At 40.6% G+C, this 144,179-nt stretch overlaps 1 pseudogene; it reads left to right on the top strand.

Annotated features, from left to right (window-relative positions):
* The first annotated feature begins 65,709 nt into the window (after positions 1 to 65,709).
* Positions 65,710 to 132,529, top strand: LOC129137923 (zinc finger protein 717-like; annotated as a pseudogene).
* The last annotated feature ends 11,650 nt before the right edge of the window (positions 132,530 to 144,179 follow it).

The raw sequence follows: 144,179 nt of genomic DNA, 5'->3' as shown, positions 1-144,179 counted from the left end.
GGAGTGGAATGCAATGGAGTCGAGAGGAATGGAGTGGAATGGAATAGGGTGGAATAGAATGGAATGGCCTGGGTTGGAATGGATTGGAGTGGAGTGCAGTGGAGTGGAATGGAGTAGAGTGGAGTGTATTGGAGTGGAGCGGAATGGAATGGAGTGGAGTGGTGTGGAATGGAGTGGAGTGGAGTGGAGTGGTGTGGAATGGAGTGGAGTGGAGTGAAATGGAATTGAATGGAGTGGAATGGAATGGAATGGAGTGGAATAGAGTGTAATGGAGGGGAGTGGAATGGAATGGAATGGAATGGAGTGGAGTGGTGTGGTGTGGATTGGAACGGAATCGAGTGGAACGGAGTGTAATTGAGTGTAGTGGAATGGAATGGAGTAGTGTGGAATGGAGTGGACAGTAATGGAATGGAATGGAATGTCGTGGAGTTGAATGGAGTGGAGTGGAATGGAGTGGCATGGGGTGAAAAGTAATGGTATGGAATGGAGTGGAATGGAATGTAATGGAATGGAGTGGAATGTAATGGAATGGAATGGAATGGAGTGGAATGGAATCAAATGGAATGGAGTGGAGTGGATTGGAGTGGAGTGGAGTGGAGCGGAATGCAATAGAATGGAGTAGAGTGGATTCGAGTGGCGTGGAGTGGAATGCAATGGAGTCGAGAGGAATGGAGTGGAATGGAATAGAGTGGAATAGAATGGAATGGCCTGGGTTGGAATGGATTGGAGTGGAGTGCAGTGGAGTGGAATGGAGTAGAGTGGAGTGGATTGGAGTGGAGTGGAATGGAATGGAGTGGAGTGGAGTGGTGTGGAATGGAGTGGAGTGGAGTGGTGTGGAATGGAGTGGAGTGGAGTGAAATGGAATTGAATGGAGTGGAATGGAATGGAGTGGAGTGTATTGGAATAGAATGGAATGGATTGGAATGGAATGGAATGGATTGGAATGGAATGGAATGGAGTGGTGTGTATTGGAGTGTAGAGTAGTGGAATGGAGTGGAGTGGAGTGGACTGGAGTGGAACGGAATGTAGTGGAATTGATTGTAATGGAGTAGAATGGAATGGATTGGAATGGAATGGAATGCAGTGGAATGCAGTGGAGTGGAGTGGAGTGGAATGGAGTGGAGTGGAGTGGAGTGGAATGGAGTGGAATGGAATGGAGTGGAATGGAGTGGACTGGAATGGAATGGAGTGGAATGGAGAGGTGTGGAATGGAATGGAGTGGAATGGAGTGGAGTGGATTGGAGTTGAGACGAGTGGAGTGGAATGGAATGGAATGGAATAGAATGGAATGTAATGGGATATAATGGTGAAATGAAATGTGAGCTGAGATTGTGCCACTGCACTCCGTCCTGGGTGACAGAGTGAGATCCTGTCTAAGGAAAGGAATTGAAGGGATTAGAGTGGAATGGAATGGAATGGAATGAAAATGAATGGAATGGAATGGAGTGTAGTGGTTTGGAGAGGAGTGGATTGGAGTGGAATGAAGAGGAATGGAATGAAATGTAATGGAAAGGAATGCAGTGGAGTAGAGTGGAGTAGAGTGGTTTGGAATAGAATGAAATGGAATTGAATTTAATGAAATGGAATGGAATGGAATTGAATGGAATGGAATGGAGTGGAATGGAAGGAAACGGTCAAATGAAATGTGGGCTGAGATTGTGCCACTGCACTCCAGCCTGGGTGATGGAGTGAGATCCTGACGAAATAAAATGGAATGGAATGGATTGGAAAGAAATGGAATGGAATGGAATGGAGTGTATTGGACTGGAGTGGAGCGGAATGGAGTGAAGTAGAATGGAAGGGAGTGGAATGGAATGGAATGGAATGGAGTGGAATGGAATGGAATGGAGTGGAATGGAATGGAATGCAGTGGAGTGGAGTGAAGTGGAGTGCAGAATTCCTCAATAAAATACTATCAAACCGAATCCAGCAGCAAATCAAAAAGCTTATCCACCATGATCAAATCTGCTGCATCCCTGGGATGCAAGGCTGGCTCAACATACACAAATCAATAAATATAATCCATCATATAAACAGAACCAACGACAAAAAATATATGATTATCTCAATAGATGCAGAAAAGGCCTTTGACAATATTCAACAACTTTCATGCTAAAAACTCTCAATAAATTAGATATTGATGGGACGTATCTCAAAATAATAAGAGCTATTTATGACAAACCCACAGCCAATATCATACTTAATGGGCAAAACCTGGAAGCATTCCCTTTGAAAATCTCAGTTACGTTTCTTTTGGATATGTGTGTGAGGAAAGGGTACCTACAAACTACCCTTTTAGTTAAATGCCAAATACAATAAATATTAATACCTACAGTCCTCATGTTGTAGATTATATCCCTCAACGTGTTAATTCTACATATCTACAACTTTGCATCCTTTGAATTCTGTATCTCCATTTTCTCTTCTCACCCCCAGCCCCTGGTAACCACTGTTTTATACTCTATCTCTGTGTATTTAAGTTTTTGTTGTTTTTGTCCTGAGAAGTTTGTTGGGACTTTCAACTAGGAGATAATATGTTCTGAGTCTTGGGTATCTCAAATGATAGCAGGTAAGAAGTTTTACTTGTCTGGAGAGCAGAGTGCCAGTGCATAATTTTATGCAGAAGAGGGAATAAGGAGAATTCTCTACAATTTGAATCAGAAATATGGCTCATATTTTTATGTACAACAATCTCTAAGGCTTCTTGGAAAGGAACTAGCTGCCTGATTTTTTTTTCATTTGAATCCACTAATACATGAAGAGGATGATTCTCCCATACCAATCACGAGAATGATATCTGCAGAATCAAAAGTTGAAATCCTATTATCCTAGAACTTTTTTCAGAAAACTTGAACATGTATTAAAATGTCATGCTGGTCATATATTTTATAGCAATGAGGAATTTACTTATTATATACTTTAGCTTTTTAGCCCTTTCCCTGCCACCAGAAATGTTTCTTTTGAATCCAATATGGTCCTCAGGGTTTAAGAATGTTAAGGAATGTATAGGGGTTTCTTTTTTCTTCTTCTTTTTTTTTTGTCAAGCTATTGTATATTTTTACTTTACCTGTTTGGGTATGTAGTTACTATTTGTTTGGACTCTCATACCAGAAAAAAAATCATAGTGAATTTTACATGTACGGAGTCTACATTAATCTGTACAAACTGACAAGTTTAGAATATCAAAGTCAACACTGTAAAAAATAAAGTGATATTTTGTCTGGTCTATCTCCTTGCAAATAAAACAACAATAAATTCTGTATTATTATGAAATATAAGAGCTTGAAAATTTTTCAAGTGCCTTGTATAGAATGGCCTTCGAATTCAAGGTATAAACTACAACAAAACACTTTCGAGATCTAGCTTGATTGAAGAGTGCATTCTTACTCATTTATATATTCTCTGCAATTTCTGATTCAAGATATTTCACAATTCTAAAGGAAAGCCAAAATAGGATAATAATTACAAAACAAAATAAAAAGTAATTGAGGAAGATAACTGAGCAACTTATTCTTGACAACTAGCTTTTTAACACACAGAAAAGTGCACTAAAAATACTGCCTAGTTGTTTAAGGTAGGCTGAGATCTGACTGTATCCCCTAAGTGAGTGTAATAAAGAAAAAATTACCTTTGAGGGAGCACAGTGGTTAAATTTAAAAGATTTATTGTTTAACCTCAGGAAGACTTTCAGTAACTTTTTAGAAAATGTATACATTTAATGGAAGACATGCTATGCTTCTTGTAAGAATTTGTTCCAAGTCACTGTGTATAATTAATGGCTTGTCTACATATTTTTTCAATAAAACTGTTCATGCAGAACTTTAAGTAGGCACTTTCAGTACCAGAATGAATGCATCTTTGTGAAGATACCATTTATGTACCATAACATCCAAAGCATAATGAGGAGATTTTGATACACTGAAGATTTAGAACTGAGTTGGAAAACAAAACTTCAACATACTGTCTTGTCAGCACAAAGCAAATAAATTCATCACTGTAAGTTGAGATTTAAATTCACAAACTTATAAGCAATAAAATCAAAGTAATTTTATTATAAGTGTTTTGACACCAGATTATATGGGGTAAATAATTTACTTTCTAATCAAGCAATTGATATATATAAACCTGAAATAGAGAGTTTTGCCTTTTAATTAGATACATTGTTAAACAAAGAATGGTTGAAGCAGCAGTTGAGAATTATCTTTTTCTCTTTTTGCTGTTCTTACAAGGACAGTTTCTAGAATTGTTTTCAAAACAATAGAACAGAAAATTTCACTTACTCAATTTAACTTTTGTTAAAGTACTTTGCCAAAATTAGCAAACTATGAAAGGAAAGTTTGCCTTTTCAATATATATGTAAGTGGCAAGTAAAAGTTGTTCTTAAATCACGTGATCTCATAGAAATAACATGGGATAAAAAGAGTTCTGAAGGTGTTCAGGAAATGCCAGTCCTAAATGGATTGCTTTAGTGTACTGATTACATCGAACTGAAAATATTTGAAAAACAACAAACGCGGGACATGCTTTCGCTGCACTCCCTTTACGTTCCTCAAGAGAGATCCTCCAAAAGGAACTTTCAATACCAGAATGAATGTATTTTTGTAAAGATACCATTTATCTGCCATAACATCCAAAGCATGATGAGGAGATTTTTATATACTGCAGATTTAGAACTGAATTGGAAAACGAAGCTTCAAGATACTGTCTTGTCAGCACAAAGACATTCATCTCCTTCCTAGGAGTTTCATCAGCCAGGGAAAATTGACTCCTTATATCACAGGAGACAAGACTAAGGGTCCATACCACACCAAGACAGACTGCCACAAACTATCATCTATTGTCCTAAGGGTCTGGTCATCTTTCCCAAAAGTCATTTGCTCCCCCCTAAGTTTCCTACATTCTTCCTCCTGCCTTCCCTATAAGCTCCCAAATCTCACTGGGGTTTTTTCTTGCTGGTGTTTTGTTTGTTTGTTTTTTGTTTTGTTTTTGATTCCACTTTTCTTTCCTGTGATTCCCCCATGCGCGTAATAAATGTGTATACCTTTTCTTCTTTTGACATGCCTGTTATCCATTTATTTCATAGACTCAGTTATCATACCTTCACAGGGTAGAGGGAAAGTTCTCCAAGTCCTACAGTTCCAAAAGAAAATAGCTAGTAACTGCAAATTCAAAAGTCATATAAACTTAGAGACAAAGTTAACTTCTTATACGATATGTTCAGAAAGAAGAGGTGTGTTGCACACCAAGGGATATTTCCCTGGTCTTAGCTCCTAAGTTTCTCAGAGAAGAAGCAGTTACTACTACAGAAGTTAAACACCTGACTCCCAAATTATAAAAGCCTAAGTGTTGATTTTAAATCATTAATTGTCACCTGTGAATCATAAAGTCTGAACTCTTTAAATTGCAAACACACATATAAAAGGGATTCTTATACAAGGATCCATGAGTGGAACTGCAAAGTTTTGTCAAAATCTGTATATATGTTTTCTTTTTAAGGATCGTAGATTTCAATATATGTTAAAAGATATCTGGAGCTAGTAAAGATTAATAACCATTTTCAGTTTCGTGCTGAAATTGGCAAATCATGGCTTTTCTCCCTCCAACACACCCCCTCCCGCCCCAGCACACCACTGGTTAATCTTTATTTTCATGAGAGAAAAAGATGTTTCATACTAATAAAGGTAAATTATACACTTGTTTGTTTTATACTTTTCCACCTCTTAAGCTTCATATAAGTTTTAATAATATATAATTGAATACATTAACATTTAGATGTTAGTAAACTAATAACAAATGTTCATTATTTCTCTTGAGTAGAGGAATACAAATTTTGCACCCATTGTTGTATAGAATGATTTTAAAATGTCATTCAATCCCTTAGAAGTTTAAGATTTTTTTTTCAAGAATTTATATATAAAATTTTTACTTAGAAACAGATAGCTCACAAAAAGTATGGGTTTTTTTTTCTATTATAACTAAACTATTCCACTCACCAAGATGCTGAGACATCCTACTTTCTGGTATTTTGAAATGAAAACAAAACACAAGAATGTGATGATGAAGCAAGTGAAAATTAAAAGGGTACAGACTTTAGAAGTATCATAAGCTAAAAATAAAGTGAAACAAATCTGTAAAGGAACCAAAAGCCCAGGCAGATATAATACAGTAAATTATGAGAAGCTAAAAAAAGAGGGGGTGACAAACAATAAAGTGAGAGTCTCTGATAAAGCCAAAACTATTTGAATGGCAGTCAACAAAACAGAAGAAAAAAATGACACTCATAACAAGGCAGAACTATGGAAATGCATCCCTGGGGGTAAGATAATAGAGTTGTGAATTAGTGGAGGCGAATCACCAATACTGGCCAACTAAAGCCCGCTAACATAATTCAAAGGATGGAGAAATTCTGTAGCTGAAGATAAAAAGTCTGAAATATATTATGGTATAGTCAAATGAGTGTCATTTCTAATATACACACTTATTTTTCAAGAGTTGATAATATGAAGTAAAAATTTAGTATGCAAAGTTCAAATTTTCCACTTGTTGAGTAATTCATTTTTATTAAATATTTTCCAACAATTAAACTAAAGTGGTACCAGAACAGAGTAGACATTCTGAGCTTTCACTTTACAAAAGCTACACATAAATCTACATACTTTTTAAGGGTATAAACAAAGTCAGAGCCTGTGTGATATTTCAATAAACAATTGGAGAAAAATTTTATTTAAGAATAGATTATATACATATTGACCTCTTTGAGATCCTTATTTTTTTCTTGTTTGTGTGTGTGTGGACATATGTTTTCATTTCTTTTTTTAAATTATTATTATTATACATTAAGTTTTAGGGTACATGTGCAGAACGTGCAGGTTTCTTACATACATATACATGTGCCATGCTGTTGTGCTGCACCCATTAACTCGTCATTTAACATTAGGTATATCTTCTAATGCTATCCCTCCCCCCTCTCCCCACCCCACAACAGTCCCCAGTGTGTGATGTTCCCCTTCCTGTGTCCATGTGTTCTCATTGTTCAATTCCCACCTATGAGTGAGAACATGTGCTGTTTGGTTTTTTGTCCTTGTGATAGTTTGCTGAGAATGATGGTTTCCAGCTTCATCCATGTCCCTACAAAGGACATGAACTCATCATTTTTTATGGCTGCATAGTATTCCATGGTGTATATGTGCCACATTTTCTTAGTCCAGTCTATCATTGTTGGACATTTGGGTTGGTTCCAAGTCTTTGCTACTGTGAATAGTGCCACAATAAACATACGTGTGCATGTGTCTTTAGAGCAGCATGATTTATAATCCTTTGCGTATATACCCAGTAATGGAATGGCTGGGTCAAATGGTATTTATAGTTCTAGATCCCTGAGGAATCGCCACACCGACTTCCACAATGTTTGAACTAGTTTACAGTCCCATCAACAGTGTAAAAGTGTTCCTATTTCTCCACATCCTCTCCAGCACCTGTTGTTTCCTGACTTTTTAATGATCGCCATTCTAACTGGTGTGAGATGGTATCTCATTGTGGTTTTGGTTTGCATTTCTCTGATGGCCAGTGATGGTGAGCAGTTTTTCATGTGTTTTTTGGCTGCATAAATGTCTTCTTTTGAGAAGTGTCTGTTCATATCCTTTGCCCACTTTTTGATGGGGTTGCTTTTTTCTTGTAAATTTGTTGGAGTTTATTGTAGATTCTGGATATTTGCCCTTTGTCAGATGAGTAGATTGCAAAACTTTTCTCCCATTCTGTAGGTTGCCTGTTCACTCTGATGGTGCTTTCTTTTGCTGTGCACAAGCTCTTTAGTTTAATTAGATCCCATTTATCAATTTTGTCTTTTGTTGCCATTGCTTTTGGTGTTTTAGACATGAAGTCCCTGCCCATGCCTATGTCCCGAATGGTATTGCCTAGTTTTTTTCTAGGGTTTTTTATGGTTTTAGGCCTAACATGTAAGTCTTTAATCCATCTTGAATTAATTTTTGTATAAGGTGTAAGGAAGGGATCCAGTTTCAGCTTTCTACATATGGCTAGCCAGTTTTCCCAGAACCATTTATTAAATAGGGAATCCTTTCCCTAGTTCTTGTTTTTGTCAGGTTTGTCAAAGATCAGATAGTTGTAGACACGTGGCATTATTTCTGAGGGCTCTGTTCTGTTCCATTGGCCTCTATCTCTCTTTTGGTACAAGTACCATGCTGTTTTGGTCACTGTAGCCTTGTAGTATAGTTTGAAGTCAGGCAGCGTGGTTCCTCCAGCTTTGTTCTTTTGGCTTAGGATTGACTTGGCAATTCAGGCTCTTTTTTCATTCCATATGAACTTTAAAGTAGTTTTCTTCCAATTCTGTGAAGAAAGTCATTGGTAGCTTGATGGGGATGGCATTGAATCTATAAATTACCTTGGGCAGTATGGCCATTTTCACAATATTGATTCTTGCTACCCATGAGCATGGAAGGTTCTTACATTTGTTTGTATCTTATTTCATTGAGCAGTGGTTTGTAGTTCTCCTTGAAGAGGTCTTTCACATCCCTTGTAAGTTGGATTTCTAGGTATTTTATTCTCTTTGAAGCAATTGAGATCCTTATTGTGAGAGTCAGTTCAGAATCTGGGGTTTTGTTTTGTGTTTTTGTTTTGTTTTGTTTTGTTCTGAGATGGAGTCTCTCTCTGTTACCAGGCTGAAGTACAGTGGCACAGTCGCGGCTCATGCAACCTCTGCCTCCCAGGTCCAAGTGATTCTCCTGCCTCAGCCTCCCAAGTAGCTGGGACTACAGGCACGTGCCACAATGCCCAGCTAACTTTTGTATTTTTTTTATTAGAGATGGGGTTTCGCCATGTTGGCCAGGATGGTCCCGATCTGTTGACCTTGTCATTTGCCTGCCTCAGCCTCTCAATGTGCTGGGATCACAGACGTGAGCCACTGTGCCCAGCCCAGAATCTGGATTTTAACTAGATTTGCCATTATAAAATGAAATGAAATGAAAACCACCTGTCAATATCTGTAGCAGTGTTATTGTTGGGGAGCATGCACGTTTGTTTGAGCTTATTTATACATACAGAGCTGTTTAGCTTAATATTTAAATTGAAAATTTTTAGTATTTTTAGAATGTTTTAGATATTTTGATGAATAAATTTTGTGTTAACAAACTACTATTAAAAAAATTATATGTTATATATTTCTGAACACATTGGCAGATGTAAATGACAGTTATATTCACACAATCAGTTTTTCTTGCACAGAATTGACATTTTGTCAAAAAGTTAAAATCTTTGAAGTGTATTTTCTGTCCTCATCTTTCCCCTTTTGAGCATTTTTCCCCCTGGGTTGGTTATAAAATGTTCCCTAACTTCAGGCATCTGATTAAATTTTGGGTTTTCTCCCTTCCTACCAACTCATATGGATTGGTAATGATCTGATAGAAGACAATTGCCAAAAATCAATCAAATATATTTTAAATTAAACTTCTCCAAGATAATATTCATTTTATTCTTTCTTTAATTGCTGAGTGAGGAATAATTGTTCACTGACCCTTAAAATCCTAAAACTTAATCAGCTCACTGGAGTGGATGAATGTATATTTGTCCAGATGAGAATGCTTAAGGTCTACTTCAAGGAGTTCATAATAGTAAACATGTCCTTTTCTTCCATCAGAAGCTTCATCCTGGATCTTTTCATCCTTATTTATCTACTAGCTCTCCTTCTCCAAATACACTGACTTGGAACCCCAGTTTCAGTGGTGGACTGCATGGATTTGATTCTAAGCTATGCTATAATGAGAAAGTAGCTGTAACCCTATTCTCATTTTCTTCACATGTAATATAGAAATCATCATCAGACAATATACAGATAGGGGCAAGTTATTTCACAGATAATAATAGGTGAAAATGGAGAGTATGTGGGTGTAGACATGGCAAAGTGAGTTTAAATGGTTTCAGGAGTCTGTGGAAGTTGTCTTTGGATGATTCAATGTTCTCAGGGAAGCACAACCAAAAAGACATTGAGGATTTCTGGGGAAGTGTTAGGGATTAGAGACAGAATAAGATACAAAATTAGGTAAATTAGAGAGTGAATAGATTGGAGCATATGTAGTATGATTGATTGATAGGCAGCACTGAGATTCTCATTTTCAAGTGGGATATTTTTCAATTTGATCCATGTAGCTAGTTGCTCAAATATATGTGGGGATTTGGTGGAAATTTGGATCTAACCAGGGTTATTTTCCTGGTTAGGTTCAGCAAAGTGAAAGAGAAACAAGGAAGTTGAAGTTTCCTGGGAATGGTTGGCCATGGAATTTAGGCAGGAGAACAGGAAATAGAGTACATCAAGTTGGTAAGGGTCATTGTGAATATGATAAAATAATAGTTTGGAGGTCTCAGAGAGATTGAAAAATTTTATGTCAGCGTATGAAAGGGAATGATTAAAGGAGGAGCTCAGAGAATGGGATGAATGAAATTATGACTACAGAGAAGTTGCTATTATAAGTAACGACGATGCTTCACTCACTCCGTCTGGAAGTGTGGTCCCTGTGCTAGCAACATCAGCATCACCTGGGAACTTACTAGAACTGCACATTCTCAGGTTACCCCCCCAGATCTACCAAATCTGAAATTCCAATAGCAGGCCTCAGCAATCTCTTATTGTAACACAACTGTAGGCAATTTTGAGGCACACAGTAGTTAGCACAACTGGTCTAGGGTATGTCCTATTTGGTCTTCCTCCTCAGTTCACAGTACAGAGCTCCTAAAACTTGAAATTTCCTGATAGAGATGAGAGGACCATCCTTTACTAGTCATAAGTCCCTCTTAGCCATACCTGAGTTTATGCTATTGACATGACATGAGTGGTGGCTGGAGACCCGTATAGCTTCAGGGTGGGTGCTGGACATCAGAAACATGAAGGCATAACTAGATGGTTGAAACTGTCAGCCCTCTCCTCCATCACCTCTGAGGTGCTGGGAGGGTGATACAGTGACATACTTAGAGGTCATAAGGCAGCTTTGTGCCCCTTTTCACCATACCTGGCCCTATATCTCTCTTCTATTTGACAGTTCCTGATTTGTATCAGACAGTAACTGTAAGCAAAGTGCTTTCTTGGGTTCTGTGCACCATCTTAGCAAATTATAGAACCTGGGGAAGGAATCCATGGAAGTCCTAATTTATAGAGAGTTGGTCAGGAGTATGGGAGGCCCACAACTCCTCTCTAATGGTGGGGGCGCAGTCTTGTGGGCCTGAACCCTGAACTTTTGGGATCTGATGCTATCTCCAGATAGATAGTCTCAGGATTGAATTGAATTGTAGGACACCATTTGGTGTCCTGAGAGTTGAAGAATTGATTGGGGTGAGACTAAATCCACAAATTTGATCTCAGAAGTTTGAGTAGAAATATTTCTGTTGGAAAACATTATCATTAGATCAAAGGTGTTCATAGAACTGAGAGATCAAAATGGCAAAGGGTCATCTATGATTACACATTGTTGACATAAACTAGAATTAAGACAAGAGTATGTAAAAGAGAGTTACATTGAGCCAGGGATAAAAATAGTCAATCAATTGATTGATTAGAATTTAGTAAATGCCATTTTTTAAAAAATTAATCTTTACTTAATTAATGGAGATACTTATCTCCATTTTGACTTTAAATTTATAATTAAAAAATTGCAATTTTATCTACTTTCCATAAAAGGAAACTGAAAAGCAATAGCAAAATGCTTCGACAGAAAATCTAACCTTCTTATTCCCAAGACGAAGAATGGCCAACTACCTTAAGCACAAAGTTAGAAAAACTTTCATAATTTTTAAGTTGCCATATTTTATAGCTTTGAACAAGTTGAATTGTTAACTAGACCGCCCAGAGAATGGAGCCATCTAATATAATTTCCTTACTATTTAGATAAGATTTTGTTGTTGAAAATCTTAATCATTTTTAATGACCCTGTTTTCAGAGCCTGATATTAATGATTCGTGAAACTCATTAAATGTAGTTATGCATCTGATTTGAAAATCATGAGGGAGATTTTTGGTCAGATATGCATAGCAAATCTATGTCACTAGACATATGTCCCTGCTACCTATGTCACAACATTTATGTCTACTCTTGAATTGAGGTTTTGCTACGTTTTATTTTTGAGGTTTAAGAATTATTCGTTTAGGTATCTGGGTGCAGTACACCAGCATGGCACATGTATACATGTGTAACTAATCTGCACAATGTGCACATGTACCCTAAAACTTAAAGTATAATGATAAAAATAAAATAAAATAAAATAAAAAAAGAATTATTCATTTAACTGACGGAAAATTGTATTTCTCTTGTTAGAATAGAGCCCAATTTATCTTTTCTATTTTTCATGGAGACATGAAAGGATGTGAATTTGGAATCAGAGAAACCTGAGTTCCACCATGCTTTCTTCCTCTTGCAATCCATGAAATCCACAGTGGGTTAGTGGATATTACAAAACCTCTGGTCCCACCTTATTAAGATGGAAAAAAATAATACTAATTGAAAGAATGAATGTGATAATGAGAAGAAATGGCATCAATAAAGTTTCTGGAACACAGTAAGTTCTAACAAATGCTAGTTCTTTTCTTTCATTATTCAAAATCTAAATAGAAGCCAGTTGGTAATTCCAAGATAATAGTATGAAGACAAAAAAAAAAAAGTTTGTTAACTGACCTTCAACCATTGAGGCCTTATCTTATAGAAAGCAAAATTAACAAATATTTTCTCCCTTCTACAAATGTACACCCTCTGAGAAAGAGAGACAGTGTTCCAATCAAGATGATGAAAGTATTCTGGGCACACATAGGAAGGGAAGAAGAATAAGAGAGAACCTTTAAAAAGACAATTTTAGATAGGCACCCTATTTTTACCGGCAATAACATTTTTTAGAACTTACGGCATACAAAATAGACCTTAAATGGACTCAGTGCCGAAAAATTTTTATAAGGGTGCTATATTTTCTTCTATGGTAAATCTAGGAACCAATAAAATAGCTTTGGTAATTCACTCATTACATTCTTTCCTAACTAATCTATTTACATTATAAATTTTGTTGATATGCTGTGCTTTTGCATTAATAATTCTCATGTGTCTCATTTGTGAATACATGAAAACTAGTTGTAAAATAAGGAAAATGTAATTTGAAACATCTTCAAAAACAGTTGCATAATTTAACAAATGTTTATAAATTTTCATCCTTACTCTAAAACCATAGATATCCTAAAAGTGATTGAAGGTAAAATGATTTCTTTAAATAACTGGATTTCTCACCTTGAGTTATTTTATCTCCGTACAAACTGTAGCAGTGTTATACAATGGTTAAGAAGAAATTACTTCCAAGTGAGAATAAAGATACAGCTTATTAACACTTAGTTTTGTGGATGAGACCTGAAAAATTAAACTTTTCTTCTAGAGACAAGTTGGAGTTAGTTGTGTATATAGAGTGTGAATACATAGTGTCTATATTTTACTGTCATTATTTAAACAGAAACATGTAATTTGCACTTCAAAAACCTACTACAAATTAGCTGTGTCATTTGGAAGTGTCAAAATTATCTCATTAATGATCAGATAGGCTTTTTGCTCATTGTAATGAGATATTCCTATAAACCAAATTTGAAAGACAAAGACAGAGTTTGGAGTCTTTAGTACTTGGTAAAATCAGTAGCTCTATTTAGGGCTATATTTGCAAAATACTATTCCTACTCAAGCATATTATTATTTGCAAGGCTCTTCACAAATGTTGACCACAAAGATGTTTCTACCTAACAGAAATAATTATAGTTACATATAGTTGTCTAGGAATATCTTAAACATGGGATACTAAAATAACTTTCAAGAACAAGAAGAAATGTTATACCAGGCATTTTTGCAACTAGTGCTCTATTTCAGTGCAATATTTGTGGCAATTAAAAACATAAATGACTTGGATTTACAGCTAAGATATCAAAGGAAAAATATGCAAAGGCATGATTATTTTATAAATGTGCCACATATGTGACTTGAGGTACAAAACCTCTAAGTTTAAAATTGTCTTTTTAAAAAAGAAATCAAAGCAGACAAGTGGGCAATAAGTTATGGATACTATTATAGGGTACCCTGGTAAACTAGTAGGAAGAAGACTTTTGGTACTGAAAATTCCAATTAACCACATGCCTCCATTAAGGCCATGATCACTGCCAATTTTTACTCACAAAGGCTGGAGCTAAAGTTATGTGGAATTCCATATGTGTCTAAACCATAGATTTATCAATTATCACTTAAACACAACTTGGAGGACACTATCCAGAATTTGTAGGGCTTGGCCTTATTCTAGAGAAACATACACTGGAATAGGCAGTTGGATTTTAAATTCAGCCTTAAATCTGTTGAAAATAATGCATTTTTTTCTCAGAGATGAGATATTGTCCAACTCTCTTGACTTATTTTAGATTTGATATTATACAGTTCGAACACCATGGAGATTTACTAATCTGAATGAACACATACCAAATTAGTCTTTGCTCCAGTCTCAAAATCTGAGATTAATTCTGGCTGTTGAAGAAATTTTCCAGGGTTAGGAGTACGCTTCAATGCTGGTGACCGGTACTACTTTCTGGTAAACTATAGACGACATGTGCCCTTTCACTGCCTAAACTCACTTTGTAGAACACCATTAAATGAAACTTATCACCAGTAATTTGGGAGGCTACGGTGGGCAGATCATTTGAGGTCAGGAGTTTGAGACCAGCCTGGCCAACATGATGAAACCCCGTCTCTACTGAAAATACAAAAACTTATCCAGGCATGACGGGATGTCCCTGGAATCCGAGCTACTTGGGAGGCTGAGGCAGGAAAATCGCCTGAACCCAGGATGTGAAGGTTGCAGTGAACAGAGATGTTGCCATTGCACTCCAGCCTGGGTGACAGAGTGAGACTTCATCTCCAAAAAAAGGAAAAAAAAAGAGAGAGAGAGAGAAAGAAAATTATCAGTGTTCAGTGACTGTTTTTTTTTTCATGCTGATAAACTATTACACAGAAAAGGAAAATTTTCGTGCTGATAAACTATTACACAGAAAAAGAAATGTATCCATAATGGACAATTAAAAGGGCTATACAATCTCTCTCACTGTATGATTCTGGTTTTTTTCTTTTTCTTTTCTTTTTTTCTTTTTTTTAAGACAGGATCTCACTCTGTCACCAAGGCTGGAATGCAGTGGCTCTATCTTGGCACACTGCAACCTCAGCCTCCTGGGTTCAAGCTATTCTCCTGCCTTAGCCTCCTGAGTAGCTAGGACTAGACGCATTCACCACCACGCCCAGCTAATTTGTGCATTTTTAAAATACAGGTGGGGTTTTGCCATGTTGCCCAGGCTGGTCTTGAACTCCTGACCTCAAATGATCCTCCCACCTCGGCCTCCCTAAGTGTTGGCATTACAGGCATAAGCCACCAGGCTTGGCCTGATTCTGTTTTTTAACACAATTCCTATTACTTCTGTTTTAATTTTACAAAGCCATAGGTTTTTAATCTGAGAAACCTTTGAGAAAGCATCCAGATAAATTTATAAATAGAAAAATAAATTCAGATACATAGAATTAAGTTTATTATCTAATTAGTGGGTGGCAACTGAAAAATTTTCAAGTTCCATAAACTGAAGTGAAAGGATCACTTTCCTGAAAATATTACAAAGGCTTGATAATTACCTGGATTGTACTAAAACCTACACAATCTAGTATAATCTATAGCAGCAATTCATAAAGACAGCTTCACTTACCATGTAGAATTTATACGTACACTAAATTTAAGGAATGCATTACTTGTTATTGGAGAAGGATAATAACTCCCAGCAGAACTGATTTGCATGAATGCCTATTAAACTATCATCGATGTAGAAATTAAAAGTTAAGCTATTCAGCCCCAGATGTGTGAGAGACAGAGAAAATCTTCAAAAGAGTTCAGCTACCAAATCCCTTCCTCAATAGCTCTTTGAGTCTCAAGACAGTTTCAACCACACACAGCCTCAGAGTCTTATGGTCCAAACAACAATTGACTGCAGCTCTAAAGTAAGAAAACATTTGAAAAGAAACAATCAAAGATCTATGCCAAGTTATGGTCAAGGAGGTCCACCTACTGGTGGGTGAGCATGGCAAGGATAGGGACTAAGCCAAATGATGGGTTTACCAAAACAGAAACAAGAGAAGCCAATGGAAACAGAGTCCAGGTTATAACAGGAGCCCAGGCACTTGATGTGGGAACCCTATTTGTCTCATTTAGCAGCTAGAGTTTTAACGTCCTATGAGGCACAGCTAATGCCCTTCATTATTATTTTTTGTAATTGACTGCATAGTTTAGAACTATGCCTTGAATTTAATATCTGTCTGTTGAAGAAGAGAATAATGATGAAAATCTGTCCACAGGTTCTGTGCAGTACTGAAGAGCAACTTCAGCTCTTGAGGTATCTATCAGAAGTCTTACTCTCTAAAAAGCCTCTGGTTAATTACTGATATAGGTTGCTGACAATTTCACTCTCACAATGTAGGGGAAGCAGGAATGTTATCTGGCCTCTTGGCTCCTCTTCCTTTGCTTTCCACAGATCTCTCTGCTGGTTCACAGAGGAATAGTTTCGTGGCTCTCAGTTCATTTTGCAATTCTGCTAGAATCTCATTCCATCCTCAATTGTAACTAGCTTGTCCTTCACCCAACGCTTATTTATGGAGGGACAGATAGCAAGAAGAAATCGCACTCTGGATTACAAAGTGGGAAGACGCACCCCTTGGCCAGAATGCCTGCCTCCTATGTTCATGATGGATATTTCGAATTGATCTCAGTACTCTTTTCCATTGAGCCCATGTCCCAAATTGGCCGTGAGTTAGGGAGAGGGCTCTAGAGTGGGAAAGATGTACCCAAAACTTCCCTAATCTATCAAGCCTAAAAAATTAAACTTTCAATTCAACATCCCTTGTTTCTCCAACTTGGAGTGCCTGATGGTGTGGGAAGCCCCTACTCATAAAAATTCATAGTTGAAGATTGTTGGTAATTTTGCCCAACCCCTTCTTTTTTTGTTATACTTTAAGTTCTAGGGTACATGTGCACAACGTGCAGGTTTGTTTCATATGTATACATGTGACATGTTGGTGTGCTGCACCCATTAATTCGTCATTTACATTAGGTATATATCCTAATGCTTTCCCTCCCCTAGCCCCTCACCCCACAACAGGCCCCAGTGTGTGCTGTTCCCCTTCCTGTGTCCATGTGTTCTCATTGTTTAATTCCCACCTATGAGTGAGAACACGCAGTGTTTGGTTTTTTGTCCTTGTGATAATTTGCTGAGAATGATGGTTTCCAGCTTCATCCATGTCCCTACAAATGACATGAACTCATCATTTTTATGGCTGCATAGTATTCCATGGTGTATATGTGCCACATTTTCTTAATCCAGTCTATCATTGTTGGACATTTGGGTTGGTTCCAAGTCTTTGCTATTGTCAGTAGTGCCTCAATAAACTCCTTCTTTCTTTGCCTAGTTACAGCTCAATGCAACCTCCTGGCAGGCCAGCCTTAAGCCAAGCAGTCCAACCATGCATCTAAGCTGAGTTCTCATCAGAGCCAACTTCAATTATAAACAACTGAGATGATGCCAGAGGCCAGAATCCCTGAGAACCCAATTTGCTGTCATCACGATGGCTGAAACAAGGTGTTTGGCATCTAGAAAAGCTGATCTGTAGGAAATTTCCAATAGAGTTCAATTTTTCTAAGTTTAAAGTGTACAATATCATCAAGGTCAGACACTCGAGATAAAACTGGGCTTGCATTTAAATATAATAAAAATATTTGAAGAATAGTAAGAGTGGTGACTACTTTTACACAGGAATGTTTTAAATAAATTGTTTTTTTCTTCTGCCTTTAAAATTTTGTGATTTGTCAATGAGATGTTGACATATTTTTAATGAAGCATGCCTTGTAAAATAATAAATGAATGAAAAATACACAGTAATATTCACATCAACAAAGCTAGAAGACTGTATGTCTCAAGAGGCTCCATCATCTACCCAGTGGCCACTTGACCAAATTAAGATCCAAATACCAAAAAGAAAAGTAATTAAAATTTGTGTTGCATGCCTTATAAGACCAAACCTATAAAATGAGGGGAAACTTCACAATTACTTGTAATTTGCTCTGTGGAATTGTAACAGATGGATTATAAAGACGATTCCATGATAAACATCTAAATGTGGTTACTACCTTCTGTGCTTTCTTGGTTCATATTTTTATTGTTTTTTTTCTTTATAAACAGATAATTCATTCCTATCTATGGCAATGCAAACTTTTCAGATCATGTGTGATAAATAGTTATCCAACTTTCTAGATGTCCACCCAGAGCTGCTTCCATGTGAAGAGGTGGAAACGGATTCTGTGCATGATACTGGTTAGGATTGGGAACTGTTTTTTTAAAGGAGATTTTAAAAATTAGTTTTCCTTGTACACATAGCCATAATATTGTGTTGCTAATTGCCCTCTGGGAACAAAGTCATACCAATCACAAATATATTGCCTAAAGTGGGAGGCTTATTACTCTGCTGTGAATTCCATCTCCTATTATGTTTTAAAGATGCTACAAACTTGAGACATTACTATGTAGATGACATTCCCAGCAAATCCCCAAACAACACTTAATGAGATTTCAAATACCAGGATCATGCAACAGTAAAAGATATAAGGAAATAAAGAAAAGCACAGTATATGTGTAGAAGGCATTAAAACACAAATTTTATAATTATGAATGCATATAATAAGGAACAAGTTTTACTCTAAATAGCAATTAAATCAGAACTACGATACAGGGAATAAAAGTGAATATTAAACCATTGTACTGACAATAACAGAGCCCTTTTTCTGCTGCGTGATGGAATTTAGTGTTTACTAAGGAAGAAAAAAATGCAAGATATCTTAAATTTGGTACTTTCCAACAAATTTAAGAAATGTGTACACACTTGAGGAGACTTAAGAAGTCTCTGACTAAAACACTAGAAAAGAAAAGCAGTGAAAAGCCAAATAACTATTACTCAACAATAACGACATTGGTTACTATTATATTAATATTAAACACACTATTAAGCAACAACATTTCAGTTACTCACTGAGCCCAAAGTCATTTTTCATGAACCATTCACAACACTGATAACCTATTGAAAAATGATTGAAAACAAAAAACTTATTGCTTTCCAAGTCCTTTTAAAGCCTTCTCATGTGTCATTTCATATAATCCTTATAACGAATCTATGGAGTATATACTGACTTTATCTCTGTACAGAAAAGAAAACTGAGTCATATTCAGAATAAGTTGCAAAGTTCCCCAGATAATCAGTGTCATAGGTGAAATTTGTTGTCACAGTGTACTCAAGTGTAATTTAGGGAAGCAGTACAAATGATGGTTGAAAGCACAGGTTCTGGGGTAAATAGCCTGAAGTCAAAATCTAGTTCATATCCTCAGTGGCTGTGTGATCTTGGGAAATTTCCCTTAACTCTCTGTGTCTTGGTTTTATAGTTTCATCCATTTTTGCCTCTCATATGAGGTGGTGAGCATTACACTAGTTTATGCTTCTAGGACACTGAAAACGGTACCTGGCTCTTGATAAATATTACAAATTTTGTTTCATTTTCTTCACCTTGAGTATTTCATGGCCAGATGGAAATCAATGTCAATATGAAAAAATGTTCATAATTCAACAGGAAGAAATACAAAACCATATAAACAACTTTGTTTTACTGGCAAGTGTATTTGGAAGCTATGTCAAATTGAGAAGGGAAAGGGAAAGCCTCTAAGGGCATCGATTAATCAATGACCGAAAGCTGATGAGATTTGTCTGGAATTTTTTTTGGAGACTCTGAGACTTAAAATTTTCACAAAAGAAGGAGATGAATTGAGTAGTGTGGAAGAGACATTTTCTGAAGTCAGCTGAGAAAGGAGAGACAAATATGGTAAGGGGAAAATGGTATGAAGTAATAATATCTATGAAGTGCTTTCTAAAGTATAACACATGTAAATTATGTTAAATGTAAACTATCATGATTATATCATTACTGTCTGACTGATACAACTATATCCACCTCAGTTAGCCACATAAGATCAATTTTCCTATACCTTAGCGAATACCAGTGACCTCCAGTTCAGAAACAGCATAAATATCTATCCACAGCTGAGCAGACACATACAGCTAGCTACCAGATGAAATAGGCTATATCATAAAATACTATTGTTTTCCATTTTTTAATTGTGGCAAAACACACTCAACAATTTGCATCTTAACCACTGTTAAGTATACAATTCAGTGTTATTAAATGTATTCACAATGTTGTGCAAGCATCACCACCACCCATCTCCATAATTCTTTTTGTCTTGTAAAATTGAAATCCTGTACCCACTAAAAAGTGACTCCCCATTCCCTGCCCTCCCAGGGCAACTACAGCTTTACTTTCTGTCTTGATGAATCATACAATATCAAATGCAATCTTTAAAATATTTAAAATCTTTTGTCTGGAAGCAAAGTGGAAGTTAATATCAATGGCTATGCCTTCAGTGAGTTCTGAGACCACATTACAATGTAGTTAACCATTTATCTTTTATTATGTTCTAGACCTATTATTTCTTCCTGGCACAAAAATATCTTCTTTGTAGATTATGGCATTTACCTCTATCTCCACACCATTTTGGTCTCTCATCCACAGATCATCAGCCTCTTGCTTAGTCTTCCATTTAATGACAATTTCTATTTAGTATACAACAGTCCTTCCCCCTGCATTGCAATTTCTTCACTCTTTAAAGCTCTGACTCTGGCTACTGGTCTCTGTTTTGTACTCATCCCTAGAGCCATGTCTTCAAATATTTCTCAGAACTTCTTCACATCTAAAAATCAAGGATTAGTTTATTGCTCTCTGATTATATTCTTCTGGTATTTCAAGTATCCTCTATAACTTCTTCATCTGCCCTTGCTTTTATTCTACATCAAGATGTCAAGTTCATGGACTTCCCAATGAATCATTTAAAAAATTTATTTCAAGCCTTTATGAGTCACTACAATATACATATGTTCTCAGGAATTATGGCCCTACAATTTGTATGTGAGAATAGTTCCTGTGTCAGGCATTACAGACATAAGAGTAAATAAACTCTAGCCCCTGCCTACAAGGAGCTAATTCCCAGCCTAAGACAGATTATAAGCCAATAATATGCAGAGTTGTAAGACTAAGGAAACTGATTGGGATATACGTAATTCGAGCTGGGAATATCAGAAGAAAAACTTTTTGAAAGTCATGAGACATGAGCTGTGCCTAAAAGAATAAAAAATAGAGAGAGAAATAAGAAGAAATAAATTAGGGAATGAGATGGGTATAATAGTAGAAAAAGGAAATCTCTTTAGATAAAACAGGGTATGAGAGTATATAGGAGGCGTATTAACTCAGTGTGGTTGGAGAAAACAGGTTGAAAGGAGAAATAGGGGAGAAAGTTACAAAGGGAATCAAACGTGTTAGTAGTTGGGGGAAAAGCAAATATTGAATACGACCCATAGATCTTGTATAACCCAATGTTTGGTAGTAGCTTACATAAAAAGTTGTGACAAAATAACCAGAGATATACAGAGAAAATAATAACTGAGTATTATATTTCCTCTCAGTAGAAACCTAAAAAAAAATGTAATCACACACTGATGTTTTAACTGACCTCCACTTATCTTGCTGCCTGGATTGGCATACATATTCCTCTGCCTGAAAAATTGCTCAATACTTTGGAAATGTTGTTTCTCACTGTTACACCCAGGCATTTCTGCTAACACCAGCTGAGTTGTAAGGGGCCCTCCAGGAGACCTAGGTTGTTCTCCTTATCACATACATTATTTTCATTTATCAATTTAACCAGAATATCTAATGAAATATTATGGACACCAATAGCATGAATACAAATATAGCTATAGACTCTAAAAAGTAAATTGATGTCTCCTGAAAGGCTGTCATGTCTTAGATGCTAAATTTGGAGTATGTGTTTCTAATAAATAAATAGCTTGCTTTAATCATTCTGACTTATGAATGTAATATAGGGGAGCAGCTTTGATTTTGCCCTTAATCATAAAAAAAAATTAGCCGGGTGTGGTGGTGGGCACCTGTAGTCCCAGCTACTCAGGAGGCTGAAGCAGGAGAATGGTGTGCCCCTGGGAGGCGGAGCTTGCAGTAAGCCAAAATTGTGCCACTGCTCTCCAGCCTGAGTGACAGTGCCAGACTCTGTCTCAAAAAAAAAAAAAAAATCATACAAGAAGTAAATGATGATTTAGCATAAAACACAACTTTAGCCTAAAACACAGTTCATAGGGCTCAAACTTTGTTATTTTATGGGATTATACTAACCAGTTAATATTCAAAATTTACCATTTCAAAAGAAGAAATATTGGTCTGGGAAAATTCCCATTGCTTATACAGAAGAATGGGGGAATCTTTTTGAGCACAACAATTCTAATGATCTTCCTCATCACCGGTTCCAAAACCAAGCCCATGGAAGGCCTGCATAGGGATAATGTGGAGAACATGCACAAGAAATACACATCACCAGCTCCTCAACTCAGAGCTCCAAGGGAATGGCCAAGGAAGCTGTATTGTCCTAGGAAATTTGAGACAGTTTTGACTTACATTAAATCCTGCTCAATCATATGTATGTACACACACACCCACACACCCACACACACAGACGGTGTTGTCAGTGAAGCCTCTAACAATGCATCTTGACTGGACAGATTTGACAATTAAAATGGCTGGAAGAAAATAGGGCTTCATAAGTGGCACTTACTATTCACATTACACATTAAAAGGACATCTCCTAAATTAAATCTTGTCTATGATAAAAAGGCAGAAAATCATGACCCAAGGCTAGTTTATAACTGCAGAAATGTTCAAGATAGACCAATGCTTTCTATGTTTAGGAACTGACAATAAAGTACAGGTCCTTATAATCTACCATTTTGCCTCATTTGATACCAGGTGACCTTCATAATGCAGGCAATAGAGAATTGCAAGATTTGTCAGAGATTTCAGGTCTTTGGAAAGCTATGCTCTTTCACAAGAACAGCCATGGAAACAGGAAGAAAGTCAATTCCCACTTAAGGTAATCAGAATTTACAAATATTCCTTTCTTCATTGAAATCTCAATAGGCACTTCAATATTATCTTTAATTAATTCTTTTGTTACAATCATGCATCACATAACAACATTTTGGTCAAGGATAGTGCACATGTATGACAGTGGTGCAATAAAATCATAACACTGTATTTTTACTGTACCTCTTGTATGTTTAGAAATGTATAGATACACTTACTGTATAGATATAAGTAAGTATAGATATACTTAACTGTTGTGTTACAATTGCCTACAGTATTCAGTACAGTAACATGCTGCACAGGTTTGTAGCCTAGGAGGAATAGGCTATACCACCTAACCTAGGTATGTAATCAGCTATAGCATCTAGGTTTATGTAAGTAAACTCTGTGATGTTCATACAATAATAATATTGTCCAGCAATGCATTTCTCAGACACACCCCTGTCATTAAGTGACACATGACTGTATTAGTTAACACTATGGGAACTTCATGGGAAATGGACACTGCAGCTCCACCATAAATAGAAACTGTTTATGTCAAAAAACACGTAAAAGCATAGTTGCAAGATTACAATTCCTTCCAGATATTTCATTTAGTATCTCCACAGATCACTTACTGCCTGAATAGCATTCTTGGGTCTCCACCGCCTCACATTTGATTTCAGGTCATTCCATCAATTGTCAAAGACGCATCCAACATTAACTTTCCAACTACTGGTTTGGATTGTGTCAACATTGTCATCCTGGGCCACAAGAACACAAAAGGCTAACTCAGTGAGGCAACATAGACACTGATCAGTGAGATTTTGCTGAAGGGTGGTACCATTTTTTACTAAGATCAAGGGTATTCATAACTTCAGACATCTAGACAACATTGAAAAGGACAGGTTCATAGATAAAAAGGAAAAGAGGAAGGGTTTTTGCAGTATATATGAGCTACCATGTCTCCTGTTTAACCTGAGTCTGAAGAGATTCAAAGTGCAGGTGCCGTGAAGGCCTCTTTAATAGTTCAATGTCGATTGATTTTCTGGGCTACACTTCGCAGCATTCAAATTGCTAAATGCATATAAACTACTACTGAATATTTATAACCTGGATTTGTGCTTTTGAGTGACCTTATCTACAGTTACGTGCTTCAGTGATTCAACTTGGGGTGGACTACAAACTGATAAATTGAAGACCCTGCTTATTCCTTGAGTATTGCTACACTGACAACTGATTTAGTGAATGCCACTGTGAAAATAATAAACCTCTTGGTGAATATATTTAGACATGTCTTGTAACCTGTACACATCTTAACCAGAGATGTCACTTGGTCTTTCTATGTTCAGGAGTGTGTGGAGATAGAAAAACATACAGGATTTTAATTGTTTCCTGTGAGACTAACAGAAAATTCAAGCTAGTGAAGTATGTTTATGCATGGCACACTTCTCATGAGCAATTTTAGGAAGTTCTACCCATAACCCCGTATGTCTTTTGATATGTGGGTTACCTTGGAGAGAGAAAAAGAATCTCTGAACACAAGCATGAAATACTTTAGAATTTTATCTAGAGTTGGACTTGTCTGAAAGCTTTTGTATAAACTTGCTTGATGAGCAACTGTTGTCCACTGGTACCTTCACTGTACAATCCACACACAACCAAACTTCACAACTGGACACCTAAATTTGCACTTTGTTTGGTAAAGCTGAATGAAAAATGTTGTCTTTTAAGCTTATACTCTCTTATGAAAACTGTTATTAGATTAATTTTACTCCAAGATATGCCAGTTAGGAAATAACTTCCAATTTAATTTCACCAGCTCCCTGTGGGTGGACTAATTTCTCATACATCACACTTACTCTGGTGGTGAAATGCCTCAAAAGAAGGTCTCCAGAGTGTTGCTTTACCTAGAAGGACAAGAATGAAGAGACATAAAAATCATTCATTAAGAAGGAAGATTTTCCTTTTCTAGATTTTCACTTGTAGGATCCAATTAATTTTATCACTTAATATTTTGTCCTGGTGGGCATTCATTTTACAAATTTGTAAGGTCAGTAGAAATGGAAACTTTTGGAAATCGAACTGTAAATGTTCTGTAGACGTTGACAGAAATAGCAATTTGGAGCTGTGCTTTTGCCAACTAGACACTCTGAGAAAATCTGTGAGAGGATATTTTCAGGAAGTCATTGAACCCCTAAAAATCAAGTTTATTGCTTTTACCATAAATATAAATAATTAATTTATTATCAACCACTTTCAATATTCCAATAAGTAACCTTTATTGTTTATTTCATTGACATGATCTACATAGACACACAATTTATCTTCTTTTGCGATACATTCAGAAAATTTGCTGCCTGGAAAAGCCATGTTTTAAAATTACCACCTGTTTGATGACTTTTTTTTGTACTTTAAGTTTTAGGGCATATGTGCACAACGTGCAGTTTAGTTACATATGTATACATGTGCCATGTTGGTGTGCTGCACCCATTAACTCGTCATTTAGCATTAGGTATATGTCCTAATGCTATCCCTCCCCCCTCCCCCACCCCACAACAGGCCCTGGTGTGTGATGTTCCCCTTCCTGTATCCATGTGTTCTCATTGTTCAATTCCCACCTATGAGTGAGAACATGCAGTGTTTCATTTCCACTTAAGTATCTATCTCTATTTGTCCTTTATTTTCACTTCCATCCTAGCTCTATCCCTTGTCTCCTTCGTGTGTCTCAGGATAGGTGCCCTATAACATTTTATATTTCTGGAAACCCTTCAATATAAATTTATTACATGTAAAAATAAAAAGTCTGTTTTAGCGAACTTTTTCTTCACAAATTATATTTTCCTACTTCCCTATTAGACAATTTTTGTAGGCTCCATATGCTATTAATTTATATTCACTTTTAGAAGAATTTTCATCAAAAACAAAAGACTTATGTAAATTGATTATATGCTATTTCTACTTCTATGTATATATACACACATAGCCACATACATATATGTAACTCCAGAGGCCTGCCTGGACTGTTTAATAACTGTATTGAACAACAGCAAGAAAAAGCTGTTCAAATTTCAAACAACAAGTTGAACTGAAGATCTCATATCTTTGAATTAAATAGACACTAGTAGCCTTTAAAAATTAAACATTTCTACTGTTTTAAAAATTATAGCCATCATAGTATGAGGAAAAATGTAATAATCTTTTTTAATTCTTGCTATTTTATTAACCACGGACTCCTTATGCCCTAACTTCATTGGTACCCCTTTGAGATTAAACAGAACACTTAATTTAAAATTCTGATAAATAAATTAATTACACCATTTACTTGAGGTACTCTTTCACCTTTCAAGAAATATTTTGAGAATTCATTAGCTAAATATTGCTATAATGCAGGTTAGTAATAAATGGAAAGAATGAATTCATTGTAAAGTTTAAACTAATGATGGTATGATCCGGAATTTTTGTTAACTTAGAAGACATAATTAGCTTTAGAGGTGAAATGAAAGACAAAATCACTTCACATATTAGTAAAAAACAAATAATATAACTTTATAAGCTACTGCCGTTCTTTTGCTATTAAGAACCAATGACATCTGTAATTAGGGAAGATTATGGAAAGGTTAAAGATGAGAATACATGCAGTCTATCTACAGGAAACCTAAACTGTTTAGGTTAAGGAAATGTCTGAGAAAGTCATATTAATTAGCAGGTTCACAGGAAACTAACATTTATTGTATAAATTCCATGGTAAAATGTATTAGGGCTCCACGCACACAACTATGTGCCATCTACGTTACCACACAGTGCTTACTTCTTTCAGTCTTTATTCATTTCTCTCCTAATGGTCTTTATGGTATTATTACATAGTTCTAAAAACCTTCCATGAGGCAGAAATTTCATTTAATCACATAGCTTCAAAAATAATGAAAAACAGTAGAAACTTTCTATTTTTTTATGAAGCAGAATTGTTGAATTTTCAGTTTCATTTATTTAATATTACAAGATGACAAACATATTTCTTTAATTCCCTCTTTTTATTTTTGTCTAACATCAACCAAAGCCATTTCTTTCATTTGAAGTTGAAAACTGCTCATCAAAATCCAGTTTAAGCTGAGAAACAAAGAACTAAATTTTGCATGAGACATTATACACTGCATAAGTATAAAACAGGACCAGAAACAATGGTGGATTAGCAATTTTTAAAAAGACAAAAGCAGGTTATCATTAAATCAATTGTTACCAACACACCAATTCCACCTCTAGGCCAGAAAATTAGCCACTTACCCACAGGAAAACAATGATTGAAGACAAAGTTCACCAGTGAAAGTTGGTTATTTTTTTCCATCCTTGCATCAACTAAAATGATATCTACAGTTCCTCCTAACACTTTTCTGAGTTTCAAATATGTGGGTATGCTTCATTAGCTGAGGCCATTTTCCATATGTACATCTGGCTACAAGGGAAACTGGGAATGTGAGCCCTGATCCTAATGTTTGTGGAGTATTTAGAAATTTGAGAATTCCCTCCAAATAAAGAGTTTTTTAAAACATTGTTAGACAAAAAGTTTGAATTACAAAATGTGGTAGTAACTCAGGTCTAACTCAAATGCAGGGAAAAAAACTATTAACTCTAAAAAAAATTAAATACACATTTGATGGCAATGAGAAACAGAAAACAGGCAGAAATAGTAGAATATTCAACCACTGATGAAGTATTTGACCATTGAATAAAGAAAATTGCAATGATTTAAATTTGCATCAGTGCAACCTCACACCTGATGACGCTTCCCAGTCTGTGCAAAATTAGATGTCTATGAGTAAAGCGGTGAGTTTTACTAGCTTGAGGAATAAGAGCACAGAGTTCCAGGCTGACAGAAAAGAAGAACTGGGAAATTTGAATGACATGGGAGGAAATCTCACACAATTGAAAGTCACAGAGGAGAATGTCACAGAGTAAAAATCTAAAATCAGCACTTCAACTTCATTCAGATATATGATGGCTGCTACATTTCACATTCATAAAAAGAGACTCCATAGAATCCAGCAGAAAACAACAGCTAAATTGCTAGTACAGAGCAGAGATTTCAACCATTGCATATAGCTCAGGAGTGAAATTTTGGTGTTTGACTACAGAAAAAAGACTAATGTTAGAAAAGAGTCACTCTTCAAAGGAAAATAGAAGAACCTATCTCTACAAAATATCATACACATAATCTAACATATAATTTAACCTGCCTAGACATAAAACCAGGAAAATATGATGCATAACAAAAAAAGTAAACAATGGATTAAGACAGTGAAATGGCCAACATGCTGGGATTAGAAGATAAGAAATTTAAAATAAGCTATTATAAGCATATTCAAGGATTTAAGGAATAGATGGTCATAAGAGGGAATATATGGAGAATCTCAACAGAGAAGTAAAAATGATAAAGAGATAATAGGACAAATTTTAGAACTGAGAGACTGAATATCTTATATAAAAATGTCATTGTATGCACATACGAGTAAATTAAAGATGGCAGAAAAAACTATTAGTGCACTTAAAAACAGATCAAGAACAATTTCCCAATACAGATAATACAAAGGAAGAAAAATAATAAAAATAGGGCCAGTCTAGCGCTATTATAATTGGAGTCCTAGAAAGAGTAGAGAAGAAAATGAGACAGAAAAAGCTATTTGAAAAAGTAAAGACCAAAAGTTTTCCTAATTGTCACCATATATCAACTTACAGGTTTCAGAAACTCAAAGAACAAAATAAAAATAAAGAGAACCAAATGTAGACATACCATAGTCAAACCACTGGGCAAAAAAGGAGTAAATCTTGAAAGTAGCTAAAGGGAGGGAGAAAATAACTTACATACGTGGAAACAAATAGACAGATGACCTGTCATCAGAAATGACACTTTAAAAAGCAATGAAACTACATCTTCAAAATAAAAGAGAACTGTCAACTCCAAATTCTATAACTAGAAAAAGTAATTCTTGAGAAAAGAAAGATTTATTCAGATAAAAGAAAGCTTCGAACAATTGTCATTAGCAGACCTAGATACAAGAAATGCAAACGGAAATTTTTTAGACTAAAGAAAGATAACAACAGATGGAAATTCTGACCTACAGGAAGCAAGGAGAAGCTCTAGGAATGGCATGTGCATAAACGTGAAAAACTAAGGCTTTTTTCTTTTAGTTTTATAACAAACAACTGATGCTTTGAATAAAAAATTAATTAAGTGTACTATTGATAATGTATGTAGAGTAAAATATTCTAAATTAATAGCTTTGACAGGAGACTAAAGGCAACAATTTCGCCGCAACTTTTCTTTATGTTACATGAAAACGTTGACTATTAACACTAAGTGGACTGCGATAAGCCCAGGATGTTTATTATAATCCCTAGAGAACCACCACATTATATGAAGATATTCTTCTAAAATGCCAATAAAGGAATTAAAATGGAACGCTGAATATTGTTCAGTTAATATAAAAAGGCATGAAAGAAAGAACAGAGGAGGAAAAATGATGGAACAAATAGAACATAAGAGCAAAATAGGCTGGGCGCAGAGGCTCAGCCTGTAATCCCAGCACTTTGGGAGGCCGAGGCCGGTGGATCACGAGGTCAGGAGATCGAGAGCATCCTGGCTAACACGGTGAAACCCCGTCTCTACTAAAAATACAAAAATTAGCCGGGCATGGCGGCAGGCGCCTGTAGTACCAGCTACTCCAGATGCTGAGGCAGGAAAATGGCGTGAACCCGGGAGGCGGAGCTTGCAGTGAGCTGAGATCCCACCACTGCACTCCAGCCTGGGTGACAGGGCCAGACTCCGTCTCAAAAAAAAAAAAAAAAAAAAAAAAAAAGCAAAAATGGAATGCTTAAATCCAACCTTATCAATAATTATTTCAAATGTAATTTAAATACTCCAAATAAAACACAGATTGTCCAACTGGATAAGAAAAGTACCTATAAGAGATGCATGCCAAATATTATGGTATAGATAAGTTGAGAGTAAAATAATTTCCAAGTATACCAAGGAAACAACAAGCACAAGAAAACTTATGTGGCTATATTAATATAAGAAAAAGTAGACCTCCAAACAAGCAATATTACAACAGAAAGCTATTTCATAATGATAAAATGTCAAGTAATTATGAAGACATAATGCTGTATTGCTGACAGAATAACTAAAGAAAGTTAAGATAAAATAATTTTGACAACAGCTTGACCTAATCGATATTGACCAAGACAATAGAATATATGTTCTATTATGCTACACGTGAAACATTTATCAATAGGCTATAGACCACAAAATATCTCTCAAGAAGTTTCAAAACACTGTAAACATAGAAAGTATGCTTTCTGACCATAATGAAAATGAGTTGAAATGGGTAAAAACAAGCTACCCAGGAAAGTCTACATTATTGGAAGATTTAAATACATCTTAAAATGCCCTTTAGCTCAAGGAAGAAATCATAAGAAACACCTTTAAATACATTGAAGTGATTACAAATAAAAATATAATATATCAAAATGTATGGGATAAAGTTAAGCAGACCCAGAGTAAATTTTTTGTATAAATGCTTATTCTAAAAAAGAGAAGTTCAAAACAAGTGAACTAATTGTCTACCTTAAAAAGAAAATCTAAAACAAGAGAGCAAATTAAGTCCAAAACAAGTAGAAGAAAGGAAATAAAACAGAAATTAGAAATCAGTGAGACAGAAAACAGACACAGGAGAAACTCAATATGGCCAAAATTTAGTTCTGTGAGAAAGAAAGAAAACACAAATTATAAATATCAGGGATTAATGAGATTGCACAGTTGTAGACACAAGAGACATTAACAAGAAAATGGAATACTGTGAAACATTTTATGCTAATTTTCATTACTTGGAAGAAAGGGTGAATTCCTTGAAAATAACTTATAAAAAAATTCACAAGACTAAATGGAACATATGAAGTAATTGACATTTATTAAAGTAATTAAATTAATTGTCAAATACCTGCACATAAAAAGATAAATCTAAAGAAATAAAAAAATAAGCAAACTCCAGATCCAAAGAGTTTTTCTGATGAATTCTTTCAAACGTATAAAAAAATAAAATTTTTAAATTATTTCAGAAATAAAGAAGGGGGAAATTCCAAACTTGTTTTATGAGTCAGAATCCTGATAGCAAAACTACAAAACCCAGGAATGCAAAATTGATTTCAATTTAAAGGGCTATCACCATTCTAATCTGTGATTCTAATGAATTTGGCTATCTTAGATACTTTATACAAGTGGAATCATACAGTTTGTCCTTCTGTGACTGATTTACTTTACTTAGCATTAATGTCCTCTAGGTTCATCCATGTTGCATATTGCTGGGCTTTCTTGTTTTAAAGATGAATAATATTCCGTTTTATGAATATACCACATTTTCTTTATCTATTCATCTGCCAATAGACATTAACCTTATTTCCACATTTTGATTAGTGTAAATAATGCTGCAATGAGCCTGAGAATCATCCCAATCTCAATTCTTTCAGATAAATATCCTGAAGTGAGACTACTAGATCATATGGTAGTTCTACTTTCTTAATTTTTTTGAGGAACCACCGTACTGTTTTCCATAGAGGCTGCACAGTTTTACTTTCCCAGAAACACTGTACAAGTGCTCCAATTTCTCCCTATTGTTACCGCTCGTTATGTTTTTCTTTTAATAAGACCATTCTAACAGGCTTGAGGCAATATCTCTTTGTGGTTTTGATTTGCATTTCCCTGATGATTAGTGATGCTGAGCATTTTTTTCATGTACCTGTTGGTAATTTGGATATTTTCTTCAGAGAAATATCTATTGCAGATTAAAAAAAAAAAAAACTCTTAGCAAGCTAGAAAAAGAAATTTTTTCGAAGTGTTGGAAAGCATCCACAACAAAACATATGAACAATATTATATTTAATGGTGAAACCGTAAATGTTTAAACCACATAGATTAGGACAAGTAAGGGATGTGTGTGTTCATCACCTCTATTCAACATTGTATTGGTGATTGCTAATTTAATTTCTCTAAAATTACAGCTTGTATCAACTCTAGAATGTATTGGGCACCTCCTAGGACATAATCACTGGAATTTGGTGAGAGACATCAAATAGGAAAGAACCTGGCTCTGACATAAATTCAACACACGGAGGGGGACACATGTTATGAGACTGACCTGGCCTCTTCATCTCATAAAAGGGGTTCTTGTTGCTGGTAACACAGATTAAAACTATTTCAATTACATTCAACATAAAAAGATTAGCAATGGCATGTAAGATGAAAAAATCACCCTGAAGCAAGACAAAAGTCTCACAAAAGGATATTTAAACTAGTCAACACTTTGAAATTCAGGCAGAGGTCGTGCTTTCTGGGGGAACTAAAGTAGCAAGAATAAAATAGAGGCTCCAATTCTAGGAAAAGTGGACCCTAATAAGGTTTACAATCCAGAAACTCAAGAAATCCAGACAGAAGGATGCGTCTCCGCTTTCAAGGCACTAGCAGTACCTAGATTACTAAGCCAATCCCCAACACAATCATAAACACAAATTTGATTGAGGAAGAAGCTTGCCCACCAGAAGATTTAGGTTATTACAAGGTAGAATGTGATAGAGAAAACGAGCATGGGACTGGAAATAAAAGGAGGTAGCCCCATGATTACAACTGGAATATATCTGTCAGAGATGGTGCAGAAATAAGACTGAACAGAGAGATCCTTGAACCCCACGTGCCTTACATCAGGACTAATCCTGGACACAGGCTGGAAAGCATAGCCTACAGATGGTGAGGGAGGAGTGGGCTCAGCTGTGAGAAGGAGAAGGAAATATGGTTGAAAACCAGATGCGGGTCTTGAAATCACACAGAGAATTTGGGCCTTTGCTGCTGTCTGCCAGCAGCTGCCAGTAGTTCTCACACTTTGGCTGGCATCAAAATCACGTGGGGCAGTGGTGGGGAAGTGGGGGGAGTGTTGTAAAACCACAAGTGACCAGGCAAAAAACACCTGTATGTTTTCCAATTCAGTAAGTACAGAAATATTAATTGGAAAAAGGTGGAGGTCAGACATTGATAGTGCTATGGACTGCTCCAGGGACATAAGCATGATCTTTAGAGAGGTGACTCTCATCAGTTGAGGGCAACCACTGGACAGAAAGAGGTCCAGACCAACCGTACACAGAGACATCATACAACTACACTTTAGCAACCTCTCCAAATAACATGTCTCTTAGTGAAACTTGGGAGGTTGAAAGTTCAAAACATAAAATCCAGTGACATTTATGTATCCTAGGCACTTACATTTGTCTGATTCTTCCAACTTGCCTTTGCTTGGTTAGAGTTTTGGGTAGATAAGAGGTGGATTTACATGTGCTAGTGTGAGAACTTTGATATACTCATTTAGACATTGACCCACTATCTTGATGTTTGAAAGCTAAAACCCAAAGAAATTTGTCTTTTTACATAAAACAAATTCAGCCCTTACCTTCCTTATTGATTACATCTTCCACTAGCAGTAATAAAAAAGTAACAATATGCATAAGTCAAAGTATCTTCTTAGATCCTCTGTAGTGTTTTATTATTTAGTAGTTGTAATTAAATAACTGTCTCAAAATTTCAAGGAATGCCTGAGAAGCAATTCATGTTCAAAGGCTGCCCTCTTGTGACAATGTGTTGTATGTTTTACTGTAAAAGTAATCTTATTTTACTTTATAACCTCTACAATCCAATTCATAACAACATAAAAAGGAAATAAAACCTTACATAATTTTGAATTTTAAAAAGTACCTTGTTTATATGGCTCCTTTAGCTAATGAATAGATAATTTGGTAAATATTACAGTGAGTTGAAAGTTTGAATCCATCTCACTTAGCTAGCTTGATGGATGTATTTCTAAACCTATACAACCCACTCCTCTGCTTTTAAAAAATTAAAGTTAGCTGTAGATTGAGATGTCAGTGACACAGTTTATAGAACGTAACTTAGATTGTCATCTACATTACTGTAACTACAAATACCACCCTCAGATGGAAGAATCAGTTTTATCAGTGAACATCTCTAATTGAACTATAAATGGTGTATGTCTTCTGGCTTTTACAAGCTCTTGGTCTAACAGGGGATATATGATGTAAAAATTACAAAGCAAGGCCACGCACGGTGGCTCATGCCTGTAATCCCAGCACTTTGGGAGGCCAAGGCGGGCGGATCACAAGGTCAGGAGATCGAGATCATCCTGGCTAACACGGTGAAACCCCATCTCTACTAAAAATACAAAAATTAGCTGGGTGTGGTGGCACACGCCTGTAGTCCCAGCTACTCAGTAGGCTGAGGCAGGAGAATCGCTTGAACCCAGGACGCGGAGGTTGCAGTGAGCCGAGATCGCACCACTGCACTCCAGCCTGGTGGCAGAACAAGTCTCCATCTCAAAAATAAATAAATAAATAAATATTAAAATAGCAGTGACTATAATGTTTTGTGACGTTAAACTTTGAGAGCTTTTTTTTCTTTCTTTTCCCAAGTCCCTTTCCCAGTTCCAGGAGCAGAGTTATTCTAAGCTCACTGATGTAAAGGAATAGAAAGAAAAGGTTTGGTGGAAAACCTAATAACCTGCTATCTTTCTGTCTTTTGTTTTTTAAAAGCTTGAGCATTTGGGAGAATTTGGAAAGATTGTGGAGTAAGTGCAAAGAAGGAATTTGCTAACAAAAATTATATAGGGTAAAATGAGTTTTTTCCAGGTTAGAAAATATCCACTCCCTACACTCCTACATTCCTTTCCCATGGTTAAGAAGAGGAAAAAACAAAGGCCTCTTGGTGAGCAGTGGTGACTTAGGCAGTTTCTTAGAAATATTCTAGAAGGCATAGTCATCTTTTTAAAAAAATAGCTACAAGGATATGTCTAAGCAGAAGGGACCATGGGCCAAATTACGTGTAGATTTTTGCATTCCAAATATGGTAAAGAAGAAGCAGGAAGCTGGGGGACCTAAACAGGCCACACAGAAATGGACAAGGAAGAGGCCAGCAGCAGCTTGTGGGGACAAGATGTCAAGCCCCAAATGTAAAACCCACCAACCATCCTCCAAATTCTGGCTCTGTTTAACAAGGCTGTGGTCTGACACTAGATGCCGCCTCAGTGACTAAAGCATAATTCCCCGTCTCCTGGGGGTTGACAGCTCACTCCTGGCAACAATACTCACAGCACAAAAAAGTTCCTTCATCCAAGTTCATGTCCCTTCTCAAGGCATCCCACATCCAAGAACTGCTTGGTACAGAAATATAATGGCCTGGTTTTCTTGCTCCAATTCGAGGTCATTAGGTAAACTCACCAAGATCCCTGTAGAGTGGACTGCGGCCATGATAGTGATTGCATTCCAGCTGACTTCCTGCTCCACTCAATCCTATTGCTGTCACTCTTCCACTGGTGTTGGGAATATCATTTCAACCTCCTTGCATGCAAATCTCCAACTCGGAGTCGGCTTCCTAGGACACCTGACTGGTGACTTCTCTATCACTATCACAATACTTAGAGGGGAGATCTTAAAATGATTGAAGGCTAACTGCCCTAACTGCACAGACAGATGGTGGCTTAAAATAGAATTTAAGTGGATTTAAAAAAACATGAAAAAAGTTGACATTGCACGCTCATATGAGCTTATGGATCAAACCATGCATATGATTTCTAAGATCCCTCGTGCAGTATATATTTGCACTGTTTATAAATGACATCCCCTTGAATTGAATTCAGTGCAATTCAAAACAGTAATTTGTGGGAAAAATTAGATATGCAGATAGCCTGGACTCTAGAGAGGCACACATCATTTGGAGAATAATAGTGAACCGGCTGGTCTATGAGGGAAGAAAACAGAGTGAATATAGACTATTAGTGAACAAGGATATTTTCCCATGTATATTCAAATTAAGGTGAACTTCTTTACAGAATTATGCCTTAGAAAGAAAAAGTATTTCCCTATATTTGAGTCATCACAAGTTTTCCTACGATGAGTGCTTTTGTGATTATTTTGAATAACAAAGTAATATTTAAAGAAACTCTCTTGCCCTGAATGTACTTTAATTTATGTCAATTGATGTTGTATATAGAGATCATCAGAGTCAAGCTACAAGAAAAGGAGGAACATATCTCAGCAAAGACTTAGAGGACTAATACTGTGAAATCAAAATTTCAAGTGAGGGAATAAATGCAGCTTTTAATGATTACTTAAATGAAGTTTAACTCTAGCAGGATCTACAAGAAATTGGCAACCTTTGGCTTCAGTAACAGAAACTCAGGATATATGTCCTTCAGTGCTTTTGGATTCTGCATCATATTGAGAGAGACTCCTTTAAACAAGCAATAAGAAACTTCCTGTGACAACATAATAAATTCAAAAAGTTCTGTTACTCAGACAATTTAGATAGAAGCGAGGACTTTGGCCTAGACAGCCCTGTTCACTCTAAAGATGGACTAAACAATGAAAAAGATATTGACATCAAAAATTCAATCAGGAATTTGATTAAAGCATTTCATTAAATGTGATAATTTCTTAGTATATTATCTTACATATGCAATATTCATGTGTAACAAATTAAATACAAGTAAACATTTGACTATATTATCTGCAGCATAATTTACATACAATTAACATATTCAGTTTTGCTCACATGAAAACATGGATCTTCTCAATAAGAAAATTTGTGAAATCTTTAATTCCTCATCCCCAGGAATGTAAATAAATAAATATAAATACTGTAAGTCAGTGATTTTTTCCTAGGAAGACAGTAAAAATACTTTACATGCCTTCTCATTGTAAACCTAAATAACAAACAGAGAAAGGCTCTCTAAAGGAAAAAGACACATCTTAGGGAGGAGGGAACTGCAATGGGAATATGCATGACAAAGCAAGCTGTGTAGATTCAAATGGTAAAGGAAGACAAGGTCTTTAAAAGAAAAACGATCAACCTGGAAGTATGGGGGAGTAGAAAAAAATAAATAAAGGAAAAATGAAGAGGCTTATATAATTGTTTTGTTATAGTTATCTTTGACTATAAAGATCAACAACAAGGTCAATGTCAGTTGAAGTTTGGGCAGGCAGTTGCTGGATAGATGTCCTCACAGAAGTGTATTTTGTGTGAGGTTGCTATGGCCTTTGTGCAAGGTTGTGGTTTTTGTGGTATTTTGTGATAGTTTTTATCAGGCCTAGAAGCATGAGAACCCTCTCTTCATGGCCTTCTCTGAATCTATTTGTCCAGGTTTTTTCTTTTCTTTTTAAAGATTAGTGACAGTTTTGATTCTGATAACTTTTATATCATGATCCCTAATTTCAAAAAAAAAATTAAACGTGTAACTTATTTATGATGTATTTGATAGGCTTGGATTTATGAATCACCTCCACTATCTATAGTGGTAGATATATCTGAGCCTACTTACACAGGACTTCCATCAGATTTTCTCTTCAATGGAATTGGAAGAGGGGGTTTTGGAGAAGGGGATGAAGGAATTGTGCTGCATCAGAGGTCCCCACTTAACAGCACAGGGACTTTTTCTGTGCTCTTGCCAGGCCGTTGTATTAGTCTGATGCAAAAGTAATTTTGGTTTTGTCATTGAAAGTAATGAGACCATCTGACTTACAATGTCTGTGCCGTAACCAACTCGTAATAGCCTCCCAGGACAGCTTTGCCCTGACATATACTGTCCTGGAACCACGTCTGCTTTGTAATTCCTGAGGTAGCTGCCACCATGACCAATGACTTCTCATCTTTACTCTACATGCAGGTAACAGTTATAATTATATCTCTGTGTATTCACAGAACATTTAGTACATCTGGGACTTCTACAAAATTTCCCTAGCTGATTTTGGTGTTCTAGTGTCCTGGCAGCTCTAGCCATGAAGGGATGATGCTTTATCAGCATTTCTGTTGAGTTTTTTGCTTTTTCTCACAAACTGATTACACTTTTCTCACATACGTTTGACAATTCATTTGAACTCATTTATTCTAAACCCATTATTTTTTGTCTATTATTTAATAGCGAGGGGGGCGAGGGATAAAAGATTACAAATAGGGTGCAGTGTACACTGTTCGGGTGATAGGTGCACCCAAATCTCACAAATAACCAGTAAAGAACTTATCCATGGAACCAAATACCACCGTACCCCAATAACCTATGGGAAAAAAATAAAAAATAAATAAAAAAGAGTCAGAAAAAAAGAAAATAATCACTGTACTTACCGTGACACTTAGAAATGGTGACTAGCATTATTTGTAAGTGTCACCTAATAATATTATTATTTTTTCTTTATGCTACAAACTAGCTCTGCTATTACAATCACTACTATTTGAAGTGTTACTACATTAAATTAAATTTATTGTATCCTTCTGGACTCAGAAATGGGGGTAAATGCTAAGACAATTTCAGAATATGATCACATATTAAAAGCATATTGTACGGGGAAAGTGTGATTTTTAAAACATAGAAATTGGTAGAGAAACAGTTTTTGAGTCTCTTTAATTTCTGCACATTTTGCAAGTATGGACGCTGACTTTCTTGTTCCAAATGATTGATTTCAAGCATGTTTGTATAGAAAACAGCCTTGGAATAGAAAACCAGTACCTCCTTCTGGAACAAAGGAAAAGTTTATTTACTGTCTAGTATAATGCAGATAATTTCTCCCTCTTGGGAAGGGTACAGCCAAGTGAACTTCCCATAACACAAGTTGGGGTTTCTTGAGTTTGGGTTTTTCTTCCACAGTGTAATGTGCAGGTGCCACTTGGCTCTCTTTGTGTTATCCTGGGAAAGCTGATGGCTGTAGGTGCATGTGTTTATTTTGGGGTTCTCTATTCTGTTTCATTGGTCTTTGTGTCTGTTTTCATATCACTACCATGCTATTTTGTCTACTGTGGCCTTAGGGAATAGTATGAGGTCAAGTAATGTGATGTCTCCAGCTTTGTTCTTCTTGCTTAGGTTTCCTTCAGTTGTCTGGGCTCTTTAAAAATCCGTATGAAATTTAGAATAGTTTTTTTCTAATTCTGTGAAAAACGACATTGGTTGTTTCATAGGAATAGTGTTGAATGTGTAGATTGCTTTTGGCAGTATAGCCATTTTAACAATATTGATCTTTCTAATCCATGAACATGGAATGGTTTTCCATTTGTTTTGTCATCTATGATTTCTTTCTGCAGTGTTTTATAGTTCTCCTTTTAGATATCCTTTACCTCCTTGGTTAGACATATTCTTCTTTTATTTTATTTTATTTTGGGGGTTGCTGTGGTAAACAGGATTGCACTCTTGATTTACCTCTCAGTTTAAACATTTTTGGTGTACAGAAATGCTACTTCTTTTTATATGTTGATTTTTTTATCGTGAAACTTTGCTGAAGTTTTTATCAGTTCTAGGAGCCTTTTGGCACAGTCTTTAGGGTTTTCTAGGTGTATAATCATATCATCAGTGAAGAGAGATAATTTGACTTCATTTCCTATTTGGATGCCTTTTATCTCTTTCTCTTGCCTGATTGCTCTGGCTAGGACTTGTTGAACAAGAGTGGTGAGAACAGGCATCCCTATTTTATTCCTGTTCTTAAGGGGAATGTGTTGGGAGAAAAGCTGAGTGTTGGAACAGAAGCTGAGGCAGGGCCATATGTTTCTCATTCATTTGATACACCGTTTCCTTTCAAACCCCACATCCTCACCACCTGTTTCTTTGTTTGAGCACCAATAAATAGCATGGGCTTCCAGAGCTTGGGGACTTTGCAGACTCCACACTCGTGATGGTCCCCTGGTTCCACTTTCTCTCTCAAACTGTCTTTTTCTCATTCCTTTGACTCTGCCGGACTTCATCACCCGCCTGACCTAGTGTTGGGTCTGATCACCCCAACATTCCTGGTGCCCAACATGGGGCGACAAAGACCCTGGTGAAGGAAGGCTAGAGCATGTGAAAGCAGAGGACACATCATCAAAAGACACCCGAGGACATACAAAGATGGGGAGTGAAAGTTAGTACTTAGAATTTGTTATCACTCTTTAGTACAGTAAAGCAGTTTTGCCCATGGTTTCCAGAACAAAGGAGTATGAAGTTGGATGAATGGGAGAGAATTGGAAGAGATTTTTTAAAAGGCATATAAAGATGGAGCAGAAATTCCAGTTTCTGTATGGTCAGTGTGGGCACTAATAAAGGCAGCCCTTGAGCCATTTCAAACAGATGATGAGGCAGATTCAGATGAGGAAGAGGAGGATGAGTGTAAAAAACTAACTTCAAATTCTGAGTGTGGGGAGCAGCTACCAGTGGAGATTAAAGAAAAGAAAGAAAAACTTTAAAAAGTATGTTTTACTAACCCGTTGGCTCCACCTGCTGAATTAAGTGAATGGCCACCTCCTCTCTCTCCCTTAAATGGCTGAGAAAATAAATTAGCTGAAAAACTTACTGCTCCTGTAGTTGCAACATTAAAACCTGGAGCAATTGGTGTTGCTAGACAAAATTCTATTCAAAAAGCTAAAGCCAAGGGAGACCTTGAAGCATGGCAATTTCCCGTTACTATAATCCAGCAAGTAGGACAGAATGTAGCTAATTAGGCTGCTTTCTCTTTTAAGTTACTAAAGAATTTAAGCAAGCCATTAGTCAATATGGACTGAACTCTCTTTTTGTGCAAACTTTATTTAAAAATATGGCTCTTGATAATAGATTACTACCATATAATTAGGATACTTTGACAAAACCTGTTCTCACTCCATCTCAGCACTTGCAGTTTAAAACTTGGTAGGCTGCCGAAGCTTAAACTCAGGCAAAAGAAAACACACAAGGGCAGCCACCTGTGCCTGTTTTCTTTGATCAGTTAATAGGAGTTGGCCCTAACTGGGGTTGATTAGGAAATCAAGTAGTAATGGAAGATGTTGTCATTGTTCAGCTGTGCTTCATGTGCTTGCAGGCATAGAAAAGGATAAATGTTACCGGGGGAAAGTATCCTTATTTCAGTTCTGTCTGACAAGGACCTAAAGAACCATATATTAATTTTATTGCTCAGCTCCAAGAGGCTGTGTATAAAGCCATAAATGATAAAAACAGCTCGGGATGTTGTAATACAGCTTCTTGCATACAATAATGCTAATGCAGAGTGTCAAACTGCTATTAGACCCCTGAGAGAGAAGGCTCATTTAACTAAATATATTAAGGCTTGTGATGGCATTGGAGGTAACTTACATAAGGCTATTCTTTTAGTTCAGGCTATGGCTAGATTAAGAGTAAGAAAAAATATGCTTCATTTCTCAGGCTCTTGCCTTAATTGTGGGCAAATTGGACACAAGAAAAGAATGTAGAAAGGAATTCAAAAGACGAAAACTACTACCATCAATCAACAGAAAAGTCACAGTGTATGTCCCTGGTGTAAGAAAGGCAATCACTAGGCAAGTCCGTGTCATTCTAAATTTAGCAAAGATGGACAACCTGTTTCAGGAAATAGGAAGAGGGACCCGCCTCGAGCCCCTCAACAAACCGAGGCATACCCAGCACAGCCACTGCCCTTATAAATGTACAACAATTGTCACCCACCTCAGCAAGCAGTGTTGCTGTAGACCTCTACAGAACAATTCCCATCTCCTTACTTCCTGGGGAGCCACCAAAGAAGGTCCCCACAGTAGTTGGGCATGAGTGATCTGTGCCTTAAGAACATGCTTCTGCTGCAGTTAACTAGCCCAACCTATTCCTTTAATTCAGCCCATCCCTTCGTTTCCCATAAGGGATACTTTTAGTTAATCTAATATCTATAGAAACAATGCTAATGACTGGCTTGCTGTTAATAAATACCTGGGTAAATCTCTGTTCAGGGCTCTCACCTCTGACCCCTGATTTTCCACTTCACACCTCTATATTTCAGTGTGTGTGTCTTTAATTCCTCTAGCGCTGCTGGGTTAGGGTCTCCCCGACTGACCTGGTCTCAGCAAGTGGTGCCCATTCATGGGGGCTCGAATACAGGTCAAAGGATCGCTGGAGCACGTGGAATGTGGGACTAGCTGGAGGACACCCAAGTAGTGTTAAAGCAATCCCCGTGGTGAGTAAGAAGGGGAGCTCAGAAGCATCAGGGTAACAATGGGACGAGTGTGGGCTGTGGTTCGTTCTACCTTGGAACTTTTTCACACGGATGATGAGGAGGAAGGAGAGTATAACAAAGTAGCAGTAGAGGTTACAGACCAGGTTTATTTGCCACCTAAAGCTGAAGCAGAAAAGGAGGGAGAGGTTCATCCCTACCCTTCTGCACACCCTCATTATTATTTTGAAGAAAACGACCCTCCAGATCTTTCTTTTCTGGAGGACACTGTGTGAAAAGTAGTTACCCTGGTGACTGTTCGAGCAGCGCCTTGAGCGACCGCTCTTACTTCTATTCAGGCAGGAATTCAGCAAGCTAGACAAAAGTGGGATTTAGAGGCTTGGCAGTTCCTGTTGGAATACATGCCCCAGATCAACAGGGAAATATTATAGCTACATTTGAGCCTTTTCCTTTTAAATTACTCAAAAAAATTAAACAAGCTAAATCAGTATGGACCAGGTTCTCCTTTTGAAATGGGACCGTTAAAGAATGTTGCTGTTTCCAGTCGTATGATTCCTACTGACTGGGACACTATTACTCGAGCTTGTCTAACTCCTGCTCAGTTCTTACAATTTAAAACTTAGTGGGCAGATGAAGCTTCCATTCAGGCTGCTCGCAATGCCTGGGCCCAACCTCAAATTAATATAACTGCAGACCAACTTTTGGGGGTTGGTGGCTGGGCTGGTTTACATGCACAAGTGTCATGCAGGATGATGCCATAGAACAGCTTAGAGGAGTGTGCATTAGAGCTTGGAAACAATCACTTCATGTGGAGAACACTACCCTTCCTTTAGTGCTATAAAACAGGGACCAAGAGAACCATACGTGGATTTTATAGCTTGGTTACAGGAGTCTCTTAAAAAGATTATTGCAGATTTGGCTGCTTAGGATATAGTGTTGCAGTTATTAGCTTTTGACAATGCTAATCCCTATTGCTAGGCTGCTCTGCGACCTATCAGAGGGAAAGCACATTTAGTTGATTATATCAAGACCTGTGATGGTATCAGAGGTAATCTACATAAAGCTACTTTGTTGGCACAGGCGATGGCAGGACTGAGAGTGGATAAAGGAAATACTCCATTTCCTGGAGCTTGTTTTAACTGTGGGAAACATGGTCATACTGAAAACAATGTAGAAAAAAAATCAGCGAGTCAGGCCACCAGATAGGGGAAAAAAGAAAACTGCTGATCCTGAAATATGTCCAAAATGTAAAAAAGGAAAACTTTGGGCTAATCAGTGTCACTCTAAGTTTGATAAAGAAAGGAACCCAATTTTGGGAAACTCCCTGATGGGCCCATCCCAGGCCCTGTTCTAATCCAGGGCATTTCCAGCTCAGGCCATTCCCTCACCCCCAAATATTATCTGTCCCCCACCACATTCCATAGTGCCGCAGTAGATTTATGCTGCACAAAGGCTGTGAGCCTTCTGCCTGGGGAACACCCACAAAAGGTCCTAACAGGAGTCTGTGGACCATTGCCAGAAGGGACAATGGGATTACTTTTAGGAAGGTCTAGTTTAAGTTTAAAAGGGGTACAAATACACACTGGAGTCATTGATTCAGATTACAATGAGGAAATTCAAATTGTGATATCTATTTCTGTTCCCTGGAAAGCACAGCCAGGAGTGCGCATAGCATAGCCCCTGAGTGTGCCATATGTGGGAATGGGAAAAAGTGAAATTAAATGAACTGGAGGATTTGGAAACACAAATAAAAAAGGCAAGGCAGCTTATTGGGTAAATCAAATTACTGATAAACATCCTACCTGTGAAATAACTATCCAGGGAAAGAACTTTAAAGGTTTAGTAGATACTATTTTTTTTTTTTGGTAGGACTGGACATTTCAATCATTTCTCTACAGCTCTGGCCGTGCACATGGCCAATTCAGCCCACTCAATTTAACACAGTGGAAACTGCTAAAGCTCCAGAAGTGTATCAAAGTAGCTATATTTTGCATTGGGAAGGGCCGATGGACAACCTGGGATTGTTCAACCAATTACAACTTCTGTAACTATAAATTTATGGGGGAGAGATTTATTATGACAATGGGGAGCACAAGTTCTAATTCCTTAACAATTATACAGCCCTCAAAGTCAACATATGATGCACGAAATGGGGCACGTCTCTGGTATGGGAGTAGAAAAAAATTTGCAAGGTTTGAAAGAACTGCTTCAAACGGAAAGACAAAGTTCCTGCCAAAGATTAGGATACCATTTTTGATGGTGGCCATTGTTAAGCTTCCAAAACCTATACCTTTAAAATGGTTAACAGATAAGCCAATTTGGATAGAATAATGGCTGCTAAGCAAAGAGAAACTGGATGCTTTAGAGAAATTAGTTACTGAACAATTAGAAAATGGGCACATAGCTCTAACGTTTTCCCCTTGGAATTCTCCAGTTTTCATAATTAAGAAAAAATCAGGTAAATGGAGAATGTTAACTGACTTAAGAGCCATCAATTCAGTTATACAACCAATGGAAACATAACAGCCAGGATTGCCTTCTCCTACTATAATTCCAAAAAATTGGCCTTTAATAGTCACAGATTTAAAAGACTGTTTCTTTACTACCCTTTTAGCTGAGCAAGACTGTGAACGGTTTGCATTTACAATGCCTGCAGTAAACAATCTGCAGCCTGCTAAGCGTTTTCATTGTTTCACAGATGGGTCTAGTAATGGTAAAGCTTCTTATTCTGGATCAAAAGGTAAAGTTTTCCAGACACCCTATACTTCAGCTCAAAAAGCGGAGCTTGTAGCTGTAATTGAGGTGTTGACTGCTTTTGATATGCCTGTTAATGTGATTTCTGATTCTTCATACATGGTTCATTCCACACAGTTAATTGAAAATGCTCAGTTGCGATTTCATACAGATGAACAACTGATAATAAAAACAAAAAAGGGGGAGAAACAGGGATTATGGGATAGCCCATATACAATTGAATCTAACATCATTAACTTTCAATTTTTTGAGCCTGCCCAAAGGCCAGATGTTATCAGCAGCTGAACAGCATCTACAGAAACCAGCTGAAAAGACAGAAGCAGAACAACTGGTTTAGTGGAGCGATCCAATAACAAAAAGTTGGGAAATAGGCAAAATTATAACTTGGCATAGAGGTTATGCTTGTTTCTCCAGGACCGAATCAACAACTGATTTAGATACCATCAAGACACCTGAAATTTTATCATGAGCCAGATGCTGAGGAAGAGATAAAAAGCACAATCATCATTGAAATTAGAGCTTCTGGCTGGGTGCAGTGGCTCACGCCTGTAATCCCAGCACTCTGGGAGGCCGAGGTGGGTGAATCACAAGGTCAGGAGATCGAGACCATCCTGGCTAACACGGTGAAACCCCGTCTCTACTAAAAATACAAAAAATTAGCTGGGTGAGGTGGCGGGCGCCTATAGTCCCAGCTACTCAGGAGGCTGAGGCAGGAGAATGGTGTGAACCCGGGAGGCAAAACTTCAGGTTTTGCCAAGAATGACACTGTAAATGTAACAAAGCTTCTGTGCTTGTTAGTGAACACCAAATCAGCTACTCTCCTGTATTCGGAGATCAGGATGAAATGAAAAGAACAAGCAGGTTGGGTGCGGTGGCTCATGCCTGTAATGCCAACACTTTGGGAGGCTTAGGTGGGCGGATCACCTGAGGTTGGGAGTTCGAGACCAGCCTGACCAACATGGAGAAACCCCATCTCTACTAAAAATGCAAAATGAGCTGGGCATGGTGGCACAAGCCTCTAATCCCAGCTTGGGAGGCTGAGGCAGGATAAGTGCTTAAACCTGAGAGGCGGAGGTTGCAGTGAGGCAATATTGCACCATTGCACTCCAGCCTGGGCAACAAGAGTGAAACTCCATCTCAAAAAAATAAAAAATAAAAAAGACCCCCAACGTTGTCTAGACTGTGGGGTTTCAGTTTCACCCCAGGGGGGTCCTGGTTGGGTTAGAATCCTGCATCTGGTTTGAGTTCGAATCCTAAAGAATAAAGGGAATAAAGGCTGTAGCCACTGACATACTCAATCTGGTCTGGTTCTGGCTTTTGCGTGTCTATCTGTATTTTTGGTCTAAATATTTGGCCCAACAGAGGTTAAAGGCTTTGATGTTCTCAGCAAAAACCTTGTGAGATCTCTAGTTTATCTGTGTGCTCAGCTGGAGCAAAGAGACTCCATAAACTAGAAAAACCTAAAGAAAATGGCACGCGTGAAAAAATGAGAGCCAACTCCTGTTTCTTGTTCTGTCCACCTCCCTCTCTCACTCCTCCTTCTGCCTTTGCTGTGGTCCCATGGTGTTTCTGTCTTTCTGGGGACCTGATATTCAGTGTAGGAGTGAAGTCCATGATTTTAAAACCTTCATGTCTCTGCTTTTTAACTCTGCCTGCTTTGCTGAGCTCTTATAATGAGAAATAAACCATTCAGAACAGAAACAACAGGGCATCAGAAAACCAACTTCCGGCAGTGCTCCGGCAAGTACCTCCCTAGAGGGGAAGGGCTTACTAAAGGAGATTTAATCTTGAAAAGGTCAAAATGAGAAGCTCTAACCTTAAGCTTGCTAGGTTTTCTGGGACTCGAGCTGGCTATATATTATGGACCATTCTAGCCACACACACACACACACACACACACATACACACACACACAATTTTTTTGAGACAGAGTCTCGCTCTGTTGCCCACGCTGGAGTGCAGTGGTGTGATCTTGGCTCACTGCAACCTCCACTTCCCAGGTTTGAGCAATTCTCCTGTCTCAGCCTCCTGAGTAGCTGCGATTACAGGTGTGTGCCACCATATCCGGCTAATTTTTGTGGTTTTAGTAGAGATGAGGTTTCACCATGTTGGCCAGGCTGGTCTCAAACTCCTGATCTCAAGTGATCCACTTGCCTTGGCCTCCAAAACTGCTGGGATTACAGGCATGAGCCACTGTGCCCAGCCTATATATATATATATATTTTTTCCTTTTTCTTTTTGATACAGAGTCTTGCTCTGTTGCCGAGGATGGAGTATGGTGGTACAATCGCGGCTCACTGCAACCTCCACCTCCCAGGTTTGAGTGATTATCCTGCCTCAGCCTCCTGAATAGCTAGGACTACAGGTGAACACCACCACACCCAGTTAATTTTTGTATTTTCAGTAGAGATGGGGTTTTGTCACGTTGGCCAGGCTGGTCTCAAACTCCTGGCCTCAAGTGATCCACCTGCTTCAGCCTCCCATAGTATTGGGATTACATGAATGAGCCACTGCACCTGGCCTCTAGTGCACACTTTAAACCTGACGGCCAAATTACATGAAAGAAAATTCAGAACTCAAATAGTTACTATTTTTAAAAACCATAAAATGAAAAAGTCTCAGTTCTTTTGCCTATCTTTTTTTTTCCACTGCCTACTTTGAATCTGCTGATTTGTCTACTGGTGTTGAGATAAGACTTACTGTCTGTTGTGTTACCAATTCGAGGTTACTTGGCTGAAGAAAAACAAAAGAATGAAACAATTCTATATTTTTTTCTCTTTTTGAGACAAGATCTCACTGTAAGGTCTCACTCTGTTCCCCAGACTGGAGTGCAGTAGTGGGATCATAACTCACTGTTATCTCAACCTCCTAGGCTCAAGCAATCTTCCTGCCTCATCCTCTCTAGTAGCTGGGACAATAGGCATGCACCACCATGCCTGGCAATATTTATCTTATTCTTAGTAGAGATTGGGTCTCACTATGTTGCCCAGGCTGGTCTCAAACTCCTGAGCTCAAGTGATCCTCTTGCCTCAGCCTCTCAAAGTGCTGGGATACAGGCATGAACCACTGTGCCCAGACAAAAGAGTTCTTTTATAAATACAAATAATTTAAAAAGTATTGATAAAATAAAAATAGAAATGTCTTCAGAATTGTCAGCGTACATTTTTGACTGTGTTTTATATTTACATTTGCTAGATATTTTAAGGTGCTAGGTTTTGGCATGAAGGTTATAAAGCTATAAACACCGGAAAGAAAAGAATATTTGTTTATGTGATTTTTTAAATACATAAGACCAATTTAATACGGTTTGTTGAACAAAAATAATGGAATTTTCTGAGTTATTGGTAAAATACCCTTGTATTTAACTTTGAAGTCCTCACTTATGTGAACACCTGATATTCACAGGCTATATCATGGTTAACAAGAAAATAACTTAGAAATGATGACTAGCTCTGTCTAATACCTCAGTTCTCACAAATACTCTAGATAAACTGTCAAAAATAAGTAAATGTAAATGGATAAATATCTATACAAGACATCTTAATGTATTTTTGAAATTTTTTTGAGCCAGTGTCTCTGTCTGTCACCCAGGCTGAAGTGCAGTGGCATGATCACAGCTCATTGCAACCTTGACCTCCTGCACTCAAGGGATCCTCCCACCTCAGCCTCCCAAGAAACTGTTAATTACAGGCATGCACCACCATGGTCAGCTAACTTTTATTTTTTTTTTGTAGAGTCAGCATCTCGCTATTTTGCTCAGGCTGGTCTCATGGTGTGAGCCACCATGCCCAGCCTATTTTTGAAATTTTAGTTATGTTACATTAAATAATAGATACTCATTAAATATCTGGGTTATTTCCAATTTAAAACTCATGTTGTAGCCCAGGAACTGTGGCTCACACCTGTAATCCCAACACTTCGGGAAGCCAAGGTGGGTGGCTCACCCGAGGTCAGGAGCTCAAGACCAGCCTGATCAACATGGTGAAACCCAATCTCTACTAAAAAATACAAAAAATTAGCCAGATGTGGTGGTGTGTTCCTGTAATCCCAGCTAATCAGGAGGCTGAGGCAGGAGAATTGCTTGAACCTGGGAGGCGGAGGTTGCAGTGAGCTGAGATCACACCATTGCACTCCAGCCTGGGCAAAAAGAGTGAAAATCCATCCTAAAAAAAAGTTTTAGGAACACACAATTCTAAATTATGAAATTATTCTCATATGTAAGATACTGCTATATGACAATTCAAGATTTCTTGCTTCCTAGGTTTTTTATTAAAATAAGGGTTTCTAAGTGTTAATATCTTTGTAGATATATGTGATTAAGACGACTAGATACAAAAGAAACAATTCTGTATGCAAAATGTATACCGGTTTTTGTTTCAGAGAAAGTAAATTCGCTTAGAGATTTTTAAGGATTATTTTAAATTGAAGGAATAAAAAAGAAAGATAAAACTAAATGTGTATAAAAAGTTAGGAAAGATGGAAAAAATTATACGAGGTTATTAAAAGTTTATGTAAATCTTACCTCGAGGTCAAAACTGATTGAGATCAGATAGACTGTTTATAAAGTTTATTTATATTAGCTGTAATATTAAAAACATAGTGATAAAAAACTAAAAATTTTGGTTAAAACAACAAAGTTTTCTTAATGTATTTATTTGCTCATAATAAGAGGTAATAAATATTGACTTTTAATCCTGAAATCTGTTACTATAAAAACTTTTCAGATTTGTATATCAGAAGTTCAACTTTTCCTGTACTTTCATGTTACACATGACTCACAGATCACATCATTGTCTCCTGTTCCTTCTTGAGAAGGAATAAAAGGCTTGGGTTTCCTGCTTGGCTGGGATGATAACTCTTTCAGCTTTTTCATCAGGTCTAATTTTGTACTCTTGGCTTTTAAATATGTCTTAATTACTTCATGTAACCAGGAAACTTCCATGCTATCTTTGAGAGCTATGGATCCCCACTGCTCTATGCTCTCGTTTTCCTGTTTACATTCCTCTGTAATATTATGCTCACTCATGACCCTGGACACACTCTTTCTATGTCTAATTAAATTCAAGTCTCCTTGTCATCGGGTTTGACTTCCAAGTGATTTAAATTAGCTTCCCATAAGAAGACACAATTATGCCACAGGAGCTTTTACCCTTTAAATGACTGGCCTGTAATGAAGATTTTAGGTTTTATCAAGATAATCCATGTGTTGCCTTTATTGTTTTTTTAATTACTTGGGAAAACTGAGGGTTTTCAGTTTTCACATCCATGTAACCTTCTATGTTGCTTTTGATGTCTTTTGGTTGTCATGCTAATTAAATGAATGACTGTTATTTAAAAATGACATGTGGCTGTGTGCAGCGGCTCATGTCTGTAATTCTAGCCCTTTGGGAGGCCGAGGTGGGTGGATGACTTGAGCCCAGGAGTTCAAGTCCAGCCTGGGCAAAATGGCAAAACCCCATCTCTACTAAAAATACAAAAGCTAGCTAGGTGTGGTAGCACGTGCTCATAGTCCTGGCTACTTGGGAGACTAAGGTGGAAGATCACCTGGGCCTGGGAGGTTGAGGCTGCAGTGAGCCATGATTTCACCACTGCACTCCAGCCTGAGCAACAGGATGAGACCCTGTCTCAAAAAAATAATAAAATGAAAAACAATAAACTGTCATTCTGTTTTGGTCAAATGTTTTCAATTTTTTGACATCTTTGCTAAAACTTAGTTGATAACATTGTATGGGAAGCATTGCCAAAAGATAAGTAACACTAAATCTTCTTTTTTTTCTCTGAGACAGAATCTTGCTTTGTCACCCAGGCTGGAGTGCAGTGGCGTCATCTAGATTCACTGCAACCTCTGCCCCAAGGTTCAAGCGATTCTCTTGCCTCAACTTCCCAAGTAGCTGGGACTACAGACACGTGCCACCATGCCCGGCTAATTTTGTATTTTTAGTAGAGACAAGATTTCTCCATGTTGGCCAGGCATGTGTCGAACTCCTGACCTCTGAGGATCTGTCCAACTTGGCCTCCCAAAGTTTTGGGATTACAGGCATGAGCCACTGTGCCTGGCCTAAATCTTCTTTTGGTTACATTTATAAGTATGTTATTAATATAAATATTTTCAACGTTATATAAATTATACAAATCTAATATGGTATCAGTCATAATTTTGATGATGTTAAATATTTTCTAAAGTTGTATGTGTATAGATATATTATTAATATACATATTCTAAAGATTATATAAAATTTGTGGAAATCTGATGGATCTGATGTGTTGCCATCAGTCATGATTCTGGCTGTTATCTTAAAATGCTACATATAATACAAATAACTAAATTTTCTCGCCATTTGAGAACTTCCACTGGATTTTAACCAAAGGCTATTCTAAGTTTTTGTCATCCACGGTGATTGTTTAAAGTTCTTCTCTGAAAACTTTTACAGGCCGGGCGCGGTGCTGGAGGCTATGCAGGGCATGGTGCTGGGCGTGGTGCAGGGCACGGTGGCTCACGCGTGTAAAAATCCCGGCACTTTGCAAGGCCGAGGTGGGTGAACTGCTTAAACTCAGAAGTTTGAAAGCAGCCTGGGCAACATGGTAAAATCCTGTCTCCACAAAAATACAAAAATTAGCTAGGCATGATGGTGCATGCCTATGGTCCCAGCTACTTCGGAGGCTGAGGTAGGAGGATGCCTTGAGTTTGGGAGGGACAGATTGTGGTGAACCAAGATCATGCCACTGCACTCCATCCTGAGTGATAGAGCCAGACCATGTCTCAAAAAAAAAAAAGCCTTTACAATCAGCTATCATCTAAATTACTTTTAATGGAAAGGACTCTGACAAGTTCTCTTAAATATGGTTTCAGATAACTTTGGGGATCATACCATTGGACTAGGAAAATCTTCCAGGACTTTAAAAAGCTGAATGAGAATTTCCAGTTGAAATCAAGCAAAACACAAAAAACTGAATGAGAATTGCTATTTGAAATCAAGCAGAACAAGATTTAGTTACATGGGACTGAACTTATAAAAGAAGGAAAAGATTTTATTCATGGCCCTTCCATTGGAAACATTGTTGATTCTCTTTATGTTTTGTTTTCCAAAGTCAAGAATTTTTTTCTTTTCAGCTATTTTTAACTTACAATACATTAGATAAACTACATTGTGAACAAAAATTTGAGCCATTTATCTGTCTCTCTAACTGATTTCTCCAGAATTCAGAAGCCATTCGTGAGCATTCCTAAATTATGGCAATATAATTATTTGCATAATTTCAATAAGAATCTATTTTTAGTAACAGGATTCAATTGGAGACACTGTTTGTTTTATCAAGGCTTTAACTCGAATGGCAGATACAACCAGACCACTTTAAGGAATTGAGGTTGACTTTATAGCACCAATACAAAGCCCCTTAGAATGACTGGCTTGATGTCCTGTCTACAAGGGTCCTTTACAAAGTTGCTGTCCTTGTGGTAAGAAGTAAAGAATGTCACTTTCTGACGGGCCCAGGAACCTCAAGTTATTTGGGGACCTTGAGAAGAGAGGACTACACCCATTCATAAAAGTATTACAGGAGAGCTGGCAAGATGTCTGAATAGGAACAGCTCCGGCCTGCAGCACCCAATGAGATCAACACAGAAGGCAGGTGGTTCATGCATTTCCAACAGCCTCCACTGGTGATACCCATGCAAAGAGGGTCTGGAGTGGACCTCCAGCAAACTCGAGCAAACCTGCAGCAGAGGGACCTGACTGTTAGAAGGAAAACTAACAAACAGAAAGGAATAGTATCAACATCACCAACATCAAAGAGCAAAGGTAGATAAATCCATAAAGATGGGGAGAAACCAGTGCAAAAAGGCTGAAAACTACAAAAGCCAGAATGCCTCTTCTCCTCCAGAAGATCACAACTCCCCACCAGCAAGGGAACAAAACTGGACAGACAATGAGTTTGATGAATTGACAGAAGTAGGCTTCAGAAGGCAGGTAATAACAAACTCCTCCGAGCCAAAGGAGCATGTTCTAACCCAATGCAAGGAAGCTAAGAGCCTGAAAAAAAAGGTAGGATGAATTGTTAACTAGAATAACCGGTTTATAGAAGAATATAAATGACCTGATGGAGCTGAAAAACCCAGCACAAGAACTTCATGAAGCATACACAAGTATCAATAGCCGAATCAATCAAGCAGGAGAAAGGATATCAGAGATTGAAGATCAACTCAATGAAATAAAGCAAGAAGACAAGATTAGAGAAAAAAGAGTGAAAGAAATGAACAAAGCCTCCAAGAAATAGAGGACTATGTTAAAAGACTGAATCTATGTTTGATTCGTGTACCTGAAAGTGACAGAGAGAATGGAACCAAGTTGGAAAACACTCTCAAGTATATTATCCAGGAGAACTTTCCCAACCTAGCAAGACAGGCCAACATTCAAATTCAGGAAATACAGAGAACACCACTAAGATACTCCTCAAGAAGAGCAACCACAAGACATAAAATCATCAGATTCACCAAGGTTGAAATGAAGGAAAAAATGTAAAGGGCAGCCAGAGAGAAAGGTTGAGTTACCCACAAAGGGAAGCCCATCAGACTAACAGTGGATCTCTTGGCAGAAAGACTACAAGCCAGAAGACAGTGGGGGCCAATATACAACATTCCTAAAGAAAAGAATTTTCAAGACAGAATTTCATATCCAGCCAAACTAAGCTTCATAATTGAAGGAGAAATAAAATCCTTTACAAGCAAATGCTGAGAGATATTGTCACCACCAGGCCTGCCTTACAAGAGCTTCTGAAGGAAGCACTAAACACGGAAAGGAACAACTGGTAACAGCCACTGCAAAAACATACCAAATTATAAAGACCATTGGCACTATGAAAAAATTGCATCAACTAATGAGCAAAATAACCAGCTAGTATCATAATGACAGGATCAAATTCATACATAACAATATTAACCTTAAATGTAAATGAGCTAAATGCCCCCAATTGAAAGACATAGACTGGCAAATTGGATAAAGAGTCAAGACCCATCAATGTGCTGTACTCAAGAGACCCGTCTCATACACATAGACTCAAAATAAAGGGATGGAGGAACATTTACCAAGCAAGTGGAAAGCAACAAAAGGCAGGGGTTGCAATCCTAGCTTCTGATAAAACAGATCTTAAGCCAACAAAGATCAAAAGAGACAAAGAAGGACGTTACATAATGGTAAAGGGATCAATGCAACAAGAAGAGCTAACTATCCTAGACATATATGCATCCAATACAGGAGCACTCAGATTCATAAAGCAAGTTCTTAAAGACCTACAAAGAGACTTAGACTCCCACACAGTAATAGTGGGAGACTGTAACACTCCACTGTCAATATTAGATCAATGAGACAGAAAATTAACAATAATATCCAGGACTTGAACTCAGTTCTGGAGCAAGTGGACCTAAAAGATATCTACAGAACTCTCCACCCCAAATCAACAGAATATACCTTCTTCTCAGCACCACATTGCACTTATTCTAAAATTGACCGCATAATTGGAAGTAAAGCTCTCCTCAGGAAATGCAAAAGAATTGGAATCATGACAAACAGTCTCTCAGGCCACAATGCATTCACATTAGTATGCAGGATTAAGAAACTCACTCAAAACCTCACAACTGCATGGAAACTGGGTGACCTGCTCCTGAATGACTACTGGGTAAATAACGAAATGAAGGCAGAAATAAAGATGTTCTTCAAAACCAATGAAAACAAAGACACAACGTCCCAGAATCTCTGGGACACTTTTAAAGCAGTGTGTAGAGGGAAATTTATAGCACTAAATGTCCACAAGAGAAAGCAGGAAAGATCTAAAATTGGCACCTTAACATCAAAATTAAAAGAACTAGAGAAGCAAGAACAAACAAATTCAAAAGCTAACAGGAGACAAGACACAAATAAGATCAGAGCAGAATTGAAGGAGATAGTGACACGAAAAACCCTTCAAAAAATCAATGAACCCAGGAGCTGGTTTTTTGAAAAGATCAACAAAACAGACCACTAGCCAGACTAATAAAGAAGAAAAGAGAGAAGAATCAAATAGATGCAATAAAACATGATTAAGGGGATATCACCACTGATCCCACAGAAATACAAATTATCATCAGAGAATATTACCAAGACTAAACCAGGAAGAAGTGAAATTCCTGAATAGACAAATAACAAGTTCTGAAATTGAGGCATTAATTATAGCCTACCAACCAAAAAAAATTCCAGGACCAGACAGATTCACAGCCTAATTCTATGAGAGGTACAAAGAGGAGCTGGTACCATTCCTTCTGAAATTATTCCCAACAATAGAAAAAGAGAGAATCCTCCCTAACTCATTTTATGAGGTCAGCATCACCTTGATACCAAAACCTCACAGGGACACAACAAAAAAAGAAAATTTTAGGCCAATATCCCTGATGAACATCAATGCAGAAATCCTGGATAAAATACTGGAAAACTGAATCCAGCAGCACATCAAAAAGCTTGTCCACCATGATCAAGTCGGCTTCACCCCTGGGATGCAAGGATGGTTCAACATATGCAAATCAATAAATGTAATCCATAACATAAAGGGAACCAATGACAAAAACTGCATGATTATCTCAATAGATGCAGAAAGGGCCTTTGACAAAATTCAACAGCCCTTCATGCTAAAAACTCTCAATAAACTGGTATTGATGGAACGTATCTCAAAATAGTAAGTGCTATTTATGACAAGCCCACAGCCAATAACATACTGAATGTGCAAAAACTGGAAGCATTCCCTTTGAAAATCAGCACAAGACAAGGATGCCCTCTCTCACTACTCCTATTCAACATATTATTGGAAGTTCTGGCCAGGGCAATCAGGCAAGAGAAAGAAATAAAGGGTATTCAATTAGGAAAAGAGGAAGTCAAATGGTCTCTGTTTGCAGATGACATGATTGTATATTTAGAAAACCCCATCATCTCAGCCCAAAATCTCCTTAAGCTGATAAGCAACTTCAGCAAAGTTTCAGGATACAACATCAATGTGCAAAAATCACAAGCATTCCTATACAGCAATAACAGACAAACAGAGAGCCAAACTGTGAGTGAACTCCCATTCACCATTGTTATAAAAAGAATGAAATACCTAGGAATACAACTTACAAGGATGTGAAGGACCTCTTCAAGGAGAACTACAAACCACTCCTCAAGGAAATAAGAGAGGACACAAACAAATGGAAAATCATTCCATGCTCCTAGATAGGAAGAATCAGTATCATGAAAGTGGCCATACTGCCCAAAGTAATTTATAGATTCACTGCTATCCCCATTAAACTACCATTGACTTTCTCCATGGAATTGGAAAAATATATTTTAAATTTCATATGGAATCAAAAAAGAGCCTGAATAGCCAAGAAAATCCTAACCAAAAAGAACAAAGCTGGAAGCAACATGGTACCTGACTTCAAACTATACTAAAAGCTATGGTAACCAAAACAGCATGGTACTGGTACCAAAACAAATATATAGATCAAAGGAACAGAACAGAGGCCTCAGAAACAACACCACACATCTACAACCATCTGATCTTTGACAAACCTCAGAAAAACAATCACTGGGGAAAGGATTCCCTATTTAATAAATGGTGTTGGGAAAACTGGCTAGCCATAGGCAGAAAGCTGAAACTGGATCCCTTCCTTACACCTTATACAAAAATTAACTCAAGATGGATTAAAGACTTAAACATCAGACCTAAAGCCATAAAAACCGTAGAGGAAAACCTAGGCAATACCATTCAGGACATAGGCATGGGCAAAGACTTCATGACTAAAACACCAAAAACAAAGGCAACAAAAGCCAAAATTGACAAATGGGACCTAATTAAACTAAAGAGCTTCTTGACAGAAAAAGAAACTATCAGAGTGAACAGGCAACCTACAAAATGGGAGAAAATTTTTGCAATCTGTCCATCTGACAAAGGGCTAATATCCAGAATCTACAAAGAACTTAAACAAATTTACAAGATAAAACAACCCCATTGAAAAGTGGGCGAAGGATGTGAACAGACACTTCTCAAAAGAGGACAATTATGCAACCAACAAACTTATGAAAAAAAAGCTCATCATCACTAGTCATTAGAGAAATGCAAATCAAAACCACAATGAGATACCATCTCATGCCAGTTAGAATGGCGATCATTAAAGGGTCAGGAAACAACAAATAATGGAGAGGGTGTGGAGAAATACGAAGGCTTTTACACTGTTGGTGGGAGTGTAAATTAGTTCAACCTTTGTGGAAGACAGTGTGGCTATTCCTCAAGGATCTAGAACTAGAAATACCATTTGGTCCAGCAATCCCATTACTGGGTACGTACCCAAAGGATTATAAATCATTCTACTATAAAGACACATGCACATGTATGTTTATTGCAGGACTGTTCACAATAACAAAGACTTGGAACCAACCCAAATGCCCATCAATGATAGACTGAATAAAGAAAATGTGGCACATATACACCATGGAATACTATGCAGCCATAAAAAAGGATGAGTTCATGTCCTTTGCAGGGACATGGAAGAAGATGGAAACCATCATTCTTGGCAAACTAACACAAGAACAGAAAACCAAACACCACATGTTCTCACTCATAAGTGGGAGTTGAACAATGAGAACACATGGACACAGGGAGGGGAACATCACACACTGGGGCCTGTTGGGGGTGGGGGAAGGGGGAGGAATAGCATTAGGAGAAATGCCTAATATAGGTAATGGGTTGATGGGTGCAGCAAACCACCACAGAATATATATACCTATGTAACAAACCTGCACTTTCTGCACATGTACCCCAGAACTTAACGTATAATTTAAAAAAGTAGGTTAAAAAAGTATTACAGACACAGTCTGATGCAAATCTTTTACTTGGCTAGCTTCAAGGCTTTTAAAGTCTAAGATTCCTTATTTAAAATTTCCAACAAAGCCAATTTTAAGAAGCCTATATGGCCAATAAATATTCTTGCTGCACTTTATGGAAATAATCAGGCCAGGTATGATAAGACTAAAACTTATTTTGCATACAAAATTGGTCCTACTATGATTTGTCTTTGATAAAATGATGGACTAGAGAGAAAATTTATGTTCCAAAAGAAAACTATGACATATGCTATTAGATTACAACCCTGATCATTGTTTTAGAGTTTTTATTATTTGCCTATAATTTGGGCTGAATCCTGAATTATTTCCTGGCTCCAAGTGTTCCCTAGTGAATCTGAATATAATATATTTTTAAAAACTTGTTTTATCCTGTCAGGAATGAGATGTATTTTTTGAAGGACTACTTAAACTAGCAATTACAATTCGATTATTATGATTATAGAATCTCGGGATTTCTCTTCCTTCTTGTCAAAGTCTTTACCTGATGTTTGTCTCATTAAAAAAAAAATGAACTGATTACACTCTACTCAAGACTGAAGACGTGTACTTTAACCTGTCTCTGTTACCAGTAAACCAAAGCCTTAACTTTCAGAATCTGTCAGGGACCCTGTGTGGTCCCTGGATCAACCACCCATGGGCTTATGAATGTGTTGACCGCTGGCATATGAGAAGTAATTGTCTATTAGGTTATGTGACTCTTCCTTTTTCTATTTATAACTCCAATGTTTCTGAACACTGAAGTAATTCATCGAAATTACTTTCCAGGATTAGATAAACCATACCTGCACACCAAGGAGATGAATTTTGGCCTATGTTTGGCAGAAGTCACTTGCAATGGTGGGGAGTAACCTCTCATGAACGTATAATTAGAAATCTGTCAACCACTCTAGGTAACTTAGCAAATGAACTAGCTGAAGCCATAGCTACCAAACAAAGATCTTTAGACTCTTTAGCCAGGATAGTCAAGGATGACGGAATAACTTTAGGCTACATAGTGGTGAAACAGGGAGAAATTCATATGGCAGCTAGCTAACACATCATGTTGTGTTTAGATCCATACATCTTCTGAGGTTGAAACACATGTAAAAAAATAAGACAATATGAGAATTAATTATGACAAATCCTAGAGAAGAGGCTGAAAGAGCTGTAACACAAACAGGGCTGAGACATGCCCCTTGCTAGCCACACTGTGGGCAAAGAGAAGGAAAAAAGAGCTGTGACCCTTTGGGAAGCCCAGACCTGGGAGCTCCCCGAGCCAGGGCTGTGATTCCCTCTTTGGGGCCCTGTGGTTCCTGGTATCTCCAAGCTTCTGGGTGCCACTGTGTTCCCAGTGTGCCAGCTGTGGAAGCTGCTTGCGGTGCCCGTGGTCCAGCAACAGCCTTGTGGAGAGCTGGTACCCATGTTGGCACCTGGAGTTACCTGCCCCACTGCAGCAGCCAGGAAGTCTGACTGCACAGTGGCCAGACCCCATGCTCGCTCACACACCCCTTGCCACTCCGCGCAGTCTCCCTTGGCAAACATGGGATCCAACCTGGTAGCATGAGCTGAGCACAGCCTGCCAGGCTGAGTGGGCGGGGCCCAAGCAAAACTCAGGTAAAGGTGCCACCAGCCATAGAGTTTTCTGTCCAGAAAAGTGACACTCCAAAGATCCCGTAACACCGCTACTCTTCCCAACCTCTGGAAACTCTCAGTCTACTCTCTATCTTGATGAGTTCAATTGTTTTAATTTTTAGCTCCCACAAATGTGTGAGAACATGCAAAGTCTTTCTGTGCCTGGCTCATTGTACTTAACATAATGTCTCCTAGTTCCATCCACATTGTTGCAAATGACAGAACCTTATTCTTTTTCATGGTCGAAGAGTACTCCATTGTGTACATGTACTACATTTTCTTTATCCCTTCATCTGTTTATGCACACTTAGGTTGCTTCCAAATCTTGGCTATTATGAATAGTGCTGAAATAAATATGGGAATGCAGATATCTCTTTGATATACTAATTTTCCCTCCCTTGGGTATATACCCAGCATTGCTGAGTTGCTGCATTGCAGGATTGCTGTATCATATGATAGTTCTATTTTTAATTTTTTGAGGGACCTCCATATTGTTCTCCATAGTGAATGTACTAATTTACATTCCCACCAACAGATGAAGAGGGTTCTCTTTTCCCCACATTCTTGCAAGCATTTGTTATTGCCTCTCTTTTGCATAAAAGCCATTTTAATGGGGGTAAGATGATATCTTATTGCAGTTTTGATTTGAAATGCTCTGATGATCAATGATATTGAGCATCTTTTCATATACCTATTTGACATTTATATATCTTCTTTTTTGTTTTTGCTCATTTTTTGAGACAGGGTCTCACTCTGTCACCCAGGCTGGAGTGCAGTGGTATGATGATGGCTTACTGTAGTTTTGACTACCAGGGTTCAAGCAATCCTCCCACCTCAGCCTCCTGAGTAGCCGGGACCACAGGCATGCATCACCATGCCCAGATAGTTTTTAAAATTATTTGCTATGTTTTTCAGGTTGGTCTTGAACTCCTGGGCTCAAGTGGTCCACCTGTCTTGGCTCCCCAAAATGCTGGAATTACAGGTGAGAGCCACTGCGCCTGACCTGTGTGCCTTCTTTTGAGAAATGTCTGTTCAGATTCTTTGCCCATTTAAATAATTGGATTATTAGTTTTTTTCTTATAGAGTTGTTTGAACTCCTTATATATTCTGGTTATTAATCCCTTGTCAGATATATAGTTTGCAAATATTTTCTTCCATTCTGTGGATTGTCTTTTCACTTTGTCCATTGTTTTCTTTACTATGCAGAAACTTTTGAACTTCATGTGATACCATTTGTTCATTTTTGCTTTGGTTGCCTGAGCTTTTGGAGTATTACTCAAGAAATCTGTGCCCAGAACAATTTCCTGGAGAGTTTCCCTAATGTTTTCTTTCAGTAGTTTCTTGTCCTTGATTTAAGTCTTTAACCCATTTGGATTTGATTTTTGTATATAGCACAAGAGAGGGTTCTAGTTTAATTATTCTGCCAATGACTTTGGGAGGCTGAGTTGGGCAGATCATGAGGGCAGGATATCGAGACCATCCTGGCTAACACAGTGAAACTCCGTCTCTACTAAAAATACAAAAAAAAGAAAGCTGGGCGTGGTGGGGCACTTGTACTCCCAGCCACTTGGGAGGATGAGGAGGAGAATGGTGTGAACCCGGAAGGTGGAGCTTGCAGTGAGCCCAGATCGCGCCACTGCACTGCAGCCTGAGCAACAAAGCTAGACTCCATCTCAAAAAAAAAAAAAATTCTGCCAATGAATATCTAGTTTTCCCAGCACAATTTGGTGAAGAGACTGTCCTCTCCCCCATGTATATTCTTGGCACCTTCATTGAAAATGAGTTAGTTGTAAATGTAAGGATTTATTTCTGGGTTCTCTGTTCTGTTCCATTGGTCTATGTGTCTGTTTTATGCCAGTACCATGCTGTTTAGCTTACAATTGCTCTGTAGTATAATTTAACGTCAGGTGATGTGATTCTTCCAGTTTTGTTCTTTTTGCTACAGATGGCTTTGGGTATTCTGGGTCTTTTATGATTTCATATAAATTTTAGGATTTTTTTTTCTGTTTCTGTGAAGAATGTTATTAGTATTTCAATAGGGATTGCATTGGATCTGTAGATTGCTTTGTGAAGTATGTGTATTTTAACAATATTTACTCTTCCAATCAATGAACATGGACTATGTTTCCTTTTTTTCTTTGGTGTCTTCTTTAATTTTTTTGCATTGGTGTTCTATAGTTTTCATCGTAGAGATCTTTCACTTCTTTTGTTCCATTTATTCCTAGATATTTTATTTTGTTTGTAGTTATTGTAAATGGGATTACGTTCTTGATTTTCTTCTTTAGATTGTTCAGTTTTGGCATTTAGAAATGTTACTGATTTTTGTATTTTGATTTTGTATCGTGTGACTCTGAATTTGTTGATCAGTTCTGATAGTTTTTTGGTGGAGTTCTTAGGTTTTTCCAAATATAAGATCAAATCACCTGCAAACAAGAAAACAATAATAATTTTACTTCTTTCAATTTGGGTGCCCTTTACTGTTTTTCAATTTTCTTGATTGCTCTAGCTAGGACTTCCAGTACTATGTTGAGTAACACTGTTGGAAGTGGACATTCTTGCCTTGTTCCAGATCTTAGAAGAAAGGATTTCAGGTTATCTCTGTTCAGGATGATACTGGCTGAGGGTCTGTTGCATATGGTTTTTATTGTGTTGTGGTATGTTCCTTCTAAATCTAGTTTTTTTGGGTGTTTCTTTTTATCACAGGGATGTTGAATTTTATTAAATGCTTTTCAGCATCAATTGAAATTACCATATGGTTTTTGTCCTTCATTCTGTGGATATGATGTGTCACATTGATTGATTTGCATATGTTGAACCATGTTGGCATCCTTGGGATGAATCCCACTTAGACATGATGAATGGTCTTTTTCATAGAATGATTTTGGAAATACTACAGACTTCTCTGTTTTTTGGAATAGTTTGAGTAAGATTGATAGTAATTCTTCCTTCAATGTTTGGTAAAATTAATCAGTGAAGCCATTGGATCCAGGCTTTTCTTTGCTAGGAGATGTTTTACTATGGGTTCAATCTCATTTATCCAGTTCTCCTAGGTTTGTGGTTTGGCTGTGTTTTTTTTTTTTTTTTTTTTTTTTTTTTTTTTTTTTTGAGATGGAGTCTGTCACCCAGGATGGAGCTTGGTAAAATCTCAGCTCACTGCAGCTTCTGCCTCCCAGGTTCAAGTGATTCTCCTGCCTCAGCCTCTGGAGTAGCTGGGAGTACAGGTGCACGCCACCATGCCTGGCTAATTTTTGTATTTTTAGTAGTGATTGGGTTTCACCATGTTGGCCAGGCTGTTCTTGAACTCCTGATCTCAGGTGATCACCTGCCTTGGCTTCCCAAAGTGTTGGGATTACAGGCATGAGCCACGGTGCCTGGCCATTACTTGCAGGTTTTTCAATTTATTGGAATATAGTTGGTCATAATAGTTTCTAATGATTACTTGAATTTCTGCAGTATCAGTTGCAGTGTCTCCTTTTTAATCTCTGTTTTTATGTATTTGAGTCTTCTCTCTTTTCTCTTAGTCTGGCTAAATGTTTGTTGATTTTGTTGATCTTTTAAAAAAATATTAACTTTTCATTTCATTGATATTTTATATTTTTAAATTTCAATTTCATTTATTTCTGCTCTGATCTTTGTTGTTTCCTTCTACTAATTTTGGTTTTGGTTTGCTCTTGCTTTTCTAACTATTTAAGATGCATTATTAGGTTGTTTATTTGAAGTTTTTCTACTTTTTTTGATGTAGGTGCTTTTTGCTATAAACTTACTCCTTAGTACTGTTTTTACTGTATCCCATAGGTTTGTTTTTTGTTTTTGTTTTTGTTTTTTTTTTGGAGACGGAGTCTCTCTCTGTTGCCCAGGCTGGAGTGCAGTGGTGCAATCTTGGCTTACTACAAGCTCTGCCTTCTGGGTTCATGCCATTCTCCCGCCTCAGCCGAGTAGCTGGGACTACAGGTGCCCGCCACCATGCCCGGCTAATTTTTGTTTTTTGTATTTTTAGTAGAGACGGGGTTTCACCGTGTTAGCCAAGATGGTCTTGATCTCCTGACATCGTGATCCACCCGACTTGGCCTCCCAAAGTGCTGGGATTACAGGCATGAGCCACTGCACCTGGCCTGTATCCCATAGGTTTTGGTTTGACTTTAAAGTTTTTCTCTTCTCAAAAACTCAGTGTCATGGTACTGGCTTCTAGTGCTTTGGGCAGTGAGACCCTTTTACTTGATAACAGTGGTAGCTGGGACAACTTGGCAACGTAAATAAATAAACGGCATCTAGATTGGAAAGGAAGAAGCACATTTATCTTTATGTACAGATGACATGATCTTGCATTTAGAAAATCATAAGAAATTTACTAAAAAGTGTTAGGACTCATGAACAAATTTAGGAATGTAACACTATATAAGATTGGTATACAAAAATAACTGTATTTCTTTACCAAGAAATCAAGAATCCAAAAATGGAATTACAAAAATAAATCTTGTTACAATAGAATTAAAGCTGGGGTAACTTTAACATAAGAAGCTTAAACTTGAACACTAAAAACTACAATGCATGGTTAGTGTTGGAAACACCCAGGTACCATCCCTGAGCCTTCTCTCCTTGGCTCTGAGGACTTTACCTTCACGGGGTGAGGAAAGGGTTTGCATTCTTGGCTTTTACATTATTGTAGGTGGGTTCGGGGTGAGGTATCTGCAAGTCAAATGAGTATTACAATCTCTACTTTTATGTATAGGAGACTGGGGCCGACAAAGAGAGGGAATGACAATCCATATCCTGGAAGGCGAATTGTCAGGCACTGATTTCCCCTATGTAACCCCTGCCAATCATTGTGTATTTAAAGGATCCCCAGATACCTTACCACTAGGTGTTCAAGAGAGAGGCCTGTAATCTAGGTGTCTGAGAAAGCAAGGCTAGAGATTCCAATATTGGAGACAACAGGGCTCTGGGAAGGTTAAGGATGAGTTTTCTGGATCTGCAGAATAGAGTCACTGAGGAGCAATTGCAAGTTCAGAGGAGATGAAAGAACAAGTCAGGGCATGCTCAAGAAAAGAGTAAACCAGGGATAGGTTTTAGGCAAGAGTCACACTGAGGAAGGGCAGGTTCTTGGTGTCGCTCAGGAAGGAATCCAAAAGCAAGCCTGTGGTGGAATAAAGCAGCTCTATGGAGTCATTGGCGGTGTTACAGCCCTGCGTCTGCTCCTGCAGGGCAGGGAGCCCTCCGTGGGTTGTGCTCCCAGAGTAGCAGCCTCGGGGTGGCTTGTAGTCATTTTTATAATTCACTTTTAATGACATGCTAATTAAGGGGCGGGTTACTCAGAAATAGCTAGAAATGGGCAGTAACTTCCAGCTGTTTCCATGGCAAGGGGTGGGGACTTCCTGTGCTGCCATGGCACTGGCAAACTGTCACGGCTCTGGTGGGAGCATCTTCTGGTGATCTGAGACATGAAGTGCTTTCGCTGCCTCTCCCAGTTTCCTCTGTGCCTCTTACCTGAAAGCCCTTCACACCCCCATCTACCCACCTACAAAGTTCACTGCCCTTTCACCCCACACCCGTTTCACACGCACTCCCACATCAACCCCAAGCATTTAAGCTGGCAATTTCCCTGTTAGGAACCTCGGTGGTAGCCGGAGCTCTGAAAAACCCCTAGGCAGAACTCCTTGCTTAGTTTGTGGCAGAAGTCAGGGAAAGAAAGGCAAAGTTCAGGTATTTTGCACAATAAATAAATAAAGATAGGTAGATTTGATTGATGGATGGATGGATGAAATGTGGGAGTTTATGGGCAAATGTTCATCAGACATTGGAAGTGTAAGTTGTCACAAAGATTATGGAGTGCACTTGTCTTATGACCCTGTTATTTTATCCTAGTATATACACTAGAGCATTTTTTTCTAACTGTGTAAATTGAAAGCTCACAAATTAGTTTAGTGAGAGAAAAGATAACAGATTGGAAGAGAATTACCATATTCATTAGTTGTGATTTTAAAAATTTAAAGTAAAATAGAGACATGATTTTTTTCATGCTTTCGAATGCATCTATAAAAAATAGACTTGAGGGCTGGGTACGGTGGCTCACGCCTGTAATCCCAGCACTTTGGGAGGCCGAGGAGGGCAGATCACGAGGTCAGGAGTTCGAGACAAGCCTGACCAACATGGTGAAAACCCGCCTCTACTAAAAATACAAAAATTAGGCGAGTGTGGTGGCACCCGCCTGTAATCTCAGATACTCAGGAGGCTGAGGCAGGAGAATCTCTTGAACCTGGGAGGCAGAGTTTGCAGTGAGCCAAGATCGCACCATTGCACTCCAGCCTGGGTGACAGAGCGAGACTCCATCTCAAAAAAAAAAAGTTACTCATTAACAGCATAGACCAATTGGTTTCTATTGGAATTTCTCCATTATTTTCACAATGTCCCAGGCTGTGAAACCAGGATTTAATAACGAACCAGAATGCCACATCTGTGTCACGTGGGTAGGGACCAGTCCTGATCCATTAAGTCCGGGTCTCCAGGTAACTGGACTCACTGCTGGGCAAAACAGAATGTCCGGCGTGCGTTCCTAACAGGGGACCGCAGAGCCTCATAGGAAATGTAGTGTCACCTTCCAATGATGTTACCATCAAGGACCTTGGGAACCAGCTTTTCTCTCTGCGCATGAGCCGCCCCGCCCACTTCGCCATTTTCCTCCGGAAGTGCGGATCCCAGCGGTGGTCCTGTAGCTGAGCAGGCCTGGGGCTTGGTTCTATGTCCCTGTGGGTAGGTGCGAGGGCGAAGAGGAACCTGTGGGCCTCGGGGGATCCCGAGGGGCCAGACCAGTGTTCCCCATTTGTGGGGGCAGACGTGTGGGCGCATCGCGGGCAGGAGGGGCCTGACGTGCATTTGCGGGCCGTGGACCCTGGCGGGGGCTGGGAGGACAGGCGTGGGGTCCCAGCAGTGAAGCGGGTTCCAGAGGCGCAGGAGTGGGTAGGCGAGGCTGGTGGCCCTGGGCCCGGAGTCTGCAGGCCGCGCTCCTGTCCTGTCGCTGAGGGACCCGGTTACCAACCCTCATGTAGCTCAGTTTGCCCATCTTTCCTGGTGCTAACACACAGTTCTCTGGAGACGTTCCCCATTCCCAGAGGAGTAGTGCGAAATGCGTGTGCCTCTAGTCTTAAGCTGGGCGTTTGTATTAGTTGAGTTTCCCGGTGTCTATTTAGCAAGTGAAGTTTCTGGTTCCCTCCTTCACTGTGTGACCTGCCTAGTCCTCCTGGATTGCATTTATGGAAGTTTATACGAGACCTAGTTTCCATGGAGGAACTCACTGATTCCGCGAGGGAGATGGGGTACTGGATGATGGTCTTCAGCCTTAAGGGTACTTCAGTCTTAACTGTGTGTTATAAAGTTTGAAAGGGAGGGTTCCCTATGAATAAGAAGCGCACTTGAAAGAACAGCCCTCTGGTCTAACCTCTCACTGGTGCTTCAGAGGAGGATAAAAGGTCACAGGTGAAGATCCCAGTTTTCCTCGCTCAGGAAATATTAATTCTACTCCCTAGAATGCACAAGATTTGCAAAGACTAGGTGATAGTGGAAGATTTGGAAGAACTTTCAGAAGGTTGAGGTGAATTCGGCTGAGAAGAACAGGCAAGGACCTAGGAAATATTCCTTATTTGAAGGGGCCTGAAAGTGTTGTCTGGGGTGCAGGAGTGACCTGTCATACTTGAAAAGATTGAAATACTCTCCAAATACAGTCCATTTCCTTCAACCTTAGCTTGTTGTTTCCAGTGTCTGAGATATATTAAACCTAGTCCATCACCAAATTTAGCATAGATTGTGAAGTTCTATTGATTGCATTTCATTTGTAATTTAAGACTTTCTCCCCCTACATAATTTCGTTAAAAACATATTGAATTCTATTCACTTAGGTGTAACAGTTAATATTTGCTGTTTAAGGAACTAATTAAACCTTACTGGCTTATAAAAAACAACCACCATTTTATTTGTTTGAAGTTCTGTGGATCTGCATTTTGGTGTGGTGGGTTCAGCTGGGTAGTTGATATATTTGTGTTGCCTGGATCACAAAACAGGCCTTAGTCACCTGGTGCCTTGACTGAGCCTGGTTGGTTTAAGATAGGTTCCTTCACAATCTGGTGGTTTGTGGTGACTCTTGGCTAGGCCCTGTGTCTCCAACAGGGTAGCTCCAGACCTCTTCACAATATGACTGTGTCCAAAAAGGCGAGAACCAATGGATATTTGCATGACATTTTCCATTGTCCATTCACTGGACAAGTCAGATGGAAAAGCCCAATTTATTGTCAGAGCATAATATGAGGGCTTGGATACAGGGAAAGGTGTTATTGGGAAACATGAGTAGAATGGTGTACTGCAGGAAATACATATTATGTACATTTTAAAAAACATAGGCCAAAATTGCTGGTTTGCAAGATGCACTTTCCATGATGTTCAGGTATAGAAAAGCAAGATGTACTGTCATGGGAATACTCATATGAAGTTATTTGTGGAATCCACATATTAATAGGAAAATAGTTAATACAGCCCAGTATATTTCTATACCATTTATTTTAGTGAACTTATAATGTTTCTTTGTATTAAATTGTTAGATTATATCTTTAGGTAATATTGTTACTAAATTAGTAGGTAATACATATTTTTATTCAAAAATAAATTGTGCATCTAATGTCTACCAATTAATGTACTTGTAGATGTATCTTATCTTAACTTGAGTCTTTGCTGCCCCTAATGAGGTGTGAAGGACTCTTCTCCCATGGGGAAGTTTTTCTTTTTCAGGAGGGAGGAGGGCTTTTCCAGGTAATGTGTCTAGAGTGTTGGGCAGAAGAATCTGGGACCACACCTCACCAGTTCTCTCCTTAATCGATGTCATTTGCCTTCTCTTCCAGCTATGTTTCCAGTGTCCTCTGGGTGTTTCCAAGAGCAACAAGAAACGAATAAATCTCTGGTGAGTTGTTTATTTGTTCTTCACTTTGTTTTACACTGTATTTTCTGAGTTTATGGGTGTCTGTGAATTAAAAAGGAAAAGTAGAAATAAGTAAAACTCAGGTTGAAGGATATATACATAAATAAGATAAAGCTGACCTGTAGATATAGACAGGTTATAAAAGCTTAGAGTTGTCTAAGTTGAGTGCAAAGTTTCCTCTGATCTTTCTGATGCCGAAACAAAAAAGGCAGTCATGTTTGTTACGTGATTGGAATGGAACCCGAAAAGAGAGCATGCTGTGTTCTTGTGGGACAGGAAAGCTTGTGTGCACCAAGTCTTAACCACCACCTTCATTGGTGACATAGATTATGTGCTGGAACATATTTCACACCGGTCTGGCAGTAAGCACTTGTAGTGTTGTGCAGTGGAAACAGTCATCTTCCGCTAAGGCATGGCGTGTGGTGCAGTGGAAATGGTCATCTTCCGCTAAAGCACAGCTTCCATCGTAAGGTATGCTCCTTGCTCAAAGAGTGTGGTCCCAAACAGCTTTTGGGAGGTCCTCCTTCACTCATGGATGAAACCTGGAACATCTTGAGGACTGAGTTAACCACATGTCCTTAAATAACTCTCCACACGTTTTTCTTAGTTTATCTCTACATGCAGGGTGTGCAGCAGCCTGTTCAAAGTCATATTTTCTGGGAAATATTTTCAGTGTTTATTTGCAATTTAGCCCACTCTGTGTAGTCTTAACTTATTTCTTCTAAACTCACCATTAACCTAAATAATAGTCAAATTTAGGGGGGCTGTATTTGTCTTACTCGAGTCTTCTACCATAGTTGAAACTGTCGTACGCAAGCGAGTTAGAGAGAAATGCCACACTTTGAGACGAATTCAGGAGTCCTTTATTAGCTGGTGACTGAGAGATGGCTAACACAGGAAATACTCTCGGCCCTAAAGAACGGCTAGATTTTCTTTTATACATTGGTTTAGAGAGGGGAGGGGGGATTCCAGCTGCAATAAACTTACAGAAGAAAAAACAGACAAAAAACTTAAAAAGACAGATGGTTACAGGAAAACAAACTGTTCCAGGTGCAGAGGCTTTAAATTCACCACAAAGTGATGAGTGAGGGGGCTCTGGGCATTATCTGCCAGACAAATGTGGGGGCTTTATGATATTATCTCTGAGTAATTTGCTGGGAACTGTGGACATCACTTGCCTCAGCACTTTATCAGTTAATTGCACTCTTTGATATGTTGAAAATCAGCTTGCACAAGTTAAAGTCCTTGAGGAAAGGGGGTGGGTAAGGAGCCCTTGATGTCTTGTAAATGAAGGAGCCAAATGGAGTTTGTCTGGTTTTCTCAGCTAAGGGAGAGTCTATTCATATTAAAAACAAGGTTAGCTATCTAAGGAAGAGTCTATTCATGTTAATACAACGTTGGGTATTACAAAACGTCTGTTCATGATCTGGAAATTCTTCTGTGTTAGTTCTGTTAAAAGAAAAACTTTAAAGGAGTTTAATTGAGCAATAAACGATTCACGAATAGGAAAGTCCCCAGAATCACAGCAGATTCACAGAGACTCCAGCACAGTCATGTGGTGGAAGAAGATTTATAGACAAAAGGCAAGCGGCATACCGAAATCGGAAGTGAGGTACAGAAACAACTCAGCGTTTGCCTTGTTTGAGCACAGTTTGAACATTTGGCAGTGCCTGAGTGGTTGAAGTTTGGCCATTGGGATTGGCCAAGATGTAGCTGTTGTTTGAGGTGTATACACTCAAGTTAGGTTTTCATTCTTGTTTACCTATTAAGGTAGGTTGCAGGTCACCCACAAGGACTCATATATATAATTATGGAGTCCTTCTCAGGACATACTTAGTTCAATTTAACAATGCCTTCCCTTGGTTATTTTCTCAATTTTGAGAGATTGGCCAAAACTTCAGTCACTGGTGTCACTATTACCGTTGCAAATGTACTTATTTGGTTTAGAAACCCACTGGGAAATAGAACAGTGAGATTTGAAAAGGTGGAACAAGGACTTAAGTAGAAGGTGTCTTCTTATGCTGGAACATCCTGTTTACAGGAGAAAAACAAAACCTGGTTTGTTTTAGGATTTATGTGTTTCCTTAAAGTCTTAGTTTGATTATGTTCCATTTAGCATGAGTGACTCCATTTTGGTTTGGTTTGTTCTGTTGGGACCCATTGCATGAGCTTAGTTCAAAACAATGGCCTCCCATAATTTTGCTTAAAAAATTCCTCCTTTTGGCTGGGCGCGGTGGCTCATGCCTGTAATCCCAGCACTTTGGGAGGCCAAGGTGGGCAGATCACGAGATCAGAAGATTGAGACCATCCTTTCTAATACGGTGAAACCTCATCTCTACTAAATACACAAAAAAATAGCCAAGCACGCTGGCGGGTGCCTGTAGTCCCAGCTACTCAGGAGGCTGAGGCAGGAGAATGGCCTGAACCCGGGAGCCAGAGCTTGCAGTGAGCTGAGATCATGCCACTGCACTCCACTCTGGGGGACAGAGCAAGACTCTGTCTCAGAAAAAAACAAAAATCCTCCTTTTCAGTCAAGTTCTCACTTAGTTGAGAGTGTGACCAAAATGTAGGGCCTTAGCCTCACTCTTAGTTACCATTGTTTTGGGTTTCTGGTTTAGCACATCACTCCCATTGTTTTGGGTAATGGTTTTAGCACGTCACTCCCATTGTTTTGGGTTCTGGTTTTAGCATGTTACTCCCATGGTTTTGGGTTTCTGGTTTAGCACGTCACTCCCATTGTTTTGGGTTCTGGTTTTAGTACATCACTCCCATTGTTTTGGGTTCCGCTTTTAGTACATCAGTCCCATTGTTTTGGGTTTCTGGTTTAGCATGTCACTCCCATTGTTTTGGGTTTCCAGTTTAGCATGTCACTCATAGGTTACGGTGTCCTTATGGTTGCACATTTTTTTAAATCTGTTGTCATTCCAGTTGAAGAGATACCATTTGACATTTTAGAGATGGCTGCATGCAAACTCTTAAAACATATGAGTAAGTACAGTGCACCAGGGAGACTCTTATGACTATTGGGATAACACCAAGAATTTGGTATATGCTCCTTATTCAGGGTCCCCATAAATCAAACCACCTAAAATCAAATAGATTAAAGAATGAATTAGATAAAGAGTTTACTTGCTTAACTAAGTGGGTTTTTTTTGTTAATTCCCTACAACCAAATCTTTATAATACCCAATGTTTTCTCCATATGCCATGTTAGCAGCTGCACAGATACTTAAGATAAGAGTCTCATGATAGTAGAGAAGTCTTGATCTGTGATCTTGGGGAAAGCTGTTCACATTAAGGATGCCATCTTCTTCTGGGGGGGAACTGTCCTTGTTAGCTTTACCTTAAGGGTTCCAAGGGGTATATGGTTCCGAGTGTGGAGGGACCCTTCTGAGTTGTAAGACTATGAACCCAAAGTTTAAGGTTTTAAAGTTTTGCTGTCATGTGGATGGCAAGGGCAGTCCTCTGATGTTCTCAGAAAATCCAGTCATCAGATTCTAGATTGTGAAGGGGTTGGCTGTCCTCTGTGAACCATAAAAGGCTTTCTTTAGCTGGTGAAAATACACTTCAGCATAATAATCTACTGTTTTAACATCAACCCTCTTGCATGGAAGAGCTTTTATACAATCAGAAAGCATGCACTGAAAATGACAACTGAATGAAATCCCTTTATAAAATGTTTAAATGGCCCATCAGGTAACCAAATGTACCTGAAGTTTTGATTGTTTTCCTAAGAATATAGGTTTGACAAACCAAACATTGATTATAAACTATTTTAGCAATTTAGAGATCACCACAGCAATATATTTAATTTGGATCATTTTCTCTTTCCATGATGAGTTATGGAATGCAGAACTTTTAATAACAAAAGTTTTAAGGACTTAAGATGGACAAGGTGGCCATCCTGGTTCTTCATAAGTCTGTGCTTAATTAACATTAGACTTACATCCTCTTGAATACCAGCTGTTTCTTCAAATTAGGTGCATGGCACTGGTAACTGATGAGTTATAGGTAATTTGGCTTAGACCGTGGAGTTTATTTAAATTATATATCTAAACAATTTCAATATTGGTGATTTAGCATGCCAATCTGGCAAAATATTTCCTTGATATTCAATTTTTGTTTTACTTGGGTTAGCAGTTTTATAAACCAGTTGGTCTTCTTATTAAACTTTAGGATTTTTTTTTTTTTTTGAGACAGAGTCTCACTCTGTTACCTAGGTTGGAGTGCAGTGGCACAATCTTGGCTCACTGCAACCTCCGCCTCCTGGGTTCAAGTGATTCTCCTGCCTCAGCCTCCCGAGTAGCTGGGATTACAGATGCATACCACCACACCGGGCTAATTTTTGTAGTTTTAGTAGATGCGGGGTTTCACCATTGGCCAGGCTGGTCTTGTTGGAAGGCCAACTCGGCTTCGTCTGTCCAATTAAATGGTTGTTGCCCCCCAGAAAGGGGGGGAATGAAAAGAGCCGTACACATTCCTCAGCCCCGGGCTCAAAACAAACAAGCCCAGTACAAACACATCCCATTCTCCCATCCCACCACATATCACCATATATCTCTTAAACTTCCCCCCGGGCTCAAAACAAACAAGCCCAGTACAAACACCACCAGGAAAGTCTCCGATAAGGGGACAGATGAGGGGACAGCCGTTCAAAGTTTTACTGAAAGAGCAGGAACCAAAAGAATTCCTTTGTTCCCCTGTAACTTTCAGGCTATAAAAAAGCAAACACTCGCATTATTCGGGGCCCTCTTGTATGCGGTGAAATGGAGGGACCAGGTTCGAACTTGTAGTAAAGATCCTTGCCACTTGGCTTTGACTCTGGACTCTGGTGGTCTTCTTTGGGGAACAAACGGTCTGGGCATAACATCTGGGGGCCCGTCCGGGATTCCCCAAGCCCACCAGACCCCTGGTCAACGGATCTGCTAGGATCGATCTACTGATAGGTGAGCTGGCTCGTCTCCGTTTGTCTGTCCGTGTCTGTTCTGATTCCGAATCTGTGACTCGCGAGGTCTGAAACTGGAGCTGGCACAGTCCTGGCGGACACGCTATAGGACAGCCAGCGGAGACCGGTGGGAGACGTCCCCTGGCTCTCATCTGATCTATATTGCGATCTGAGCTGCCCCGGTTTGGCGGGCAGCAGCCATATCTGAGCTGCCCGGTTGGGCGGGCAGCAGCTGTCTCTGATCTGAGCTGCCCCGGTTTGGCGGGCAGCATCTGTCTCTGATCTGAGCTGCCCCGGTTTGGCGGGCAGCAGCCGTATCTGAGCTGCCCGGTTGGGCGGGCAGCAGCTGTCTCTAATCTGGGCTGCCCCAGCATGACCGCGATCCAAGCAGCTGACTCTGACCCGGGCTTCCGGTGCGCACTTGCGATCTGAACTGCCCCGGTTTGGCGGGCAGCAGCCGTATCTGAGCTGCCCGGTTGGGCGGGCAGCAGCTGTCTCTAATCTGGGCTGCCCCAGCGTGACCGCGATCCAGGCAGCTGACTCTGACCCGGGCTTCCGGTGCGCGCTTGCGATCTGAACTGCCCCGGTTTGGCGGGCAGCAGCCGTATCTGAGCTGCCCGGTTGGGCGGGCAGCAGCTGTCTCTAATCTGGGCTGCCCCAGCGCGACCGTGATCCAGGCAGCTGACTCTGACCCGGGCTTCCGGTGCGCGCTTGCGATCTGAGCTGCCCCGGTTTGGCAGGCAGCAGCCATATCTGAGCTGCCCGGTTGGGCGGGCAGCAGCTGTCTCTAATCTGGGCTGCCCCAGCGCGACCGCGATCCAGGCAGCTGACTCTGACCCGGGCTTCTGGTGCGTGCTTGCGATCTGAACTGCCCCGGTTTGGCGGGCAGCAGCTGCCTCTGACCAGGGCTGCCAAAGTGCGCCTGCAATTAGATATCATTAATAAGTAAGTCAGATCAGATTTCCTTTACAGGGATTCAAACCCACATTCCTTTACAGGAAGAGACTACAAATTATTACAGGATGGGTAATACCCAGAGCACTCCTCTATCTCTCCTTACGAGTAATTTCAAAGAAGTTAGAGCAAAGGGCCGTGATCTTGGTATAGAAATCAGGAAAGGAAAGCTAATTACTCTGTGTCGCTCCGAATGGCCTGCCTTTGATGTGGGGTGGCCGCCCGAAGGGACCTTCCGACTTGCTGTCATCATTAGGGTAAAGTCCAAGATTTTCCTACCTGGGCATGCGGGCCACTTAGATCATATCCCATATATCCTCATATAGCAGGACCTTCTTGAGAACCCGCCTCCTTGGCTGTCCCCTTTCCAATTGGCCTCTGAACCCTGTAAGGCACTAGTTGCTCGACCACTAAAATCCAAGCAACCAACTGCCCCCCCCATCCTGTTTTACCTGACAGCGGGGACCCACTGTTCACAGAACCCCCTCCATACCCCTCCGGGCCCCAGGCCCCAGCCCCCCTGGCTGAGCTGCGGGAGGGAGCAGGCGGATGGGAGGCGGCAGGCACTCACGGGCCTGCTGAAAGGGAAAGTAACTTTGAAGGGCCGGCGGGGAGGACGCGAGGGCGCACTTCGCGGACCAGCCCCCCTCAGCCGCCTGACTCCACGGTGGCTTTACCCCTTCGGGAAATAGGACCCCCGGATGACACAGGAATCCCCAGGCTCCAGTACTGGCCATTCTCCAACAGTGATCTGTATAACTGGAAAACTCAGAGTGCTCGGTTTTCAGACAACCCCAAAGATTTACTGGCTTTACTAGATAGTGTCATGTTCACCCACCAGCCCACTTGGGATGATTGTCAGCAGCTCCTCCGAATTTTGTTCACCACGGAAGAGCGAGAGAGAATACAGATAGAAGCTAGAAAGCTGGTCCCAGGGGACGACGATCAACCGACTGCCAACCCCGACCTCATAAACGCAACCTTTCCTCTGACCAGGCCGGCGTGGGACTACAACACGGCAGAAGGTAGGGGACGGCTACACCTTTATCGCCAGACTCTAATGGCAGGTCTCCGGGCAGCTGCTCGCAAGCCCACTAATTTGGCTAAAGTATATTCTATTCTGCAGGGAAAGACAGAGAGCCCAGCTACCTACTTAGAAAGATTAATGGAAGCTTTTAGACAGTACACCCCCATAGATCCAGAGGCTCCAGGAAGTCAGGCAGCTATTGTAATGTCTTTCGTAAATCAGGCAGCCCCAGATATTAAGAGAAAACTCCAGAAATTAGAAGACTTGGGGGGAAAGCGGATTCAGGACCTCCTTCAGATAGCCCAGTGGGTTTACAATAACAGAGATACTCCAGAGGAAAAGCAATTTAAGGCCACTGAAAAAATGACCAAGGTCCTGGCAGCAGTGGTACAGAAAGAGCATCTACAGCCAGAGTACACCCAACCTAGGAGGCCCCCCTGGCATGATAATCTGAGCAAAGACCAATGTGCCTATTGTAAGGGGGCTGGCCACTGGGTAAGAGACTGCCCCAAAAAGAAACCACGAGGACAGGGACCCGGACCCCCTAGGTCTACACCCGTACTAGTCACTCAAGACGAAGACTAGGGAAGATGGGGTTCGGACCCCCTCCCCGAACCTAGGGTAACTTTGCAAGTGGAGGGGTCCCCAGTCCAGTTCTTGGTCGATACGGGAGCACAGCACTCGGTCTTAGTTAAAGCTAATGGGAAATTATCCTCCAAATCCTCGTGGGTACAAGGGGCCACAGGAGTTAAGAAATACCCATGGACAACACAAAGAACAGTAAACCTCGGAGCCAAGAATGTAACCCATTCTTTCCTGGTCATCCCTGAGAGCCCCTGTCCCCTATTGGGGAGAGACCTGCTAACTAAAATGGGAGCACAGATCCATTTCCTCCCTGAGGGGCCCGTCGTGACCAACCCCACAATCAAACCGTGTCCATCCTGACTATAAACCTAGAAGATGAGTACTGGCTCCACCAGGAGAAAGCGGCCCCTGACCAGGACATAGCAACTTGGCTCCAGCAGTATCCAGAAGCGTGGGCGGAAACGGGGGGCTTAGATCTAGCAAAACACCGTCCTGCCTTATTTATTGAACTTAAGCCTGGGACAGACCCCGTGCGGGTACGCCAATACCCGATGCCCCTAGAGGCCAAGAGAGGGATTGCCCCGCATATCCGTCGGCTCCTTGACCAAGGGGTCCTACGCCCATGTCACTCACCCTGGAATACTCCATTCTTGCCAGTACGAAAACCTAATAGTGGAGAATACAGACCTGTACAAGACTTAAGAGAAATCAACATGAGGGTTGTGGACATACATCCAACTGTACCTAACCCGTATACCCTCCTAAGTACCTTAAACCCTAAACATCAATGGTACACTGTTTTAGATTTGAAAGATGCTTTCTTTAGTTTGCCTTTAGCCCCTCAGAGCCAAAAGCTCTTCGCCTTTGAGTGGAATGACCCTGATAGGGGCATAAGTGGCCAACTGACATGGACCAGGCTGCCGCAGGGATTCAAAAACTCTCCTACCCTGTTCAATGAGGCCCTCCATGAAGACCTGGGTGAGTACCGACGTAAACACCCTGAAATAATTTTACTCCAGTATGTTGATGACCTCCTGATTGCTGCTGAGACCCAAGAAGCTTGCATCCAAGGGACCAAGGGTCTCTTACAAGCTCTAGGGAATCTAGGCTACCGAGCCTCGGCAAAGAAAGCTCAAATCTGTAAGCCAGAGGTAATATATCTAGGGTACCTGCTTAAGGGAGGGCAGTGCTGGCTAACAGATGCCCGGAAACAAACTGTTCTGCAGATCCCCAGGCCACAATCCACCCGACAAGTGAGAGAGTTCCTGGGGTCGGCAGGATTTTGCCGACTATGGATACCTGGGTTCGCAGAACTGGCTAAACCCTTGTATCAGGCAACACGGGGGCAACAACCATTTAATTGGACAGACGAAGCCGAGTTGGCCTTCCAACAGATTAAAACCGCCCTACTCTCCGCGCCTGCACTAGGACTACCTGATGTTACCAAGCCCTTCCACTTATACGTGGATGAAAATAAGGGTGTCGCCAAGGCGGTAATAACTCAGAACTTAGGCCCCTGGCGGAGGCCAGTTGCCTACCTGTCAAAGAAGTTAGACCCAGTAGCTGCCGGGTGGCCCCCTTGTCTCCGAATGATTGCGGCCACGGCTCTGATGGTGCAAGATGCTGATAAACTTGTCATGGGGCAAGAATTGCGGGTCGTTACTCCACATGCCACCGAAGGTGTACTCAAACAGCCACCTAATCGATGGATGAGTAACGCCCGGCTCACCCACTACCAAGGACTACTACTAAATCCTCTCAGGATAATTTTCCTGCCCCCAACGACCTTAAACCCTGCCTCGCTGCTGCCTAACCCGGACCTGGACGCCCCACTCCATGACTGCACCGAGATACTAGCTCAGGTGCACAGAATTCGAGAAGACCTGCAGGACCGCCGACTTCCTGACGCCGACCTCGTCTGGTTCACTGATGGGAGCAGCTTCATGCATCAAGGCCAGAGGTACGCTGGGGCGGCAGTAACTTCAGAGACTGAGGTAATCTGGGCGGAACCCCTGCCCCCGGGGACCTCGGCCCAGAAGGCCGAACTGATAGCGCTCACCCAAGCTCTTACCTTAGGGGCGGGGAAAAAGCTGACAGTATATACAGACAGCCGATATGCTTTTGCAACGGCACATATACATGGGGCCATTTACAGGGAGCGAGGGTTACTGATGGCTGAAGGAAAAGAGATAAAAAACAAGCAAGAGATCCCAGCCCTGCTAACAGCCCTATGGAGGCCAGAAAAATTAGCCATTGTACATTGCCCAGGGCATCAGAAACTAACTACTCCAACTGCTCAAGGCAACTTTCTGGCAGACCAAACTGCAAGAAATGTGGCGAAGGCTCCCAGCCAACTCCTTGCACTCCAGCTCCCTGACCCGGGCCCCCGGGACTTGCCATATTTCCCTGAATATTCAGAACAAGATCTCCAGTGGATTGACAAACTTCCCCTGAAACAAATCCAGAATGGGTGGTGGACTGATTCTAATGACCAAACCATCCTACCAGAAAAATTAGGACAACAGGTGTTAGAACACATCCACCGAACCACCCACCTGGGGGCCCGGCGGATGATAGACCTGATCAGACGCTCCAAGCTCAAAATCAGACATATAGCTGAGACGGCCAGCAGTATCGTGACAAGTTGCAAAGTCTGCCAGCTTAACAACGCATACCCCCAATCTCAAGCTGCAGCAGGAACAAGGCTCAGGGGAACCAGGCCCGGTATCTACTGGGAAGTAGATTTTACTGAAACAAAGCCAGGAAAGTACGGGTACCGGTACTTACTTGTCTTTGTAGATACTTTTTCAGGGTGGACTGAAGCATTCCCAACCAAAAGAGAAACTGCTCAGGTCGTAGCAAAGAAAATTCTGGAAGATATCCTCCCCAGGTATGGCTTCCCCATCCAGATAGGGTCAGATAATGGGCCCGCTTTCGTCGCTAAGGTAAGTCAGGACTTGGCTTCCATCCTCGGGGCAAATTGGAAACTACATTGCGCTTACAGGCCCCAGAGTTCAGGACAGGTAGAAAGGATGAATCGGACCTTAAAAGAGACCTTAACTAAATTGACTATAGAGACTGGCGCTAATTGGGTAGTCCTTCTCCCCTATGCTCTGTTCCGGGCCCGTAATACCCCTTACAAACTGGGCCTCACCCCTTACGAAATCATGTATGGCAGACCTCCACCCCTGGTTCCTAGCTTAAAAGATGACCTGCTTAAGTCTGAAACAGAAAATGTCTCTGAATTCTTATTTTCCTTACAAGCCGTACAGAAAATTCACCAAGAAATCTGGCCCAGGCTGAGAGAGCTATATGAGACCAGTCCCCCACCGACACCCCATCCGTACCAGCCGGGAGACTGGGTCCTGGTTAAGCGACACCGACAAGAGACCCTAGAGCCCAGGTGGAAAGGACCACTCCAAGTACTCCTGACCACACCCACCACCCTGAAGGTAGAAGGCATTGCGTCGTGGATCCACTACACCCACGTCAAGCCAGTGGACCCAACCTCCGACCTTCTGGGGCCAATCATGGCGGCGGCGGCTGAAGCACCGGACACGTGGACTGTGGACAGAGCTAAGAACAACCCCTTAAAACTCACCCTGCGCCGGCAGCATAACTCACTGCAAACATGCAGTTAGGTAGTCTAACTCTAACATTAGTCGTCCTAGTGGCCGCTGGGGAAAACATAAAGCCAGCTCCTAATCCCTTTGTCTGGAGATTCTGGCTTTATGAAAACCAAACCCACCCTGGGCAACCTCATAAGCCCGGGAAATTAGTGGCCAGTGCAGATTGCCCCTCCTCAGGGTGCAATAGCCCAATTTTACTAAATTTTACCGATTTCCCAGTAGCCAAACCAGTGGCACCAATAATATGCTTCGAGTATGATCAGACTGAATACAATTGTAAGCACTATTGGTGGCACCAAAGTGCCGGCTGCCCTTATAACTATTGTAACACTCATAAATACCAATGGTGGGGTGGAGAAGAACAGATAGATCCCAGATGGCCCTTCCATCGCAGACGAGATAGAGACCTTTCATATACATGGATAGTTAGAGACCCCTGGAACTCCCGGTGGACCACGCCTCAACACGGGGCTGTATACTACTCCTCCGCTTCCACATGGCCTAGCAGTCACCTCTATCTATGGCGGGGTCTAGTGCAGGTACGGCCCCTGGTCCATGGAAATATCCAGCGACAAGAAAACTGCCTGACACAAGATTTACGTCCTTTTTCCTGGTTAAAATTATTGCAAGAAGGATTAGAACTTGCCAACCTTACAGGACTTCACAGCCTGTCTGGCTGCTTTCTATGTGCCACTCTAGGGCGTCCACCGCTAACCGCTGTCCCCCTGCCATGGGGATCATCCACCTCTGCCCAAGCTAACAACCACCAAAACCTCTCATATGCCCCTATCCCTAACGTGCCACTATACCTAAACCCCAGTCAAGAAAAGTTTCCCTACTCTTTCTCAGGAACTAATTCCAGCCTCTGCAACATCACTGCAATGCCCCCTAACATCACCTTAAGGGCTCCGTCAGGCATATTCTTCTGGTGTAATGGAACATTATCTAAAAACCTATCAAGCCCCTCTGTTACCAACCTACTGTGTCTTCCTGTCACATTAGTTCCCCGGTTAACTCTACTTACTGCCGGCGAGTTCCTAGGGTATACCGGTAACTGGACTAGTGCTGTTATTCACCCAGACCCTAGACCGAGACCTGCACGAGCCATATTTCTCCCCCTCATTGCAGGAATCTCCCTCACCGCATCCTTCATGGCGGCCGGACTGGCTGGGGGAGCCCTAGGTCACACCCTTATAGAAAGTAACAAGCTGTACCAACAATTTGCCGTTGCTATGGAGGAGTCAGCTGAATCCCTTGCCTCCCTCCAGCGGCAGCTCACGTCCCTAGCACAGGTAACCTTGCAGAACCGGAGGGCCTTAGACCTACTCATTGCTGAAAAAGGGGGAACGTGTATGTTTCTAAAGGAAGACTATTGTTTCTACATAAACGAATCAGGACTCGAGGAAGACCGAGTCCAACAGTTACGCAAGTTAAGCACAGAAGTAAGAACACGGCAGTTTGCTTCAGCTGCAGACCAATGGTGGAACTCATCTATGTTTTCTCTGTTAGCCCCCTTCCTTGGACCCCTGCTGAGTCTACTATTTCTGCTTACCGTACGACCTTGTGTTGTTAACAGAATTTTGCGGTTCGTTAAAGAAAGGTTTAACACTGTACAACTCATGGTCCTCAGAGCCCAATACCAACCTGTAAACGCTGAAACAGAATCAGACTTATAAGACCCAAGATTGGCTCTAAAAAATACCTGAAAAGAAAGGGGGGGAATGAAAAGAGCCGTGCACATTCCTCAGCCCCGGGCTCAAAACAAGCCCAGTACAAACACATCCCAACCTCCCATCCCACCACATATCACCATATATCTCTTAAACTTCCCCCGGGCTCAAAACAAACAAGCCCAGTACAAACACCACCAGGAAAGTCTCCGATATGGGGACAGATGAGGGGACAGCCGTTCAAAGTTTTACTGAAAGAGCGGGAACCAAAAGAATTCCTTTGTTCCCCTGTAACTTTCAGGCTATAAAAAAGCAAACACTCGCATTATTCGGGGCCCTCTTGTATGCGGTGAAATGGAGGGACCAGGTTCGAACTTGTAGTAAAGATCCTTGCCACTTGGCTTTGACTCTGGACTCTGGTGGTCTTCTTTGGGGAACAAACGGTCTGGGCATAACAGTCTCAAACTCCTGACCTCAAGTGATCCACCGGCCTCAGCCTCCCAAAGTGCTGGGATTGCCAACATGAGCCACTGCACCCAGCCTAACTTTTGAGAATTCTTAACCAGTCCAATTATTGGGGGATTGGGGAACTTATGGGCAATTTTTACCCATGATATTAAAGTTATTAGAAACCTGTGTTCCCGAGTGTTTTTCATGGTCCTTTTCATTCTTTCATGAATCTTCTATTCTAGAATTTTGCATGCTTGTGAAGTTTTTAGAAACTGCATCACCATTAAGCAATTAACTGTGGAAATGACTTTAAATAGTTATAGTTAAAGACAATTGATAAGGAAATTTGGTTATTTCTTTGGTCTACAATAACTTAATAACCATAATTAGGGTGGATGTGGTGGCTCATTCCTGTAATCCCAGGTCTTTGAGAGGCCAAGTTAGGTGGATCACCTGAGGTCAGGAGTTTGAGACCAGCCTGGCCAACATGGTAAAACCCCGTCTCTACTAAAAATAAAAAAATTAGCCGGATGTGGTGGCAGTTGTCTGTAATCCCAGCTTCTTGGGAGGCTGAGGGAGGTGAAATGCTTGAACCCAGGAGGGGGAGGCTTCAGTTAGCGTAGATCACACCATTGCACTCCAGCCTAGGTGACAAGAGCGAAACTGTGTCTCCAAACAAACAAAACAGGTAATTATGATAGATAGCATATAGGCATATTAGAATTTTAGAATCCTTGCCAGGTGCAGTGGCTCACGCCTGTAATCCCAGCACTTTGGGAGGCCGAGGTGGAAGGATCACGAGGTGAGGAGATGAGAACATCCTGGCTAACACGGTGAAACCCCGTCTCTACTAAAAATACAAAAATTAGCCTGGCATGGTGGTGGATGCCTGTAGTCCCAGCTACTCGGGAGGCTGAAGCAGGAGAATGGCATGAACCCAGGAGGCGGAGGTTGCAGTGAGCCGAGATTGTGCCACTGTACTCCAGCCTGGGTGACAGAGCAAGACTCCTTCTTGGGGAAAAAAAAAAAAAAAGAATTTTAGAAATCCTATACAATTTTAGAACGGATTGATAACATAAACTAAATATAACCTGAAGAAGGTTCAACATTTTGTTTTATTTTGACAGTGCTACCAATGTGACTTAACATGTTAAATAGTCCTGTTTACCTCTCTTTTGGGTGCTTCAAGGGCCTCTGTAGTATCCCAAAGTTAGAGGTCAGAAAAGACAATTTTGAAGTGGAAATTTGATTTTGGGAAGCCTATTAAATATATTAAAAGTTTAAACACTTGATGTTATGAAATAGAATTCCAGGTCACCATAAGTCATTCATTTACTTAAAATCATGACTTAAAAACGTTTTAAAGGGCAAAAATCTTTACTCATTGATAGAGGGAAGACATCTTCACAAACCATCTGCCTCTTGTTTTTCCTTTTTTTTTTTTTTGGTAGTTTATTTAAAAGGCAAACAAATTTTTCATTATTTTTTAATATTACCTGAACATCTTCTTTAAAGAGAGAAAGCCAAATGTCACCCACTTTTTCATAAAACCTTATAGACAAACCTATGATTCTTTCTTTTTTTTTTTTTTGGGGATGGATTTTCCCTCTTGTTGCCCAGGCTGGAGTGCAATGGTGTGATCTTGGTTCACTGCAACCGTCTGCCTCCCGGGTTCAAGTGATGCTCCTGCCCCAGCCTCTTCAGTAGCTGGGATTAGAGGCATGTGCCACCATGCCCAACTAAATTTGTGTTTTTAGTAGAGACGGGGTTTTTCCTTGTTGGTCAGGCTGGCCCTGAACTCCTGACCTCTGGTGATCCACCTGCCTCAGCCTCCCCAAGTGTTGGGATTACAGGCATGAGCCACTGCGCCTGGCCATTTTTTTTTTTTAAAGATTGCGTCTTGCTCTGTCACCCTCCTCACCACATTATAGCTCTGGGAGCCAAGCTGCATCACAATGGAAAATCATGGAATCACAGGAAGAATCCACTCTGCTTTGCAAGATGCTGCCCAAGGGGTTGCTTGGAGTAACCAAATTAACATTTTTCATTCTGCCCAGAGCAAAATACATGTGACAAAACATAGACACGAGCCACTTTGCTCAGCACCCAGTATCAAACTGGTAAGACTCAAACTTGCTCCCAGATGGGCCGTGCCATCTCTAAATCTTTTTAGAAGCTTCTTCATATTAATAGGCATCCCTAGATGAGACTAATTTGGGAGCCCTCATTTTTAAATGCACTTCAGGTCATTATTCATTTGGAATGTTCCACTGTAAGTTATCTTTAGTAAGATTTTGCCATTTCTGTAAGACTTTGCTGCTTCCCAGGCCTAATGTATTAGCCAGAAGGAACTTAGTTTTCCAGAAATTAAGGATCCTATTTTTACCTAAAATATTGGCTTTACTCCCAGGTTCCCTTCATTAACTTAGCCAATGATTTTTTTTTTTCCTGCCTAAGCGTGCGAGAAAAATGAAACAAAAGGGTAGAACACAAAAATCCCTGTGAATTTTCAAAAGCCAAATGTTACAACCTTCCAATATTGTCATTTACTACCACTTTCCTTCTGACCCAGTCAGATGTAGGAGGCCTCTAACTGGAACTGGATTCAAGCCAGTTAACTACTGGATCAAATCTGATCCTGGACCCGGTCCCGTTTCTGTCATAACTTCTAAAACATCCAGCCAGTCATGACTGGATAGCAGTTTGGAACAGAAATTTGCTCAAAGAAACTCAGAGCTCAAAACACAAATCCATGGAGCTCTGAAATCCGAGAGAAAAATTACCATGATCCCCAGCTGCTCCGAGAGGTCAAAGGACACAAGTGTTACAAATTCCTGAGGTGTCATTTTTCTGCCTGAAACCTCTGGCTGGTGGAGCCTTTACCTGTGTTTTGCTCAGGCCCACTGGGTTAGTTCTGTCCACTCGGCTCATGCTAGTCGTCTGGATCCCACACTTGCCAAGGGCGAGCTGGGTACAGAGCAGTGAGGGGTGTGTGAGCAAGCGAACATGGGATCTGGCCACTGCACACAGCCAAGCATGCCAGCTGCAGTGGGGTGGGCAGCTCCAGGCACTGGCACAGGGGCCAGCTCCCTGTGAGGCTGCAGCTGGACCAGGCCAACTGCAAACAGCTTCCACTGTGGGTATCAGGGAATGCAGTGGCACCCAGAAACTTGGAGATGCAGGACCTGCAGAGCCCCAAAGAAGGTGTCACAGCCCTGGCTGGGGGAGCTCCTAGGTCTGTGTTCCCTGAAGGGACACAGCTCTTCTCTCCTTCTCTCTTCTCTTCTTCTTGCCTGCAATTTGGCAAGCAAGGAGCGCGTTTCAGCCCTGTTTATGTTACACCTCTTTCAGCCCTGCTAGTTGGCAGGTCCCGAGTTCTTGTCCTGAGTCCAGGAAAAATGAGATATGTGGACAAGTAGAAGATGAGCAAGGTGAAGAGGTGCTTTATTGAGCCACAGTACAGCTCAGAGGAGACCTGCAGTGGGTAGCTCCTTTCTGCAGGCAGGTCATCCCAACATCTGTTCAGCTCTCAGCAGCTGAGAGGAGACGCATGGTGGGTAGCTGTACCCATAGTGCCCAGGCCGTTCGAGCTGAGGAGGGCCTTCCGGCCACTGCTGAGCCACCCTTAGCCTCACCTCAGCCTCCCTCCTGTGCTTGCCAGTGCCCAAAGTCTGGAGGGGCCGAGGTGGCAGGGGGCTGGCATGTCAGCACTGCCCTGAGCTTGCACAAACCGGGCCGGGTTGCGACTGTGCCCGGGTTTGGCCTCAACTTGGATCCGAAGTTGGAGTGGGCTCTGGGAGTGGAGAGACGCCAGGTGGCGGGACCAGGTACAACTGAGCCTGCGGGGCAGGGGGGCTTGCTGGGCCTCTGAGAGTGCAGAGATGCCCAGGTTTGCAGTCATGGCTGGATGGCTGCAGCTGTGCCTGGGAGGGCGTGGCTCCTGCCTGACAATTTAGAAGGGGCAGGTCTCCCACCCATTCCTGGCTCCCACCAGCTTTGAGGAGCACACAGCCCCAGCCACTCCTCCCCACTGCAGCCAGTGTCTCCATAGCAACTGCTCCACGTGGGCCACTGCTGCCATCACAAACGGGTCCTTGCAGGTTCCTTCCTTGTACCTCAGCACTCCGGGGGTCATTAGAAGCCTTAGCAACACTGCTCACCACAGTATAGCTCCAGAGGCCCTAGCAGTCCTGCTCCCACAGATCCCACTTCTGACACCATCTATTAAAAGAAAATCTTCAGCTGAATTAAATTTAAAGGAACTTAATTGAGCAATGAATGATTCACGAATCAGGCAGCCCCCAGAATCACAGCAGATTCAATGAGACTCCAGCACAGACACATGGTGGAAGATTTATAGACAATAAAGGGAACATGATGTACAAAAATCTGAAGTGAGGAGTGAGGTCTAGAAGCAGCTGGGTCCATTACAGTTCTCAGCAGTGAGGTCCAGAAACAACTGGACTGGTTACAGTGCTCAGCATTTGCCTTATTTGAACACAGCTGAACACTCAGCAGTGTGTGAGTGGCAGAAGTTTGGCTGTTGGGATTGGCCAGGACTCAGCTACTGTTATAGGCGCATACTCCTAAGTTAGGTTTTCAGTCTTTCTACCTATTAAGTTAGGTTGCAGTTTGTCCACAGGGACTCAAATCTAGAAGTACAGAGTCCTTCCCAGGCCATATTTAGTTCACTGTAACAGTTCCTATTATGACCTCACTGACAGTTCTTTTTCTCTGAATTCTCCTTTCTTCTCAACAGCTTATCCAAATGTTCCATTGGTCCCTGTTCATCTCGCCCTGCAGTTCTCCTTGACTGATTGAGCCCTTTGTGGTTTGCAGTCCTGTTTCTCTACAGCTTGGACCTCTTCAGTCTTTCCATCATAGGTTTAACTCTCTGTTGAATGCTTCTTTGTAGCTATCCAAATTTACCTTAAGCTCAAAAAATTCGAAGTGAAAGCCACATCCTCTTCTCTTCCCTTATGTGTATGGCATTACTACCATGAAGCCAGTTACCCAAAATGGGATTTCTTCTGGGCTTTTCTTGCTTAGATTCAGGCTCATCTGGTGTCAAGCCTTGTTACTTTTGTTTCCTTGTTCTTTTATTTTTATTTTTTTTCTTTTGAGACAGAGTTTTGCTCTTGTTGCCCAGGCTAGAGCACAGTGGTGTGATCTCAGCTCACTGCAGCCTCCACCTCCTGGGTTCAAGCAATTCTCCTGCCTCAGCTCCTGAGTAGCTGGTATTACAGGCATTTGCCACCACGCCCGGCTAATTTTGTATTTTTAGTAGAGATGGGGTTTCTCTGTTTTGATCAGGGTGGTCTCGAACTCCCGACCTCAGGTGATCCACCCGCCTCGGCATCCCAAAGTGCTGGGATTACAGGCCTGAGCCACCGTGCCTGGTCTGCTTGTTGTTTTCATCTCATCCTGATTTCCGAATACAGGAGAGAAGCTGAGTTGGTGTTCACTAACAAGCACAGAAGCTTTGTTATATTTACAGTGTCATTCTTGGCAAAACCTGAAGGGTGTGTTTGTGGGGTGATGAGGTTCAGTCCCCTGTGACCTGTGCATCTGACCAGCACTGTGGTGACATCCTTAGGAATCCATGGGGAGAGAGAAAGCATTCAGGAGTTAGTGGGTCACGTTTGACAAGGGCCAATAAAGAAATATGCAAAGACAAAAAACAAGAAGAACATTGTCATATTTTCTACCTTTTGTTTATATAAATTTATGTCAATGATTCTAGCTTATGTTAATATGCAATGTATACATTATGCTAACATTTACAATATATGTTTATAGTTTAAACATTTCTGTCATATTTTCAGATTCTTTAAACATTATGTTACGCTTCCTATTTCAGATAGCTGCTTAAAATGAGTAAGGAAAAACGGATGTGTGCATCAGTTCCAACTGTTTATGGACTAAAACTAGTTGATTTCTTGGTTAAGAACAAAAAGTGACGACCTAATTAACTGAAAATTTTAAGTGGGCAATTATAGTTTTAGCTTTAACGTAAAGTATTAACTATGCTCCATTCTTGCATTTTTGACCTAATACTCAATCACCACATGCCATGTTTCAGATCAAGGTTTTACTTGTGATCTCTCATGAGTTTTTCACGGTTTTAATTATCTGCAATGTAACAATGTACCAGTAACCTTACTGGCTTAAACCAGGAATTTATTCTTTTTACATGTCACAATTTTCTGGGTCAAGACACTGGACAAGGCGGTGTGGGTTGGCTGCTTCATGATGTCCCTGGTCTCATCTGGAAGGACTCTAGTGGCTGGGGACGTGAAGCAGGCACCCAGAAGGACTCTAGTGGCTGGGGACATGGAGCAGGCACCGAGCCCTCTCTTTGTGGCCAGCACGGACTTCCTCCCAGTCTGGCAGTGTCAGGTAGTCAGGTTTGTCTGGCTTCTCCCAGGGCGTGTGTCCAAGAGGCCCAGGCAGAAGCTGTAAGGTCTCTCATGATCATCCCTCAGAAGTCCCAGAGCATCTCTCCTGCCACACTGTCCAGTCGTACTCATCACTGAGACCAGCCATGATTCAAGGGGGGAAGGTGATTAGATTCCACCTCTTGATGAGAAGCATAGTAGGAACCTGCAGCAGTCTTTAATAAACCACAGGTTGTCCTCTGTCCACAAACTATTAACGTTTCTCCCACATGCAAATTATGCTTTGCCCCTCTCAAGAGTCCCAAAATGGTTTTCCTTATGGCACTGGCTGGTAGCCCAACTGAATCCTGAATCAGGTTGTGGTGGCCTGTCATCTGCACCCACACACACTCAGCCGCAGTGAGGACTGAATCAAGTTGTGGTGGCCTGTCATCTGCCCCCCCACACACAGCCACAGTGAGGACTGAATCAGGTTGTGGTGGCATGTCATCTGCCCCTGACGCACTCAGCCACAGTGAGGACTGAATCAGGTTGTTGTGACCTATCATCTGAGCCCGCACACTCAGCCGCAGTGAGCGGACTGCTGTGAAAACAGTCGGCATTTCCCTTTAGAAGCTATTGGTGGAAGGCAGGAGGGAGATGCTGCCCTGCAGGCCCCGTCTAACAGTTGGTCATTCCCATGGGGCGCCTGTTACAGTTCTGTGATTAGTGCTCAGTCCGGGTCCCTGAGAACGGCGCCCAGTCCTTGTCCCTGAGAACAGCGTTTGTGTCCTTTTACTCCTCCCTCTGGGCTTTTGTCATTCTCCATGTTCTTTTTCCTTCAGTGCCTGGGTTGCCGTTGACCAACTTTCTCTGCCTTTTTCTTATGGTCAATAGGGTATTCAATGGCTTCTTTTTAATTTTTTTTCCTTTTCTTTTCTTTTCTTTGGCCTTTTGAGACAAGAAATTATTTCTTTATATTTTCTGTAAATTTTGTTTGAAAACTGAACTTCCTTCTTTAGATCATGTCCCTCTCCTGTCATATTTATTCAGTGACAGTTAGGGTAGGCTGGTAGCACTTTCCATGTTCTTCCCAGATGTCTCCTTAGGCAGATCCCTGAGATGGTGCAGTGCCCTTTCAGTTTCCATGTTGTGGCCATAGTTTTCTCACAGTCCCTCAGCACATAACTCTCAGGTCTTTTCCCCAGTTTCCAATGACATTTTCTCACCGTCCTTCAGGCCCTGACCAAGAGTCTTGATGCCCTTCCAGGTTGCATGAATGGTCTCCTTGAGGCCCAGTTACATGTCAGCCTCACAGTCGTGGCAAATATTGTAGCTTCTGATTACCACAGCGGCTCATTTCCAGCTACCATATTCTGTTCCAGTTATCTATTCTGAAGAAACCATCCCCAAAACTTGGCAGCTTAAAACAACTCATTATTACTTGTTTTTTGGCTTAGAGAGTCTTGGTGGCCAGCTCATCTCACACACAATTGCAGCCAAGCTGGATTGTGTGAAAGCACAGCGGGGTGGTGTGCAGGGTGGCTCACTAGTGGTTGGGAGGGGATGTTGCTGAAGGCTCACTAGTGGTTGGGAGTCGGTGTTGCTGGAGGGTCAGTGGGGGATGTCAATGCAATGCGTGCAGCTAGTCATGGACTGGCCTTGTGGTTTCCATCATGGGGTCTCAGGGGAGTGGGATTTCCTGCCTGGTGACTGGCTTTCTCCTGGATAAGTGTTCTGTTTTCTCAGCCTGGCTTCTGAAGTCCCCAAATACCACCTTTGTCACCTTCTGTTGGCCAAATAAGTCAGTAGTCTGGGCAAGGTTTAAGGGGAATTGGTTCTCACAGAGAGAGGAGCAGGAAAGAAATTGTCACCTTTAGTCTACCAGAAATATGATTTTTATAACAAGTTTGTTCCAAATACATTCCAGTTCTCCTTGTGAATACTTCTTTGACTCACAGGGTATTTCAAAGTTTATTACTTGGTTTTCAGACATTTGAGGCTTTTCTGGATATCAATTTGTTGTTGGTTTCTAATTTAATTTCAGGTGTTCAGACAACATACTTTGTATACTATTTCAGACTTGAACCTTTTCTCAATTGATCGACATACAGTCTATCCTGGTACTGCCAAGTACCATTTGGGTCAGGATTTTGTCATTTAGATCCGTATTTTTCCTATATTTTTATCTGGTTGTTCCGTCAGTTACTGAGAGAGCAGTATTAATTCACCAGCTATAATTTTGGATTGTCAATTTCCTGCTTTTGTTCTGTTGTTTTTGATTCACATATTTTGAGGCTCTGTGTGTGTGTGTACTTTGTGAGCACTTTGAGGCACAATTTATAATTGTAACATCATCCTCTCTGATTCTTTTATTTTTATGAAATTACCTTGTTTATTTCTGGTGATATATTTTGTTCTGAAGCCTCTTTCATCTAGTGTTAACATCTCCGTTGAAGCTTTTTATGATTAGTGTCTGGATAGCATATTTTTATGATTAGTGTCTGCATAGCATATTTTTTCTCATACTTTGTGTCTTTGTATTTAAATTGTGTCTCTGTGGATGCCATATTGTTGGGTCTTGCTTTCCACTCAGGTCTGGCAGTCTCTGTCTTAAGTAGAGTATTTGTCCAGTTACATTGTAACTAATCATTGCTAAGGTTGGATTTAGGTCTGCCATTTTTCTACTTATTTTCTATTTGTTTGTTTATTTTTTTTTTTAAGACAGGGTCTTGCTCTGTCACCGAGACTGTAGTGCAATGGTGCAATGTTGGCTCACTGCAACCTCTGCCTCCCAGGCCCAACCAATCCTCACTGGAGCCCACTGAGTAGCTGGGACTATAGGCGCATGGAAACACACCTGGCTAATTTTTATATTTTTTGTAGAGATAGGGTTTTTCCATGTTGCACAGGCTGGTCTTGAACTCCTGAGCTCAAGCAATCTACCTACCTTGGCCTCCCAAAGTGTTCGGATTACAGGCATGAGCCACCATGTCTGGCCTTCATCTGTGTTTTGATCTTCTATATATTCTTTCCTAACTTCTTTTGGGTTAAATATTTCTAAATATTCCAGTTTGATTAATCTTTAGGCTTTTTGAAATAATTTTTTATAGGCTGGGCATGGTGGCTTATGCTCGTAATCTCAGCTCTGTGGGAGGCCAAGGGAGGTGGATTGCTTGAGCCCAGGAGGTTGAGACCAGCCTGGGCATCATGGCAAAACCCTCTCTACAAAAAAACCAAACCAAAATTTAGACTGACATCTTGGTGTGCACCTGTAGTCCCAACTATTCGGGAGGCTGAGGTGGAAGGGTTGCTTGAGCCTGGGAGGTTGAGGCTGCAATGAGCTGTGATCATGCCATTGCACTCCTGCCAGGGCAACAGAGTAAGACCCTGTGTCAAAAAAGATCATTTTTTATAAATAATTTATTATTTAGAATTTTGGTAACAAACACATACCTTAAAATTTACCGTCATAACCAGTTGTAAGTATACAGTTTTGTAGAGTTAAGAATATTTACAGTGTTGTGTAGCAGATTTCTAGATTTTTTTTATCTTGGAAAACTCTATACCCATTCAACAACTATTAATTTCCCCCTCCTTCCACCTCCTGGCAAATACTATTCTACTTTGTGTTTCTAAAAATTTGGCTTATATACCTAGGGTTATATAATATTTCTTGTTTTGTAAGTAGGTTCCATGTTATGTGTCAGATGTGTCAGGATTTTCTTCCTTTCTATGTCTGAATAATATTTCTTCATATATATTATATATATATTACATATATATTATATACATATATTTTATATCTAATATATAATATATGTATATAATATATATCTAATATATATATGCTTTTGTTTATCCATCTATTCCTGGACGGACGTTTGGTTTCTTCCACCTTGTGGCTGTGTAATGCGGCTGTGAACATAGAGGTGCACATATCTGTTTGAGGTCCTGCTACTAGTTATTCTGTCTCTGTAGTAGTTGGATGGCTGGATCATATGGTCATTTTATTTTATTTTTTTTTTGAGGAGCCAGTTCATATTTCCACCAACAGTGTTCAAGGGTTTCAGTTTCACCTGCGCTTGTTACTTTCTGTTGGGTTTGAAGTGATGTCCCATTGTGGTTTCTTTTTGCATTTCTCTAATGACTAGTGATGTTACACATCTTCTCATATATCTCATGTATCTGTTGGCTATTTGTATATCATCTTTGCATCTTTGGATAAATGTTCTTTGTCCATTTTTTAATCACTTTATTTTGTTGTTGGGTTGTAGCGGGGTTTTTTGTCATGATCATTCATTTATCTCACAGTTCATTCTCATTACTTGGGCCAGGGTCATGATGATTCATTATCTCTCAGTTCATCCTCATTACGTTGGGCAAACAGTCATGCTGCAGGGTATAGATTATGTTATTCTGTTACTTTCAGGTAGAATTGGGGTCTAGGTTATAATTGTTTCTAAGTTTAGATTCTGAATGGGAATCAGCAGAGGTAGACCACCGCTGCTGGGGCCTGGGGATTGCTGGGAAAAAGGCAGGAAACAGATACGGACCTGACCATGGAGGGTTTGTGTTTCACGGCTCCCATCTGGGTACCCAAGGAACCTACATGTAGCTCGTGTGTGGAGAGCCTACATTACCCACTCAAAGCAATTGAGGATGGAACAGTCTTGGGGCTGGAGCTCATTATTTGGAATGATAACCACATCTGCACAGAGAGGACCTGATAAGATGTGGTCCTTCCATGTATATCTGGGAATTCTGTGTAGGGTCTGTCTGTAAGACAGGGGCAGTGTTGGCTCCTTGGCCTCTAGTTAGCCTCACGAGTAGTCTAGTAAAGGCTTTGCAAGCTTGTCACCATCTGTGGACATTCTGGCCAGCTCTTGTTTTCACCCTACTGAGTTCTTCACATACTAGGCTTCCGCTTTAGACCATTCATGGTTTTTCTTCCTCTTCAAATCAGTAATCAATAAATCCTCTTGAAGTCAATAAATTTCCACTCCTTTAGGAAACTCTGATCTTCTGGTCATGCCAAGGTTTAATTAACTGGTTTGATTGTTTTTCTGTTTTCTTGGTTTCTTTTTCCTTCTTCTTGGGGGTTTCTAGTAATTTTAGTTTGATGTTTCACTTTCTCCATTTTTTATTTCTTAGTTTTCTTCTGTGATTATTTTCACTGCAGCTGCAGGGCCTAATCCTGGATTGGCAGAGAACTAGCACTTACTCTGCCCTAATTGGAATCCAGGAGAGATAGGAGGTGCCCTAGTGTGAAAATGTGTTTGCTCCTCTCTGCTTCTGGTATTCTCTCTGTAGGAGTTCTTTACGTATTCTGAATGTTCACTTCTTATGAGATACATGATGTGCAACTATAGGTTGAATGTCTCTGATCCAAAAATCTGAAATCCCAAATGCTCCAAAGTCTGAAACTTTTTGAGTGCCAACATGACACTCAAAGGAAATGCTTATTGGAGCATCTCAGACTCAGGTGTTTGAATTCAAGATGCTCAACCACTAAGAATAATGCAAATATCACACAATCTGAAACACATCCCAAGCATTTCTAATAAGGGACACTCAACTGGTATTTTCTTTTATTCTACAGTTTTCCTTTTACCCTGTTGGTTGTGACCTTTGAGGTACATAAGTTTTTAGGTTTGATATATTTTTGCTTTTACTGCCTGAGCTTTTAATGTCATATCCTAAAAATTATTGACAAATTCATCGTCATAAAGCATTTTCCAAATTTGTTTTCCCTAGGAGTTTGATAGTTCTAGTTTTACATTTAGGTTTATAATTCACTTTGAATTAATTTTAACGTGGTATAAGGTAAGAGTCCAACTTCATTGTTTTGCATGTAGATATACAATTTTCCCAACACCATTTGTTGAAGAAACTGTCCTTTGCCATTGAGTGGTCTTGGCATCCTTGTGGAAGATCATCGGACCATATATGCCAGGGTTGCTTTCTGAGGTCTCTGTTGTGTTGGTCCATAAGTGTGTCAAGTGTGTCTTTATGCCATGACCACATTTTTTTTGGCTTATTGCAGTTTTGTAATTGTTTTGAGACCTTTAATTTTGTTCTGTTTCAAGATCAATTTGGCTATTCATGGGCCCTGGAGATTCCATATGAATTTTAGGATAGGTTTTTCTGTTTATCAAAAATGTCATTGGAATCTTTATAAGGATTGTATTGAATCTCGGTCACTTCGAGTAGTGTTGACATCATTCCAAGATGAAATCATCTAATCTGCAAACACAGCTTTTCTTTTCATTTATTTGTGTTTAATTTCTTTCAACAGTGTTTTGTAGTTTTCTGTGTTCAAATCTTTTGCCCTCTTGGTTAAGCTTATTTCTAATTTGTATAATGCTGTTGTAATTCTTTTTTTTTTTTTTTTGAGATGGAGTCTTGCTCTGTCTCCCAGGCTGGAGTGCAGTGGCACTATCTCAGCTCACTGCAACCTGTGCCTTCTTTATTCAAGCGATTCTCCAACCTCAGCCTCTCAAGTACTTGGGATCACAGGTGTGCGCCACCACGCCCAGCTAATTTTTTGGTATTTTTAGTAGAGACAGGGTTTCTCCATGTTGACCAGGCTAGTCTTGAACTTGTGACCTCAGGTGATCTGCCCGCCTTGGCCTCTCAAACTGCTGGGATTGCAGGCATGAACCACCGCACCCGGCCAAATGTCATTCTTTTTAAAAATTTCTTTTCTTTTGTTTTCTCTTTCTTTTATTTGTTTTCTTTCTCTCTCTTTCTTTCCTTTCTTTCTTTTTTTTTTTTTTTTTTGAGACAGCGTCTCACTCTTTCCTAAGCTGGAGCACAGTGGCACAATCTCAGCTGACTTTAACCTCCACCTTTCAAGTTCAAGCAATTCTCCTGCCTCATCCTCCCAAGTAGCTGGGACTACAGGTGTCTGCCACTACGCCCAGCTAATTTTTGTATTTTTAATAGAGTCAGAGTTTTACTATTTATATTAGAGATGGAATTGGCCCAGCTGGTCATGAACTCCTGAGCTCAGGTGATCCACCCGCCTTGGCCTCCCAAAGTGCTGGGATTACAAGTGTGAGCCACTGCACCTGGCCTCATTTTTTAAAATTTTATTTGCAGATTGTTCATTGTTAGTTTATAGAAATGCAACTGACTTGTGTGTGTTACTGTATCCTGAAACTTTGTTGAATTTCATTATTTTACCAGTATTTTGTGGAATTTCAGGATTTTTACACATTACATCCTGTTGTCTGTGAACAAAATTTTGTACTTTTTCCTTTCCAATTTGCATGCTTTTTATTACTTTCTCTTGCCTAATTATTCTGAGTAGAAATTCCAGTACTGTGGTGAATAGAAGTGGCAGGAAGAGATGTTGCTATCTTATTCCTGATCCTAGAGGAAAAGATTTTAGTTTTTCACCATTGAGTATGATGTTAGCTGTGAGCTTTTCATGTATGATCTTTATTTACTGAGGAGTTTCCATATATTACTAATTCTTTGAGTGTTTTTATTACAAAAGGTGTTCATCTGGCTCTGAAACCAGATAAATGTTGACCTGATAGAATGGATTGGAATGTCCCCTTCTGGTTTTTGAACATTTTTGGAGTATTTTGCAGAGGATTGGCATTAATTCTTCTTGAAATGTTTGGTAAAATTCTCCAGTGAAGTTATCTGGACCTGGAATTTTCTTTTTGGGGGGGTTTTTGATTACTGATTGAATCTTCTTACTAGTTACGGGTCTCTTTGGATTTTTTATTTCTCTGTGATGCAGTACGGTGGTTTGTGTTTCTAGGAATTTATAAATTTATTCTAGGTTGCCCAGTTTTGTGGCATATGGTTGCTCACATTAGTCTCTTGTAATCTTTTTCATTTCTGTGGCATCTGTTGTACTGTCGCCTCTTTTATTTATGATTTTAGTATTTGAGATTTCTCTTTTTTTCTTAATATAGCTGTGAGTTTTAAAATTTTTATTGATCTTTAAAAAAACAAACTCAATGGGTTTTTTTCCTTTTTTTTCTGGTCTTGTTCTCCTTATCTCTGCTCTAATCTGTTATTTTCTTCCTTTTGCTAGGCTTGTCATTAGTTTTTTTTTCCCCTTCAGGTGTAATGTTAGGTTATTGATTTGAGATCTTTCTTCCTTTTAATTTAAGCACCTGCAACTATAAGCTTCCCTTTAGCTTGGGTTTGAGATCTTTCTTCTTTTTAATTTAAGCATCTGCAGCTGTAAGCTTCCCTTTAGCATGGGTTTGAGATCTTTCTTCTTTTTAATTTAAGCATCTGTAGCTGTAAGCTTCCCTTTAGCAATGCCTTTGTTGCCTCCTCCTGAGTTTGGGTATGTCATGGTTTTGTTTTCATTTGCTTAAACATTTTTTGTCCTATTGTAATCTAATTGCGTTGTTTTTAATAAAGGTAATTAATGGAACACATAATGAATTGTGCTTCTGTTTTTATAATATTTTAAGCATTCTTAACTCAGAAATGTAAATTTTAGAAAAAAATTCCAGGCCAGGCACAATGGCTCACACTTGTAATCCCAGCACTTGGGGAGGCCGAGGCGGGTGGATCATCTGAGGTCAGGAGTTGGAGACCAGCCTGGCCAACATGGTGAAACCCTGTCTTTAATAAAAATAGAAAAAAATATATAAAAGTTAGCTGGGTGCTGTGGCAGGTGCCTGTAATCCCAGCTACTCTGGAGGCTGAGGCAGGAGAATCACTTGAATCTGGGAGGCGGAGGTTGCAGTGAGCTGAGATTGCACCACTGCACTCCAGCCTGGGTGACAGAACGAGAGTCCATCTCAAAAAAAAAAAAAAGAAAAAAAGAAAAAATTTCTGACATGTTTATATGTATTTCAATTTAGAAACTATGATCTCCTAAGTGTATTGACACAGCAACCTGACATAAAGATAAAGAATAATAAGCATATAACAAAATGGAAACTTGGGAATACCTGTATCTTATTAATTTTTAATTATATATATTTAAAAATTGCCAGGTGCAGTGGCTTACACCTGTAATCCTAGCACTTTGGGAGGCTGAGGTGGGCAGATCACATGAGGTCAGGAGTTTGAGACCAGCCTGGCCAACATGGTGAAACCTCATCTCTATTAAAAATCAAAAAATTAGCCAGGCATGATAGCATGCATCTGTAGTCCTGGCTACTCGGGAGACTGAGGCAGGAGAATTGCTTGAACATGGGAGGCAGAGGTTGCAGTGAGCCAAGATAGTGCCACTGCACTCCAGCCTGGGTGACAGAGTGAGACTCTGTCTCAAAAAAATAAAAATTGCCTGGGCGCAGTGGCTCACACCTGTAATCGCAGCACTTTGGGAAGCTGAGGCAGGCAGATCACGTCAGGAGATCGAGACCATCTGGGCTCACACGGTGAAATGCCGTCTTTACAAAAAATACAAAAAATTAGCCGGGCGTGGTGGCGGGTGCCTGTAGTTCCAGCTACTCCGGAGGTTGAGGCAGGAGAATGGTGTGAACCTGGGAGGTGGAGCTTGCAGTGAGCCGAGATTGCACCACTGGACTCCAGGCTGGGTGACAGAGCGAGACTCTGTCTCAAAAAAAAAAAAATAAAATAAAACAAAGGTGTGGTTGACATACAAAAATTACACATATTTAATATATCCTTGTGTGTGTGTGTGTGTGTGTGTGTATGTGTGTGTGTGTGACGGAGGTTTTACTCTTGTTGCCCACGCTGGAGTGCAGTGACACGATCTCAGCTAATTGCAACCTCCACCTCCCGGGTTCAAGCAATTCTCCTGCCTCAGCCTCCTGAGTAGCTGGAATCGCAGGCGTGTGCCCCCACGCCCGGCTAATTTTTGTATATTTTTTTAGTAGAGACAGGGTTTCACCATGTTGGTCAGGCTGGTCTCGAACTCCTGACCTCAGATGATCCACCTGCCTCGGTCTCCCAAAGTGCTGGGATTACAGGCGTGTGACACCGAATATATACATCTTAATGAGTTTAGAGGTAAGTATTCGCCCCAGGACTCATCACAACAAATAATGCCGTAAACTTGGCCATCACTCCCCATATATTTCTCATTCTCACCCTTTTAAAAAAATGAGACCAGGAGCTGTGGCTCACGCCTGTAATCCCAGAACTTTGGGAGGCAGAGGCAGGTGGATCACGAGGTCAGGAGATCAAGACCATCCTGGCTAACACAGCGAAACCCTGTTTCTACTAAAAATACAGAAAATTAGCTGGGCGTGATGGCGGGCTCCTGTAGTCCCAGCTACTCGGGAGACTGAGGCAGGATAATGGTGTGAACTCGGGAGGCAGAGCTTGAAGTGAGCCGAGATCGTGCCACTGCACTCCAGCCTGGGCAACAGAGCGATTCTCCATCTCAAAAAAAAAAATGAGATGACCATTTCACCTAATGTATACCCTCTTAAGTTTTTTTTTTAAGTGTAAAATACAGGACGACCATGCATCAGAGATATATGTCGGTTTGGTTCCATACCACTGCAATAAAGTGAGTTACACAATTTCTTGTTTCCCAGTGCATATAAAAGTATGTTTATACTGTGCTGTATAAAGTGTGCAATAGCATATGTCTACAAAGTATGCACACTTTAATTTACAAATACTTTATTGTTAACAAGTACTAACAGTCATCTGAGCCTTCAGAAAGCTGCAATTTTTTTTCTGTGTGTGACAGGGTTTTACTCTGTGGCTCAGGCTGGAGTAATTGCAGCCTCAACCTTATGCTCAATCAAACCCCCACCTCAGACTCCTGACTAGCTGGGACTACAGGTGCATGCCACCATGTCCAGCTAATTTTTGTATTTTTTTTTTTTTTTTTGTAGAGATGGGGTTTTGCAATGTTGCCTTGACGTCCTGGGCTCAAGCAATCCACCCACCTTGGCCTCCCAAGGTGTTGGGATGACAAGTGTGAGCCACTGCACCTGGCCAAGTTTCAGTCTTCTTGCTGATGGAGGGTCTTGCCTTAATGTAAGGTGATAGTTGCTGAGCGTTGGGGTGGCTGTGGCAATTTCTTAAAATAAGACAACATTGAAGTGTGCTGTGTCAATTGACTCTCCCTTTCACAAAAGAATTATCTGTAGCATACGATGTTGTTTGATAGCTTTTTACCCACAGTAGAACTTTCAAAATTGGATTCAATCCTGTCAAACCTTCGTACTGCTGTACCAACTAAGTTTATGTATTATTGTAAATCACTGGGTTCAATCCTGTCAAGCCCTCCTTCTGCTGTACCAACTAAGTTTATTCTAAATCTGTTGTCATCTCAACAATGTTTACACTGTATTCACCACGAGTAGATTTCATCTCAAGAAACCACTTTCTTTGCTCATCCGTGGAAGCAACTCATCCACTCACGTTTTCTCTGGAGGCTGCTGCAGTCTCGCCACATCTTCAGGCTCTGTCTCTGATTCTAGTGCTTTTGTTATTTCCACCATATATGCAGTTACTTTCTCCACAGAAGTCGTGAACCCCTCAGTGTCATCTGTGAGGGTTGGAATAATCTTCCCAACTTCTCTCTGTCTCTCTTTTTTTTTTTTTTTGAGATGAAGTCTTGCCTGGGCTGCAGTGCAGTGATGTGATCTCAGCTCACTGCAACCTCCACCTCCAGGTTCAAGCAATTCTCCTGCCTCAGCCTCCCAAGTATTTCGGATTACAGTCACCCCCGAGCAGGCCCAGCTATTTTTTCTGTGTGTTTTTAGTACAGACAGGATTTCACTATGTTGGCCAGGCTGGTCTCAAATTCCTGACCTCATGATCCACGTGCCTTGGCCTCCCAAAGTGCTGGGATTACAGGCGTGAGCCACCAAGCCCGGCCCCTACTTCTCCTAATGTTGCTATTTTGATCTTTTTTAAATCATGAATGTTCTCAATGGCATCAAGAATGGTGAATACTTTCCAGTAGGTTTTCAATTATTTTGCCCAGATCCATCAAAGGAATCACTTTCTATAGAAGCTATAGCTTTATGAAACATATTTTTTAAGTGATAAGACTTGAAAATGGAAATTATTCTTTGATCCAAGGGCACCAGAATGAATGTTGGGTTAGTAGGCATGAAAACAATATTCCGCTCTTTATACATCTCTGTAAAAGCCCTTGAGTACCAGGGGCATTGTCAGTGAGTGGTAATACTTTGAAAGGAATCTTATTTCTTGAGCAGTAGATGTCAACAGTGGGCTTAAGATATTCAGTAAACCATATTTGTAAACCGATAGTCTGTCATCCAGGCTTTGTTCGCATTTGCAGAGTACATGCAGAGCTGTGTTTTATCATAATTCTTCAGGGCCCTTGGATTTTCAGAATAGTAAATCATCATTGGTTTCAAGTTAACGTAACCAACTGCATTAGCCCTTAACAAAAGAGTCAGCATGTCCTTTGAAGCCTTAAAGCCAGGCATCAACTCCTCTCTAGCTGGGAACATCCTAGATGGCATCTCCTTCTAGTAGAAGGCTGTTTTGTCTCCATTGCAAATCTGTTTAGTGTAGCCATCTTAATCAGTTATCTTCTAGATAGCTTTCTGCAGCTTTTCCATCAGTACTTGCTGCTTTATCTTGTGCTTTTATGTTATGGAGATGACTTTTTTCCTTAAACCTCAAGAAACAAGCTCTTCTAGCTTCAGACTTTTCTTCTGCAGCTGCCTCACCTCTCTGAGTCTTCATAGAATTGAAGAGAGGCTGGGTGCGGTGGCTGTCACACCTGTAATTCTAGCATTTTGGGAGGCCGAGGCGGGCAGATCACCTGAGGTCGGGAGTTCGACACCAGTCTGACGAACGTGGAGAAACCCCATCTCTACTAAAAATACAAAAAATTAGCCAGGCGTGGTGGCGCATGCCTGTAATCCCAGCTACTCGGGATGCTGAGGCAAGAGAATGGCTTGAACTTGGGAGACAGAGGTTGCGATGAGCCAAGATAGCGCCATTGCACTCCAGCTTGGGCAAGAAGAATGAAACTCTGTCTCAAAAACAAAGAAAAAAAGTAAAAAGAGAGTTAGGCTTAGGCTTAATGGAATGTTTTTTTATTTTTTATCTTCTGTCTAGACCAATTAAACTTTCTTCATAACAGCAGCAAGATTGTTTAGCTTTTTATCATTCATGTATTCACTGGAGTAGCACTTTAAATTTCTTTCCAGAACACATCCTTTGCATTCACAACTTGGCTAATGTTTGCTGCATGAGGTGTAGCTACTGGTCTGTCTTGCTTACAGCATGCCTTCCTCACTAAGCTTAATTATTTCTTCCTTTTGGTTTAAAGTGACAGACATGCAACTCTTCTTTCACTTGAACATATAGATGCTATTGTAGGGTTATTAATTGGCCACATTTTAATATTAATAAAAAGAATCCTAAGAAAAAGAGAGAGAAAGAGAAATGGCCCATTGGTGGGGCAGTCAGAACAAATGCATTTGTCAATTGTTTGCTGTCTTATCCGGGTGTGATTTGTGGTTCCCAAACAATGACAACAGTAGCATTAAAGATCACTGATTACAGATCACCATAACAGATTCAATAATAAAAAGCTTAAAATACTGTGAGAATGACCGAAATGTGACACAGAGACGTGAAGTGAGCACGTACTGTAGGAACAATGGTGCCAGTGAGACCTGCTTATTGCAGGGTGGCCACAAACCTTCAATATGTAAAAAACATGGTCATAAAACACAATAAAGCAAAGTGCAGTTAAACAAGATGTGTCTGTCTTTTGATAGACTCTGACGATCTCTATCTTTGAATTGGTACGTTCATACCATTAACATTCAAAGTGATTATTGATATCATTGGGTTAATATCTGCTATATTTGTTACTGTTTTCTATTCATTCTCCTCAGTCTTCATTCTTTTGTCTACCACTCTTTTTCTGCCTTTTGCAGTTTTCATTGATGATTTTAGGTGACTGCATTTTCCCTGTCTTTCTTAGCATGCACTTCTCTTTTTAAAACTTTTTTTAACTAGTTGCCACGGAATTTGCAATATACATTTGCAACCAATTCAAGTCCACTTTCAAATAACACTACCCCACTATCCCACAAATAAGACTACCTGCTTAACAAACAAAACACCGAATTCCTCAGTAACATTTACAACCAATTCAAGTCAACTTTCAAATAACACTATCCCACTATCCCACAAATAAGACTACCTGCTTAACAAAGAACACACCTAATTCCTCAATATACATTTACAACCAATTCAAGTCCACTTTCAGATAACATCCCACTTCACTGATGACTACCTGCTTAACAAAGAAAACACCTGATTCCTCCCTCCCATCCTTCCATTCCATTCCTTGTATTATTGCTCCTTATTTCACTTGTGTATAAGCATACATAATCTATCTGTGTGTATTTATTATTATCTACAAACTTATTGGTCAGATCAATTATGAATAAATACGTGTTTTTATTCTACCACAATTCCTCCCTCCCATCCTTCCATTCCATTCCTTGTATTAGTGTTACTCATTTCACTTGTGTATAAGCATACATAATCTATCTGTGCGTATTTGTCATTGTCTATGAACTGCTTGGTCAGATCAATTAAGAATAAATACATAGGTTTTTATTGTACCACAATTCTTTCTTTAATGCTCTTTTTAAAAAAAAAAAGTTGATCCAGGTTTCAGTTATATATCTTTTGTTTCCCTCTAAAGAATTTCATTTAACATTTCTTACAAGACAGGTCTCCTGGCAACAAGTTTCTTGAATTTTTATTTTTCTGAGGAAGGCCTTAATTCTCCCTCACTTTTGAAGGGTGGTTTCAGTGGGTACAGAAACTTAGGTTGGTGGGGTTTTTTCTGTCAACATTTTGAATTTTTCATTTCACTGTCTTCTTGCTTTCACAGTTACTGCAATGTTGAATGCAGGTCTTATCTTTGTGTCTCTGTAGGTAAGGTGTTTTCTGCCCCACCTCTTGTTTCTTTCAGAGTTTTCCTTTACCTTTTATTTCATATAGTTTGAAAATTATATGTCCAAGTGTAGGTTGTTGGCATTTATTCTTCCTGGTGTTCTCGGAGTTTCCTGGATCTTTGGTTTGGTGTCTGACATTAATACTGGAAGTTCTCAGACATGGTTGTTGCAGAACTTTCTTGTATTTCTTCTCCTCCTGGTATTCTCATTACTCTGTTTCACCTTTTGTAGTTGTCCCACAGTCTTGGATATCATCTTCTGTTCTTTTCAGTGTTTCTTTTCTTTAGTTTTCGAAGTTTCTGATGATAAATCCTCAAGCTCAGAGATTCTTTACTCAGCTGAGTCCAGTCTACTAATAAGCCATCAGAGGTATTCTTCAGTTACTTACCACATTTTTTATCACTACATTATGTTGAAGGTTCTTACGATGTCTGTCTTTCTGATTACATTACCCATCTACACTTGAATGCTGTCTACTTCATTCATTAGGCCCTTAGCATATTCTCCAGAGGTTTAAAAAAAATTCCAAAATCACATTTTTGTCTGCTTCTGAAGCTTGCTCTGTTGACACAAATTGTATTTTTTTTCTTTTGTTGGATTTTAGTATGCCTTGCAATTTTTTCCCTTTATTCTCATGCATGAAGTACCCACTAAAAGTGACTGCTGTTAGTATAGCTTCAGTAATGTGGTGATGAGGTGACAGGGCAGTTGATGCTCTCTTAGTCTCTTTAGGCTACTATAACAAAATAATTTAGACTGAGTAATTCATAAACAACAGAGATTATTACTCACAGATCTGGAGGCTGGAAAGTCCAAGACTAAAGGGCCAGGATATTTGGTGTTTGGTGAAGGTCAAATATTCAGACACTCGCAACAACTATAGCACCAGCAGCAGTCTTCAGGAATCCTATGTGAGGGACAAACACTCAGAAGCCAGCTGGAGTGTTCTAGAATCCTATGTGAGGGGCAAACATTCAGACCCCAGCAGTAGTGTTGTGGAGTCCTATGTGAGGGACAAACATTCAAACCCTGGAAGCAGTGTTCTGGAATCCTATGTGAGGGACAAACATTCAAACCCTGGAAGCAGTGTTCTGGAAAACTATGTGAGGGAAAAAAATTCAGAACCTCGTAGCAGTGTTCTGGAATCCTATGTGAGGAACAATCAGACCACAACAGGAATGTTCTGGAATCCTATGTGAGGGACAAACATTCAGACCACAGCAGCAGTGTTCTGGAATCCTTTGTGAGGGACAAACATTCAGACCACAGCAGGAGTGCTCTGTAATCCTATGTGAGGGACAAACATTTCAAAACCTTGTAGCAGTGTGCTGGAATGTTATGTCAGGGACAGATATTTAGACCCTCACAGCAGTGTTCTGGAATCCCATCTGCAGGACAAACATTCAGAAACTCGCAGCAGTGTTCTGGAATTCTATGTGAGGGACAGACATTTAAACCTCAGCAGCAGTGTTCTGGAATCCTATGTGAGGGACAAACTTTCAGACCCTCGTAGCAGTGTTCTGGAATCCTATGTGAGGTACAAACATTCAGACACCAGCAGAAGTGTTCTGGAATCCTATGTGAGGGACAAACATTCAGACGCTCGTAGCATTGTTCTGGAATACTATGTGAGGGACAAACCTTCAGACCATGGCAGTTCTGAAATGCTATGTGAAGGACAAACATTCAGACTCTCGTAGCAGTGTTCTGGAATCATATGTGAAGGACAGACATTTAGACCGTTGAAGCAGTGTTCTGCAGTCTTAAGTGAGGGACAAAAATTCAGACCCTCGTAGCAGTGTTCTGGAATCCTTTTTGAGGGACAGACATTGAGACCCCAGCAGCAGTGGTCTGGAATCCTATGTAAGGGACAAACATTCATGCTCCAGCAACAGTGTTCTGTAATCGTATGTGAGGGATAAGCATTCAGACCCCAGCAGCAGTGTTCTGGAATCTTATGTGAGGGACAAACATTGAGACCCTCGTAGCAGTGTTCTGGAATCCTACGTGAGACACAAACATTCGTACCACGGCAGAAGTGTTCTGGAATCCTATGTGAGGGACAACCATTCAGACCACAGCAAGAGTGTTCTGGAATCCTATGTGAAGGACAAACATTAAGACCCTCATAGCTGTGTCCTGGAATCATATGTGAGGGACAACCATTGAGACACCAGCAGAAGTGTTCTGGAATCCTAGATGTGGGAAAAACATTCAGAACGTAGTAGCAGTGTCCTGGAATCCTATGTGAGGGACATACATTCAGACCACGGCAGCAGTGTTCTGGAATGGTATGTGAAGGACAAACATTCAGACCCTTGTAGCAGTGTTCCAGAATTCTATGTGAGGGACACACATTCAGGCCACAGCAGGAGTGTTCTGGAATCCAATGTGAGGAACAGACATTCAGAACACAGCAGGAGTGTTCTGGAATCCTATATGACGGACCAACATTCAGACCCTTGCAACAGTGTTCTGGAATACTGGGTGAGGGAGAAATATTCAAACCCTCATAGCAGTGTTCTGGAATTCTATGTGACTGACAAACATTTAGACTCCAGCAGCAGTGTTCTGTAATCCCATGTGACGGACAAACATTCAGACCCCAGGAGCAGTGTTCTGAAATCCTATGTTAAGGGAAACATTGAGACCCCAGCATGAATGTTCTGGAATCCTATGTGAGGGACAAACATTCAGACCACGGCAGGAGTGTTCTGGAATCCTATGTGAGGAACAAACATTCAGACCACAGCAGGAGTGTTCTGGAATCCTATATGAGGGATAAGCATTCAGACCCTCGTAGCAGTGTTCTGGAATCCTATGTGAGGGAGAAGCATTCAGAGCACAGCAGGAGTGCTCTGGAATCCCATGTTAGGGACAAACATTCAGAATCTCATAACATTGTGTTGGAAACCTATGTGAGGGACAGACATTTAGACGCTCACAGCAGTGTTCTGGAATCCCATGTGAGGGACAAACATTCAGATCCTCGCAGCAGTGTTCTGGAATTCTATGTGAGTGACAAACATTCAGACTCCAGCAGCAGTGTTCTGTATTCCTATGTGAAGGAAAAACATTCAGAACCCAGGAGCAGTGTTTTGAAATCATATGTTAAGGGCAAACATACAGACCCTAGCATCAATGTTCTAAAATCATATGTGAGGGACATATATTCGGACCCTCACAGCAGTGTTCTGGAATCCTATATGGGGGACAAACATTCAGACCCCAGCAGCAGGCTTCTGGAATCCTATGTGTGGGACAAACATTCAGACAATGGAAGCAGTGTTCTGGAATCCTATGTGAGGAACAAACAATGAGACCACAGCAAGAGTGTTCTGGAATCCTTTGTGAGGGACAAACATTCAGACCACAGTAGGAGAGTTCTGGAATCCTATGTGAAGGACAAACATTCAGACCCTCGTAGCAATGTTCTGGAATCCTATGTGAGGGACAAACTTTCAGACAACAGCAGGAGTGTTCTGGAATCCTGTGTGAGGGACAAACATTCAGACCCTCATAGTAGTTTTCTGGTATCCTAAGTGCGGGACAAACATTCAGACCCTCTTAGCAGTGTTCTGGAAGCCTATGTGAGGGACAAACATTCAGAATTTCATAGCAGTGTTCTGGAATACTATGTGAGGGACAAACATTCACACCACAGCTGGAGTGTTCTGGAATCCTATGTGAGGAACAAAAATTCAGACCCCAGCATGAGTCTTCTGGAATCCTATGTGAGGGACAAACATTCAGACCCTCATAGCAGTGTTCTGGAATCCTGTGTGAGGGACAAACATTCAGACCCCAGCAGGAGTGTTCTGAAATCCTACGTGAGGGACAAACATTCAGACCCTCGTGGCAGTGTTCTGGAATCCTATGTGAGAGACAAACATTCAGACCCTCATAACAGTTTTCTGGAATCCTACGTGAGGGACAAACATTCGCACCACAGCAGGAATGTTCTGGAATCCTATGTGAGAGGAAACATTCAGACCACAGCAGGAGTCTTCTGGAACGCTATGTCAGGGACAAACATTCAGACACTCGCAGGAGGCTTCTGGAATCTTACGTGAGGGACAAATATTCAGACAACAGCAGCAGTGTTCTGGAATCCTTTGTGGGGGAAAAACATTCAGAGTCTTGTAGTGTTGTGGAATCCTATGCGACGGACAGACATTTAGACCACAGCAGCAGTGTTCTGGAATCCCATGTGAGAGACAAACATTCAGACCCGAACAGGAGTGTTCCAGAATTCTATGTGATGGACAAACATTCAGACCTTCGTAGCAGTGTTCTGGAATCCTATGTGAGGGACAAACATTCAGACCACAGCAGGAGTGTTCTGGAATGCTTTCTGTGAGACAAACATTCAGACCACAGCAAGAGTGTTCTGGTATCCTATGTGAGGGTCAAATATTCTGACTCTCGTAGCAGTGTTCTGGAATGCTATGTGACAGACCCCATTTACACCCTCGTACCACTGTTTGGGAATCCTATGTCAGGGACATTGAGACACCAGCTGCAGTGTTCTGGAATCATATGTGACAGAGAAACATTCAGACCACAGCAGCAGCGTTCTGGAATCCTATGTGATGGACAAACTTTCAGACCACAGCAGGAGTGTTCTGGAATCCTATGTGAGGGACAAACTTTCAGATCACAGCAAGAGTGTTCTGGAATCCTATGTGAGGGACAAACATTCAGACCCTCGTAGCAATGTTCTGGAATCCTATGTGAGGGACAAACATTCAGAAGCTCATAACAGTGTGCTGGAATCTTATGTGAGGGACAGATATTTAGACCCTCGCAGCAGTATTCTGGAATCCCTTGTGAGGGACAAACATTCAGACCCTCACAGCAGTGTTCTCAAATTCTATGGGAGTGACAAACATTCAGACTCCAGCAGCAGTTTTGTGTAGTCCTATGTGTGGTACAAAAATTCAGACCCCAGGAGCAGTGTTCTGAAATCCTATGTTAAGGGCAAACATTCAGACCCCAGCATCAATGTTCTGGAATCGTATGTAAGGGACATACATTCAGACCCTCGCAGCAGTGTTCGGGAATCCTAGATGAGGGACAAACATTCAGACACCAACAGAAGGCTTCTGGAATCCTATGTGAAGGACAAACATTCAGAGCCTCGCAGCAGTGTTCTGGAATCCCATGTGAAGAACAAACAATCAGACCACAGCAGGACTGTTCTGGAATCCTTTGTGAGGGACAAACATACAGACCACAGCAGCAGTGTTCTGGAAACCTAAGTGAGGGACAAACTTTCAGACCCGAGCAGGAATGTTCTGGAATCCTCTGTGAGGGAGAAACATTCAGACCCTCGTAGCAGTGTTCTGGAATCCTATGTGAGGGACAGACTTTCAAAAGACAGCACGACTGTTCTGGAATCCTATGTGAGGGACAAACATTAAGACCCTCATAACAGTTTTCTAGAATCTTAAGTGAGGGACAAACATTCAGAACCTTGTAGCAGTGTTCTGGAATCCTATGTGAGGGAGAAACCTTCAGACATTTGTAGCAGTGTTCTGGAATCCTATGTGAGGGACCAACATTGAGGCCCTCGTAGCAGTGTTCTGGAATGCTTTGTGACAGACAACCATTCAGACCCTCGTAGCACTGTTTTGGAATCCTATGTCAGGGACATTCAGAGCCCAGCCACAGTGTTCTGGAATCCTATGTGACAGACAAACATTCAGACCACAGTAGCAGGGTTCTGGAATCCTATGTGGGGGACATTCAGACCATTGCAGGAATGTTCTGGAATCCTATGTGAGCGACAAACATTCAGACCCTCGTAGCAGTGTTCTGGAATCAAATGTGGGGTACAAACATACAGACCCCAGCAGCAGTGTTCTGATACCCTACGTGAGGGACCAACAAACAGACCCTCATAGCAGTGTTCTGGAATCCTATGTTAGGGACAAACATTCAGACTCCAGTAATATTGTTCTTGAATGCTATGTGGGGAACAAACATTCAGACCACAGCAGGAGTGTTCTGGAATGCTATATGAGGGACCAACATTCAGACCCTTGAAGCAGTGTTCTGGTGTGCTGTGTGACAGACAAACATTCAGACCCTGGTAGCAGCGTTCTGCCATCCTATATCAGGGTCATTCATACTACCCCAGCCTCAGTGTTCTGGAATCCTATGTGACAGACAGTCATTCAGACCACAGTAGTAGTATTCTGGAATCCTAAGTAAGGGACACACATTCAGACCCTCTTAGCAGTGTTCTGGAATCCTATGTCAGGCACCAACATTCAAACCCTCGAAGCAGTGTTCTGGACTTCTATGTGAGAGATAAACATTCAGACCCTAGTAGCAGTGTTCTGGAATCCTATGTCAGGGACATTCAGACAACAGCTGCAGTGTTCTGGAATCCTGTGACAGACAAACATTCAGACCACAGCAGAAATGTTCTGGAATCCTATGTGAGGGACAAACATTCAGACCCTCATAGCAGTGTTCTTGAATGCTATGTGAGGGACAAACATTCAGACCCCAGCAGCAGTGTTCTTGAATGCTGTGTGAGGGAAAAATCATTCATAGCCATAGCAATGTTCTGGAATCCTATGTGAGGGTAAAAATCTCAGAATCCAGGAGTAGTGTTCTGGAATCCTATGTGAGGGACAAACATTCAGTCCACAGCAGCAGTGTTCTGGAAAGCTATGTGAGGGACAAACATTCAGGCCATAGCAGGAATTCTATGTGAGGGACAAACATTCAGACCACAGCAGGAGTGTTATGGAATTCTATGTGAGGGACAAACATTCAGACCACAGTGGGAGTGTTCTGGAATGCTATCTGAAGAACAAAATTCAGAACCCAGCAGCAGTGTTCTGGAATCCTATGTGAGGGACAAACATTCAGACGCCAGCAGCAGTGTTTTGGAATCGTATGTGATGGACAAACATTCAGACCCTTGTAGCTTCTTCTGGAATCCTATGTGAGACACAAACACTCAGAACCCAGCAACAGTGTTCTGGAATCCTATGTGAAGGACAAGCACTCAGACGCTCTCAGCAGTGTACTGTAATCCTATGTGAGGTACAAACATTCAGATCACAGCAAGATTGTTCTGGAATCCTATGTGAGGGAGACATATTCAGACCACAGCAGCAGTGTTCTGGAATCCTATGTGAGGAACAAATATTCAGACCACAACAGGAGTGTTTTGTAATCCTGTCTGAAGGACAAATATTGAAACCCTTGTAGCTGTTTTCTGGAATCGTATGTGAGGAACAAACACTCAGACCACAGCAGGAGTGTTCTGGAATCCTGTGAGAGGGAGAAATATTCAGACCACTGCAGGAGTGTTCTGGAATCCAATTTGAGGGAAAAACATGCAGACCCTCGTGGGAGTGTTCTGAAATCCTATGTGATGAACAAACATTCAGACCACAGCAGGAGTGTTCTGGAATCTTATGCGAGGTACAAACATTCAGACCACAGCAGGAGTGTTCTGGAATCCCTTGTGAGGTACAAACATTCAGACCCTTGTAGCAGTGTTCTTGAATGCTATGTGAAGGACAAAAATTCACACCACAGCAGGAGTGTTCTGGAGTCCTATGTGATGGACAAACATTCAGGACACAGCAGGAGTGTTCTGAAATCCTATGTGAGGGACAAATATTCAGACCACAGAAGGAGTGTTCTGGAGTCCCTTGTGAAGGACAATCGTTCAGACCCTTGTAGCAGTGTTCAGGAATCCTATGTGAGGGACAAACATTGAGACACCAGTAGGAGTGTTCTGGAGTCCCATGTGAGGGAGAAAGATTCAGACATTTGCAGCAGTGTTTTGGAATCCTATGTGAGGGACAAACATTCAGACCACAGCAGGAGTGCTCTGTAATCCTATGTGAGGGACAAACATTTCAAAACCTTGTAGCAGTGTGCTGGAATGTTATGTCAGGGACAGATATTTAGACCCTCACAGCAGTGTTCTGGAATCCCATGTGAGGAACAAATATTCAGACCACAACAGGAGTGTTTTGTAATCCTGTCTGAAGGACAAACATTGAAACCCTTGTAGCTGTTTTCTGGAATCATATGTGAGGAACAAACACTCAGACCACAGCAGGAGTGTTCTGGAATCCTGTGTGAGGGAGAAATATTCAGACCACTGCAGGAGTGTTCTGGAATCCAATTTGAGGGAAAAACATGCAGACCCTCGTGGGAGTGTTCTGAAATCCTATGTGATTAACAAAAACATTCAGGCCACAGCAGGAGTGTTCTGGAATCTTATGCGAGGTACAAACATTCAGACCACAGCAGGAGTGTCCTGGAATCCCATGTGAGGTACAAACATTCAGACCCTTGTAGCAGTGTTCTTGAATGCTATGTGAGGGACAAAAATTCACACCACAGCAGGAGTGTTCTGGAGTCCTATGTGATGGACAAACATTCAGAACACAGCAGGAGTGTTCTGAAATCCTATGTGAGGGACAAATATTCAGACCACAGAAGGAGTGTTCTGGAATCCCTTGTGAAGGACAAACGTTCAGACCCTTGTAGCAGTGTTCAGGAATCCTATGTGAGGGACAAACATTGAGACACCAGTAGGATTGTTCTGGAGTCCCATGTGAGGGAGAAAGATTCAGACTTTTGCAGCAGTGTTTTGGAATCCTATGTGAGGGACAAAGATTCAGACTTTTGTAGCAGTGTTTTGGAATCCTATGTGAGGGACAAACTTTCAGACCACAGCAGGAGGGCTCTGGAATCCTATGTGAGGGACAAACATTCAGAACTTCGTAGCCGTGTGCTGGAATCTTATGTGAGTGAGAGATATTTAGAGCCTTGGAGCAGTGTTCTTGAATCCCATTGGAGAGACATACATTCAGACCCTCCCACCAGTGTTCTGGAATTCTATGTGAGGGACAGACATTCAAACCCCAGCAGCAGTGTTCTGGAATGTGATGTGAGGTACAAACATTCAGACACCAGCAGAAGAGTGCTGGAATACTATGTGAGGGAGAAACACTCAGATCCTCGTAGCAGTGTTGTGGAATCCTATGTATGGGACAAACATTCATACCCTCGTAGCAGTGTCCTGGAATTATATGTGAGGGATAAACGTTGAGACTCCAGCAGAGGTGTTCTGGAATCCCAGGTGTGGGACAAACATTCAGACCCTCGTAGCAGTGTTCTGGAATCCTATGTGAGGGAGAAACTTTCAGACCACGGCAGCAGTGTTCTGGAATGCTACGTGAAGGACAAACATCCTGACCCTCCTAGCAGTGTTCTGCAATCCTACGTGAGGGACAGACATTTAGACCCTCGCAGCTGTGTTCTGGAGTCCTATGGGAGGGACAAACATTCAGACCCTCGCAGCAGTGCTCTGAAATCCTTTGTGAGGGACAGACATTCAGACCCTCATAGCGGTGTTCTGGAATGCTGTATGACAGACAAACATTCAGACCCTGGTATCAGCGTTCTGCCATCCTGTATCAGGGACATACATACCCCAGCCAGTGTTCTGGAATCCTATGTGACAGACAAACATACAAACAACGACAAGATTGTTCTGGAGTCCTATGTGAGGGACAAATATTTAGACCCTCGTAGCCGTGTTCTGGAATCATATGTCAAGGACCAACATTCAGACCCTCTAAGCAGCGTTCTGGAGTGTTATGAGACAGACAAGCATTCAGCCCCTTGTAACAGTGTTCTGGAATCCTATGTCAGGGATATTCAGACCACAGCAGAAATGTTCTGGAATCCTATGTGAGGCCCAAACCTTCAGACCACAGCAGGCATGTTCTGGAATCATATGTGAGGGACATTCAGACCATCGCAAGAATGTTCTGGAATCCTATGTGAGGGGCAAACATTCAGACTCCAGCAGCATTGTTCTTCAATGCTATCTGAGGGAGAAACTTTCAGACAACAGCAGGAGTGTTCTGGAGTCCTATGTGAGAGACAAACATTCAGAACACAGCAGGAGTGTTCTGAAATCCTATGTGAGGGACAAACATTCAGACCACAGCAGGAGTGTTCTGGAATCCATTGTGAAGGAGAAATATTCAGACACTTGTAGCAGTGCTCTGGAATCCTATTTGAGGGATAAATATTCAGAACACAGCAGAAGCATTCTGAAATCCTATGTGAGGGACAAACATTCAAACCACAGCAGGATTGTTCTGGAGTCCTATGTGAGTGTCAAACATTCAGACAACAGCAGGAGTGTTCTGGAATCCTATGTGAGGAACAAACATTCAGACGCCAGCAGCAGTGTTCTGGAATCCGATGTGAGGGAAAAGCATTCGTACCCTCGTAGGGGTGTTCTAGAATCCTATGTGAGGGGAAAAAAACTCAAAATCCAGGAGCAGTGCTCTGGAATCTTATGTGAGGGACAAACATTCAGTCCACAGCAGCAGTGTTCTGGAATGCTATGTGAGGGGCCAACATTCAGACCATAGCAGGAGAGTTCTGGAGTCCTATGTGAGGGACAAACATTCAGACCACAGCAGGAGTGTTATGGAATCCTACATGAGGGACAAACATTCAGAGCACAGCAAGATTATTCTGGAATGCTCTCTGAGGGACAAACATTGAGACCCCAGCAGCAGTGTTCTGGAATCCTATGCGAGGGATAAACATTCAGACCCCAGCAGCAGTGTTCTGGAATCTTATGTGATGGACAAACATTCAGACCCTTGTAGCAGTGTTCTGGAATCCTATGTAAGGGACAAACACTCAGAACCCACCAACAGTGTTCTGCAATCCTATGTGAGGGACAAATATTCAGACCCTCCTAGGGGTGTTCTGGAATCCTTTGTGAGGGACAAACATTCAGACTTCAACAGTAGTGTTCTTGAATGCTGTGTGAGGGACAAACTTTCAGACCACAGCAGGAGTGTTCTGGAGTGCTATGTGAGGGACAAACATTCAGAACACAGCAGGAGTGTTCTGATTTCCTATGTGGGGCACAAACATTCCGACCACAACAGGAGTGTTCTGGAATCCTATGTGAGGAACAAACATTCAGACCACAGCAGAAGTGTTTTGTAATCCTGTCTGAGACCCTTGTAGCTGGGTTCTGGAATCGTATGTGAGGAACAAACATCCAGACCACAGCAGGAGTCTTCTGGAAACCTGTGTGAGGGAGAAACATTCAGACCACTGCAGGAGTGTTCTGCAATCCTATGTGAGGGACAAACTTTCAGTCCACAGCAGCAGTGTTCTGGAATGTTATGTGAGGGGCAAACATTCAGAACATTGCAGGAGAGTTCTGGAATCCTACATGAGGGACAAGCATGCAAACCACAGCAGGAGTGTTATGGAATCCTATATGAAGGACAAACATTCAGACCACAGCAAGATTGTTCTGGATTTTTGTACATTGATTTTGTATCCTGAGACTTTGTTGAAGTTGCTTATCAGCTTAAGGAGATTTTGGGCTGAGACAATGGGGTTTTCTAGATATACAATCATGTCGTCTGCAAACAGGGACAATTTGACTTCCTCTTTTCCTAATTGAGTACCCTTTATTTCCTTCTCCTGCCTAATTGCCCTGGCCAGAACTTCCAACACTATGTTGAATAGGAGTGGTGAGAGAGGGCATCCCTGTCTTGTGCCAGTTTTCAAAGGGAATGCTTCCAGTTTTTGCCCATTCAGTATGATATTGGCTGTGGGTTTGTCATAGATAGCTCTCATTATTTTGAAATATGTCCCATCAATACCTAATTTATTGAGAGTTTTTAGCATGAAGCGTTTTTGAATTTTGTCAAAGGCTTTTTCTGCATCTATTGAGGTAATCACGTGGTTTTTGTCTTTGGCTCTGTTTATATGCTGGATTACATTTATTGATTTGCGTATATTGAACCAGCCTTGCATCCCAGGATGAAGCCCAATTGTTCATGGTGGATAAGCTTTTTGATGTGCTGCTGGATTCGTTTTGCCAGTATTTTATTGAGGATTTTTGCATCAATGTTCATCAAGGATATTGGTCTAAAATTCTCTTTTTTTGTTGTGTCTCTGCCTGGCTTTGGTATCAGAATGATGCTGGCCTCATAAAATGAGTTAGGGAGGATTCCCTCTTTTTCTATTGACTGGAATAATTTCAGAAGGAATGGTACCAGTTCCTCCTTGTACCTCTGGTAGAATTTGGCTGTGAATCCATCTGGTCCTGGACTCTTTTTGGTTGGTAAGCTATTGATTATTGCCACAATTTCATTCTTATACACCAACAACAGACAAACAGAGAGCCAAATCATGAGTGAACTCCCATTCACAATTGCTTCAAAGAGAATAAAATACCTAGGAATCCAACTTACAAGGGATGTGAAGGACCTCTTCAAGGAGAACTACAAACCATTGCTCAAGGAAATAAAAGAGGATACAAACAAATGGAAGAACATTCCATGCTCATGGGTAGGAAGAATCAATATCATGAAAATGGCCATACTGCCCAAGGTAATTTACAGATTCAATACCATCCCCATCAAGCTACCAATGACTTTCTTCACAGAATTGGAAAAAACTACTTCAAAGTTCATATGGAACCGAAAAAGAGCCCGCATCGCCAAGTCAATCCTAAGCCAAAAGAACAAAGCTGGAGGCATCACACTACCTGACTTCAAACTATACTACAAGACTACAATAACCAAAACAGCATGGTACTGGTACCAAAACAGAGATATAGATCAATGGAACAGAACAGAGCCCTCAGAAATAAGGCCGCATATCTACAACTATCTGATTTTTGACAAACCTGAGAAAAACAGGCAATGGGGAAAGGATTCCCTATTTAATAAATGGTGCTGGGAAAACTGGCTAGCCATATGTAGAAAGCTGAAACTGGATCCCTTCCTTACACCTTATACAAAAATCAATTCAAGATGGATTAAAGACTTAAATGTTAGACCTAAAACCATAAAAACCCTAGAAGAAAACCTAGGCATTACCATTCAGGACATAGGCATGGGCAAGGACTTCATGTCTAAAACACCAAAAGCAATGGCAACAAAAGCCAAAATTGACAAATGGGATCTAATTCAACTAAAGAGCTTCTGCACAGCAAAAGAAACTACCATCAGAGTGAACAGGCAACCTACAAAATGGGAGAAAATTTTCGCAACCTACTCATCTGACAAAGGGCTAATATCCAGAATCTACAATGAACTCAAACAAATTTACAAGAAAAAAACAAACAACCCCATCAAAAAGTGGGCGAAGGACATGAACAGACACTTCTCAAAAGAAGACATTTATGCAGCCAAAAAACACATGAAAAAATGCTCATCAACACTGGCCATCAGAGAAATGCAAATCAAAACCACAATGAGATACCATCTCACACCAGTTAGAATGGCAATCATTAAAAAGTCAGGAAACAACAGGTGCTGGAGAGGATGTGGAGAAATAGGAACACTTTTACACTGTTGGTGGGACTGTAAACTAGTTCAACCATTGTGGAAGTCAGTGTGGCGATCCCTCAGGGATCTAGAACTGGAAATACCATTTGACCCAGCCATCCCATTACTGGGTATATACCCAAAGGACTATAAATCATGCTGCTGTAAAGACACATGCACACGTATGTTTATTGCGGCATTATTCACAATAGCAAAGACTTGGAACCAACCCAAATGTCCAACAATGAGAGACTGGATTAAGAAATTGTGGCACATATACACCATGAAATACTATGCAGCCATAAAAAATGATGAGTTCATGTCATTTGTAGGGACATGGATGAAATTGGAAATCATCATTCTCAGTAAACTATCACAAGAACAAAAAACCAAACACTGCATATTCTCACTCAGAGGTGGGGATTGAACAATGAGATCACATGGACACCGGAAGGGGAATATCACACTCTGGGGACTGTTGTGGGGTGGGGGGAGGGGGGAGGGATAGCATCTGGAGATATACCTAATGCTAGATGATGAGTTAATGGGTGCAGCGCACCAGCATGGCACATGTATACATATGTAACTAACCTACACAATGTGCACATGTACCCTAAAACTTAAAGTATAATAAAAAAAAAACAACAAAAAAAGAAGTCACCATTGAAGATGACAGAGGCTCCAACAGTCTGAAATACTGCATGGAAGAAGACTACTCTGCTCACCTGTTCATCTACTGTAATAGTACTGTTACATGAGCAAGAAAGGAACTTCCATTGTATTTGTATCGTTATATATTTTGGGGTCTACTTGTAACAGCAATTAGCCTTCCTTAAATGATGTAAATTTCAAATAATGCAGAATTTTAGACTCAAAATAATATAGCAACTTAATAAATCTATATGAAGATAAAAAGAAAAGACTGTTCTGGAATGCTCTCTGAGGGACAAACATTGAGACCCCAGCAGCAGTGTTTTGGAATCCTATGTGAGGGAGAAACATTGAGACCCTTGTAGCAGTGTTCTGGAATCTTATGTGATGGACAAACATTCAGACCCTTGTAGCAGTGTTCTGGAATCCTATGTGAGGGACAAACTGTCAGAACCTGGTAACAGTTTTCTGCAATCCTATGTGAGGGACAAATATTCAGACTCTCGTAGCAGTGTTCTGGAATCCTGTGTGAGGGACAAACGCTCAGAATCCAGCAGCTGTGTTCTGGAATCCCATGTGAGGGACAAACATTCAGATCAGTGCAGGAGTGTTCTGGAATCCTATGTGAGGGACAAGCATTCAGACTCCCATGGCACTGTTCTTGAATGCTATGTGACAGACATTCAGACCACAGCAGGAGTGTTCTGGAGTCTTACGTGAGGGGAAAACATTCAGAACACAGCAGGAGTGTTCTGATTTCCTATGTGGGGGACAAACATTCAGACCACAGCAGGAGTGTTCTGGAATCCTATGTGAGGAACAAACATTCAGACCACAGCAGGAACGTTTTGTAATCCTGTCTGAGGGACAAACATTGAGACCCTTGTAGCTGTGTTCTGGGGTCGTATGTGAGGAACAAACATTCAGACCACAGCAGGAGTGTTCTGGAGACCTGTGTGAGGGAGAAACATTCAGACCACTGCAGGAGTGTTCTGGAATCCCATGTGAGGGACAAGCACTCAGAACCTCGTAGCAGTGCTCTGGAATCCTATATGAGGGACAAGCACTCAGAACCTCGTAGCAGTGCTCTGGAATCCTATGTGATGAACAAACATTCGGACCACAGCAGGAGTGTTCTGGAATCCTACATGAGGGACAAACATTCAGAACCCATCTGCAGTGTTCTGGAATCCTATGTGAGGGACAAACATTCAGAGCACATCAGGAGTGTTCTGTAATCCTATGTGAGGGGGAAACATTTAGACCCTCGCCACAGTGTTCTGGAATCCTATGTGGGGGACAAACCATTCAGACCCTCGTAGCAGTGTTTTGGAATCGTATGTCAGGGACAATCACTCAGACCATAGCAGCAGTGTTCTGGAAAGCTATGTGAAGGACAAACATTCAGACCCTTGTAGCAGTGTTCTGGAATCCTATGTGAGGCACAAGCAGACCACAGCAGCAGTGTTCTGGAATCTTATGTGAGGGAGAAACCCTGAGACCACAGCAGTAGTGTTCTGTGATGGCAAACAGACCCCTGCAAACAAGGATAATTTGACCTCCTCTTTTCCTAATCGAATACCCTTTATTTCTTTCTCCTGCCTGATAGCCCTGGCCAGAACTTCCAACACTATGTTGAATGGGAGTGATGGGAGAGGGCATCCCTGTCTTGTGCCCATTTTCAAAGGCACTGCTTCCAGTTTTTGCCCATTCAGTATGATGCTGGCTGTGTGTCATGAATAGCTCTTATTATTTTTAGATACGTCCCATCAATACCTAATTCATTGAAAGTTTTTAGCATGAAGGGCTGTTGAATTTTGTCAAAGGCCTTTTCTACCTGTGTTGAGATAATCATGTGGTTTTTGTCTTTGGTTCTGTTTGCATGCTGGATTACGTATACTGATTTGCATATGTTGAATCAGCCTTGCATCCCAGGGATGAAGCCATCTTGATCGTGGTGGGTAAGTTTTTGATGTGTTGCCGGATTGGGTTTGCAAGTATTTTATTGAGGATTTTTGCATCGATGTTCATCAGGGATATTGGTCTTAAATTCTCTTTTTTGGTTGTGCCTCATCCAGGCTTTGGTATCACGATGATGCTGGCCTCATAAAATGCGTTAGGGAAGATTCCCTCTTTTTCTCTTGATTGGAATAGTTTCAGAAGGAATGGTACCAGCTCCTCCTTGTACCTCTGGTAGAATTCGGCTGTGATTCCATCTTGTCCTGGACTTTTTATGGTTGGCATGCTAATATTGCCTAAATTTCTGAGCCTGTTATTGGTCTATTAAGAGATTCAACTTCTTCCTGGTTTAGTCTTGGGAGGGTTTATGTGTTGAGGAATTTATCCATTTCTTCTACATTTTCTAGTTTATTTGCATAGAGGTGTTTACAGTATTCTCTGATGGTAGTTTGTATTTCTGTGGGATCGGTTGTGCTATCCCCTTTATCATTTTTTATTGTGTCTATTTGATTCTTCTCTCTTTTCTTCTTTATTAGTCTTGCTAGCGGTCTGTCAATTTTGTTGATCTTTTTAAAAAACCAGCCCCTGGATTCATTGATTTTTTGAAGGGTTTTTTGTGTCTCTATCTCCTTCAGTTGTGCTCTGATCTTAGTTATTTCTTGGAAGTCAAATTGTCCCTGTTTGCAGATGATATGTTTGTATATCTAGAAAATGCCATCATCTCAACCCAAAATCTCCTTAAGCTGGTAAGCAACTTCAGCGAGGTCTCAGGATACAAAATCAATGTGCAAAAATTCTTGCACAGCAATAACAGGCAAACAGAGAGCCAAATCATGAGTGAACTCCCATTCACAATTGCTTCAAAGAGAATAAATTACCTAGGAATCCAACTTACAAGGGATGTGAAGGACCTCTTCAAGGAGAACTACAAACCACTCCTCAACAAAATAAAAGAGGACACAAACCAATGGAAGAACATTCCATGTTCATGGATAGGAAGAATCAATATCGTTAAAATGGCCATACTGCCCAAGGTAATTTATAGTTTCAATACCATCCCCATCAAGCTAACAATGATTTTCTTCACAGAATTGGAAAAAACTACTTAAAAATTCATATGGAACCAGAAAAGAGGTCACATGGCCAAGTCAGTCCTAAGCTAAAAGAACAAAGCTGGAGGCATCACGCTACCTGACTTCAAACTGTACTACAAGGCTACAGTAACCAAAGTAGCATGGTACTGGTACGAAAACAGAGATATAGAGCAATGGAACAGAACAGAGCCCTCAGAAATAATACCACACATCTACAACTATCTGATCTTTGACAAACCTGAAAAAAGAAATCGGGAAAGGATTCCCTATTGAACAAATGGTGCTGGGAAAAGTGGCTAGCCATATGTAGAAAGCTGAAACCGGATCCCTTCCTTTCACCTTATACAAAAATTAATTCAAGATGTATTAAAGATTTAAATGTTAGACCTAAAACCATGAAAACCCTAGAAGAAAACCTAGGCAATACCATTCAGGTCATAGGCATGGGCAAGGACTTCATGTCTTAAACATCAAAAGCAATGGCAACAAAAGCTAAAATTGACAAATGGGATCTAATTAAACTAAAGAGCTTCTATGCATCAAAATGCATACCAGTGAACAGGCAACCTACAGAATGGGAGAAAATTTTTGCAATCTACTCATCTGACAAAGGGCTAATATCCAGAATCTACAATTAACTCAAACAAATTTACAAGAAAAAACTCCATCAACAAGTGGGCGAAGGATATGAACAGACACTTCTCTAAAGAAGACATTTATGCAGCCAACAGACACATGAAAAAATGGTCATCATCACTGGCCATCAGAGAAATACAAATCAAAATCACAATGAGATATCATCTCACACTAGTTAGAATGACGATCATTTAAAAATCAAGAAACAACAGATGCTAGAGAGGATGTGGAGAAATAGGAACACTTTTATACTGTAAGTTGGATTGTAAAGTAGTTCAACGATTGTGGAAGACAGTGTGGTGATTCCTCAGGGATCTAGAACTAGAAATACCATTTGACCCAGCCGTCCAATTACTGGATATATACCCAACGGGATATAAGTCATGCTGCTATAAAGACACATGCACACGTATGTTTATTGCGACGCTACTCACAATAGCAAAGACTTGGAACCAACCGAAATGTCCAAATGTCCAACAATGATAGACTGGATTAAGAAAATGTGGCACATATATGCCAGGGAATACTATGCAGCCTTAAAAAATGATGAGTTCATGTCCTTTGTAGGGACATGGATGAAGCTGGAAATCATCATTCTCAGCAAACTATCGCAAGGACAAAAAACCAAACACCACATGTTCTCACTCATAGGTGGGAATTGAACAATGAGAACACGTAGACACAGGAAGGGGAACATCACACACCATGGCCTGTTGTGGGGTGGGGGTGGGGGGATAGCATTAGGAGATATACCTTATGTAAATGACGAGTTTCTGTGTGCAGCACACCAACATGGCACATATATACAAACATAACAAACCTGCACGTTCTGCACATGTATCCGAGAACTTAAAGTATTATATATATATGTAATTCAATACGGAAAATATAATAAAAAAAAGAAAGAAAATGTCGTATGCTATTTGGCAGTAAAAAAAGAAAACCCTGTCGTTTGTAAACAACATGGATGAACCCGGAGGACAATATGTTAAGTGAAATAGGTCAGGCACAAAAAGACAAATATATCATGACAGGTCTCCCACTGGTATGTTAAAAAGTTGATCTCATAGAATTACAAAGTACAATGGTGGGTATCAGAGCTAGGGGTAAAGGGGAGTTGCAGTGATGTTAATCAGAGGATACATACTTAGATTTAGAAGGAATACATTTCAGGAGATGTATTGTAGAGCAAGGTGATTGTAATTGATGATGACATATTGTATTCTTGAGAAATAGAAAGTTAATGTTATGTGTATTCACCATAAAAATGATAACTATGTGAGTTGATGTATTTGTTAATTAGCTAGATTTGACCTTTTCACAATGTATGCATACTTTGTCCCTCACATAGCATTCCAGAATGCTACTGCATTGGTCTGAATGTTTGTCCCTCACATTTTACATTACAAAAAACTTATAATGTCATATGTCAATTAAAAATAAATATTAATAAAGTAATTTTAAAAAGACAAAAAGTAAAAGAAAAAAACAGACCACAGCAGCGGTGTTCTGGAATCCTGTGTGAGGGACAAACATTCAGATGCCAGCAGCAGTGTTCTGGGATCCCATGTGATGGACAAACATTCATACATTCCCAGCAGTGTTCTGGAATCCTATGTGTGGGACAAACACTCAGACCCCAGCAGCAGTGTTCTGGAATCCTATGTGAGGTACAAACATTCAGACCCTGGAATCAGTGTTCTGGAATCCTATGTGAGGGACAAACATTCAGATCATTGCATTAGTGTTCTGGAATCCTATGTGAGGGAAAAACTTTCAAACCACAGTAGCCATGTTCTGGAGTCCTATGTGACGGACATTCAGACCCTCATAGTAGTGTTCTGGAATCTTATGTGAGGGACACACATACAGACCACAGCAGGAGGGTTCTGGAATCGTATGTGAGGGACAAATATTCAAACCCTCGTAGCAGTGTTCTGGAATCTTATGTGAGGGACAAACATTCAGACCCCAGCAGCAGTGTTCTGGAATCCTACGTAAGGGACAATCATCCAGATCATTGCGTTAGTGTTCTGGATTTCTAAGTGAGGGAAAAACATTCATAACCCAGCAGCAGTGTTTTGAAATGCTATGTGAGGGACAAACATTCAGACCCCAGCAGCAGTGTTCTGAAATCCTACGTGAGGCACAAACATTCAGATCATTGCATTAGTGTCCCATGTGAGGGACAAACACTCAGACCCCGGGAGCAGTGTTCTGGAATCTTATGTGAGGGACAAACATTCAGGCCCCAGCAGCAGTGTTCTGCAATCCTATGTGAGGGACAAACATTCAGACCATGGCAGCAGTGTTCTAGAATCCTATGTAACGGACAAACATTCAGAACCTCGTAGCAGTGTTCTGGAGTCCTATGTGAGGGACAGACATTTAGAACCTCGCAGCAATGCTCTGGAATCCTATGTGAGGGAGAAACATTCAGACCCTCGCAGCAGTGTTCTGGAGTTCTATGTGAGGGACAGACATTCAGAACCCAGCAGCAGTGTTCTGGAATCCTATGTGAGGGACAAACATTCAGACCCCAGCAGCAGTGTTCTGGAATCCTATGTGAGGGACAAACATTCAGACCACGACAGCAGTGTTCTGGAGTCCTATGTAACGGACAAATATTCAGAACCTCGTATCAGTGATCTGGAATCCTATGTGAGGGACAAACTTTCAGGCCCCAGCAGCAGTGTTCTGGAATCCTATGTGAGGGACAAACCTTCTGACCCTGGTATCAGTGTTCTGGTATTCTATGTGAGGGACAGACATTCAGACCCCAGCATCAGTGTTCTGGAATCCTGTGTGAGGGACAAACATTCAGACCCCAGGAACAGCGTTCTGAAATCCTAAGTTAAGAGTAAACATTCAGACCCCAACATCAATGTTCTGGAATCGTTTGTGAGGGACAAACATTCAGACCCTCATAGCAGTGTTCTGGAATCCTATGTGAGGGAGAAACATTCAGACCTCAGGAGCAGCGTTTTGGTATCATATGTGAAGGACAAACACGCAGACCCCAGCAGCCGCGTTCTGGAATGTTATGATTGGGTTTATACTGTGAACCTCAGAAGTGTTCCTTTGTTTAATTAATTTTCCACCTTAGGTGGAACATGACTAGAATGGGCTACAGTGGAAGGGGTAATTCCCTTCCCCTAGGTTATTTAGTCTCTGATTATACTAGAGCAGATTAGGCTGAAGTTAGGTAGTTTCTCCTGTGGACAAGCCTTTTTAAGAACTTGGTGCTCTGGCACATTTCAAACTGGTTTTCCTTTTTCCTTCCGAAAGGCTGAAGCAAGAGGGGAGTTTTCTCAGGTATTTGTCACAGGAGCCTCGTGAAGCTCCATGAGACAATTTTACAATATTGTTCCCCCTCCCCCACAATAACTCTATCTCTTTGTAGTTTTTACCACTTAGAGTTGTCCTTGTGGATCCTCCAGCCAATCACCAGTTACGGTTTGAGTTTTTCTACTCCAGCACTGGTTCCAAAGTTGGTTTCAGTAGTGTGTCCATGTTCCTGTAAGCCAGTAAGTCCTATATTCACTTCTCTGTCTCTGCAATCCTGGGGGCAGTGGTTTGCCCTGTGTCCTCCCCTGAGTTTCAAATCTAGAAAGAATTGTTGATTGTTTAGTCTCTTCAACTTTTTATTTGTTGTAAAGATTAATCGTGTCATATTAATTTGTTGTTAAGATTGTTATTAAAATTAATTATTGTAAAGTACTTATTGATTACTTCCAAGCTTCTTACATGCAGAAATAGGAACGCGGAATATGTTTCTAAAACTATCTTCTCAATGCCTGTGTGCACAGTTAAAGGATTTTTTTCCACAGCAATATGATAGTGATGAATTATATTAAACTTCCGAATATTGAACTTTTCTATATTCGTGGAATAAACTCAGAAAGTTCCTTCTTGGTCTTCACAGTCTATTTCTCTTCCTGTGTAAATGTTAGTGTTTCTGTAGATTCTGTACTTGTTTCTTTTATTCTTTCCTTCTCTCATTTTCGTTTGGTCTGATGGATTCAGGTACCATTGAAATTCTGGTAATTTCCAAATCTTTATCTGTAGTTTTGATCTCTCTTCTGAACCACTGGAGCCATATTCCCAATTGCCAGTTGAACATTCCCACATATGGAACCTCAGATGTTTCACACATGATATGTCCAGGTCTGTGTCACTTCTGGTTATCATATTCTTTTATTTTTTTGCAAATTTCACTTCACAACACAAGTATCAAACTAGCTGGATCAGGGCAGATAACTTGGAAACAAAACTCCCCTTTTTACCCACTGCATAGCAAATTGGTACCAAATCCTTTTTCTACATTTTTTTCCTTTTAAGAACTGCTTCCCTACTGTGTATTCTTATGCTCCGTGTCCTGATGTACTGATGTAGGTGGTCATCTGTCTTCCTCTTTACTCCCTTCTGACTTTCCCTTAAGCTCTTTCCCATTCTCTTTCTCAGGGATGGCTGTTAAAATGCCAACATGGTCATGTAACTTTTCTGTCCTTACTGGATCTCCTTATTTACACCTGTTTGTGAAGTGGCTGTGTTCAGCCTGGGTGGATACAGCAATTTTTTGTCCTGTAGAGAGGAAATTTTGAAATGCCAGTGTATATGTTTTTAATTAATTGTACTCACCCTTTTGTATTCATGTGTTTTGCATCTGTGGATTCAGCCAACTTCAGATTGAAAATATTCCCACACAAATAGATGGTTGTCTCTGTGCAGAGCATCTACAGAAATTTTTCTTGTCATTATTTCCTAAACAGTACAGTATAACAGCCATTTATGTAGCATTGCATTGTCTTCAGTATTATATATAATTCAAAGATTTAAAGTTCTGTCATGCATGGCTTACTGATTGGATTACTTTCTGAGTAATGTATCCTTAGGTAATTTCATTGTTTTGTGAACATCATAGTGTTACAAAAACCTACATGATATTATATTTTTATTTATATGTTTTTGGTATATGGTTAACCAGATGTCTCAGAGCCATTATTGAATATAATTTTCTGCACTTCATCTGCAATGCGAATATCAGTTTTCTGTGTATGTTTCATCATCATCTTATGGGACTATTGTGATATACATGTTTCATCATTGACTGAAATGTTATTATGCAGCTCATGACTGTATACAGGATGATGTGCATAAATTATATGCAAATATGAGACTAGTTTATATAAGAGAATTATCCAATCTGTGGATTTTGGTATCTGGGGGTATCTTGGAGTCAGTCCCCATGGATACTGAGGAAGTAATGTAATGTAAAAATGATAGGTGCAAACGAATTTTTGAAATTAGGTCAAATATTTAAGTGCAGAATCACTGCATAATCCATTCCTTAAATATTGCATTTAACTTTCATCACTGCCCAGGATCATTCGTCTAGGCATGGTGCTGTCCAGAGTTTCATTAAAGTGGTGTGTGTCCTTTTTGCCTTTGTGAGTAGACTTCTGATACTTTCTCATAGTCATGAGAATTCATGGTTCATGTGGAAGAGCCAAACATCTCATTTTTCAGTAAAGTGGAACTTCATGATGCAAAATAAACAAAATTTATTTTCTCCTCTCTTATCTTAGTTGGCACTGAAGTTGGGTCTCAATGAGTTCACCTAAACATTATTCTCAGTATGTGTTTATACTTATATATTCATAACCAGATCATGAGCTCCTTTGAGGAGTAGAATTTTATTCCTTTTTTTTTTTTTTTTTGACAGATAAGGTCTCTGTTGGCCAGGCTGGAGTGCAGTGGTGTGATCATACCTCACTGCACTGTCAAACTCCTGGGCTCGAGCAGTCCTTCAGCCTCAGCTTCCAGAGTAGCCAGGACTACAGGCATGCATTATGCCTATTTATTAATTATTTTTGTAGAGAGAAGGTCTTGCATTTTGTTTATACTTTTATCCCTAGCAACAAGGGTGGTTCTAGATCCATAAGGTCAACTTTGTAATACAATTTTATTAATTCATAAGTTATTATGGTGGAAGCATATTTCTACTGTGATTACTCCTTCTCCCACCATAAGCAGTAAAAAACAAACTACATCTTATGTAAAATACATATAAGACACATGGACACACAAAAGAGTGAATTCCAAGATTCTTGTTATTTTGACCCTGGGCTGATGCTTTGACTTGAGGAAAAATGTGCCATTACAGGGGTTGATATCTTTTGAAGATGTGGCTGTGCACTTCACCTGGGAGGAGTGGCAGGACCTGGATAATGCTCAGACGACCCTGTACAGGGATGTGATGCTGGAGACTTACAACAGCCTGCTATCATTACAGGAGTTGGTGTCCTTTGAGGAGGTAGCTGTGCACTTCACCTGGGAGGAGTGGCAGGACCTGGATGACGCTCAGAGGAAACCTGTACAGGGACATGATGTTGGAGACCTACAGCAGCCTGATATCATTGGGTGAGTGAAACTTCCCAGTAACTCCCACGAATGTGTTTTGTTGTTGGTAAATATAAGAACCCTTTTAAGGTATAATAATATTTACTTGTAAGATTCCACTTGATGAAAAATGTGTCACTAATCTGTAATGAAATATTCAAATTGGCTCCTTCATTGCACAGTCCCTGAAGCCCAGCTGTTGTCATTCTGAAAAGGATTTGACTTAGTGGTTTGACAAAGTCTTCCATTGTTTCTCATTACCAGGGCATTGCATTACCAAACCTGAGATGATCTTCAAGCTAGAGCAAGGAGCAGAGCCATGGATAGTAGAAGAAGCCCCAAACCTGAGACTTTCAGGTCAGTCGGTGAATACTGGGCAGGAAGGCCTGCAGGAGTAATGCCCAGCAGATTTTGGTAGTGTTATCTTGTTTTCACCACTTTTTTCCCTAGGTCGTTGACTTGAAGACTGTTGGTCTGCATTAAATGTGCATTATATAGTCCCCAGAGGTAGCTCTCTTTCATATATCCCAGTATCTTATTTTTCTGAGTATCTTATTCTATTTACCCCAAAGGCAATCCCTGCCATCCTCTCCTTAGGCATTTTTCTTTGCTATTTATTTTCTCTATTTCCCCCTTTTCCTCTATTGTGATGTAGTATCTTAAACAAATTTTTAGATATTCATGCATTTATTTATCCTTTGAATGTATCTTAAGCAATTTTTAAGAATCAGTCATTATAACAATGATGATGAAAATAGTGTTTCTTTTTAAGCCGTAGCTGTATTCTTCTTGTTTTATTTTTTATTAAACAGATGGTTCTCACTCTGTTTCTCAGACTCAAGTGCAGTGGCATGATTATAGTTAACTGTAATGATGAACTCCTGGGCTCAAGTGTTCCTCCCACCCTAGCCTCCCAAGTAGCTAGGACTACAGGTGTGTGCCACCACACCCAGCTAATTTTTTATTGTTTGTAGAGATGAGGTCTTGTTCTATTGCCCAGGCTGGTCTTGAGCTTCTGGCCTCAAATGACCCTTGTAGACCCGCAACTACAAAAAAAATATATATATATAGTAGCTGAGTATGGTGACATGGGTTTGTAATTCCAGTTTTTATACTTGGGAGGCTGAGGTGGAAGGATTGCTTGGGCTCAGGAGTTTGAAGCTTCAGTGAGCTGTGATAGCAACACTGCACTCCAGCCTGGGTAACAGAGTAAGATCCTATCTCAGAAAGAAATTATAAAGCTGAGGAGGACCCATCATAGGGCCCTGGATAGGTGTGGTGCTGGACTTGGGAGGAGAACCAGAAGATTCTGGGTCTCAAGTCCAAAGAAACCAATTATTTCCTGTTGAAGGGCTCAGATTTCTGTTTGAGAGTGGAGTTCGTAGTTACCATTTGAAGATGAGAAATGTACAGGAAACTTCATTTTTATATAAAACTATGTGACATCTGAAACTCCAAAACACAAAATAAAACCCTTCAAAAATGGTGAATTATCAAGCAGGGGTGTGTGAGTGGAGAGGGCAGGGCTGTTGATCTCAGAAGAAACCAGAAATACACTTTTCAAAGATGATGGGCACAGCCTGAGTTGCAGAACCAATCCTTCAGATCACCAGTATGGTTTTTGACTGGAGCTTCTGTGCCTATTATGGTTCTGGGAAGCAGGGGATGTCATGTTTAAGTAGGAATTTGCCAGGATCTGTTTTTGTTTAACATGGGGAATAAGAGATTTTCTGCTTGGAAAACCTCCAGACACCTTTAACCATTCTCAGGGAGGAGTGAAAGGTTAACATATAGGCAAAATCCTGTCCACAAACTACTTCCATGCTTAGGAGACAGAAAAATGGTCATGTCCTGTACCTGCCAGTTGCTGACCCAGGAAAAATTGGCTATCTTCAAAGAAGAATAATGAAAAAAATACCAGCCATTAAAGCAGCCACTATTGTTATATGAATAATTAGAAAAAAGAGAGAAAACAAATGACAGATAATTAGAACTTATTAAAACCTATGAGTAGGAAATAGATACATATTATTACCAAGTAGTTCTTTGTGAAATAAAAAAAAAACAGGAAAACTTCAAAATGCAAAAAAAAAAACTCAGTTGAACATTAGAATATACACTGATTTATTACATTATGTCAGTAGGAACAGGAACCATATGCATATAAAACAAACAAGCATTATTAATTTTTATCAAATCTTTCTCCACTGGGATAGGAAGTAATTTTTTTTACCTTTACACAAGCATTCTGTAAGACATGCTCATGTGTGGTTCATGGATACCTTTTTCTCATTTCAGCTGTCCAGATCATTGATGACCTTATTGAAAGGAGCCATGAAAGTCATGATGGATTTTTCTGGCAAATCGTAATCACCAACAGCAACAAATCAACTCAGGAGAGAGTGGAATTAGGAAAAACATTTAATTTGAACTCAAACCATGTTTTAAATATGATTATAAATAATGGAAACAGTTCAGGAATGAAGCCTGGGCAGTTTAACGTTTGCCAGAACGTGCTTTTCCCTATTAAGCCTTGTGAGACACAGTCTGGAGAGAAACCTCATGTCCCTGATATAACCAGGAAATCCCACAGATATCATGAGCATCTTACTCAGCATCACAAGATTCAAACTCTGCTGCAGGTTTTTCAATGTAATGAACAAGGGAAAACCTTCAACACAGAGGCAATGTTCTTTATACATAAGAAGGTTCATATAGGACAGACCTTTGGTAAATATAATGAATATGAGAAAGTCTGTAATAACTTAGCTGTTATTATCCAAGGGATAACTCAGGTAGGACAGCCAACTTGCTGTAGAAAGTCTGACTTCACTAAACATCAGCAAACACACACAGGAGAGAAACCCTATGAATGTATTGAATGTGAGAAACTCTCCATTAGCAAATCAGACCTTATGATACAGCACAAGATGCCTACTGAGGAAAAACCTTATGCCTGTAACTGGTGTGAAAAATTGTTCAGCTATAAGTCCAGCCTCACTATCCATCAGAGAATTCACACAGGGGAAAAGCCCTATGGATGCAATGAATGTGGAAAAACCTTTCACCGTAAGTCATTCCTCACTTTACATCAGAGAACTCACACAGGGGATAAACCCTACAAATGTATTGAATGTGGAAAAACTTTTCACCGTAAGTCACTTCTCACTTTACATCACAGAACTCACTCAGGGGAAAAGCCCTATCAGTGCAGTGAACGTGGAAAAACCTTTAGCCAGAAGTCATACCTCACAATACATCATAGAACTCACACCAGGGAAAAGCCCTATGCATGTGACCAATGAGAAAAAGCATTTAGCCATAAGTCAAGGCTTACTGTCCATCAGAGAACACACACAGGGGAAAAACCCTATGAATGTAATGAGTGTGGAAAACCCTTTATCAATAAGTCGAAACTCAGGATACATCAGAGAACTCACACAAGGGAAAAACCCTATGAATGCAACGAATGTGGGAAAACCTTTCACCGTAGGTCGTTCCTCACTGTTCATCAAAGGACTCACACGGGAAAAACCCTACGAATGCAATGAATGTGGGAAAACCTTTCCCCGTAAGTCATTCCTCACTGTCCAGCAGAGAACTCATACTGGGGAAAAACCATATGCATGTAACGAATGTGGAAAAACATATAGCCACAAGTCATAACTTACAGTACATCACAGAACTCACACAGGGGAAAAACCTTATGAATGTAATGAATGTGGAAAATCCTTTTACTGTAAGTCATTCCTAACTATACATCAGATAACTCATGCTGGCAAAAAACCGTATGAATGTAATGAATGTGAGAAAACCTTTATCAATAAGTTAAACCTTGAGATACACAAGAGAACTCACACAGAGGAAAGACCCTATGAATGTAATGAATGTGGAAAAACCTTTCGTCAGAAGTCAAATCTCGGCACCCATCAGGGAACTCACACAGGGGAGAAACCTTATGTATGTAATGAATGTGGAAAAACCTTTCATCTCAAGTCATTCCTCACTGTACACTGGAGAACTCACATGGGAAAAACCGTATGGATGTAATGAAAGTGGAAAAACTTTTTGTCAGAAATCATACCTTATTATACATCAGAGAGCTCAAAGTGGGGAAAAAGCCTATGAAAGTAATGAATGTGGAAAATCCTTTCATCAGAAGGCAAATCTTCAGATGCATCAAAGTATTCACATGGGGTAGAAACACTATGAATGTAGCGAATTTGGAAAAACCTTCAGTCAGAAGTCAGTCCTCACTGTACATCATAGAACCCATACTGGAAAAAAACCTTACAAATGTAATGAGTGTGGGAAAACCTTTTGTCACAAGTCAAACCTCAATACGCATCAGAGAACTCACTCCAGAGAGAAACCCTATAAATGTGATGAATGTAGGAAAACTTTTTGCCATAGGACAGTTCTCACTGTACATCAGAGAACTCACACAGGTGAGAAGCTATTTGAATGTAAAGAATGTAGGAAAACCTTCTCCCAGAAGTCAAAACTCTTTGTACATCACAGAACTCACACAGGGGAAAAATATTTTAGATGTAATGAATATAGGAAAACTTTCTCCCAGAAGTCAGGCCTTGGTATACATCAGAGAACACACACAGGAGAAAAACCTTATGAATGTAAGGAATGTGGGAAAACCTTTTGCCAGAAGTCACACCTCAGCAGGCATCAACAAACCCATATAGGAGAAAAATCTGACGTAGCTGAGGCAGGCTATGCGTTCCCTCAAAATCACTCTTTTTTCCCTGGAACACACAACCTACACATCTCTGGCTACTATTATAGATTTCTCCATGCTCAGTCTAGGAGAATATGGCCACAAATGGTGACCATTACCTCCTGGCCTACCAACAAGAAGGTCTTAACCATGCTGTAAGAGATGTGCTATCATGCAGGCTTTCTTGTTCCCATTTTTACAGCACACTTCACACTTTAATGTCACAGATATGGCTGTTTTCCTAGAAGCTCATGTACCAACCTCTGCCAGCTTCAAACATTTCTTCTGCAACTTCCTCACCTCTCTTCACCTCCATAGAATTGAAGAGAGTTAGGGCCTTTCTCAAGATTAGGCTTTATCTCAAGGGAATGTTGGGGCTGGTTTGATCTTCTATGCAGACCACTCAGACTTTCTCTGTATCAGTAAAAACCTGTTTTGTTTTTTAAAAAACATTCATGTGTTCACTGGAGTAGCACCTATAACTTCCTTCAAGAACTTTTTCTTTGCATTCACAACTTGGGTAGCTGATGCAAGAAGCTTAGCTTTGGACTGTCTTAGCTGCCAACATGCCTTCTTCACTAAGCTTGATGATTTCTACCTTTTGATTTGAAGTGGCAGATGTGCACTCTTCTTTTCTCTTGAACACATGGTGGCCACTGCAGGGTGAAGTGGCCTAATTTCACTGTTATATCTTGGGGAATGAGGGGCTGGAAGAGAGAAATAGAGACAGGGAAATTACTAGTCAATGAAGCAGTCAAACACACATTTTTCCCTCATGTTTTCTGTCTTCCATAGAGTTCCATCACCCTGAGACAATTCCAATAGTAACATCAGAAAACACTGATCACAGATCATCATAACAGATGTGATAACTAAAATCTTCAAAAGACTGTGGGGATTGCCAAAAGATGTGACACAGTTGTGAAGTGAGCACACGGTGTTGGAAAAATGGTGCTGGTCAGACTTACTCAGCATTTCGTGGACACAAATCTTTAATTTGTTAAAAAGGTGATGTTGCCAAGCAAAATAAAGTGAAGCTCGATAAAGTGAGTTGTGCCTCTATTTTGATGGGCTCTAACAATTTGTCTTTTCATTGGTGCATTTAAACCATTGACATTCAAAGTGATTATAGAGTTGGATTAATTTTGCCATATCATTTTCCATTCACTCCTATTGTTCTTTGTTATTGTTTTGTCCTCCACTCTTTTTCAGCCTTTTATGGAGTTGATGATTTTATATGATTTTTGTTTCCTCTCTCTTTTTTTTTTTTATTGAGGCAGTCACCCAGGCTAGAGTGTAGTGGTGTGATCATGGCTCCCTGGAGCCTCAACCTCGTGGGTTCAAGTGATCCTTCCACCTCAGTCTCCCAATTAGCTAGGACTACAAGTATGCAATTAACTAGGACTACAAGTATGCATCACCATACCTGGCCTTTTCTTTTCTGTAGGGACAGGGTCTCACTGTGTTGCTCAGGATAGTCTCTAACTCCTGGGCTCAAGCCATCTTTCTACCTTGGCATGAGCCACTGTACCTGGCCTGTTTCCTCTTTTTAGCATTTTTATACTTTGGTTTTTACTAGTTGCCCTGGAGTTTGCAGTATAGACTTGCAACAAATCCAAGTCCACCTTCAAATAACACTATACCAGTTCAGTTACTTCAACTGCCTTCTAATGGAAATGTAATACCAGCCTCTCTAATATTCCCATCTCTTGTGTTATTGTTGCCATTTGTTTCACTTATATGTAAGCATACATAGCCTTGTATATATTAAAGTATGTAATTGGCCGGGTGCCATGTCTCATGCCTGTAATTCCAACACTTTGGGAGGTTGTGGCAGGTGGATCATGAGGTCAGGAGATGGAGACCCTCCTTGCTAACATGGCGAAACCCCATCTCTACTAAAAATATAAAAACTTAGCTGGATGTGGTGGCACACGCCTGTAGTCCCAGCTACTCGGGAGGCTGAGACAGGAGAATTGTTTGAATCAGGGAGGAGGTGGAGGTTGCAGTGAGCTGAGATTGCACCACTGCACTCCAGCCTGGGTGACAGAGCAAGACTCCATCTCAAAAAAAAAGTAATTGCACACATTGTTATTATATACAAACTATTATATGTTAGGTCAATTAAGAATAAAAAGTAAGCGGCCGGGTGCAGTGGCTCATGCCTGTAGTTCCAGCACTTTGGGAGGCAGAGGCGGGCAGATCACGAGGTCAGGAGATTGAGACCATCCTGGCTAACATGGTGAAACCCCGTCTCTGGCAAAGATGATGGAACACTGTCTCTACTAAAAATACAAAACAATTAGCCAGGAGTGGTGGAGGTTGCCTGTAATCCCAGCTACTTGGGAGGCTGAGGAAGAGAATTGCTTGAACCTGGGAGACAGAGGTTGCAGTGAGCTGAGATTGTGCCACTGCACTCTAGCCTGGGCAACAGAGTGAGACTCTGTCTCAAAATAAATAAATAAAAATAAATAAAATGTAGATTCAGTTTTCAGATGTAGATCTTTTTTTTCTCTAGATAATGTTTAATATTTTCTCACAAGACACATCTGCTGGAAACAAGTTTCCTCAACTTTTGTTTGTCCAAGAAATGTTTTGTTTCTCATTTGCTTTTGAAAGAAGATCTCACAGGACACTGAAATCTAAGTTGATTTTTTTTTCTCTCAGCATGTTCAATATTTCATTCCACTCTCTTTTTACTTTCATTGTTCTGAGATTTTGAATGTAATTCTTTTTTTTTTTTTTTGAGACAGAGTCTCATTCTGTTGCCCAGGCTGGAGTGCAGTGGTGTGATCTCAGCTCAGAGAAAGCTCTGCCTCCTGGGATCACACCATTCTTCTGCCTCAGCCTCCTGAGTAGCTGGGACTACAGGTGCCCGCCACCATGCCCAGCTAATTTTTTTGTATTTTTAGTAGAGACGGAGTTTCACCGTGTTAGCCAGGATGGTCTTGATCTCCTGACCTCGTGATCTGCCCAACTCGGCCTCCCAAAGTACTGAGATTACAGGTGTGAGCCACCGAGCCTGGCCTGAATGTGATTCTTATCTTTGTTTCTCTATAGGTAAGATGTTGTCCACTCCACCTTTGGTTTCTTTTGGATTTGATGTTTTATACAGTTGGAGAATAATAAGTCTAGGTGTAGGTTTTTTGCATGCATCCTGCCTGGTGTGCTCTGAGCTTCCTGGATCTTTGGTTTGGTGTCTGATATTAACAGTGGAAGTTGTCAGACATGATTGTTTCAGATGTTTCTTCTATTTCTCTCTCTTCTCCTTCTGGTATTCTCATCACTCTATGTTACACATTTTCTAGCTGTCCCACAGTTCTTGGATATTATGTTCCATTGTTTTCAGTTTTTAAAGTTTCCTTCAATGTTTCCAGAGCTCAGAGACTCTTTCCCTTGTTGTGTTCAGTCTACTAGTAAGCCAATCAAAGATATTCTTCAGGTCTGTTGCAGTATTTTTTTATCTCTACTGTTTCTTTTTTGTTCTTTTCTTGGACTTCTGTCTCTCTGCTTACATTGCCTATCTGTTCTTGAATGCTGTCTCCTTTGTTCATCAGAGCCCTTAGCATACTACTCAGATTTTTTTTAAAATCCCCGTCTGACAATTCCAAAATCAAAGCTGTGTCTAGTTCTGATGATCTGTCACTTCAAATTGTGTTTTTTGCCTTTTAGTATGCCTTGTGCTTTTTCTTTATTCCTAGAGATGAGACACCAGGTAAAGGGAACTACTGTAACAGTGCACCCAGTAATGATGGGAAGCTGTGCAGGGGAGGGGAAGCTGTCTTAGTCCATCAACCAGCATAACTAAAAGCAAGTAATTTGTAAACAACGAAATTTATTGCTCAGTTTGGAGGCTAGAAAGTCCAAAGTCAAGGTTCCAGGAGATTCAGTGTTTGATGAGACCCATTCCTCATAGATGGTGCCAGCTATATATCCTCTCATGTTGGAATGGACAAAGAAGCTTCCTTTGGCCTCTTTCATAAGTGCACTAATGCTAATCAGGATGGCATTGCCATTACATTTCAAAGGCCCCACCCCTTAATTCTAGTGCATTGGAGACTCGGTTTCAGCAGGCACATTCTGCAGTGGGTAGGGCAGGGAACAAATATTCAGACTGTAACAGAAGTGTTCTGGAGTCTTACGATCAGGCCTAATTGTTTAAGTGAGTCTCTGCTTTTGGACTATGAACTTCAGATGTGTTTCTCTGTTTTTATCTTCCCCTTTAGGGATGACTGGAGTAGGCGGGAGTTGGGTATTTTCCTTCCAGCAGGTCATTTAGGATCTGATTATATGAGAGCAGGTTAGGCTGAGGGTCAGTAATTTCTCCTGAGGAAAAGCCTTGTTAAGAACAGGGTGCTCTGGCATATTTTAAGATGGTTTTCCTTTTTCCTTCCCAAAGGTGGAAGCAGGAAGCGAGTTTTCTCAGGTATTTGCCACAGGAGGCTGGTGAAGCCCCAGAGGTAAATTTTAAAATATTATGCTCTCTCATAACTGGATCTCCCTGGCGTTTTTACCTCCTTGAGTTGTCCATATGGAACCTTCAGCAATTCACCAGCTATAGTTGAAGATTTTCTACTCCAGCACTGGTTCCTAAGTTGGTTTCAGTAGTAAGTCTCTGTTCCTGTAGGCCATAAATTCCTATATTCACTTCTCTATCTCTCCAATTTTGGAGGCAGTGGTTTGCCCTATATCCTCTCTTCACAATAAATCCAAAAAGAATTGTTGATTTTTCAGTCTCTTCAGCTTTTGTTTCATTAATTTTTTTTTTTAGAGTTGGGGGTCTCACTATGTTGCCCAGGCTGGTCTCAAACTCCTGGACACAAGTGATCCTCCTGCTTTGGCCTGCCAAAGTGCTGGGATTACAGGCATGAGCCACCACACCTGACCTTTTCAGCTTTTCATGTGTTGTTAAGATGGACTGATTACTTCCATTCTTTTTTTTTTTTTCCTTTTTTTGAGATGGAGTCTCGCTTTATTGCTCAGGGTGGAGTGCAATGGTGCAATCTCAGCTCACTGCAACCTCTGGCTCCCAGGTTCAAGTGATTCTCCCTGCCTCAGCCTCCTGAGTAGCTGGGATTACAAGCCCCCACCACCATGCTGGCTAATTTTTGTATTATTATTTTATTTTTTATTTTTTTGAGGCAGAGCTCACTCTGTCATCCAGGCTGTAGTGCAGTGGCATCTTCTTGGTTCACTGCAACCTCCACCTCCCAGGTTCAACCAATTCTTCTGCCTCCGCCTCCCAAGTAGCTGGTACTGCTGGCACATACCACCACACTTTGCTAATTTTTGTATTTTTAGTACAGATGGGGTTTTGCCATGTTGGCCAGGTTGGTCTCAAACTCCTGACTTTAGGTGATCCACCAACCTCAGTCTCCCAAAGTACTGGGGTTACAGGTGTGAGCCTCCGTGCCCAGCCTAATTTTTGTATTTTTAGTAGAGACGGGGTTTTGCCTTGTTGGCCAGGCTGGTCTTGAACTTCTGACTTCAGGTGATCTGCCCACCTCGGTCTCCCAAAGTGCTGGGATTACAGACATGAGCCACTGCACCTGGCCTCTTCTAAGCTTCTTACATACAGAAATCAGAACCTGGAATCTGTTTCTAAGACTTATCTTCTTAATACCTATGTGGACAATTAAAGGATTTTTCTCCTCAGGACTCTGAATATGATGAATTGTATCAATAGACTTTCTAATATTGATCTTTTCTTAATTTGTGAAATGAACTCAGACAGTTCCTTCTTGGTCTTAACAGACTATTTCTCTTTGTAAATATTAGTGTTTCTGTGGATTCTGTACTTGTTCCTTTTTATCCTTTCATTCTCTTAGGTTCACTTGGTCTGATGGATTCAGGTACCATTGAAATTCTGATAGTTTCAAAATTTTTATCTCCAGCTTTGATCTCTCTCGTGAACTCTGGAACTGTATTCCCAATTGCCAGTTGGACTTCCCTACATATGGGACCTCAGATATTTCAAACATGATGTTTCTAAGACTGTATCACTTCTGGCCATCATATTGTTCTTTTATTTTTCCAAATTTCACATCAGCAGTAACAAACTAGCTGTGATCATGGCAGATAGCCTGGAAACAAAACTACCCTTTTTACACTCTGCACAGCAAATTGACATCAAATCCTGTTTCTACTTTTTTTCCTTTTAACTATTACTTCCTTATTCTGTATTCTCACTGCTCCATCTTCTGATGCAGGAGGTCATCTGGCTTTCTATTTTCCTCTCCTCTGACTCTTAAGCCCTTTCCCATTCTCTTTCTCAGGAATGGCTGTTAAAATGCCAATATAGTCATGTAACTTTCCTGTACTTAGTGAACCTCCTTATTTACACCCTGTTTGTGAAGTGGCTGTGTTCACCCTGGGTGGACACAGAATGTTTTTGGCATGTACAAAGAGAATTTTATGCTGCCTGTGTACAGCTGTTAATTTGTAAGTACACTCAACTTTTTGTATCTGTAGGTTTAACATCTGCATATGTAAACAAACTTGGGTGCAAAATATTTGAAATAAAATCAGACGCTTGCATCTGTGGTGAAAATATTCAGACTTTTTATTGTCATTATTTCCTAAACAACACAACTATTTACATCCACATTGTATTTGGTCTTCTAAGTGTGAAAGAAAAATAAAGCTTGGGACTCCAAACTCATTAAGCTAAAGGGAAAAGTCAAGCTGGGAACTCGGTCATGCAAACCTGCCTCCTCCTTTTGGTTCCTAAATAAGATGGCTACAAGATAAAAAGCTTTTTATCTTGTAGCCCCTCCCTCATATTTTTCCCACAAGGAAATTTCTGGTATGCTTTAAGATCTTTAAAGTGTTTCTGTTAAAATTCATCATGGCAATGTAAATTGATAGCTTATCCTTTTTTTTTTTTTTTTTTTTGAGATGGAGTTTCACTATTGTCACCCAGGCTGGAGTGCAGTGGCACAATCTCAGCTCACTGCAACCTCCACCTCCTGGGTTCAAGCAATTCTCCTGCCTCAGCCTCCCGAGTAGCTGGGATTGCAGGCATGCACTACCACACTTGGCTAATTTTGTATTTTTAGTAGAGACGGGGTTTCTCCATGTTGGTCAGGCTGGTCTCGAGCTCCTGACCTCAGGTGATCCACCCACCTTAGCCTCTTAGAGTGCTGGGATTACAGATGTGAGCTGCCACACCTGTTCTGAGAGCTCATCTTTAGAGTGCATAGGACAGAACTCAGAATCACCTCTCTGCCCACCTGACACAAATGCATATCTGATTGTTCCCCCTCCCTGTTTGTCTATGTTATGTATAAATGCAGATTCACTGAGCCAAAGGCATGAATGACTGTATCAGTCTGTTCTCATGCTGCTCTGAAGAAATGCTCAAGACTGGGTCATTTATAAAGGAAAGAGGTTTAATTGACACAGCTCTGCATGGCTGGGGAGACCTCAGGAAAATTACAATAATGGCAGAGGGCACCTCTTCACAGGGTGGCAGCAGAGACAATGAGTGCAAGCAGGGGAAATGCCAGACACTCATAAAACCATCAGATCTCATGTGACTCATTATCATGAGAACAGCACAGAGGAAACTGCCCCCATGATCCAATTACTTCCACCTGGTCCCACCCTTGACACATGGGGATTATTACCATTTATGGTGAGATTTGGGTAGGGACACAGAGCCAAACTGTATCAATGAACGTTTTCCCCCTACCCCAGTCTTACATGAAAACTGTATTTCTCAATATTTCACTCTTTCCCCTTTAAATTTGGAGCCCTCAAAATCATTTTTGAAGAAAGGCATAGACCTGTCTCCTGGGTGTGCATCCTTAACGTTGACAAATAAACCTTCTAAAATGATCGAGATTTGTCTTGGTCATTTTTCTTGATTGACTGAAGTGTTCCAGAGGTGATATAAAGTACAGTTATGCATGGCTTAATGACATGTTTATGTTCTGAGACATGATTTACCAAGCAATATTTTTGTTTTGTGAACATCATAAAGTGTTCTTACATAACCCTAGATGGTATATATGTTTATATTTTTTCATATGAGAAACCATATGTTCTAGCACCATCATTGAATATCAGTCACTTTCCCTACTTGATCTCCAGTGCTAGTATCAAGTCCCACATATCAGGTTTTATCGAGGAACCAGCCCCCAATATTTCAATGTAGGTTCTTTCTAGTTTCCCTAAGTGTTGGCTGGTCTGAGAAATAAAGAGTACAAAGAGAGAAATTTTACAGCTGGGCCTCCGGGGGTGCCATCACATTGGTAGGACCATGATGGAGACCTTGAGCTGCAAAATCAGCCAGTTTTTATTAGGGATTTTGAAAGAGGAGGGGTTGTACGAACAGGGAGTTGGTAACAAGGGTCACATGCTTCAAAGGGCCGTAAAGATCACAAGGCAGAGGCAAAACTAGAACTACTAATGAGGGTCTGTGTCCCGCTGTGCACACATTGTCTTGATAAACATCTTAACAGGAAACAAGGTTCAAGAGCTGAGAACCAGTCTGACTAGAATTCACCAAGCTGGAATTTCCCAATCCTAGCAAACCTGAGGGTACTGCAGGAGACCAGGGTGTATTTCAGTCCTTATTTCAACCGCTTAAGACAGACACTCCCAGAGCGGCCGTCTATAGACCTACCTCCGGGAATGCATTCCTTTCCCAGGGTATTAATTATTAATATTCCTTGCTGGGAAAAGAATTCAGCAATATTCTCTTACTCACATTTCCATCTATAGGCTCTCTGCAAGAAGAAAAATATGGTTGTATTCTGCCGGACCTCGCAGGCAGTCAGACCTTGTAGTTATCTTCCCTCATTCCCTGAAAATCACTGTTATTCTGTTCTTTTTCAGGGTGCACTGATTTCATATTGTTCAAACACCCATGTTTTACGATCAGATTTGATATTGTTTGAACACACATGCTTTACAATTTGCACAGTTAACACAATCATCACAGGGTCTTGAGGCGACATACATCCTCAGCTTATGAAGATGATGGGATTAGGAGATTAAAGTAAGACAGGCATAAGAAATTATAAAAGTATTTATGGGAACTAATAAATGTCCATGACATCTTCACAATTTATGTTCTTCAGCCATGGTTCCAGCCAGTCCCTCCGTTTGGGGTCTCTGACTTCCCACAAGAAGGTTTCTATGTGTGTTTATAATCTTAGGAGACCATGGTGATATGCATGGTTCATTGATGATTAAAAGATCATTATGCGGCACATGACTGCATATGGAAGGATAAGCATGGGTTATATGCAAATATACCATTTTAGATAAGACTTGAGCATTGATGGTTTTTGGTAACTGTGGGGGTATTCTGGAGCTGATTTCCCACAGATACTGAGGAAAAACTGTACTTTGAAAATGAAAGGTGCATACATTTTTGTTATTAAAATTCGGTCAAATATTTAAATGCGGAATCACTGCATAATCCGTTCATTCAAGACTGCATATATCTCTCTCATCAAGGCCCAGGATCATTTATCTAGATACACTGCAGTATGTCATTCCATTAACATGGTGTGTCTTCTTTGTGTCCTTGGGACTGGACTTCTGCTACACCTCATAGTTGTGAGATGGTGTGGTTCACATGGAAGTGCTAAACATCTTCAGTTTTTCAGTGAAGTGCAACCTCATAATACTGCACATCACCATGCCCAGCTAGTTTTTCTATTTTTTGTAGAGACAGGGTTTCACCATGTTGCTCAGGCTGGTCTTGAACTCATGAGCCCAAGTGATCCACCTGCCTCAACCTCCCAAAGTGCTGGAATTACAGGCATGTGCCACTGCTCCTGTCCTTACTAACCATTTGAACTACAAGTGAAGCAAAGTCTCTCTCTCTGATGTTTGGTCTTCTATTTACAACTCCTAAAATATCTAAGTGTGCCCTCCCTCTCAGGGCACACAGCCCAATCCTCTTTTTTCCCATATGATAGGAAAGAAAGAATCACATAACAAATGCTTAGTGATCTTCATTGTGAAGAGCACATGGACAAAACTTTTTTTAAAATCCTATTTTGAAGTCCAGTTATGCAAAGAATTAATAAATAGTGAGAAATTGATGAAAGAGTAGCTATCTTACTGAGTCCAGTGTAAGAACACAAATGGGATTCATAATGAGCCACAAAGGCATCTGAGTCCAGATCAAAATGTCAAGGTCTTGAGAAAAGGCCCAACTGGGAGCAAATTATGAAATCTGCATGAGTCTCTTAAGGACGACTTAATTAAGGCTTGCCCTTTGGTTTTTATTATGAGACTGGTATGGTTTGGCTGTGTCCTTACCCAAATCTCGAATTGTTCCCATAATTCCCACGTATTGTGGGAGGGACCTGGTGGGAGATAATTGAATCATGAAGACAGTGCTGTTCTTATGATAGTGAATACGTCTCATGAGATCTGATGATTGTATGGAAGGAAGTTCCCCTGCACATGCTGTCTCTTGTCTGCTGCCGTGTAAGACCTGACCTTTGCCTTCTGCCATGATTGTGAGGTCTCCCCAGCCACGTGGCACTGTGAGTCCATTAAACTTATTTTTCTTTATAAATTACCCAGGCTTGGGCATGTCCATATTAGCAGCATGAGAACAGACTAATATGGAGACTTATTATGAGTTTGATACGAAGGTGCAAAAACAGAGTTCTGGAGTCAGATTATGGGTGACAGCTACATAATCTTTTTTATTCCAGAAAATTGAAAGATTTTATATATGAGTGAAACTTAGTTTCTGTTCAGTGTTGATGTGGGAAAAAGTGAGGTTAGATTTGTGAGCAGGAGCTGAATCATTAAAAGTCTTCAAGTCCTTGCTAAAGAGTGAGAACCTAAGTTTTAAGCTGTTGTTAAGTGCTTTTAAGTCCCTGAGGAGCACACTTACCTGTCTAGAGATGTTAGTCTGGAAGTGAACAAGATAACGGGAAGTAAGAGGAGTGCAGGCTGATGGAAACATGATGGAAAATGGAACTATTTCAGTTGAGAGAGGGTGAGGGTTTCACTGAGTCGAGGAGCGCAGGCTGATGGAAACATGATGGAAAGCGGAAATATTTCAGGTGAGGGAATGAGGGTTTCACTGAGTCGAGGAGTGCAGGCTGGTGGGAGCATGATGGAAAATGGAAATATTTCAGGTGAGAGAGAGTGAGGGTTTCACTGAGTCATAAAATTGTGGAGAGGAAGCAGTGAGTATTAGAATACTTAAGAAGTAGAATTAATAAGACTTTGTGACAGAACAGGTGATGGGTCTGGGAGAGAACTATAGCTGGAACAGTGGATCTCAGAGTGCTCCATGAAAATAAGACTCTTTCTATCATAATACAGCTATGTTACTTGTCTTTTTCGCTTGTTTTTGTTCTCTGCTTTGGTGCAAATGCAATAGTAAGTAAAACCGTAGCACAAAACAAGACAGTGGCTCCAAACAATAGTAGCAGTTCTATTATTTACAGTCACATGGTTGCCTAAATAAGTAAACATGCCAATTTTATTTTCATGTTACTTAAGAATATCATTGATGAAGCAGTAAAAAATAAAATTTTCATTAAGTCTAGATCCCCAAGTATGTCTTTTCAGTATTTGATAAAATGGTAAGAACTCATAGAGCACTTATTACTTAAAAATGAACTAAGTGTGACAGGGTGCAGTGGCTCACGCCTGTAATCCCAGCACTTTTGGAGCTCAAGAGTTTGCGACCAGTTGAAGTAACATGGTGAAACCCAATCTCTACAAGAAAATATTAGCCAGGGGTGATGATGTAAGCCTGTAGTCTACTGTAGGGATGAGCCCTACAGGGTCTGTGGGTTTTCCTCACCGTGTGCAGAGATGAGAGATCGTAGAAATAAAGACACAAGACAAAGAGATAGAAGAAAAGACAGCTGGGCCCAGGGGACCACTACCACCAAGATGTGGAGACTGGTAGTGGCCCCGAATGCCTGGCCACACTGTTATTTATTGAATACAAGGCAAGGGGGCAGGGTAAGGAGTGTGAGCCATCTCCAATGATAGGTAAGGTCACGTAGGTCTCGTGTCCACCAGTTGGGGGACCTTCCTTGTTTGGCAGCCGAGGCGGAGAGAGAGAGAGGACAGCTTACGCCATTATTTCTTCTATGCATTTCAAAGACTTTTAGTACTTTCACTAATTCCGCTACTGCTATCTAGAAGGCCGAGCCAGGTGCAGAGGGTGGAACATGAAAGCAGACCAGGAGCCTGACAGCTGAAGCACAGCATCACCGGGAGACAGGCCTCCGGATAGCTGCGGGCGAGCTTGACTGATGTCGCCTTCCACAAGAGGTGGTGGAGCAGTCTTCTCTAACTACCCCGGGGAAAGGGAGACTCGCTTTTCCGTTCTGCTAAGTAACCGGTGCCTTCCCAGGCACTAGCGCTACCGCTAGACCAAGGTCTGCTAAGTAACAGGCGTCTTCCCAGGCGCTGGCGTCACCGCCAGACCAGGGAGCCCTCTGGCGGCCATGTCTGGGCGTGACAGAGGGC

This window comes from Pan troglodytes, chromosome 14 (assembly GCF_028858775.2).
Source record: "Pan troglodytes isolate AG18354 chromosome 14, NHGRI_mPanTro3-v2.0_pri, whole genome shotgun sequence".
Classification (NCBI taxonomy): domain Eukaryota; kingdom Metazoa; phylum Chordata; class Mammalia; order Primates; family Hominidae; genus Pan; species Pan troglodytes.
Note: the sequence above shows the minus strand (reverse complement) of the source record. Positions and strands in the feature narration are given on the sequence as shown.